The sequence below is a fragment of the Hippoglossus hippoglossus genome, chromosome 3 (genome assembly GCF_009819705.1).
Source record: "Hippoglossus hippoglossus isolate fHipHip1 chromosome 3, fHipHip1.pri, whole genome shotgun sequence".
Lineage (NCBI taxonomy): Eukaryota > Metazoa > Chordata > Actinopteri > Pleuronectiformes > Pleuronectidae > Hippoglossus > Hippoglossus hippoglossus.
In genome coordinates, this window is record NC_047153.1 from 21,387,262 (window position 1) to 21,531,440 (window position 144,179).

The window sequence follows — 144,179 nt, forward strand, 5'->3', positions numbered from 1 at the left end:
AAGAAGAAGTAGAAGAAGAAGAAGAAGAAGAAGAAGAACACGTTGAGAAGAAGAAGAATATCAAAATAAACTATTCATACCAGTCTCGATGTTGATTATTATCACAATACGGACGATATTGTGGGAATATGGCAAAAGGTGTTGTGACATGTTTTTTTTCTCATCATTCAATATTGATAAATATCACAATGAATCTCTTAACATTAGATTTTTTTCTCCTGAGTGAGATTGTAGTTTGAAACTTTTGACAAACACTTGATAAACAGCAAAACATTTATCAAACCCGAGGTAGATCCATTTTGTATTATACTTCCTCACTTTGCTTACACAATGCTTAACCGTTATATCAAAACATACATTGACCTTTTGTTATCTTGCTACGGATGAAAATTATATTGCTATAATTACATAAAGAGAGATGTATTTAAATGACCACTTTCCACTTTGTGTTTTCATTAACATGGATTTGTGGATATAAAGCTCTACGCTTTGTGAGCAGAGATTCTTCTGATAAATACACTTCTAGTTGGACTGGTGATCGTTTAAACACAGACAGTACAACTGCTGTCTGGAATCACATTTGCCCAAAACATTACACAGCTTTGGAAAATCCTGAATATGCAACAGGAAAATCAATTTGGAACATGGTGGAGGAGAAAAGGACACAAGGAGAAGACAGAAAGCAAGAGGAAGAGTATGCACATGGTGTGCAGTGTGTGTGTGTGTGTGTGTGTGTGTGTGTGTGTGTGTGTGTGTGTGTGTGTGTGTGTTACAGTTTTCCAGTGATTAATAGACATAGATACATTGGGGAACACAGAGTGGTAAAATCTCCTCATTTTGCACAGGGGACGTGAACGTTCCTTGGACCACCTGACTAAAACCAGGAAGTGAATCGACTGTCAACAATAAAACGGTGAGTGTGCAGTTATTCTATAAAAGTCTTGTTTCTGTTCGACATTTATTTCAATGCTATCAACGCGTTGTTCAAACCAGCGATACTACACTCACAGCTCGCGTCTAGCTCAGCAAACCGAAGTAGTTATGTAGCTAAGGCTAAGTAGCTAACCGTCGTTGCGAACACAGCTTGTCCTCCCTCCCCCCCATCAAGAAACGTCAACCTATTAATGTTAAGAGTTTCCACTTTTACAAACAAAACAAAAATATGAATGATAATATGTGACTTTCAGCGAACACATTGACAGTTCATGTCCTCACAGTCATTTCAGCAGCTAGCTTACTGAATGATGCTCCCATGTCAAGACATGTCTCTTGTGTCTCTGTGATGGGACAGATATGATGTCATCAGACTGGCAATTGTCTCTGAAGCTGGCGGATCGGCCCAAATCCACCTTCCACTTCCCCGACATGATGCCCGGAGATGTTTCCCCCGGAGGATACAGAGTCGCCACCTTGAAACAACTTGTGGCCGCTCAGCTCGCAGACTCCATCCCGGACCCTGAGCTCATAGGTCTGTTACAGCTGTGGCTGAAATGTGTTTGTGTTTGTGTTTGTGTGAGCGACTGGCAACACAACATCTCCACTACTGTGCCATGTGATCTTCTCATTGTGTTCATGTTGCTGATCAGAGCTGGTCCACTGTGGGCGGAAACTTAAAGATGATCTCACACTGGACGCCTGTGGGATTCAACCAGGATCCACCTTGCACATCCTCAAAAAGACTTGGCCGGAGCCAGAGAACAATCCAGGTGTGTGTGTGTTTGATTTGTGTTTGATTTGTGTTTGAGTATTGTCCGTGAAACTGAGAATCTGAATCTAATTGTGTGTGTGTGTGTGTGTGTGTGTGTGTGTTTCTTCTCCAGAGCCTGTGAACAGAGCGACTGCAGCCAGAGAGTTCAGAGTGTTTCATGCTGCTCTTCACTCTCTCAACTCTTCCTACAGAGACTCGGTGAGTAGGAAACACAGTGTCCAGCAAGTAAGAGCCAACAGTGAGCTGCCCTGGGAAGTATTCTCCCTACAAAGCTCCAGAGAGTGTAAATGATGAACTAAAGTATCTGCTGAAACTGTTGCAAGTTTATTTCAGTCAATGTTTAGAAACTAAGTATTCACGTGATTTCTCTTTATCCCCAAATATGTGCTCATTCTTTAGGATAAAATCTCAGTCTTTGGTTTAGAGCTTGTTTAGATTTACTGGCCTGGTAATATACTCTGTCTCAAGAGAATCCTGATGTTATCCCTCCATTATCGCCTGCCGCAGGGTGGCTGGAGCCAATCCCAGCTGACATTGGGAAAAAGGCAGGGTCCATCCTGGACATGTCACCAGTGTATCGCAGGCTTGGCATGTGGAGACAAAAAAAACACAAAACCAATCACGCTCACATTCAAACCTATACAGACAGTTTGAGTCTCCAATTAAAATAGGCTGCATGTCTTTGGACTGTGGGAGGAAACCCAGAGACAACCCACACAGACCTGATGAAATCCTGATGATCATATTCTACATCTCTGATCTTTTTGAAAACTTTGCACAATTGTCATTAATTTAGACAATGGTGGGGGAGGACATAGAGTTCATCCTCTCCTCAATCCAAACCTCGTCTGTGGGATTTGACCCAGACAATAAACTGCATCCAGCAGAGTTTGGGAACTTCCTCATGCCTCACACATAGTAAAACATTAATGATGTCGTCCTTCACTGTAGAATGCAGGAATGCATTTAGGTGTTTTTGTTTCACTAGTTTTTGGTCTTTGACCTGAAATCTATTTGACTTGAGAAATCTGTGCAGCTGCACATGTGTCCACAGCTGTTTACTTCTGATAGGATCACTGTAGCTCGATTTTAGTGGGAACAGAACCCGGGCGGCTCAGAGCTGCTCAAAGATTATCTGTCACAGAAACAGGTTCGGCTGTTGAAGTCTGGCAACTTCCCGATACTCTGTAAACCTACCAGACACAAATAGTTTGAGTGAAAAAGAGAGAGGTCAGATAGGAAAGGGCATATAATTCATCCACAAACTGGTTTTGGCAGCTCACTCATTGATACAGCTTCACAGATGTTGGCACAAATACCCGATGTGTTGATGGAGATTCTGGTCAGCAGCCGATGGGGTCATCTCACAAACCATTGAGATCGCAACAGAGCACTGAAGAAATGTTTCAACCATCGACAGACCTCAGCATCTGGAGAGGATTCCTCTCACAGCACGGTTTTATTTTGTGAAAAATAAAGCAATATTACTAAACTCTGACAGCAGAACCAATCCTGGAAATACACCAGAGATTTACTGTGTTGTTGAGGATTCATATATTGAGCGCTGTATTATGATTTAAAATGTTTGGGCAGTGAAGTGGTTCCATTTGTTGCTGCTCATTTCTGTCTGACATGCTGTCGGCTCGCTGGTTTATCTCCATCCAGGAGATCGACAGTCGCACATAAAACATCGGTGTCGGTAGTGGGGAACTAATTCTACTTTACTTAAAAAAACTACATATAATTCTGAAATAAATGATTTACAATATGTGTGTAGACAATATTGCTAAAATGGCACTTTCTGTCTGTCTCCCACACATAGGTTTATAAAATGCTAACGAATAAAGAGTCGTTGGATCAGATCATGGTGGCCACTCCGGGACTCCGCACAGACCCAATCGCTTTAGGTGAGACCTGCTCGGTTGTATTTGATTATCCCGTGTAAATATGTAAATAGTAACATTTGCCCCGTGGATGTGTTCAGGTGTTCTCCAAGACAAAGACCTCTTCGTGCAGTTCACAGACCCGAGCATGTTGGATATGTGAGTGCTGCTTGTCTTTGTTATTTTGTCTCTGGCACACACGTACACAATCGTAAGCCTATTTAATTTCACATCTCTACTTTGTCCGTCGCCAGATTAATCAGTTCACACCCAGCGCTTGTCAACGCCATCATCTTGGTCCTGCACTCTGTGGCGGGCAGTATGCCCACGCAGTCCAGCGCCAGCTCGTCTCGCAACGTCTCTGCCAGTTCCTACAGTGATATGCCTGGTCAGTTAACCAACAGTAAAACTAATAATAGTAATACTAATAACTATTAGTTTGCTGTTGAAAAGCACCAAATATGAAAACAACTGAATTTACGTGGTAATAGTAAACATATTATTGATAGCAGTATAGTGTCTGGTCTTTTAAAATTGATCACTTATGTTTGAGATTAAAACAGTTCTTTCGATTCACCTACAATAATCAGTTTTTGTTGTTTCCACTAAAAACGTATGGCTCATTATTTGTATTCCCCAGGAGGCTTCATGTTTGAGGGCATGTCTGACGACGAGGACGATTTCCAATCGGTGAGTCCCTGTGGTTCCTGCTCGTCATCAGACATCAGGAGAAGTGATAATCCTGAGGTCATTAGGTTATACCTGTGTTTCTAAATGTGTGTGACAGGGAAGCCCAGCCGGACCCTCCAGCAGAGCCGGGGGCTCAGCAGGAATTCGACCAGTGTCTCTGAGCCACAGCGGAGCCGCAGGCCCTCGACCAATAACGCAGAGTGAGCTGGCGACCGCTTTGGCCCTCGCCAGCACGCCGGACAGCAGCGCAGTCACTCCCACGACAGCAAGCCAGGTGAGATTTATTTACATTTCAAAAATATGTACAAACCATTGCATATGTTCTGTTTCAACCACTGAACTGATGAACATCAACTGAGAGAACTCACCATTTTCCAGAGCATTTCAACCTCAACCAGGCTAAAACTGTGCAGCAACGATTCACACTTCACACACACATATTAGACCTGATGACATCAAATGAATCACATTTAAAAGCAATAAGCTGGTTACTGTGGTCTGTAACAGGGTTGATGGTGTTAAAAAGCACTCTGCGTTGGTTTAAGTTAGAATTTATCAGGTTGGACAAAATCAAACCTGGCTACACTCCTGCAGATAATACTTTTATCTTTGCTTTTTTTCCCTTAACTGTATTTCTGTACTTGATGTAGTCGGACCCCTCCAGTGGCGTAGCCCCGATGCCAGCAGGGACCCCGGTCAGTAACGATCTGTTCAGCCAGGCTCTACAACAAGCTCTGCAAGCCACCAACATGTCCGCTCTGCAGGTGAGACTGTGAGCCGGCCGACTCATCCCCATATTCAGTTCATGGAGGGAAATGTGCTTGGGAAATGTTGTAACGTTTAAAGTTATTTGTATTTTAGTGGTATCAGTTGAAGGTATGTTCTACGCCTGCAGAACTGTTAACACAGGATGATCTTTAGACTAATCATAATGTGTTTGGGTTTGACCAGGGACGCTGGCAGTCCCAGATGCAGCAGCTCAGGGACATGGGGATCCAGGACGAGGAGCTGATGCTGAGGGCGCTGCAGGCCACAGAGGGGGACATCCAGGCCGCCCTGGAGCTCATATTCGCTGGAGGCCCAGGACTCTGAGGTCACACACACCATGGACAGAGGACAGAGGACAGAGGACAGAGCGTGAGGAGGCTTGTAATGCTGCTGCTCAGAAATGACAGAAAAGAGACATACACTTTTAAATAAACACACATCAACCATTTCAACTCAGCTCCACATACCGCAGGTCATGACACATTGTTTGTATTGATTTGACTTGTAATAAAATGAGACATGTTTACCTCAACAACTCATCAACAAGTCTTCCTGTTATTGGTTGGAAATACATTACACCAGTCTATCCATCAAACTTAATGTAATTAAGAATGCAACGCATACCAAAACAATCTATAATAGAAAAGACAAAATAATAATAAAGTCAAGGTAATATAATATACGTAATCAAAAGAGATACAGGGATAAATAATAAAGATAGTAAAGTCATATAAATAACCAAACCATTGATTTATGATTTAAGCCAGAGTAAATAGTTGAGTTTTTAATTTATGTTTAAAACTATCAACACTTTCTCCCTCTCTCAGATCCTCTGGGGGGTTTGGATGTTTTATTTCAGGACGTGTATGAAATCCAGGAGCAAATTAGTCACACATTCTCTCAGTATGTGACTAAGGGATGAAACTACAGTGAAAATACCCTTTCTACTAATCATCTACTGCAGCTACGTCATCTTCCTGCAGCTGATGCAGTACCCATCTTTGTACACTAGATGGCAATGCAGTAGTATGTTTCTATTACCGGTCATCGCAGCACACGCACTAACCTAGGCCGGGTGTAACAACCGGTCATCTGCTTTTTTCCCTCGTTCCCTAAACATAAATGAACACTGCTGATCTGCCCTCTGTGGATCAGCGTTTAATAAATGGTTCGTTTATCCGTAGCTGTGTGATTTCATATTTCAAACAGGACAATGAGCTCAGACAGCCTGTAACAGAGAAATGGAAGTTGCACAGATAAGGTGATGGCTTTAGCATCATCCTCGGAGACATTGATGGGCTTGTCAGAACATCGCTTCCGTTAGCTGAGCCCCCTCCTCCCCTTTGTGTCCCCTCAGCCTTATTACAGATGGAAACACTTGCTTTGTCTCATTGTCTCCCCTCACTGTGTTTTTCTTGGGTGGGGGGGGGGGGGGGGGTGGAAGGACATATTGCTTCCCCCCCTCCTCCCCTGCTTCCCTTCTCCATCTACAGTAATTGCCCTGCTTAGTTTTATGACTGCATCTGTGACTGTGACAGCTCAATCAGAGGATTGGCCCTTTCATGAGCACGGCGCTTTGTGTCCGTCTGTCCCCGTCACTGTTTTATATGCACACACACCTGCAGCCTGTTTCCACCTCCCAACTGCCTCCAAGGGTGTTTTTAAAATATAAAGGGATTGGCACCCCGCTGATTTATCTGCATCATAACTGCAACTAGAGTCAAGGTGAATAAAAGGCCTCATTGTCTCTCTGGCACGTCTGACAAAAAGGAGACTGTTGTGACTGTGGTGAAGAAGTAGCTGAATTTTAAAACCGAGCTGGGAGGATTATTTCCCCCATTGAAATCACATGTTGCATTATATCATGTCTATTTCATATTTTTGTGTGCACACATGACTACCTCATCCTTCTCAAAGGCAGCTTTCAGGATACTCTAAACAATTCACTGTGGAGAATCACCATGGGAAGTTGTCATGGTGACGGTGTGTGAAACTGCGTCACACGCGGTATAGAGGAGATGTTATTGCACATCACATTTAGGCCCCTTGTTGTTGTGAGCCGTGAGCCACTTCAACAGAAGTACTGACCGTGTGTAACCTCTCAGGACCCGGACTGATACTAATCCTTTGTGACCAGAGAGAAGTGAAATGACAGAACAGTGTGTGAACGGATAAGGACGGTTCACTGCTGTCGACACTTTCATCACCTTTAGATGTATCAAATATTTAAAACCTGGTGATTCCTGCCATATTTAAATTGTATATTCATCACTTTAAAACTAGAGGAATAAAAAGGTTCAAATTGGTGTAAAAAAAAAGAACTTAACACCAAAATCCAACGGATGAGAGAGAATACAGTTTGTTTGTATGGTTATGCAAAAAGCACTCGACTGATTTCCATGAACTTTTGTGGAGAAGTGGAGCGTGACCCAGAAAAGAACCCATTACATTCTGGTGCTTTTCTAAGAGAATGATTCATGGATGTTGATGGAAAAGATATGAGTGTGTGTTATTTGGTGCAGATCCCCCCAAAAAATCTGATTCGAGTGAATTTAAATGTGGTTTCATAAGGGGACTGTTTTTTTAAAACTCATTCCCTGAGCAGGAAGAGGCCTAAACAACTGGAAAAGTTGCTTCCATATGAAGCCCAGCCGGCAGCTTTGAAGTTGGTGCACATCTGCCCAATTACTCCTGCACTGACCTGGGATTCAGGTAATGAGCGAGAATCGGCACCGCATCCTCACAGGCCAACGTGTTAAGCCAATAGAAACAATCAATGCCAGATCTTTAGAGACGGTGTAAAAGCTCGTCCAATCAAACCAGAACAATAGCGACGCTTTTCTCTCAGGGTGAACCTCTCCGTCGTGCCAGAGGAGCAGACAAGGTTGATATGATGTGCTCCATCTGCCTTTGTCTTTCTGAAAAGAGGGCACTTCACGGGTTATTAACATACGGTCTGTTACCTGAGATTGTTTTGTGCCCGGTGTGACTGAGCGGAATATGAAATGAGCTTCTGACAGACACGGGGACGTTTTATCCCTCTGTGGCCCATTCATTGCTTTCAAGCTGCGCTTCTATTCTTCCCCTTTTTTTTCCAGCATTCGTTTTTTTCTTGCCCACAAAAGCCCCTTTGATGCATTTCATCCCAGGTGCTTTAACTCTTGATCGAGCCTTTCTGGAGGAGAAAGGAGCTGCAGCGGAGGGAGAAGCAAAGATCAGGCCGGAAACCACTGTGACGAGTTAGAGAGGAAACTTAAAATAGCAATTTCCCTGCTTGTTTGAAGTCGTGGATTTGATAAGAGTCAGACTAGATAAGAAAAAACCAACGACTCAATCTGAAATGACACGTGGAGCCATTTGAACAATGTTGAATCGATTCTAATTTTAGATTCCTGACTTTTTAGGTTCAAACTTTGTGTTGCCATTTTGAAGAAAATCCTCAAAAGCTCTCACAAAAAATGGAGCAATGATGTATTTGATTTCACCCTCTGTCGAATAAACATGTTAACTTTTGCACACACACAGTATTGGAGCCATTATGAGCCTGTAGCTGCCAAACTCTTCCTGTCAGAGGCACTAAAGACAAGGTTTCTTCACTGCCTGGCTCCGAGCTTGAGGTGAGTGAGTGCGTTTCAGGTTGTGCCAGCTCGAGAGGCGGTGCAGCGTTCAGTGCTTCCTTTCTTCACATCCCTACCTGTGCCCTCTCCTGAAGGCCTGCCAGTTGTTTGGTGGCCAAAACGTACTCCATGAAAAATGCTTGGAAAGGGCTTTTTAGTGTGAAGGTATCAGGGATCTCAAACATTCCCTTCAGCAGCACTGAACACTGGAGTCTGCAGTTTCATTTCCTCGCAGCACCCCAGGGTGTGTGATAGCTGTGTGTCTGAAAAGTAATCAAGGTGGAGAACGCAGAGAAAATAGCAGCAATATGCATCTAAACTGACTGTGGTTGCATATGGTTTAAAGCATAAACACAATAATATACATCTTGTTTTTTTGTAGTCTTTGTTGCTGCAAAGCATTAAACTTGGTTGTTTGTATTTGTCTACAGAGCAAATGTAGAACTAGTTATGGGGAAAACAGACTTTGTTCAGTTTGCACACTTGCAGTCCATTAATTTAATTTGAATATGAACAGAGATGTTGGTAATACATGAATATTGAATAGGGATTTTTGATTCAAATCCTTTAGTGTGTATTGGCGGCTGTGACTCAGGAGGAAAAGTGGGTTGTCCACTAACCAGAAGGTTGTCAGTTCAATTCCATTCTCCGCCATTCTGCGTGCCAAAGTGGCCTTGGGTTAGATACAGAATCCCTGAAGGCTGTGCCGACACTGTGCGAATTGATATATGATAGAGAAATGCAAATTGTGCATCTACTGTATGTCACATAGATACAGTATGTGCATAGATGCACTGTATGAATGTGTGTGTGTGTAAATGCAGAACATTTGTAAAAGTACAGAGTTCTTTCAGCAAACTTACCGGTGACCTGAAAATCAACACTACAGTGTCTCCTCTCTGTTTGCTGAGAAATGTTTGAGTTGATCACTTGAGGTAAATACTTTATTTAAATGTCTAGAGGCACATATGATTTGCGCTTCATTGAATTCACAGCGTGCTCTAAAACAGCTCACATGCATAAAATGCTGCCGTGAATGACTGTGTTATCAAATGGACCTGCAGGCTGTGAGAACAGGAAGAACTTCAGCAGCAGCTTCAGACAGACACATCAGGAGAAACCTGCTGGCATGAACAGCAGAGTCAAAATAAATGTTATAGCACTGGGCTGGAAAGTGGATCAATAGAGAACAAGAGCTGGAGTACTGGCTTGATAATAGCTCCAGCGTTTTGTCCTTGACTCAAACAGTGGTGGCTCTTCACTATCTATCAAAGGGCTTCACCATGGTAACCAGCTGAGGATACAGGAAGGGGCTTTTCTCCTTAATAAATAATTATACTGTACGTTTGCTTTATTGTGTCTGTGTTAAATGTGTGTTACAAGTAAAACCAAATATATCCGGTCGCACGTTTAAACTCATAAACCCAATTTTATTTATTTTGAACCTTGATGCCTCTACGTCCCCATACAATACATTCAGTATATACATTTGGCCATGAGGGACTGTACAGAGATATGTTATAGTAGTGCATACATAACGTGGCACGACAATGTACACAAAGGAAACGCACACATGCCACTTTACCACAGTAAAGTGATACACTAGATACACACAGGGCAAGTCAATGGCAGATGGCTGCTTACACCAGTGCACACTCACACACACACACACACACTCTCACACACACACACACTCTCAAACACTGCTTCATGCATGCACGATTGTGCGTACACACACACGCACTTTAAGACACTTCTCAGGGAGGGGAAGGGCTCTTTCAGGTTCTAATATAAGAAACACACAAATGTGAAGAATGCATCTGCTGATTGCAGAGAATCCATCATCGTGTCCTAACACCTTCCACTCTGCCTCCCCCTCATTCTCCCCCTCCCACCATTTCCCTCTGTCAAAGCTAAGGCCTCTCTCTAAGCAGTGTGGCCATCACACACAGGCTCGTCCCTATAGTAGAGAAATACTCATGAGCAGCAATAACTAAATAAAGAGCCTCTACTGTCTGATCTCTTCAACGGGGAACATTTACAACATACAGGATACACATCTATCACACATAGTTTATTTTAAATCTGCAATATCTTCTTTCAAGGAAATACATAGGTCCACTGCAACAACATTCTAATCCCTACTAAAGCTGTAGCGGCTGCCTCCTCACATGAACAGTCACCCTCTTATAACGTACTGCACTCGTCTAGCGGCAGCAGCGTCCGTCTGCTCGCACGCTGCCCTGACAACGTGCACATCCCACTCTCTGCAAACGGCTTCTAACTATTCAGGTCATACTGCTGATTACATTTCTTCCCTGTGGACATTTTTGTACCATCACATGTCAGCGTATTTGGCGGAGGCACACACTCACACAATCATGTTTCCCTTCAACGACTGCAGTTTGTACAGTTGCATAGCGCACAGTGTGGATATAGTTGAAGCCAAAATGTGTATACAGAGGTCACGCTTCTGGTTCCTGGTGTCGGCCATTTAAAGCTCGGACGAAGCGGCCAAAAATTTAAAAATTCGATTAGGATTTGCCCATAAACCAAAAACCTATTTAATTTTGCATCTCATTATGACTGACAACTGTTTGGACCTTACAGTGTGTTCTTGCTGGGACTACAGGTCATTACTGTGAGTTGCTAAAATTAAATGTGGTCAATGAGTAAACGCGACAAGAAAATCTTCGACTCGTAGTTGCTTAATTCAAGTTCAAGAAAAAAAGAGAGATCTGATCAATTGCTCTCACCAGTTTGTACCAGCGGGTTTAAAAACACTGGAACTCAGAGTCTGTGCACATTTCCACACCAGCACCCAACACATGTGGGACACATGCATCCACACTCACATTCACACACGTATGCACATCTGGTAGTAAAGGGTTGATGACAGAGAGCATGACAGGTCAAAAGTAGGTCTTAATCCGGTTCAAACAGGCTGCGTTGTGATTGGTCCGAGGAGAATAGGCCACTGTCTCTCGCGTGAGGCTCCGACGATCCCGTTGGTCAGGAGACGCCGCGACTCGAGTTGTGGCCACTGAGGCAAACGTGCATTGAGCAGAACTTGAAGCAACAAAAATGCAAAGCACCACAGTTAGAAGAGGCTGGAGTAGTTCCCAAAAAACATGATCACATCGGCACAGGACGATGAGGGCGAGGGGCCGGTGGGGGGGGGGGGGGGGGGGGGGGGGGGGCGTCACACAGGAGTAACACATCAGTAACAATTACCCCAGAATTAATTACAGTCACAGAACAATCGATAAAAGCAGAATTAGAAATCAGCTGATCTCGCGGACTGATTTGACCCATGCATTATAAGGCATTAACCAAACATTTGTTACTGACATCACATAGTATCATATTAGTGACTACATACAATTGCGGATCTGGAAAAAAATCATTTTTTCTCTTCTTTTTATGAAAATGTTTTCATTAGAAAAAAAAATTCTTGGATTAATTGTATTAAAAAAACATATTCCTAAAAGCAATGATGCAATTTTAAGGGGATTGGGAATGTCGAAGGGAGGGCAGATCGATGTCTGCAATCCCATTGTACCTATTGATCTGCAGATGGGCGAATGAAATTGATTTTCTGAGGTAGACAATGCAGGCATATTTCATTCTCCCGATGCAAAGCCACACTAAGCAGGGGCAGCGGGGGTAATTTGGTCCATTTGGACAGGCTCTGGTCTCTTGCCTTGGCCAATTGTACTGTGTTGGATGGGACGACCCATCCATCATGCTCCCCTGCCTGTCTCACCACTATGGTACTTACACTGTCATTGATGTGATACACCCACGCGGTGATGGATAGCAGACAGCATGCACTATGACAAGATAGAGAGATCAATCTGCACAGCTCACAGGCCTGTTGTCTCCGTGCAGCTGGGGAAATACCATTCATACACGGCAAATTTATTCAATATCCTGGACACTGTACGGCGCCCATGTGGACAATATCCCTAACGTGCCCCATAAAAGTCGCTTTCCTTACACGGCGCTTACAATCTTCAAGTCCCCTTACAAACAATTACAATAACAGCAGAGCCCAACCAAAGGAGAAAATCAGACACACACAACTGTCATGACGTGCACTCTGAGGAAAAAGGTACAACATGTTAAGATAGAAGTTACGTCTGATGATGTACCTTTCTTTTTCTGTGAGTGCTTAGTGCCAGGCGGGGTCAGCTCAAGAATAAATGAAATGATGTTCCTCAGTCTGTGACGTAATGAATTGGGTGACTGTCATAAATAAAAAAATAAAATAGAATATAATAACATAAAATAATAAAGACTTTTTGCAAACATTGAGTCTGTAAGAATGAGATAGTATGCAGTAGGCCTTCAAAACAGGTTTGAGGTGTGTGAGGATCAGCAGTTTGGGATGCCACTGTTCGTCTTCCCATGAGCCCGCGGGGCTCCGTCCACAGGGACGGGAAGAGTGGAGCCACTGAGGGTGGTCCAGTGAGTGCTGCAGGGGGCCGACGCCTGCAGGTGACCCATGGCACTATAGTGTCCTAATGGCTACAGGGTAGAGCAGGGACATGTGTTCGGCACCCTTGATAGGCAGCTTGCGGCTGGAGTAGAAATGGATGATCTCAGGCACGCTGTCAAACGGGCAGCTGTTCTGGCCCAGGATGTACTTGTTCTCCTTTGTCCGCGACAACTTCATGTGCATGAAGCCCTGGCTGCTCCTGGAGACACGGGGAGACAAAAGACAAGGACGGAAAAAACACGCTGTTAGTTAGACAATAACAAGGTCAGGAGATCAAGATCTTCAACTGCATGAAAAGAAAGTGTAACTTGCGTAAAACAACGTGAAACGACAAAAGCATCAAAGACAAACAATTGGAGACTGAATCAGAATCATGGAAGTATGTTCATCATAAATAAGACGTCTGTAAAACCTCTGACAGGAATGGCAAATATATATATTGTTTTTTACAATGACTGTTAAACTGTTCACTGGGCACAGTAAGTGAAAACTTTGACCTGCTGAGGCCGCTACATGAAACATGAGGGGATCACCAAAGTCATGTTTATCTGTACGGAATTTCAAAGCAATCCATCCAATAGCTTTAAAGATATTTCACTGAAACCCCCAGAGCCCCCCCCCCCCCCATAAAAAATCATTTGAAGAGAAAAGTATGTGAGACTCAACCTGAATATATTGGATAGAGAACAGATCAGCTCTCCTCGACAGCCCCTTTCTCATTTACTCTCCCCGTCGTTGCTCCCAACAGTACGTGACAATGTTCTGAAAGCTGGATTACCTCTGATAACTTTGGAGCTGCCTGGGGAGCAGACTAAAAGCCAGGCTGCTCGAGGCTGTAGGTTTCACATCCAGAGCACCAGGGCATTGCTAATGAACCCCCAGGATAAATCACTTAGGCTACAGAAATAAATGCACGGCAAATTAAAAGCTTCCCGTGTTTCTAGAAGCCTGTGATCAATACATTTTACATCTTGCCAGTAATCTTAAGCCTAAAAATAGAAAATTCATTTTCGTTGTTATTAAGTGATGCAACAGTAAGCTTTAGTGAGGGACTGATAAGAAACTAATGGTCCTTATATCCTGCTGTAAATATGCAGTTTTTTTCCTTCATTTGTAATTTGCACAATAGCTCAATAAAATGCAAATGCAAGATAAATTAGCATAATCGCTTTTTCAATCAGCAGCAAATGAGGACTACTATTGGCGATCTTGCTACAAGTGGGTATCATGAGCTCCCGTCAACAAAATGTGCACAATCAACTCACTAAACTCAAACCTATTCTACTTTATATCACGTTATTTAATTTGAAATATAATTCCAGCTACTGAAATGAAAGAAAAAAAAAATATATATACTGCACTGAGGTCACTGTGACCTTTGACAACTGAAATTGGATCAGTTCATCTTTTAGTCCAAGTGACAATTTTGAAGAGATCCCCTAAAGACAGACCTGAGATATCATGTTCAAAGGCAAGTTTTGTGAGGCCACTGTGACCTTTGATCACCCAAATCTAACCAGTTAATCTGTGATTCTAAGTGAACATTTGTGAAAGATTTGAAGAAATTGCCTCAAGTCGTTCTTGGGGTATCTGACCTTGACCTTTGACCTCCAAAATCTAATCAGGTCAAGCTTCAGTCCAAGTGACTGTGCAATCTTCCTGATATATCACATTCACAAGAATAGGAGATCACCTTCACCTTGACCTTGGACCAACAAGTTCTAATAAGTTCATCTTTGAATCCAAGTGAACCTTTGTACCAAATTTTGGAGACATTCCCTCAAGGTGTTCCTGAAATGTAGCGTTCATAAGACCAAAAACATGTTTGTAAGGTCACAGTGACATTGACCCTTGACCACCAAAATCTAATCAATTCATCCTCGAGTCACACTAAACGTTTAATCCAAATTTGGAGAAATTCCCTCAAGGTGCTCTTAAGATACCGTGGTCGCGAGAATGGGACAGATGGACGGATTATTTATTCTATCAACAAGCCGAGGGTGTGGGAATATTTTCCTGGCAGCGATACACATAAGAGCAGATTCTGGTTTGGATAAGATCGGGTGGTTGAGAATGTCCATGAGGTTTTACAACCTTCACATGGCATCCATGTGTTCACAAATAGTCGAGCAGACAAGCAGAGTAATCACCGGTTTTGAGGTCATTGATTATATTCCCACTGTAAACACATGTATGTATTTGTGTATGTGCCCATTATCTGTGATAAACAGGAGCGAGAACTGGGCTCTTGGCACCTTAAACACGAGGCATGTCCATTCTTCACTTATCTCATAATTGCATGTGTAAAGCCTGCGGATGTGCTTGCTCCCTGATGCACAGAGAGAAACCAGCGCGGAGATAACGCTGAAGTGGAAAAAAGCAAAGAACGTACAGGGTTCAATTTAGGGACAAATTCAAACTAATAATATATCTTGATGTGAGATTATGTTTAATCTAAAGAGATCAGATTACTGTGATTGTCATTATTACTACAGCAAAAGTGATGAAGAAATTGTTGGGATCTATGAACTGTAAATGGCCGATGATGGAGAATATTTCTTCATTTCTGAGATATTTCTGAGCAAGCAGGCTGCAGGAAACACAGCTATCAGACTTCTCAATTACCGTGTCTCTGACCTCAGTATTTGAGCATGTGCCTAATAAGTCCATCATGATTTCAGGAGAGCAGGACAAATTTCTTTTGCCACACGGTTCTACCGTCCTGCGAGTGGTGCCAGGAGAGCTCATTTAAAAAAAGAAAATAATCCTCCCTGCTAAGTGCATTTGATGAATCTTCATGCTGAGCGCAGGGAGGCAGGGCGTCAGGTTACACAGAGCTACACTTGAAATGGCAAACACATCAATAGCATCATTTTTAGATTCCCAGCTGGCTCCCAGTCGCCGTTCAGGGCAGCTTATCATGTTACGGTCCTGCAGAGTTAGAAATCAGGAGAACGGAGCAATACAACAAGGCTGCTGATAAAATGACTATTTTAGAGAGGACAAGCCTTTGTGGTGTTATCATATCCCCGTGCTTGTGGCCTTCTATTGTCTAATCAGAATGAATGAATCTCTCTGGGGGAGGTCCGCTGTCCTGTTTATTGAGGTTTATGACTTTGACTTGAGCCCTGTAGACCTCAGAGCAGGAAGAGCCTGACAGCAATCACCACTTATCTCCACCTTCTACATATTGAATTGCTGCATGAATGATGCTCTCAGTGTTATGAATCCATGGCACCAGAAAAAACAAAAAAAAACAAAGTTGTCAGCCAAAAGATAATGATCCTTGGCAGATGCGGTGACCTTTTTAAGCATTATGGGCATCAGATATCCTGTGTGCCCATTATTTCATATGAACACAATTTGAATAAGTCTATAAGGATGATCCCTACCGCTCTGTATGACACGACTGATGAAAAACTGATGTTTAGTGTGGTTAGATCTAACTATCTAACTAACCAAACATCCAACTATCTAACTATTGAACCATCCACCCACCCAACCGACAGAATGGGGTGAAAACACAACCTCCTTGGCAGAAGTAAATTTGCTGTTTTGCCATTGGCTTAGATTTCCTGGTGTAGCTTAGATTTGTGTAGTCATTCATCTCAGCTGGGTCACATACAGGAAATCAGATCTTTTCTCTGTATGGATCCGTCTAAACAATGAACAAAAACACCACAAAAGCACAAGGAAAGAAGAGGAGTGCAATTGCAGATGCAAAGATTCTTTGTATGCTCTTTTAACAGACTATATCTCTGTCTCTTACTGTGCTCTGGCATCAAACAGCTTCTGTTGGAAAGATTTTCTTCTTTCACTAACAGTTTCTCTGCTCAGCCAATGGAAACACGCTGTGCAGGGCTCTCTCGTGAGGTGAGACACAGGATGACACGGTGCTCTGAGAGACTTGTGAGGGGTTTAATATGTTTCAAACACCTAAAAGATTTCTCTCCACAGAAAGATGAAACAGAGGAAGGATGGGCGTGTAGGGCGGTGACGGGCATGTGAAAAGAAAAAAAAAAGGGGGTTAGGACGGCACAGTAGACAGAAAATGCTTTCCGTTAGTGCCAGAGTTCTCTTGAGGCTGGAGGTCTCAGCGACGTCTGTCTTTATCAATAATGCAATACACGTATGTGCCACCTCATGGCCTTATACATTTTTCAGCAACCTCAGACATGGAGGATCTTCACCTCGGGTCCCGGCTCATTTTCAGTGTGGCAGCAGGGGAGGCGTGCGAGCAGGCTGAACTCAGAATCACCTCCGCCTGCAGTGTGGTGACACCTGTCATTCCCACGAACCAGCCACCTGATTGCTTTCTAGGCTCCTTGTTTCTCGAGATCTGAGTATACACACATCGGTGTCTACAAACATGCACACACAGAGAAAGAGAACCTGAAACCTCCAGGAAACGTTTTCTTATCCTGTAGAGGTGCCACCTATTCAGTTTGTAAAGGCACTAAATTGTGAGCCGTTTGCACTGTTATTACAAAGGAACAAAAACACACAACTTAACTTGGTGTGTAGCAATAAAGCCAATACCAAGATTGAATTATTACTCATTAGAAGCATATTTCTTTACAGCTTTGTCAACTAATTTGCCATCATATCCAGAGCCTGCTAAAGCCCACATACTGCTGTAGGCTCCACAACCCTTTAGGCTATAGCCCTGGAGTCAACTCTGTGGCAGACGGGGTAAAAGCACCTCAGCTGGTTACAAAGTCCAGGACATCCTTTGCTATACTTCCCACTGAGTCACAGAGATTAAACACCTCTGCTGCACCGAAACTAACGCGGCCTTCTCAGCGTGGCTTTTCTTTTTTTAATCTTCTTCTACTTCGTCAGTGTGACAAACAGCTATTATGTGTGTCACAGAAGTCATTTCACAACTTGCTTTTAGTTTCTCCAAACTGTAGCCTTCAGGTCAGAGAGGTGGGTGAGTGGCAAGGATATGGTAAAGCTAAAATGAAGCGTCTCTGTGACCTTTCAATTGAGCTTCCTGTAAGTAAACCACTTTACCCTACTCCTCTATCTGCTCCAGTCATGCAGCTCATTGCTGAGGGTCAGCTGGACGGCTGTGGGATGTGAGTTAGTGTAAATACATGAATGCTAGTAAGAACGTTATCAAGCAGAACGTTAGAAACAGTTTTAAACACATGCTCAGATTTCTGCCTGGTTTAATTGAATCTGTTAATAACATTTCAGCTGCAATTGTTTCAGCACTTTCCCAGTATGGACTGGTCTGATTTAAAAAAAAGAAAAGAAAACAAACAACAGGAATCAGTGATTTCATTTTTGAAAGTAAAATCCTCAGCATTGGGTCATCTCCTGTCTCCTTTGCACGAGAATACGGAGATGGATAAATTAATTCTGTCAAACTTATAATATCACAATATATATGATAATATAATATCATGTATTGGTGCCCCAGAGCTGAATTGAATTGAATTTTATTTGCATAGTGACAAATCACAACATACATTATCTCAAGGCAATTTACACACCTGTCATATATAGTACATAAGCTGTGTGAGACTATTTGGAGCTCATTAGAAGAACATTAATCAAAATCACTTCCTGTAATATTTTGTACCACATACAGTAAAGACAAAGGTCAAGTTCACTTGGGCCTCATTACTCAGACATCTGCTTCATGGTTTACTGGTTCTTAGTTGTGTGTGGAGGGATATGATGCTGTGTTTTTTCCTTTTATGTGGTCTTGAACTTTATGCTCAGGGCTTCTTTTAGACACATCTACGGAATAGTTCTGTCCATTTTAGATTAATGATTAATAGCCGTTGACTATCCTGATGAATCGTCTGTAGTCTGTATTGCCTTCAGGATGAATACTAAGCAATAAAAAGCTTGTTCACAGCCGTTCATAGTATTTCGTTATGGTTTTGGTCCCCATTGCTTTTATGTATCTTTATATATGATATGGGGATGTAGTATATGTTATATTTTATTACACATTTCTATCTATCTTATTTGTATTATTTTCAATTTATTAGATTTTTTTTCTTTTAGCTCATTTTATCTATTCACCCTCTGCTCTATTTAATCTCTTTTATTTTGCTTAGAAAATTGTTTTAAATGGTTCTTTTTGTCTGTGTTGTTTTGAATGTCCCTGCACAGCACCTTGAATCTACCTCTGTGTATGAAATGTGCTTTACAAAATAAAACCACCTTGCTTTGCCTCCTTGAATGTCATTCTCCTGGTTTGGGCTGTTCATGTGGCTAAATGTTTTGAAATATGGTTGTTTCAGGGGCTTCATACTCAACCAGTGAGACAGACATTTAATGCCTTCTGTTTGTGATCAGTCACAGCCAGTAGCTGGCCTTCCGGACATTAGTTCAGGACTCATAATAGTCAGTAAAGCAGAAGAAGCAGTCGCACAGTCAGTGAAGACGGGGCGTTAGATTTGCAGTCAGCTACAGTAACGTGAAGAGAATGGAGCAGTGAAAAGTATCATGTTTCGCTGCCAAGACATTCAAACCTCCAGCTACATTAGTTCTGTTGTAATAACAAACGCTAATTACTAATTTTTATCTCATCTGAAGGTCGACGCAGGATTTGTCTAAATGTCACATGGTCTCTTACTGCAAAATGGACTTTATATTAAGTAAATGTGAAAAGAGCATTTGACAAAACAAATACTAACATTACATAAAAGAGACATTTTTTATTTCATAGTGGTTTTGGCAGCTGTTCTGACATATAAAAAAAAAATGTAAGCTATGTTTCTGACATTGTGTCCTGGCCCCTGATCCTGACAGTGGATGGAGGTGAAAATCAGTAAAGCAAAACCAAATCTGTCTCTTTTTTGCTGTCAAAAATAACAGGATGTGACCCCTCTGTGGCCCTGCAAGCTAACGTAACCTCTACCAAATGTCAGACGAGACTAAGCCAATCTCACTGGCTTCTTTGAACTCTCTGAAGTGTGTTGTAGAGATCAGGAGTCGCTGAAGATTAACGGAGATGTGGGCCCGTCAAAAAAAAGAGGAGTCGACAATGTCAGAGGGGTTACCAGGGGGAGGTGGACGGCCACAGACGGGCAGGATGTAAGTCTGAAAGGTGAAAATGTGTACTGTACTGAAAATGCAGAGTAAGCAGACTATTGGGGCATATGTCCACAAGGACCTCTGCAAGCAGAACATATGTTAATCCACCTAGAACTGTATGTAGCTGCTGAGACACTAGAGACGTGGGATTTGATTTACCCTCCAACACTTTATCAGAGTAGATTGTATGGCGCCTGTGCAGTTACTCTTTTTCACCCAGCTATCATGTGCACTTGTGTATCTAATCATACTGTACAGTACGTGGCTCATTAGTAATGGCTATCCTTACTTTAGGGAGAGGGAGTAGTCGTTCTTGCTGGTCTCGCTGTTTCTCACCAGATAGCTGGCCTCCTTACACAGCCTGAGCAGAGACTCTGCATCTGTCCGGCTGATCGCTCCATGGTACCAGCTACAGTGAGAGATGGGAAACAGAGAGAGGAGGGGATAAAGGAATGGTGAGAATACGCCGAAAATAGAACAAATGAAAGCAAATAACAAGGGTCCAACTTTCTAATGAGCACAAACTGAACACAAAAGGGCCAAAGTGGTAGTCGTAACAAGACAACACCGAGTCCTGACTCACAACTGGCTTTCCAGGGGCATGGTGGGGTCAATGCGCTCCCCTAGAGAGGAGCTGCAGTGGTCCAGCGACGTCATTTTAGTGTTGACCAGACAGCCGCTGGAGTGTCGCTGCAGTGGGCGGTTTTTCCCATCCTTGGTCGGAGACATTCGAGACTTGTCCACGCCATCGAACTGGACTGTAATACAAGAACAATACATCAGCTGACAGATTTTATTCTGGATGGATAAAAAAACATCCACAGCTTTGATAATGCAGCATTAATAACACGTGGTTTGAATGCACTTCAGATAGATTTCAGTTTAAGGTCACTTATACAATAGTGTGCTTGAGAGGAAGGAGACATTTGTAGAGGTTATGATGTAAAGTGCTGTTACATGACTCTACTGAACTAGATCAGCAGTGTGTGAGAACTGAGCGCGCAGACACACACACACACACACACAGTTAATTTGTGTAACTCATCCGAGTCAACATGTGCACATTCACAATGGAGCAGTCATGAATCAATTCTTCCCCACTGTGTACACATTCCACTGAGAGAAAATACACACACATACAAACTTCATCCAAACTATCCAACTAAACTACTTTACATGCAGGCGCACATATATTATATATACAGTATGTGATTTATATGAGATCTTTATGGATCAGTTTCCATGGAACAATGTCATTGTTTTGAACATCTGCTTTTTCATTTAGAATTTAATTGATTTTTACCATTGGTTTGCCGTATGTTTCTGTGTCGGTTCCGTATTTTATTTTGTTTGCTGTGTTTTAGTATGCTTTTCTTGTGTTATCTGTCTCGGCTTGTATTTATATTTGAAACTTTTGCTACCCATCGTGGCTAAAACTCCCTGACAGAACAGGTATTGTATCTCAATCGGAGCTTCCTGGTTAAATAAGGAGTGATCGGAAACAAAAAGGTTACTCTTTTAAAATATAAAAACAAAAGGTGCACAGACATACAAATGATCATACCTGAAAAATTCTCACACACACACACACAAAGGGTTGCACAGCTGTCCTTACTGGGACTTTGCATTGACCTCCATTCATTGTGGACAACCTAACCAAAAACCTTATTGCGAATCTTAACCATGACCGATTCATGGCTAACTCTAACCTCAATCACATCTTACCACTAACCTTAACCAGGAGCTCAGAAATGAAGATTTGCCTCATTAGGACCAGACTTTGGTCCCCATCAGGTCTACTGATCCTGACAAGGTCCTAAATAGTACACACACCCACACACAGACACACAGACACACACACACACACACACACAAATCCCACGTACAAGTCCAGCAAGTGAAACATTAACCTGGCTTTTCAAAACTCTCACGGTAAACTGTGGACACGACGAGCTCCTGGCAGCCGCACAGGGAACTGTTTTAAAGTATGTGGGGGCTGGAGCTGACCTGTGCTCATGACAGGACTGGTGAAGGTCATGGGGCGAATTCACAGCCAATCAGCACACAAGGGGAAAAGGCCTTTGCGTCTATTTACAAAAGCTAACAGAAGAACAAAAGAGGAGATTATGTTCACGAGGACATGTGAAAGTGAATGTGTACTTCTGGTTAGAGAGGGTTATGGATGCCTAAAGACCGAAAGGCTCTACAGTTGGATGTTGGAGTGGTGTTGTGGTCATTTATTTGTGTGTACATGTGCGTTTTTTTTCCTTTTCTCTACACCATCCATCACTGTAATTGATGTCACAGCACCCGCGGTGTTGAGAAGACCTATTTAGAGCCACTGACATGCATCTCAGGCAATAACGGAGGCCCAGCTTCCTCCATCAACCGTACGACAAGCTTTAGCTGGAGATTATTTTCTGCTTTAAGGTTTAAAATCAACATATCAAAGCCGAGTCTTTGATGGAAGCAGTTAGTGAAGTTTGAAGCTTCTGGATTGCGTCTGCTTTAGCAGCGCTCTGTCGCTAATGGACAGTTTTGTGTCTCGTGTTTAATTACTGGATCTGAGCATGGCAGCTACAGCACAGACAGACAGGCACTGCGATCTGTCGATGGAGACAGGGCCTGCAACTGTCTAGACTCTGCATTTCAAACAGAGGATTGCGTTACACTGTGTGTAGTTTGTGAGCTTGTCAAGTCTTCCTATATGTCACTGAGTGGAAGGGCTGACATCAGTCAATTCAAGTTACAAGAGACATCATGTCAACATTTTACTGCGCCTACTCTAAGTCGGGCGGAATGGGAAAACATATGACCTTCTGTAGAATCTGAGGTGTAAAGATACATACAAATCGCAAAAATCCCAAATTCTCTTCTGCCAATGGACTTTGAAAGGAATTTTAAGAGTTATAAGCTTTACATTTGAATGGTTTAGTTATATTTACAACTTCTACTGAGATCCTTAGATCTTTAGATCAGTCGTGGGGAGAGAGATACATTACTTTCTACACTGCAGATATGGTAATCTCTATTAACAGATTCAGCATGTGAATATGCAGAATCTGTAGGCGAGGGACACGATTTTGGGGCTGGAAGCCTTCTGCTTTTTGTTTCTGGTTTGAACAATCAGGTTTCAGCAGGCTTTGGCTGCCCGCATGAAAACAGTCCGTGTGGAGTAGAAAAGAGGCAGAACACACTGACTGAAATGAATCAGCTTTTTAATTTATCTGAATTTATGTCCAGATAGCTGTTAATAAAGATTAGCCCAAGTGTCGTCTGGACCTAAAACATCTCCAAAAGTATCACTGTTTATATTTTGTGTGGAGAAACATTTTACTCTTTGAACTAGTCTGACTGTAAACAGTGCACAGTGAACGGAAGACAGAGTCTTGGCCCAGATATCCACTGTCTACACCAGAAGCCTCAACATTTGCCCACAGAGGCTGATTCGATATCAGACCAAAGACGATGGGCAGATAGATATGTTAACCTGCTACCTTTTAGATCCACATATAAGGTTTTCACATATATACACATGATCAGTTCATGTTGTTGTTGACCTAGAAGACCTCGATCTTTTAGGTTAGTGTGCCCTCACAAAAAAAGAAGTATCTTACAGTGACTATATTGAATATTTAAACTAAAGATTTGAGAAAGTTTTATTTAAAATTTAGTTTGTAAAAGCAAATTTTTGTATTCTTACATATCACATTTGCCATTTCATGATTTCACACATCAATTTGATGAATTTCTGGAGCCCCTGACTGAAAGACTTTTACTGGTACACTGAGTCTGAATCTATTTCTCCCTTCTTTGCCTTTGAGGGCACACAAAGAAGGAAAGCTGTTGTTTCAACTCCAACCACCAGGGGCTCCTCTTCACCTCCACACTCAGGTTGAACCCGCTGGCCTTGAGCCCACCGATGCATTTCCCTCAACATAAATTCATGCAAGTGATTATTCCAAATGACTCCAGCAACCATTGTCATCTCTGCCTCTGCCCTTCTGTTCATTAAAGGGCTACGGCGGGGACTTAAGATGACAAATTAAAATTGCACCGTTGTGTGACAGCTGGGTAAACTGTGGCTCTAACCTCAGACTCATGGAGGACTGTGAGCTTAAGCTTCACGTCCTCATAGGTCTGATGTTTGGACCACAGGCACTCAAACGGTGCTGCATGTAAGTCATCATGACAGATCCCATGAGTTGTCGACTTTTGCAGGCGGCCCATTAGAACCACATGCCGACTGCCGGGAATACTGTGCAACTAGCATGAGCGTACAGTATATGTGTAAGGGTGAGAGATAGCGTTTCCATGGAAACTGACCAAGGGGACAAGGGAGATGCATGTTTGCTCTGCTCATCCCCGTCAGCGCTGACAGATCACAACATGAAGACGCAGCCAATTGCTCTCTCCTTCTCCTTCCTTCACTTTCAATTTCTCTTTCTGTTTGCATACGTGTGTCTGGCCCCTTCCGCGCTCTCTCTCCTCCTCACCTACTCTTTTGATCTTTCCGCCTCACCCTCTCTGGCCCCATCTCACCTCACTCCGTCTTGTCTGTTTCTCTGTGTGTTTACACGTCAAGGACAGAGAAAGATAGAGGGATGAGAGGACTGGTGGAATGTCTGCACCAAATGGAAGAGAGATAGAGCAGTGACAGGTTTGACCTGTTATCTCCGTCTGTCACTGATTGTGTTGCTTCTTGCAACTAAATAGTTCGACGTTACCTGCCTGCAAATATAAATTTACACTTTGAACATGTATTTTTTCAGTTACCAAGTATTGTTAACATCCACGGCTAGAATTTGCTATCTTGCCTTCACCACACACTATCTCTCAGTCTATCTAAAGCTCCCTCAGCTCCTCACGTTTCGACCTCTCTCCCAGCGAACGCACTCTAATGCCTTCCTTTCCACGAATTCAAGACAATCAGTGCTTTATTTGACCTTGATTAAACCTTTTTTCCTCCTCCACTTAGAACGGGTTGAGTGGCTATTCTCGGCGGAGCTCACCCCGTCAACCTTTCCTGTCAGAGAGGAGACTTTTCCAGAGGCAGAGTGCATAGCTCTACAAGAAGAGTATTACCTTGAAGAGAGTGAGAGCCTCCAAACTAAACAAAAGCTATAGTTTTATTTTGAAGTGTGAGGGGTATACCATGTCAGCTTCGATTGCCGGCCATCTCGCCAGCTTCAGACGGTTGCAGAATTATGTTTTAAGGCTGAATATCAATGGGAGCGGACCAAACCCATTCTCCTTTCATTCTCTGGAGCGCACAGTCCGACAGACATGGCCGACGGGAGATTGACGAGAGGATTGGGCCGAGGGAGAACAAAAGCCCTGAGAGGCGGCTTAAGAGAGGCAGGAGTGTGCGGGTATGTCACGGACAACACACACATGCCTTCACACATTCACACACAAAGAAGTGTGTGTAGCGGCATCTGTGTGTGTGTGTGTGTGTGTGTGTGTGTGTGTGTGTGTGTGTGTGTGTGTGTGTGTGTGTCATCGGTATTGTTGCATGTTAAGTTCAGCAAAAGGAATCTGTGTATCAGATTGAAATGTCAGTCACACGGTGACTTATGGCTTCTCCTTCTGACGCACATCTTCTTGTATATAAAAAATAGAGGAGGGGGAGGGGCAGTGTGTGAAAGGAGGGAGCTGATTGGCCAGGACACAGATAAACACAGAGGTCAAAATGACTTTTCAGTGATGACACTGCGACCAACACAACATGATGTAATACCAACTAGAATGGTAATCAGTAGAGATCATACCTCCACCAAGGCCCAGCAGTTCCCTTACATTCAATCAAGCTGCACCAAACTTCACACACTCAGAGATATCTGCATCAAGATCAATGAATTATTCTATAAGAAAACTGTGAAAATATTGAAAAAGTCCTGGATGCACGCTCTGATCTGCATCCACCCAAAAATTGAAGTACCGCATCCTTCCACCAGGTTTCACGGGAGTCCCTTCAGAAAATATAACCTCCTCGGGCAAGGTGATAATGCCATAAAAACTCAGAAAAAAAAAAAAAGCACAATAAACTGACTAGTAAACATATCCAGTGCGTCACTCTCCTCACTCTCAACAGGCTTGTTTTCACTGCAGGGCCACAATGGAGCCACAGAAAATAAAGTTACCTTCACCACTGAGGCTGCTGAACAACCTGTCACCTCCGCACACATTCCTGCAAAAATTCCTCTAATTAAGCTGGATAATTAATTCTCATTGACTAATGGTTCTCCTATCAAAAACGATGACTAGTCTGAGGGGCGAGGCGAGCCGTCAGCTGCTATATTGTGAGGGGAAAATTAAGTTTTCCAGCTCGAACGTGTGAAATGATTAGCAGATTTGCATCTCATTAGAATGCACTACACACTGGAACAAGCGCTCAGCAACCCTCTGAACTGCTACCTTTAAATAAACCCTTTTCTTTTATGTTGTGTATTGGGAACAAAAAGAATGATTTGTTAGATAGATTTAAATAATTGATTTTTAGAGCTCTGAAGTTTGACCCCTTATGATTTCCCCATCTAGGGATATAATTGCTTCTATTGTATAAATCCCCCAAATTACATTCTAATTAGGTTTTCTGCAGCGATGACCCACCCAAGTGTCAGTTAGCGGTTCTTTTTCTAAATTAAATCTGGATATCTTTTCATTTCTTCTTCTTACTGTTGATTAGAGGAAGGGGAAGGTAAAAGAAATGCCTAAAAGTGTGAATAATTAATTCCTGTCAAAAACAAAGGGAAAAAGCCTTTCATTATACTCCCACAAAAGTGGCCTCCATTTATATGTAGATGTAATATAAGCCCTGTCAAGCCTCATTAAAATTTTGATAATGGAAAAAAATAAGACAGATTTCCCTGAACTGAGATGGATATCATTTTTATTTTTTTAATCCTGGTCTTTATTAGAGTAAAACACAACAGCCTTGAATAAACACAATACAGCTTAGCTCTTAACGGCTGAGCCAGTTGTGAGCGTGTAAGCAATCCTGTGTATAATGGATGAGTGATGTCCGGTGTGTGTGACTAAGGGTCTGCCTGTACATTGAGGTCAACAGAGGGCATAGTAACTGTATTCACAGGGGTCATGGAGGCCACTCGGCCCCCCTGCGTCTGCCGTAGTGACCTCTGACCCCATAGATGTAGAGCAGGGCCGTACTGGCTCAGACTGAGAGAGGATCACTTTACAGCTGGACGCCAATCTTAAACCCGCTCACATCACAGAGGGAACCAGAACCCTTCCCATGGATTTATGGACATAAATCAACTCCTTGCCCTGTCCTCGCCTGCAGCACAGAGAGGTGTCCTCTTACACAGCCTGGATCTAAGTCGTCCCACTCTGTCAGGGGAAATCCCATTCCTGGCATTAGTTCTGCTGCACGTCCCTCTTTTCCCTGGGTAATTACAGCAGTCAGAGTGTGAGTGTGTGGAAGGGCTTCAAAAGTCAACAAAAAGGCACCACTGGTTGAAAATAGATGAATCACCAAAGTCCATTGTGGTTGATAAGATGGTAAATATGGCTGAACCTGAGGTGAGGAGACTCAAATCAGTGCCTCAAATGAGTTGGGTTTATCTGTTCATGTAAGCCACTTGTGGAAAACAGCAAACCAGAGGGACATCTGGGACGGTTATGAGTATGTTGACAAGAGGAAATGGGGGTCACAGCAAATGGCAATTACGCATGCAGAAGGCAGTTGAGCACAATTAAAACTAATGAGCCTTCAGCCCTAAAACCTGCACAAGACAGAGATTTTCTGCCACATGTAATCCAGATGGAAAAGTACAGCCATTACTGAGTGAATGCCTAAATTCACATAATACAGTGCCTCTAAAAGATGTCGACTCTTTAAGTCAGTCATTACTGACCAGCACATTTAAAGGAATGCTTTCATAGGAATATGCAACCTTTCATGGTTAAAGCTACTGATTTAGTGGGAGCACACACACATTGGTTTTTTCCTCTCTTTATTCAAAAGCATGTTCTTTCAGTTAGAGAGCAGGACTTAATGTGATGTAATGCTTTTACTCAAAACCTTGCACTTGAACTCAAATATTGCTTGTGCTTAGATTTGCTCTGCTCGTGCTCAAACTGTGCGCTTGCACTCAGATATTTTGTTGATTGGACAGATTTCCTGCACTCCAGCTTCAGCTCTTCTCCTCGCACTCGCGCGGTACTATAAAAAGTTCCATGCAATAACAGACATGAGTCATGTGTCTTAATAAGTTACAACAGTCATCTAAGTCGAAGGTTACACAAACATTATATAAATAATAATCTACAAATATAAGTTTTCACTTTAACACATTCATTAACACGAAACGTGTGCTCATGGATGGACACTTTTTTTCCTGTGTGCATGGATTTTTTTGTTCAACAATTCTGTCAAAATTCCCCAATACAGCGCCAGGTGCACTTGTGGGTGAGTTAGCTTTACTACTCTCAGAGAAGTAAAGCTAACACATCCACAATGAAGGCATGACAATTTCACAGTTTGAGCACAAGCAGAGCAAATTGAAGCACAAAATGGGGCTATTTTAGAGCAAGTGCATGTTTTTGAGGGAGACAACTACAAAATCTGAATGTGAAATCAACAAATCCTGCTCTCAAACTGAAAGACCACACTCATGAATGAAGAATAAAAACCCATACACACACGTACTTTACTATTCGATAATGAAATCAGAAACACGGACAGACAGCAACATTGGAAGATGTTGACGGATGAACGGATGGATGATTGGGAAAATGGATGGATGGACAATGGAAAGACTGACCGGGAGGGGGTGGTAAACTGGAAGAAAAGACACTGGACAATGTGAACACCAACACCCACCATGGTGGTGCTGGTCACAGCTCGTCTGTCCTGGCGAGGGCTGAGGTGTCTGGGAGGGAGACTCCAGCTCCTCCACCAGGGGAGGGCTGGTGTTGAGTTGGCCGACAGGAGGGGGCCATGGTAGGTCCTTGATCACTTTAATCTCTACTGCAAGTGTTGCCCAAGTCACCAGAGGAGAGATGGGGGGAAGGACAGGACAGTGACAGGAGGCATATATGGACAACCACAGAGGGAGTGAAGAAAGGGAAGCAATGACAGCAAACAGAGGGAGGAAAAAGAGAAAAAGGAGGAAAGGTAAGATAAGAGCTGAAGATGCCAGCATCGGGACAGAGAGCGGATTTACAGTAAGTTCTGATCCAAGAATCAGCAGCAGCTGGAGACTAGAGGAGGAAGGAATACAACAGGACTGAAAACGGAAGATAAGTTAGGGTTTTGATCGCTGGTTCCAGGCTGGTTAAGGAAACTGAAGAACTTAGGCTTGAAAGTTAAAAGTGACCTGAAAGGTTTTGCATCCATAATGAGTCTGGATTCAAATTCAATAAAATTCTATTGGACCCTAATCCCACCTGAGAAGCTTGGCCTTTTAAGCCTTCCCCTCTCCATCGCCCCGACATGAAGTATCCTCAGATACAAGGCTCAAATCCAGCCCAACTCACTTTAGTCTCATGTGCCTTAAAGCTACAGACTAAGAAATATAAAACTGCCTTCAGCTCAGCTACAGACAGTCACGGATACATAACATCAGCTTGTCTGTCTGCCCCTTGTCTCAGTGTGCAGCTTGGAAAAAAGAAGAAGACCTTAGGCCTCTGTTAAGATAAACAACAATGTAGACAATATCCTTCACAGGAACAAACCTTGCAGCAATCCATCCTGATAATGGACACTTGCCAGGCTTTGCCCCTTAAATAATGTCAACCCAGGGTATTACCAGAGTGAATTAGGCGCTCTTGCAAATGCATCTGTCACTGAGGAAGGGCCACTTGTTAAATAGCTGAGGATACTTAATAACTTTGGATGGAGAGAGACAATGCTTTTCCACCATCCAAGTGAAAGCTTGTGTTAGAAGTCAAAGCTAATAAAGATATATTGTCATCAGCAGCACTGGACAGCCACTGCTTATGTTCATCTGAAGGTTAAGATTGTGATTCAGTGACTGTTATTTACATAGTTTTTACATCGATACCCAAACACAGATCTTCCAGCACACTGCTATTAAGAATTAATAAACGTGACTGTCCTTGGGGCTGGAGATCTTAGGATGAACTGATTTCAGTGTGATTTCATTAGACTGCTGCATATGAAAGACAATGCTTTAAAGTGCAAAACAGGAAACCTAGAAAACAGTAACACTTCTTACTGTATATGTTTCCTAAAGGAGAAGGGAAGACAAATAATGCACATAACCTCCTGTAAGTCCTATAAGAACATCAGTCAAGATCCAAAAACCAGAAGAAAAAAAAAAGAAATATACATTAAATCAGAAGAAGTAAAAGGCAGAAGATCAATTAAATCAGATCATATGGTGAAATATACAATTCAAATTAAACTATGGGTTAAAATTGGCAAGACAACCCTCCAGTGTCAGCTGACGCTCCAGTGCATCAACACGCTCTGAAATCATCAGTGTGACAGCTAAATAGTTACATCAGTCACATCAGTCATGTACGGGCGACAACGGCCTTATTTGACTCAATGGGGAAAACAGCACCAGATTGGAAGATAGTGAATTCAAAGCTGTGGGACATGACAATAAGTTGTTGAAGGTGTTCTTTAAAAGATGCTTTTGGGGCGACCACATGGAAGATTGAGCCCTCGGTTCCAAACCGGCCTTTTACTGCACATCTTCCAACACTCATTTCCCTTTCACGCATACACTGTCCTATTTCTATCTCTAAAACCTGGGTCATGTTTTTCTCATTAAAGTAACATTAATCTTTGCAGTATGATGAATAATAGGAAAATTGTAGATTGTATCTCTTAGTCAAGGGCTCAAGATTGCTAATAATTCAATATCTAACATTGAATTGAAAACAATTCCACTTCAGCTGCCTAAGATGAAAAGAATGCAGCTGTATTCACAACCATTAGTGTGACACAGTCTTTTTACTGGCTGGTACACGGGCTGCTTTTCAGTGGGAGGACGAGCGTCATTTTATGGACTTGTCTGTCTTCCACCCCTGCGAGGAATTGCAGCGCGGCGGTGGTACAAGACATGCTAATGAGAAGCAATATCTGCGAGCAACATGAAGGGGAAAACGGGAGAATATTCAGTCTGACAAGCAATTAAATAGCTGGGCCTGCAGTGTCAGGGGGGTAATCTGGAGAAAGGTGGCTGGAAGCAGGAGCAGCTCGCCATTTATTCCTGATGGGTGAGGTGTGCTGTGGTGGAGCGGTGGGGAATGGAGACAGAAGGTCACAAACTCTGGAAGATAATATAACTTCCTCTACTTTGGGGTAAAGTAGGGGCCTCTCTTCCTATGAGATTAAAAGCCTAATACTCATTTCACATTGCAGATTAGCGTGTAATTGTTTGGGGAGCAGAAGGCTGCCTGCACTCTGCAGCCTCGCAGCGAGGACGAGAAGATGACACTCACACTCGCTCGGCTGCACAGCTGAAAAATGACATTTAGCAGTGTGGAAATTAAGGTAAGCCGATCCAGATGTTTTGTTTTTAGAAAAGTGTGTGACTGAAACTCTCAGAATGTATTCAGAAATGCTGCCAGTCCCAAGGCCCTTGTGAATTATCATTGACTCTGGATGCCATGTCGTGTAATGGCTGAGCCCATCTTTACACTATCTAGCAATCCTCAGTGGTAAACTCAAATTGGACATATGGACTGTGGCGAAAACACGAGTCGCCTACACACACTAGAGCTTATTTACATGATGACCCTGAACGCTCATCATGCTGCCACAGAGATTTTCATACGTCCGCCCCCATCACACTGCCCTCTGCGAAACATACAAACACTGATAAATAACCCTGTAAACAGCTTTACTGGCCTGCTGCAGATGTCAAATGATCATCAGCTCTGTGGGCATCACATTGTAGTTCGTGTGAACAAAAGGTGGAATATTTTAGAAACTGGAGGTGAAATTTGGGTAGAAAACGGCTCATCTTTTTACTAATTCCAGAAATCTCTGTCTGTTTCCAGCGGCTTCACACTTGGTGTGTGTATTTTAAAGGGCCATAGAAAGTACCCTGTCGAATTTGGTGTGATTTTGACATTCAATATGTTGAATATCAATATATAAATCAGCGCCTTGCAGTTGTGGGTGCGGGGCAGCATGCCTGAACAGTGCGACAAAAAGTCAAAATTTGAAGGTGTTTACACTTCCTGTTCTGAAGGAGCATGATTGGGTCAGTAACATTGAAAATCAAACCGTGTAAATTTGATATTCTTACTTGCCGCTAGTGGATTCCAGAATCTTTTCTGGAACAAATGTCTATAAATTCCTCTTATCAGCTTCCCACTTGGCATGTTTATTGTTTAGGGCCCAAGGAAGTGCAGTGTTGAATTTGGTTTGATTTGGACTCTAGATACATGTGACCAGCGCTCTGTAGCAGCAGGGGCTGGGAGACATCAATGTTAGTTCGGTGATGACAACTGATTCTCCAGTTCAAGGTTCTGGGTACAGAGTCAAGCTCCACTGAACTTTGAATAAACGGGTGAACAGCTGTGCAGCAGTGGTGGTGCAGCTTCCGGGTTCTGTGCAGCAGGTCTTTACTGGCTGCTGCTCAATTACTGCAGGTCACTGAAAAAAGCTGCAACCAGTATCACCACAGGCCAAGTAAACAGCCCATTTCTAACAGGCAGTTTTAAAACTGACACTGCACTAGTTTTTAAAAAAGGGATCTGCAGAAAGACACTGTCCAGATATATGACCACACTTTACAATCTGAAGGACCTGATTTGGATTATTGTGATAAATGGCAGTAATGTTTGTTTTATACTTTCTTGAAAAGTGAACACAAAGAGATTTTAACGAGCCCTAATGACTTTCTCTAAAGGATCATGTAAATACGTCCAAAGATTACTGCATCTTTGTCATCTAATCTGATTGCATTTGGATCTATATGCTATCTCTCATCTGCATAATCCTCAATCCATATTAGTACACAAAGCCTGCTGTAGACATAGGAATAGAGGCTATTAACGATTCTAAAATCGACAAAGCACCCCGTCACTCAGGTTTACTATACAAACATGGCCTTGTTAGGACTTGGAAGAAGAAGATCCAGCTTCATGTTTCACTCACGTGTCCAGCGAGCTTTGGATAAGTACGATTCTGGCATGACGTCACCTTGATTTACCGCCAATTTGAGTATGTGCATTCAGAGAGCTGCATATGCTACAGCTGATTAATTATATGACAGCACTTGAACAGTAGCTAAAGCCACCCCACAGTTTTTTTTAATCTGAGTTTACCTTCCCTTTGTTCTTCTAGGAGCGCATCTATTTTTAAAGCCAGGTGCTTGTTTACCCAGGCTTTTCATTAGCCAATGGCACTACATCACTGTAAACAGTTGCAGCACCATAAATCACCGCCTACATTTGTTTCCACCAACGCCATTTAATTTAGTTCTGCTTAATTTGGTTGGCTAATTGCATGCATATTCAATACAAGCCGGAAGATTGTGATGTTTATGCTGCACATTATGAGCAGGAAAAGCTCTGAACACAACAACCAGCCTCCTCTGAAGACGCGTTTGTTCCATCGGCACCGGAATCATTGCATATAACAACTGTGTAATGCTCAGGGGGGAAGTAAAATGCCACCTCATAATTCTCCTCATACTGTATCCGTCACATTATACGGTCCAGCTCTCTTTCAAAGCACAAATCTGTTATGAAAGACCATGTGTTTGTATAAAAAAATGAAAGTGCCACAGGAATGGGATGAGATGACAGCGAGGCCTTTTCCTCACTCTTTTATAAAAGGGGGGAAGGGAGTGGTGGAGGAGGGACGTCTGGCCGCTGATGATGCGCTGCTTCCATACTTTGTGAGGAAGGTTTACAGTGCTGTTGTGTGACCAATGTGTGTGAGTGAAGATAACACCCGTGGCGGCGCCCAGAGAAAGACAGCAGGACACATTTGAGGCCCAAGAAAGAGGGCTGTCAGGAAGGTTATCAGCAGGGCGTTGCAGCAGAGGACAGGAGGATGAGCCAGAGTTGCTGAGTGACAGACAGCGTCGGGGGGGGGGGGGGGGGACGGGACTGGATCATCCAAGCGAAGAGAGAGACAGAACCATGGCACCAACAAAACAGCTGGCGCAAATAACCAGTGCAGGACTGGAACTGAATCAATTATTTATTTTGGGACATTACACATGAGCCTCAGATTTCTGAGTCGTTAAGCCTGCGAAGATTCATTAAAAAAACCATAAAGCTCCCCGAGACCAGAGGGAGCAACTTCAGACGGCACTTTCTCTTATCTCCACCGTTAAACACACATTCCCCGCTGGCCAGGAGCAGAGTGAAAGGAGTTACTAGGAGGTAACAGAGGGCAAGGAGATTAAGTAACAATGGCTCTCGAGCCCACTCCTGCTGCGACGAGGTTCAAGTTTCCCATGGTGGCGTGTCTGTGTCTGGGTGTGTGAGTGAGTGTGCCACATGCGTAACTCAAAGCGTGCAGGCTTAAACCGATGGTCATGCGAGCACACTTTCTTAATGTGGTCAAATTCAAAAATGTCTGTCACTCTTCACCTTCAGGATCATCCATCACCTACTCAGGGAGGAAGGAAGGAAGCTATGGCAGGTGTATGTGTGTGTGTTCGCTCTAGAAAGGGTGGCGGGGGCAACAGCCGGGATGAGTGATTAACCAAACCGCAAATACACAGCCTCCCAGCACCTTAACAAGGCAGGGAATTTACATTCCATTGCATACCTGTCAGGAGATAGCCCAACAGTGAATAATAACACCAGACCAAGTGTTGTAAAGAGGCGAGCGTGCAGGCAGCGATAGGGACAACTGAGGAAAAAGGGCTGTAGCCAGGAGCATTAGTCTGCTCTCCTTCCACTATCAGTAATGAAGACAAATAGTCTGCAGATTGCATTATTGTGTTATAGCATGGAGGGAGGGCATAGGCAGCACTTTGCACTTATGTATTCCCCTTTGCTCTTTATACCCACACCAAGGTTTAATATAAGGTTGTGCATCTTTTTTCATTATCTGTTACTACTTAGTTTGCAGACACATTCATTTCCTACGTAATTGTTGGGATATAAACTGTGAAGGTTTTGATTTGACTCCAAAAACCAAACAGCGAACAGTCCCGTTAGTCATTGATATTACACAGCCATAAAGTGCTTCAAAAACTATAGGAACAGAATAAAGGAAACGTAGTTCTTCAGAGAGCTAACAATGGAGTTACTAAACCGGGAAATGGCTAAACCTCCTCTGACTCTAAGACATCAGACAAATTTCTCTTAATATAATAGATAAATATACGTACATTTGTTTCAACTTTCCGATTTAAATGTAAATTCACTTTGAGCTTTTACTTCATAGAATAATATATACTTCTTCTCCTGAGGGCTCCAACGCAGAGTGTATCTATAGAAACAGCTCTGCTGCTGTGGAGATCTAGTTACAGGATCAACTAAACAAAGTAAAACATAAAATAAGACTCTAAATCAACCGTGAAATCAAAGCCCGACCTGGATCCCTAAGGTACAAGAGCAAACATGTCCAGACGTCTCACGCTCTTATTGTAAAGCCCACGACCTCATGACACCAGTGTTAAATTTCATAAAAACTGTACGTAACCCAACTCTTAGTCTGCATGAAAATCATCATCAGTAACAGTATTGTTAGATTTAGCAATCAAAAATCAAACAAATAAACACAATGAATTAGTTGTTCATCGGAGAAATGTGGGATAAAGTATAAGTAAAGCCTGTGGAGCAAATAATTAAAACTGTCTCACACCGCATGTGAGCGATGTGGGCCGACCAAGAAGTGTTATTAACCATAAATCAAAACGAGGAACAGATGGATGATGATGTGATAAATGAAAACATCCAGAACTTAAGTAATGAGTGGTACAAGCGTCTAAATGCCAGTGGCAAACAAACTCTCGAAGAACTATTTAATATCCAAAACAGAATACAGGCCTAAGAAAATAAAGAACATAAGAAGAGTCGTAGAACAATCCCCATACAAAGCAGCCTCTGTTAATGTTGAGCATGTGCTGACCACTCCCCCTCTGGCAGTATGAGTAATTACACTATGAATGTGTTCTTGTCGAACATCAATTTCTTTTTTAGACTGAAATCCTTCCTTTGAATGTCAAGTTTTGTTTTTTATCTGGGGCATCAGAAAATATTTAGGTTGCTCAGCAGGCTTTTCTGCCATGCTCCCAGTCTCTGTAAGGTATTCAGTCTCTCTGACACTAGGGTTGCTCCTGTCATCAGCTCAGGCATAAACATAGACATAAAACACATCATTACCGGTGCAGAGCAGGCTAATGTTGCCAAAGATACCAGATTAAAAACTCTAGTGTATAATGGAACACAGAGAGCTTTACGTAGGGCTGATGGGAGGGGCTGGGATGTATCGGTTGTTTATTTTCAAAGTGTAGCCTGCTCTTGCCAGTTTTTCCAGGATTATTGGCTCCTTCAACCTGACAGTCTGATTTACTTTCATATTATTTATATAGCAGCTAAAACTTGCTTTATTAATCAAAGACGACATGGACATCTAAATTTTGTTTAACATGGAACTTCTCAGGACAAGATCAGGGTAACCTGCCAAAGTCTGACATAGTATTCTCCAAGTTGAAAGACACAGACCACAGGTATGACTTATGAAGTGGGGAATTATGGGATTGTCAGAGACGGCTCACAAGTGGACTTAAATGCTGGAGCAGTGTGTACTTTCTTGACAGTGGAGGGAAGATCAGAGCATCAGGTGCAGACACACAGAATAAAAACCTTAAAAGGTGGGAAACTTTCTCTAAGCCTGTTGATGTCTGGATCCACGGCAGGTCTAAAAAACCAACAAGCCTATGTTGACAAGGCTGTTCCCACAGACGTCTTTCTCATCCGTCTTTCTTTTCTGTCTCCAAAGTAAAGCGGAATTATTCCTGCCTGAATTAAACATAACAAGGAGCGAGGACGACGTGCTGTTAATCAAAGGGCTTTTTGGTCTGCCGCTTTCTTCTTTGAAAGACAACTTAAAGACTTAGCTCCCGAATTCCCAGCCAACACTTTGCCATCCAATGGAAATTGAATTAATCATCATCAAAAGAGGGACACTGCCTTCATTGGGGAGGTTGTAAGACGGATGTGTTAGTAAATAGCACCCTAGACAAACTCTTCCGAGTGCGGCTTGACAGGAAAATAATGAGGGCGAGAAGGAAAGTGATTAAGAATGCAGCATCCCTTATTTAACTAATGGCAGGCAGAGGCAGAGCAGCCTGACTCCTGTGAAGACCTCAGTGGCTACAATACACAGACGTTAACATGAAACAGGACTTAAGGGAAAAAAACACAAGTAAAACTTAGAGAGGTGATGGATCAATATACAGACACGTGTCATAGTTGGATTGAGCTTGTCCAAACACGAATGGGCTCTTTGTAAATCAGAACTGCTGACACATCGCAGCTACTCCATCACTCACATCATTAATTCTGTTCTTCTAAACAAGCCAAAAATTATTTTACACATTTAGAGGTGATTTTCTCTTAAAGAGTAAAGAGAACGGCTGCTATTAAAACATACCCTCATCACCTGCAGGTATAAACTGAACACTCTCTTGTGCCTCTTTTTCTTCTCCCACAAATGAGATTCATGAGCTTGCTACCATTTAATGCCACATAAGAGACTTGACACACATTTAAATATATTATATATTACAGTGGAGTCCACCTCAGCATCATCTCAGTCTCTCTCTGCTTTATGGCTTCAGGCTTTATGGCTCACGTTGTCAGTTAAACAGAAATTCGGCCTGAATTAGAAACATACAGGGCTTTTCTGATGGTTTTGGATAGTAATGTTAAAATCTACAAACACAGGCTAGTTGGAACTTGTAGCATCACATTTTGATGTTTTACATCAGTCAACATGAATCACTGACTGAATCTGTGAGCTTACAGAATTTTTGTTTTATAAATGGCATAAACAAACTCCCACCACACACCAGACAAGCTACTTCTGTTTATAGCTATAAGAAACAACTCAAGACCTATTTCTATGATCATGCTTTTAATAAAAAAAATGTTTTAACACCATTGTCGGTATATATATATATATATTTTTTTTTACTTCATTATATACCTTTTGCTAGTTTTTAAGTCTTTGTTTTATTGCTAATGTGTTCTTATTGATCCATCTTATTTCATGTCTTTTGATATAATTGCACTTTGAGCACTTTGAGCTGCATTTTATGTATGAAAGGTGCGGTATAAATAAAATGTATTATTATTATTAAAGCAGTCCCCACTCCCCATACGAGTCTATCAGCACATCGACACCATAGGGGATTATATTATTACGCTGTCAATTTCTGTATTGTAATCAAAAATTGTTTACAACAAAGAGCTTTATGGAAATGCCATGTAAAATCTATACTTTGAAAAAGAAAATATATCTAGAAATAATAATAAAAGAATAAAGAAGTACAAACAATGAAAATGTATTTGTACGATATTTTCATTTAGCGTCTCACTCAGTGAGATTTTAATTTAAAATTCTTTAAAGCTCAAACACATTTGACAACTTAGTTCCACATGTGACGAGCCATATTTAACCGAGGTGCTGAAGATTTACGTAACAATTAAACCCCACACCACAAGGTTCAGTGCAAGCTGGAAAGTCATCAGTGTCAAAGTGCGAACATGAATATACAAAGACAGACAAGAGACACTCCCCCAGCCCCGTCTCCACCGGTACCTGTGAGGGATTTAGAGGTGCAGTCCGTTCTTCTGTGGGGACCTGATCCAGTGCCACTTACAGAGCCCTCGTAGCTAATGCAGTCATAACAAAGCAGAGCTGGTCAAGGATAAAAAGAAAAAAATATAAAGAGAAAAGGGACGATGAAAAATAGATGGAGATAAAGGGTTGCTGATTTTCTATATTCAGTTAAAAGGCTTGGCATATCTTTTTTCTTTTTTAAATTTGGGTTGCATATTTATATTCCAAAGCCGTATTCTGTCCAGGAACAGCCCTGTTTGATGTTATGGCTGTGTTAGCCATGCTGAAGCTCCCAAAACACAGCGAATAACACCTGCACCTACATGCACCTGCACAACCAATCATGCTCCCCCCGAGCAGCACAGATATCAACTGTAAGTTTAAACAGACAGCAGCTGGATCGAAACAGCTGGACACCTGTAAGTGAACTTATCTGGTGTTTAAACACAGAAGGAAAAAACAGAAGTGTTAAGAGAGTTTAAAGCAGCAGTAGCAGCAGAGCCCTCAAGCCTGTCAGAAGCCACAATCATATTTGTTAGAGCTGGAAAAAGACAGATGCTTGGGTTAGTTAAGCAGAGCAGAAACAGTTTCAGATTTTATTGTGTTAAAATCTTGAAATTGAAACCAGCAAACCCTTATTGAAAAGCAGGCATTGATAAAGTGAATTTTAACATAAAAGCAGAACTTAAACACCTTTAAGTGCTTAAGTTAAAATCAATTGTGATTTCATTTGGATCGAAAAAAACTTGTTTTCTTACAGTTAAACAACAGGTACACAGAAATACAGCATTTTAAATAAATTAGGCATTTTTCATCAAACGTCTTTTTATTCTATTCAGTAAGATACTGGCTTGTTTGAGCGATTTCTCCTTGTGTTGCATGTTATGTCAATGGATATTTAAAGTTACTATGACTGGGTAAATAAATAAATAAAGTTCACTTTACTGTCTCTCTGCAGTGATCATCGTACCTGCAAACGCTTTGGAAATCCGCTCTTTCTTCCACTCCCAGGGTTGGTCATACTCCTCTGGAGGTCGTTCATCATCCTGGGGCAGTCGGCTTTCTCTTGGGCAGCGCGAGCGCTCATGGTCCGAGTCGCTGCCGTTCTCGGCTGGTTCATATGGCGTGTCGTACAAGGGCAGCTGCCTCACAGATCCTTCCTTCTGCACTCGTCCAGAAGATCGGATTTCTACGATCAAGGAGAAAGACTGGTGGTTAATGCTGGGTGCCTGAAATAAATATTGATGAAAACGGCTCAATGGAAAAAAAACACTCTGTAGCATATATGAGAAATGAGGATTTATGACAGCAGATGAATTTACGAGACACTAGAGGAACATATTTTGTAAATAATGATGCATACATTTCTCGTATAGAATGTAATGCGATTAATGGGCGACGATATTTATATAAAACATATCTGAATGAGGGACAAAATAACGATATATGGCTGATGACATCAGACTGCAGATTCAAAGGCACAAATAACACCTTGCAGGCTTCACATTTTATTTTACACATAGCTATAAAGACTCAGGTTGTATGGCTGGTAATAAACAATATTTGAAGGTTGCCAAATTGACACACAATGGACCTAAGTCAAAGTCAAATTATGTAGTTAATTGATATAAATCATTAATAAATCATGTTGATGAGTTGTAAATTGTTTAATGAAGCCATCCATTAGCTGCAAGGTGTTGTAAGGCATTAACAAAAAAGTAAATTTGACCTGGAGCCTCAAGTTTGTTTCTTGTATCGAAGCTGGACGCATCACAGTCAGACTACAGCATTAAGACCACTGCGGACGCTGGTACACAGCACTGTCAACAGCATTAACATATAACAGCATTTTTTTTATCTCAAGTGTAAATTCCCCAAACAGTGGTGGTCTAGAAGTAGAAGGTGCCTGTTGATAGGATGTGTGATTGATAAGGAAGGGAGCTTCGTACATGAGGTGATAGTTTACTGATGACAGAAGACAGAGAGGTCAGGAAGAGGCAGACCTGAGACTAAAGCTCACACACAGACCTTCGTGAATTCAGCAGAAATCGTACATCAGTAGTGAACAGCTTTGCCTCAGGCTACACATGCCTGCTTTGACAGAGCAGAGGTGAGGAGAAAGCACACGTTTCCTGTTTCTATGTTTCTCACTCATGTCTATGAACACCATAGTAAACATTTAGTGCCCCTTAAACCAATTAATTTAAATTAAAATGCTTAATTATTTCAAAATTAAAACATCTCCTTTTTCGTCACACCAACAGTGCTTCAAAGTTGATCTCAGTGCTAATATTCTGTAACTGTCATACATTACAATATATCAACTTTGAACATTTTCATTATTCTTAATGACATTTCTTAACATCAAAGTGTGGACAGTATTTATTAACTTATAAATGAGGTCCAACAAAAAGTGGGAACGAAACTTAGCATCACTAAATTAAATAACTAAATAACAACCAACATATCAAACAATCCACTGAGCCTTATCACTGATGAGGCACAAATTATTGTGATGAAGGTGCAACTGCAAAAAGAGCCTTACTGTCTTTAGAAAGTTTTGATGGTAATCTGTGCAAATTGTTGTCAACATATCTAGTTCTGGACAAAAGTGTTGAATGGGCTGCCATTGACGAGCATCAGCGTACTACATCTACAGTGCTTCTGCAAGATGGTCAATTCTCACATTATTTTACAAACCCAGATGGAGGCCAGAGATTTCCTCTAAAGTAAAAAAGTGAAAATAGTGAAAATGTTGGACTCAGCAGCTCCAAGCACAATCTGTCAGCTACTCTGTGGCATGTGTCACTCATCCAAAGATGGGGAGTGAGAGAGCGGTGCCAGAATCGCTGGACCAGAAAGCTACAAGTCTCTTAATGTGGTGGGGATTTTATCTATCACAGTGGCAGGTGACAAACTAATGAGGGCATAATGGTGTTTATTTTGAAATCTTCACGTTACAGAATGAGACCTGCATATTTTCTTCTTCCTTGATGCAACCTGATGATACAGGCACCAGTTCTCTCTGTTTTAAAGACATTACTAGATCTCTGGTTTGTCCGTAGATGGAGCTGTGTCCATACACCCCATGAATATATAGATAATCATGAATATGACTTTTTTTTCTAGACACTGCTCTAAAGGAAGCTGAAAAAGGAGATATTCATATGAGATTTGAAAAATTCTTTAAAAATTGCATTTCTGAGAAATATAGAATGACTCGCTGTGGCTTTGTGGTCCTGTCATGTTACCATTTCAAAGTGATTTCCTGAAAAACTTTTTCATTTCAATGTTGTTTTGTAGGTTAGGTTAATAATCTGAAACTTAGTGCTTGAATTCCTGTTTTTGTTTTTCCTTACCTACTTAACATGACTGGACCTTAACTTGGATGCATTCAAATCCTTTTATTCTCCATACGGAGAGGTGAAACAGACCTGACTCCTAATGAAGCGCCATGCCCTTGAGAACTCTCTCCCCTCCTCTTCTCCCCGTTCCAACCCCCCCCCCCCCCTCTTCAATCTCCCTCCACTCATATGAAGTTGTTAGCAGCCTGCACCCTTCCTCCTGGGCCACATGAAGCTGTTAGCGGCCAGCAACCACGATAAAGTAATGCAATGTGAGGCGAATGAAATATTATGCCACACTACTGCATAATTGCCTCTTAGCCCAGGGGAGCTCTTGCGGAAAAATGAGCAATGCGTAGAGCCTAATGGAGCTACCACGTTGGTGGTGGTGGTGGAGGAGCGAGGTGAGGTGGCTGCCAGGTCCCGTATCTCTGCGTAATCCTGCATTAGGCCAACTCACACTCTTTGATCTTGGCAGTTAAAAGATGTGGTATTATGAGATCTCGGCATGATTATGTCCTACCTCCCCAGCAGAAGAACAAATAGCTCTTTACAGGGGTAAAAGGAGAGAGGGGAGAGGCGGGGGGGCATTCAGGGTGAGGTGGTTGAGGTGGTGAGTAAATCTTGTGGGGAGAATGCTTTAATATAAGCACGCTGCCGTCGATAAACTGCTGCAGTGGATTGAGACTCCTTATGAGTTCTCCTTTCCTTGTAACCTCCCTTGTTTCCTTCCATCCTTGCGCTCTTTTCATTCTGTCAGCTCCTGTTAAAGCATGTTTGCTAAAGTGGGTGGGGACACATCTGTCTAGGCTAATTACAGTGATTGGCATGGCAGCGGGGTTGCATGTTGCAACACAGCTGCAGTCAATCTTCCGTCTTTGACCTCTAGCCTCTGTTTAGGGTGAGAGGTCACGCACCACACCCTCCCTTGATGTGCCTCATACCTCCCCGGATGTCAGAGTTCCTGTCCAGATTCTGCACTTCCTCTCTTTTGCCTTGGTTGACTTGGCCTTTGCAACCCCTTCATTCATGCCCGTGAAAAGCAACATTTATTTCCCCCTATTTACTCACGCTGGGCAACCAGGAGGAAAGAAGAAATTTCAAGGCATCCAATGTTGCTACAAAGACTCTGTTGTTCTTTTAAAGTTCTGGAGGTTTCAAGTATTTTAAGCAACAGCTAATCTGCAAGATTGTGCTGCTCTCAGCAGGGCTTCAACAGCCATGTAGCGGCAGCAGCAGCAGCGCTGACCGCAACCATCTGTTTAGTGCCACTAAAAAAGATGAGTGCGGGGACAGCGGAGCGCACTGTTGAGAAGCAAACAGCTGCATTCAAGCTCAAAACCATTTCTCCCTAATGAGAAAGGACATAGATACTGGCTGTCATAAAACCTCAGCTGCAGAGCATGCGTCAGTCGAATGTAGGTTTCCACATGCGAGCTAAAAAAATAAAATCAGAGGCAGTAAAGGAAAAGCGCTAAGCTCTGAAACAAGTGACAGATCCAGTGCCTGTTATCATCTTCCTCTCTGGTTCATGAACTAGAGAGATTAATCCTATGGGAGAGAGATGAATATATTCTTTGCAATAAATCCAAAGAGGCTCCTGTTCCACTTACTACAGGAGGAGCCCTGTGGGCATATTATCGTGGCTTCTGCAAGGGCAGGAAAAGAGCTCTGGATTAAATCAAGAAACATTAACTGCAACCAACCTGGCAGACGCATCCTGCTGCATATAAAAGAGTGACCAGACCGTCAAGCCCTCATCATCCAGACCACTCCTGTCTTATCCATTCTTCCATTCTTGCCAACCAATAAAAAGTGGTTGCACTTGCAAGATAGTAGAAAACAATGACTGTGCTTTATTTGCAAATGCTAAAGCTTCTAATATGTAAAACTAAAATCACATTTATCTGTCTCCCTTGTTGACTGCCACTCGCCCACTCCTACTGAGCCAGAGAGACAATGCTGCTGCAAAGCGCTTGCAGGGGCACAGTGAATATCTGGATTTGATTGAGGGGATTTCTTGTGCAGTAGTGAAGGATTAAATGCGATTGACTTTACACCCCAGCAACACAATGGCCAGAAAATACAAAGGCTTCAAGGATTTGCTCTGTCTGCTCCACCAGCTAGGTCACATATAAAGAAAAATCTTGAACCCAGGTAGCCATTATCAATTTGAGGCAGATTGGACGATGGGAGACAGAGCCCCTTAAAACCTGTGGCTACTGACCCGGGAGTGAATGCAGACTGTTTACATTCCCATTGCAGACAAAAGCCAGATATTAGTGGGCTTTCTGATCTGCAGACAATGAGCTTCAGTGAAATATGGAACTGAAAATTACACATTACACAGACAAAAAAAGAGAAATATCACTGCATGATTTACTAAACTCATGCCATAGTGCTGAACTGCTTTTGACAGCTAATGCTTAAATGTACTTCAGTAAACCTAGCCCAGTGACAATGGCCCGGCCAACGAGGACACACATTTACAAAGGCTGCAGGTTTGATTAACAAAGCCTCTGCAGAAAAGGCTTGTATGTAGCAATGACATATTTCTGTAGCTTTGGTTTCATTCTGTTTGATTGCCCAGGTTTGCAAAGTGCAAAAAATGTTGATCCGGGGATTCGAGCTCAGAGGCCACCCACAAGTATTGTGCGTCAGTCAAAGAGCTGGCTGACAAGTGAAGGTGTTTGTGCCTTGACCCGTGACGGCCTGCTACTACTGAGTGTCATTCTGCTTCCGTGAGTGGAGCTGAGAGGAGACTCTTGCCTTCAACTGCTCCCCACAGACCTCTGGGAGAATGGTTACTCTAAGCCAAGACAAATCAAGCCTTCCAGCTTTGTGCTCACATCTTTCATTCTGAAAACATTTTCATGTCTCATAGTCAAACTCAAAAGGGAATAAATTAGCATTTCTTCTTTTTTAACAGCCTCCACAATTTCAACATTTCACTCTCGATTTGATATTTACAGTGTCTGCAATCAATAAGCATAGATTTGTCCAGCCACTGACACTGTCTTTCTGTTCACATGACAGGTCTGTCCATTTGTGAGGAGAAGACGTGTGTCTGTGTGCTGCTGCGTCTCCATCAGCCTCCTGCAGACAGAACAGACTCCGCCATGCAATTTGTTTTCTCTGTCTCCTGCTTCCTCCTGGCTCACACTGTGCCAAGCTTGTGGTGGGGACACTCCGAGGCCTCTGCCGGCCCAACTGTCACTCATACACACGCATGCACGCACACACACACACACTTTCGGGAAGCCTGGAAGCCAGGGCTGAGACAGTATTCCTGCTTTGGCCCAGAGAGATGAGTATTTCGGGTCTTGGTTCACCCATTTTTGGATTGGGCTTTTTTATAAATGTCTTTTCTGCTAGAAGCCATACTTCATGAAAGACAAATGTATTGAGTGGCGCTTTAAAGCAGACCGAAAGAGCTGTGCAACCCCTGTGAAATGATATTACAAAATCTATCCAAAGCCGTTTTCAGACATGAACTCCAGAAAATGTCTGCACAATGGGGTCCAGGCATTCTTCGCAGTTTGCCTTTCACGTATGAAGAACGGAGCAAGAGATTCTTCAGTCTGACACGTTCACAACAACACAGAAATCTGAGTGTTTTGGAGAGGGGTGGCGCAGCAGGCAGAAACAGGACGTAACAAATTAATTCCGCTGCGGAGATTCTGTGTTTTTGTTTACAGAACATTGAAACCGGTGTTGGTCTTTATACCAAAAAGCGTTTGGCACATCTGAAATATTTGTGTTCTTTTGTTTTTTTCAGTATTGTCTGCAGCGCATGTTATAAACGTCATGGACCCACTCCCTTGCAGTGAATCTCCAGTGTTCTCTCAAGGGCTTACTCTGACATTATCCAGAGTTTTTTCTAGCGGGGCTAGCAGGAGAATCTCCGGGAAAAGTCTGCAGAAACTGACTTGTACATTTGCGTTTTCACACACAACCCTTCCAGATCATTTCTGGAGAATATCCGGAGTTCAGAGCATTTCTAAAGGAAGCTTAAATGGACTTTAAATAAACCACAATTCATTTGTTCCCAGAAGGGACGTTAATAAGAAAATAAAGAACTTTAAAATAAGTTGTGTAGCCAGTCACATAATGTGAAGGCATGCCAGTGTGTGTGTACTTGTGTATGCATAAATGTGCCATTTGACCAGATGGCCTGAGGGAATTAGAGGCTGAAGAGTGTCTTCCTCACAAGCTGACATCTATATCGATTCATTTCCCCACCGGAGCAGGAGAGCATAAGTCTAAAGAGACAACGTACACAAATCAGAAAAACAAGAGGGAGGTGGGTGATGACGGAAGCAAGTCAGATAGAGTAACAGAGACAGAGAGAGAGGAAGAAAGGGGAGCGCTGGAGGGATAAAAGAGGAGATGGATAAAAAAAAACAAAAAAAACAAAGAGCAACAGCAGGTAAATAGAGAAAAGGGGGAATTCTGAAAATTAAAGACAGGCAGGTGACGCAAGTTTGTCACAGAGGGAGAAATAAAGAGACTGCGGCAGAAATCGGGAGAGTGATGGGAACAACAAGAGAGTGGGAGACTTACACAGAATGAGAGAGTGGTGAGAATAATAAATAGGCACAGCAGTAAAAAGGCTCTCCATCTCCAGCAGCTAATGAACGCACTTGAGTTCAAGTTCAACGTTAATTTTGTTAATGAAAACTATGAAGAATAAAAATTGTTGACTACTGAATAAAATTAAGTAAAAGTAATCTTTGAAAATTAGAACTATGATTAAATAAATACAAATTTTAATCAACAAATAAAAAGTAAACAATGTGAAAGACAGATGAATGCTCAAGTTTTAATGCAATGTCTTATTCACTACCCTGGTTCTGTGGACCGATTAGTTGCCGAAAATATGACTTAATTCATCTAAACCACTGAGACTTTAACAAAAGGTGGCAACAAAATAGGAACTACAAAGACATGACGGCTGCATGACAACATTTATAAAAAGGTCAGCTGATGTTGGCTCTTTATTGTTGCTGTCAGTTCCAGGATTAATTCAGTCAGTCCATCTACTTCATCTTCTCGATAGATGTTCGCTAAACAAAAATGGCGGTAATTAAAATCCTCTCAGCCTAAACACAGATAATGAGCAGCGTCAAAGTGAAGAAGTGAGTGTATCCGGCTTCTGAATGAGTCTCCGCTCTGCTGTGGTTAGCACAGTTAGCTGCAGTTTAGGTTACTGAAATGAAATGACTAGATTCGCTTAGACTGAGTGGTTCTGTCCAAACAAACGCAGTTTAGAAATGTTTACTAGATTTACTGAGGTGAGTCACAACAGAGCCACTGTTTTTCCATGCTTGGCTATTGTAGAAACACGGTAAGGCCACATGGCGGGCTCTGCGGAAGAAGACCTGCTCCCTGCCTTGATAGATAAGCACGATAAACACAATTCTTTGTTTTAGGTGATATCATAATAATTCAACATAATTGTGAATACTGTATTATGTTGCTACCAATGGCTCCAGCAGAATCTTCCACACTGGAGCTTAATAACACAAGTTGAATTCAACCTTTGAGACACAGCATGAGGTCAAGTCCAAAAACACAGACAAGCTTAATAAGGAATGGCGTTTCCTGTGATTGCTGAAAAGATGGCTAATTAACCAAGTCTGGCATTCAGTAATGACTAATTAGCTGGATTTGCTGTTTAACGTGGGATGATGTAATATCGTAAAGGGACTCCCTGTGGTTTGATCCTGCCTCACTGTGTAACACTGGCAATGCCTCACCTATGTAAATGACTGGCCACTGCAGGGGCCACTGTGTGGACGGGACCATTGATCCAATGTGGGTCGCAACTGTAATTACAGCTTGTTAGGACTCAGGTGAAAGCTCATTAATAGAAGATGAATGGGGACAGAAGCTTGAAAATGTGCCAATCTACCTACATGAATCACAGAGTAGCCCTTCAAGCTAACTCACGTAGCATCTCAGTGAACAAACAAAAAGACAAGCAGTAGATCAGTATACTGACAAGGGGACAGCAACTACAGATGCAATACGTCATCGAGAGAACTGCAGAAATAGAAATTCCATTTGGACGCTGCAAGTCAAACACACAGATGCTGGAATCTTTTCTGGACAGGCAGCGAGCAGGACTTAATGGAAGCGGTGACAAGCTGCTTGGCTGATGCTGTTGGATGCAGAGGGGCCAAACAGCCCTGTGGGAGAGGAGCTATTTTTCTGCAGGCTGCGGTTCTGAGCTGCGCTTGCTCTGTGGCTATTGTTCCTGAGTGGAGATAAGACTGGTGGTGGATTAGAGAAGAGTGCACCCAGAGTTCAGGTTGTGTATGACTGCTGGAAGGGGAAGGCTGCACAGGGATGGGATTGGTTCTGGGAAGAGAACTGGTAAGAGGAGTGGAGATAAACGGAGAGAGAGAGCGAGGGTAGGAGAGGAAAGAGAGGAAAGATGCGTTAGCCATGTCAGTGAGCGCCTCTTGTCGTGATGCCTAATCTGCCTGTGTGGTTGCAGCGGAGGGGGGACATGGGGGAGTCTGATGACACGTGGATGTGGCTGTGATGAATAGTTACTTCATGCCCCCAACCAAAGGGGGGTCAATAGCCCATTAATGGTGATAGGCCTCCAGCAACAGTCAGCAGACCCACCCCCTCGCTACCTCCGCCTTCACATTCCCACAGGGGATGTCAAGACTGCTCATTCTACTCTTCTCTGTTTGAAAGAGAGGAAAATTGAGAAAGAGATGTCTTGTGAAGGAAAAGGCCTATTCATTGCTAAACGGAAGAGCTGTAGCACAGGCCTTGGTATAATACAGACATGGGTCGGACGGAGGTCAAATACGTATGAATACACAGCAACTGCAGTCATTTAAATGTACTCTGTTAAAATGCCTGAGCAAGCAGTGTCTTGGTGTCTTGTTAAGAAAGCTTTTTCAAACGAAGCCAGCACACACACTTAAACAGTTGCCCTTCCTGCGAGTGGAAAGAATCTCATCCTTTTAAAGTCTTCCTGCTTTTTTTCCTCTCTTCAACATTTTTCCATATTGTGTGATAATCCGATAATCTCTCCACGCAGCACAACAATGCAGACACGAGCCGCCGCTGAGAAATCCGAGGGAAATTAAGTTCTATCACCTCCATGCTGAGCGGAGCCCACAGTCGGTGTACTCTCCTTGGGCATGCTCTCATTAGCGGAGACGGATGCACGCTGAAACGCTGACATATTTTATTCACAAACTGGGTTACAAACAGAGGACAGCAGCACATCTTGTCTTGTTGCAATATTGCACAACCTGCACTTTGTATAACCCCAGTTTTACTCTTCGTAATGTAACAGCAAGTTCAAACTGTAGCAGCTTTTACAAATACACCCCATGAGCACTTAAAAAATAAAGCGGAGTTCCACTCTTACTATTCCTAAACTTCAAAGTTAAGGCTCATAAAGGCTTTTTAAGCATGAAACGAAGATAAATGGGGAAGCAAATTAGGAAAAAAATATACTGCAATTACTTGAAACAGTGAAGAAGTCATTATGACAAAAATAAAAAGGTTGCGTCTTCAGGCTGAAAGGGAGACAAATAGGGAGATGCTGGAACGCTTGGTATTGATTTGTTCCCTTTATCCGAGATGGCTACTTCTGCTGGGGCAGCCTTGTGACCTGTTTACCAATCCTTCCAGTCCAGAAGACGTGCACGTCCTCAGGGAAACGTGCATTTAAACAGCTCCAGCAATGCAAATAGTTACACAGAGGTGACCTCGGAACTCTCTCTACGTGCGTGCTGTTTTGACCTTCAGATGAATAAGCGCTCCCCACATGACTGTACGTGGAGAGGGTAAATACAGTGAGGGTGGATTATCACGTAAGCTGCTAACAGTGTTTACATGACTATGTGTGATCTGATCCCACGTCACCTGGCGTCACAGCGAATCAAACACAACATGACCACCAACAGATTAAACAATGAGAAACACTAACAGCCTTTCAAAAGAGAGTGGAGGTCAAGGCTGGATGTTTTACAAAGAAGTTAGGTCAGGGAATGCAGAGACTTCTATGAGTAGCAAAAGTATAGATAAAGTATATTTGAATCATTATTTCCTATTAATTATCATGACCATATTCTAATTTGTCCCACCACAGATTCATTAAGAATCAAAAAACATGTTTTACACTCCCTAACTGGGTGTTTTCTCCATTGCTGCATTGTATAGCTGTGTACAGTGCTATTTACTGCGTGCTAACACATCCATGAAGTAGTCATGGTTCACGCAGACAGTCCGACCTCATAGCTTCTGCTGCAGTTGTGCTGTAGATGGAATTTCTTAAGACTTGATTTTCTTTATAAGAAATATTAATATAGTGAAGAAAATCTGTCTTACCAAAATGAATATATAATTTTTTTTAATAAAAGATAACTAAGCAATTTATAACTGCTGAATCATTTTCTTTCTGTTGGCCATAGCACAGCAGACTATTATTGAGCTTGCACTTCTATAAAAAGTACAGAAAATGCAGCCAGACAAATGGCACCAACTCTGACGACCAATGCATCCAGCCCAACTATCAGATATGAGATAAAACAATTAGACACAGACTAAAACCTCAGCGTGTAAGTGTCTGGCTACAGCTGGAGGCTGCATTGTTGTTTACTCCAGATTAGCTTTTATTCACACATGCACTTGGCGAAAGACAGAGAGAAACATGAAAGCCTTATGCATAATAATGAATGTGATACGCTTCACCCCTTGACTGCTGTCTAAACAATGTCTGTCCACTGGGGTCCGCGTCTCTGTATTGTACCTAATGAGTGGCACAGGACTTAAAGTCTGCAGTGCCAGTGTGTGTGTGTGTGTGTGTGTGTGTGTGTGTGTGTGTGTGTGTGTGTGTGTGTGTGTGTGTGTGTGTGTGTGTGTGTGTGTGTGTGTGTCCCTCCTCTTCAGCTTCCATTAGATCAGACAAAAGAGAGCCTGCAGAGAAGCTTCTGGAGTCCAGTCAGACATCTCAGCCCCGTTCAACCTGATTGACTCTGACAGGTCAGATGGACCAGTGCAGAGTAAGCACATGAAATACGATCTAGCAACAGTGCGAGAACTTTACAAACAAGATTGAGGTAAGCAGACATAATGTAACTGCCGTTAAAACACTAGATAGATGCAAGCAAACATGCATAAATCTGATGTTAGAGAAACAGGGAAAAGAAAAAGTCCTCATACGTCCTCCTGCAGCATCTCCTCATTTTCATCTACTCACCCACATGCCTACCAGTTGGCACAAATATGCTAACTGAGCTCCACGCAGGTGCATCATAGTGTAGACCTGTCTATTTACAGTACAGACTGGAAGAATGAACACAGAGAGCAGATGGTCATTTGCATGATACTTTTTTCCAGTGCCATTGTTGTTGTGAAGACATGGCAGAAATTTAAAACCTTTTGGCATCTCTCAGAAGCAGTAATGTGCTGTGATAGAACTGACATAAATAAAATCAAATGGATCCAAAAATCTAGCCTGCTATTACTATTAAATCCTGCCTGTGCTGATTAATCTATCTCATTTTGATGGATCAATTTTGTTTTCATCCAACCTTTTCTGTTGAGATGTATTAATTTATAACGTTGTCTTACAGCATTGACCTTCATTTACTCTCATGAGCCATTTGTCACACAGTATCAAAATCAAAATTCTAGATCCCTTGACGGCATTTAAGTCAATATTTGACAACACTGCATGTGATGATGCATAATTTTTTACAAGGGATGCGTTTCTGAAATTTCATTAGCTTTTTTCATGGCGCTCCGCTGTTAATCAAATGGTTTTAAAATTCATGAGAGCTTACAGATCAATACTGCAGAGCACCTGCCCCCGAGGAGTAAACAGGACAAAAACAGAAGCGATGTCACTTTGGCTGAAAAGATAAGGAATACATTTCACTGCTGGTGCGAATTTATGCTGTTTGGCCACCCGAGGCTGATTTTCTAGTAAACTACTCAACAGTGATATGTTCTTATGGTGACATAAAACATAGACAAAGAAAAAAAAGCAAACACAAATCCCTCTGGCAATGTGAGTACATCATCAGCTCAGCCTCATTCCAAACTGAATTTCTAATTCATATCTACAACTCTTTTTATTCACACTCGACAAAGAACAGTCCCATAAAGGTGAGCTCATTTTCCTTAACGAGTAAAACATACAACAAAAACTCCAGACGACTCAACAATTAATGCAAATCGACCCCGAGGGTGCACTGTAGAAAATGAGCTCAACAGAACTGATTACCCGTACAAAAACAAGCTGCAACGTATACCTTGACTAAGCTAGTTCCATCACTGGCTAATGAGCAAATCCTTTAACAGCCCCTGCAGTATACTGCCATTCTTATGGAGCATTATATACATCACAGCTGTTCGTATACAGCAGGATGGGGACTGGTTTAGAGATTGCTGATTGATGGTGTGTGGGAATTAGTGTTAAAGATTTTTGGCTTATCAAGTGACCTCAGGTTTAAGTACTGCTAGCCCAATACAAACCTATAAAAGAAGTCCTGGCTTTGGCATATTACATTTTGAAGACCGTGATTTCTTGTGCCAATAAGATATATCTGCAGCAGAGGTTTGATCGTGTCTTTTTTTTTTTCTAACACTAGTTTGTTTTCAGACATTACCTTTTTAGTTTTTTATAACATAATATTACTACAAGGGCACTTTGAGAGCACATACCTCTGGCAAGGCCCAACTGTCCCCTTACTGTACGAAGCCACATTTGAATTCACCAGATCTGGATTTTTATTTGGCTCTGCACCAAATTGCACACACTCATAAATATCAGTCCCTGATTTTTATCATCAAGATCGATGAATTATCCTGAGAGAAAACAATAAAAATGTTGAAAAATCTAGCAATGTTAAAGAAAGTGTAAAAAAACATTGCATTCGCTCTCTTGATCCAGATCTGCACCAAAATTGAATCAGTTCTTCTTTAGGTCAACCCCCAACCCTCCACTAAATTTAATGGAAATTGATGGAGTCGTTTTTTGTGTAATCCTGCTAACAAGCCAACTTACAAACAAAACAGAAAAAAAGACCTCCTTGGCAGAGGTAAAAAAGTAGTACTGTTGTTTAACAGTTTGTTAACAATTAACTTGCTTTTACAACTCATCTGTCTTACACCATAAATCATAACTCAACATCATCATATCTTAATAACAAAGTTAAAAATAACATATTGAAGGTAAAAGGGCACATAACTGTGTCAAAAAGTCAGAATTGGTATAAGACAAATGTCTCTGCCTTCATTAGTGCTCACAGCTGAAAAAGGATTACACAATAATAACACTGTGTCAGTCTCTGCTGTGCCAGGCCCCATGCCTGAGTTTTATGACGCCTCTCTTTTGGCTGGGCCCCAGACATGTGGCTGCAGCGTGCCACGTGGGCTTCTCCACCATCCTCGCAGGCAGCTACAGCAGCACCACTAGCTGGGTAGTGGGAAACTCTGCCAAACACCCATCAGCACACCACTGACTTTTATAGCCTGAGTCCCAAAAAAATACCACTAATGAAACTACGGCTTTCGAGAAAGACCTCTGCCAGTACAGTGTTTTGGAAAAGGTCGTGTCACTAATGCAGGATAGTTATTAACATCTTACTGGAATCCGGCTTGGGAGTTGCATGACCCTGTCCCATGGAGTATCTTTGCACCCAGCAGTTAAAAGTCAAACGCAATCCTATAAAAACACTCAAGCCAATAAAAAAGCATGATGCTGAATGAGTAATCTTTGCCTCATCCTCTTCCCGGATCCAATAACTTGCTGCAGTCATTGTGGAAACAGCAGAGGGTTGATTAGAGTGCCAAGTTATGGATCACGTCACTTAGCAGGAGAATTTAATGTGACGATACATGTCAGGAGAAGTGCTCGCGTCCTTAAGTCTTGGTTCAGTTGCAAAGTGATAAAAATGCATGGGTTAGGAAACCTTTCATACCTTTAAAAACTAATAAGAAAAACTGGGACATATTTGTATAAAAGGTAGGTGAGGGAGCCATTGCAGGCGGTGAACATGCTGTACCGATGTACCCAACTAAGTTTCATTCCCCCACTGCATCCACTCGTTCCCTCAGGAGTGCATTCATCCTCACTGTGGTTTGGCTGCCTCCTTCAACCTCAGCAGGAATGCTTCCTCCATTGCCAAAACCTCTTTCTCAAAATCCGAATGCAAGCAAAACACAAAGAGCCCGACCATTGAGCATAATGAAGCTCATTCTGTCACGAGGGCAGGGCGTGTGTTATCGCACGGTTCTGAGCAGCTGCCGAGCATGTTTCATGAAGGAATGCCACTGTTGATATAAGCCATCTCACTCATATACGTCACGCTATTCAGAGGGAACAGCACACCGCTCATTTTCTACTATAATTATTCACACACGCATGCGTACGTGCACCCACAAAGAGATACACACGTACTAAAAACTCCACCTTGTAGAGTTAAACCATCCATTACTGAGCTCTAAAATACCAGGTCAGGGCCTCATGAGGCTGCGTATCTGCTGTTAGCCTGGTATTTGGTCGGTGAGAGGAGAAGCAAATGGAAGGCTTCTGGATTCCTCTCCTCCTCCAGCTGTGTGGGCGACTACACTTATACAAGTCTATGCTAAAGAAAGGTCAGCCGGGATACACAAATACGAGGCCTGTAGTTACAAGAGCACGTCAGAGGGCACAGATTAACTGGCACAAATGTGCATATGACACAAGGAGCCTACCAGGGGCTGCCAACCCTCCCAAGCACGTAACACCAACGCAATGATACACCCTCAGCCTCCTCCTTAAAGTTGGCCAAGAGTGGGCTGACAAAACCCATCCCGCTCAGAGCTGCTAACACATTCTTGCACCTGCTGCCTCCCTCCCAGACTGCTGCTCATCCGCTCTCTTCAGGGAGTGCGCACACACACGCGCACACACACACGCACACACACGCACACACACGCGCCCGCACACACGCACACAGGATTCCTCACTGGTGAGGTGGCTGAATGTCTAACAGTCATAATCTCTCTGCTATGCGCAGTTGTGCTGTTAACCTTTGACAAGTGTAATTCTAACTCTGGTTCTCTGTTTTCTCCAATGAATAAAACATACTTAAAGCTGAGAAGGAGTCTCTTAGGGACTGACTGGAAATTAGGCAGATGAAGAAAAGGGAGAGGGTGGGGGTATGTTTGCCACCTCTGGTAGAGTGTAAAAGACTTTTGATTTATGCTGAGTAGGACTTTGGAGTCTATACTGTGAGTTTACTCAGCTATATATGTCTCTGTGTGCGTGTGAAATTCGAGACAGACAGAGACACAAGCTGACAAACATGAAGGCGGACTTTTTCAAGGAGCATAAAAGACGCCCTAGTAAACATATGGAGAAGGCAGAGGCTCTGGTCCTGTGGGTGTGGAGATTAAAGACTGAAAACTTTGACTTCTTGCACTTCCTGCTGAGACATAGGAAGCTACCAGGATCCTGTCAGGAACAGGAGGGGCCACTGTCTTCTGGCTCAGATTCTCCAGAGCTTGTCACTCTTTCTTACACACAAGAGCCAAGGAAAATAGGAAGTTTCTCTGACGACTATAAACACTGATCATTTCAAAAGAAAACAGCATGATTCATCTCTTACTGCGCTTGTTTGTTCAGAGGTTGCTCTCTGTTAATTCCTGTAACTCACAAGCAAGGTAGACGATAATAATGTGAGGAGTGTCTTGTGATAATCCTCCCTATGTACTGACATTTTCCGCTGCTGTTGTGTAAATTCTTTCAGACAAACAGTGGAGGATGTGGCACCAGCAAACACGTTTTCCGCCGGCTAAATGATGGCTGACCTTTCCGCTGGCAGCCGGCGAAACCGGGAGCTCAGCTCAGGCGTGAGTCCTGATAGGACGTGAGGAGTGGAGGAGCGGATGCGGCAGAAAAATATTGACGACTCCCAAGAACTCATGAATAAAAACATGAACGGACGAAATAGATAATGCGGTTGTTGTGGATGAGGGGGATTATTCCACTGTAACGGTTTTGTTCCCTTGAAATGGTTACATCTGAATGGCTGTCTGCTTGCATTAGCAGGCTTCATTAATAACAGTCATCAACCATTCGGGGTCTGTTTGAGCAGAGCACAGAAAATCTTCAGTGCTGATACACTTACATGGAGCGTGTAATGTCTGCAGCTCAATTCAATTAGGAAAGAGCCATTTGATCACTATTAAGACTTAAGACTCACGTCCTAAAAGCTTAATTTATCACCATCAAGGTCCATTGTATGACAACGGTAGATTAAGTGTCCCGAACATTTTCTGGAAGGTGACACATGGCTTCCTAGAACTGTTAGGGGCTAAACAAGATTAGCCTTGTGTGTGTCTCTTGTAAAAATGGAGCCCAGCAGAACTAATGACACGTCTAGCTTGTTTTTATTGTTTTCCCTACAATAGATACTGGTTGAACAAGGGCCATGTGTTGGCTTTCTTATCATATAATTGCTTCATTCTCCTTCAGTGGGAAGGACAGGGGAGATGGGATCAATCAAAATAAGTCCATCTGCACAGTTCAGTTCAAATCATCCACAATTCAAGGCCGTGAACAACCTCACTCTAAAGCAGAAAGACAAAGCATCGTGTGGCAACGAAAGTACTCCTGAATCTGTTTGTGCTGACTGAGACTTGGCCAAGAGGAAAAAGATTGAGTAAGAGCCGAGAGTGAAAAATGGGAAAGAAGGTAACAGGGGGAAAGTGAAGATGCCAGGAAGTGAGACGGGCCGTGTGCGAGCGGCCCGCGGTCCCAGCTAACCCCCTGTTGGCAGGTCTGGCTGCTGGGCCCTCTGTTGCGCTGAATGGTGCCCAGTCACAGAGGGAAATCCGAGGTAATTTGTCCGCTTGTTTGGATAATCCACCATCTGCCACAATGCGAAAGGCCCCAGGCCCATCCACAAGCCTTCATGTTGGACCCCAAATGCTAAACATATGGAGCCAGCAAAAATGGAGTCCAAGTTCCTCTGAGGGCACACAAATTGCAAGACAACTCTCCATCAGGAAGCTAAAGTTGGAATCATTTAATCTCAGCATTGAGGGCGCTTTTTTGACTATTCATAGAACATTTCTGGTTTGACTTATTGTAAGTTTTGGGATTTGCATTACAGGGGCACAATATAGTGGTCATTTTATCGGTATCAATATCTTATATGGTAAATTAAAGAACGACATTTTTTTCCTTTTACTTGAGGCAACAGGACGACAAACAATTTTTTTACAGAGAATGTTTTCCACCATCCATCTGCGACAGACATAATGTCTTTTACACCTAAATAACTATTAGTATTTTCTAAGTTTGACTTTAAGAAATTAGTGAACAAGTAAAGTATAATAGTCCGAAAACTAACTGTTATTAGAAACCATCATCTGTATCAAACGTCATAGCTGAAGTGTAATAGGTCATACTGTGACAGGGTTTTCCACTGGTACATTCAATGTCCAGCTGGAAGAAAATAGCAGCTGCTGCTGCTGCTGTTCAACAACATGAACTAGTTGTCTATCATCACACATTTTTAATGGTCACATTCACTGCAGTTGCTCTCTTCATTGTTTAATGACTCTTAACCATTGTATTTTTAGGTCAGGATTCCTTCGTTCATCTTTCAAAAGAATTTCTTCCTTTGCCATCATACTTTAGGTAGTTTTTTATCAGGAGCCAAATTATCTGCAGAGGTCTCAAAAACAAACAGACCAGGTCATTAAAATAGGTGAAAACGCTGAATAATGAAGTTTCACGTTCAAATCTGTGCATCTCTGGCGCTTTTGGGCCATCACAAAGCCATCTCCTGAGTCTGTCTTTCCAACATGCAGTCCTTCCCTTATTTATTGCTAATTTCACAGTCTGCTGAAGTACTGATCAAAACGTCTAGCAGGAGAAGAACAACCTAATAACGATTGCGCTGGTGGACTGTCTGTCACACGGCCAGCATCAGCAGTGATATTGTCATCATTTGTTTTCTAGCTCTTTTCATCTATATCATTGTCACTCTCATTCTTGTGTAGCATGTCATCTCTAATCGGACTCAAACTGACCTGGTGCCTTTTTAGGATGCATGAACGAGATTGACTGAATCTGTCAGAGATGCACAGGCTGCACCAGTGAAAGTCATGGAGAGCAAAAATAGGACTTTGCGAGCAGATTGCAGGATATTAAAACATCAGGTGGGAGATTTTGCGTTGGTGTGGCAGAAAGGCTGAACAGAAATACTGATGGGAATATTGATGTGCTATAACTGCGCTGAATGCTAAGACTCCTCAAACTCTTTATCTTTTCCAATAAACTTTAGATTCTACCCGTTTGCCCAGCAGTGTCCGCAACAGTGAACAGTTAACACAAAGACAGGCTCTTCACTACACTCCTTAGGATCAAAGAGCATCCTGATCCTCTGATGTTGTAAAACAGCCCAGTGCTTTGCTTCTTTTGATGAGGAACAGAGCTCACTTGAGAATGAATGGATCATATTTAAATCAAAACAAGTCTGCACCACCCACATGGGCGAAGAGAAATTATATTTGCAGAAGAAAGATAGAAGGATAGCAAAGGATACTGAAATGTCAGGAAAAGAATTCCATCTCAGACAGGTTTGCCATCCTGTCGGGAATTATTACTTTCAATTTCCTGGTTGTTTATAGAAACAGGAAGCGGAGACAAGTGAAGCTTTATCTTTTACATGAGCGGAGTCTGGATGACCTTTAAGAAATGTGAAAATTACTTTCCAGGGTGAGAGCAGCATCAGGGCAAAGACTGAATACTAAGGATGGCAATATTCCCAGCCACTGTTTGGATTGCAGTAACAAGAGCATAATGCTGGTTAACAAAAAACCCATAAATATGCAAATATTTCCCATGTGGTTGTGTCTGCGTGTGCTAAAAATAAGGCAGCACCATTTCAGTTGACCAAAAGTGTTGTCAAATGTATCAAGAGAGGATGTGATAAATATAAAAATAAAAGGACACTGAACAAAACCTGATGAAAATTACTAATAATTTCATACTTTGACCATCTTGAACATAAGAAAGCTCAATGACTGAAGCTGAGAACAGTGTTGAGAAGTCGAGCAGGTGACAGGAGATGAATGGAGCAACAGAGTGAGAGTTGGCAGAGAGAAATTCAGAGAATGACTCACTTTGTTGTGCCTCCACGATTGTACCTCACACTATTCTTCTATTGTATTACCTTTGACGACAGTGTACTGCGACAAAAGCTCACAGCTCTTTGAAGTGCTGTGAAATGACGTAAAGAATACGTTCACAAGAGGATATATCAAGTCAAGAGCGGTGAGACCAGGTTAGGAGATCATTACTGGGGCTGTGAGGTGAATTATTTGGATTATGTTTTTTAGTTCTCAGCCAGGCTGTATGGCTGAACATAACAAAGGTGAGCCAATATCTTAATTAAGCTCACTGTGATAGATGGTCACTTGAAACAAATGATTTATGGTAATAAAAGATGGGGTTCTCCCTTGAGTCATCTGGTCTTACACGTACAATATTCCCTGAAGGGCAAACCAAGGTGTTGAATAATAATGGTACGTTACAATGGCTCTATAATACTAGTTAGACAGTCCAACAAATATTGCAGAGTAGAACATCTTTCCCAGAGGAATAACCTTTGGTGCGCTTTGTCTTGTGTAGATTATCTGTGATTTCTAGCATTTTTTGCAAGATGTTCAGATGTACTACAGGCGGCCTTACCTCTCAATCCTAGAATTGTTAAAACACAAACATACTACATGCATGTCAAATGTGTCTCATCAGTAGGCATCTCTCTTGCATACACACAAACAGGTTTGCACAGCTATCCTTATTGGTACTTTGCATTTTTTAATTGTTTTGCTGTTGTTATTTCTGATCGCAGTTGAACTTTATTAGGCCAGAAATGGCTGTCATCTTAGGGCCGGGTCATTTCTGTAAAGGCAGGAGCTAATACACAGTCTTTCATAGTATGCCTGTGAAAGTGTTGCACTCATAGAGTAGGGTAGGAAGATAAGGAATCACTCTGGTCTGAATACATACCCACATAGGCCAAGTTCACACAGATGTAATGCTGAGGAGAAAGTCTTTTGAACTCTATGTATTTCTATAGAAAGAGTGGTACTGGAGCACTTGACTTTAAAGACACAGACGTTTAATGCATCTGTTAAATGGGCAAGTGGTAATTTACAGGGGTCAGGAGAAACCAAAGTGCATTGCCACATACCAAACATCTTCAGTGCTTGTGTCAGTGCTTTTCCTTTCAGCTCCAGTGCACAAGTGTATAAGTGTACATGTGTGTAACTGGGTGTGTGTCTGCGAGGACGGAGAGGATGAGCCACACCGGTTGCCTAAATATGTAATTTGACAAACACATTTTGTAAGGTTTCCATGTTATCTAAATGACTGCTGGGTGTTTGAGGAGTGGGACGAGCTCATTTCCTATACGCTTACCGGTGCAACTTGAGCATCTGCACGCTCTCCCAGAATGCTGAATGAGTGCAAATTGCTGTAATGAAGCTATTTCATTATGGGGATGAGCAGTGCTGAATAAACAGGAGAACAAGGCAGAGTGCTTCATTGAGCCATCTGTGGAAGTGCTTTGGCGAGGAGCGCTGCAGTGTTTACAACGCTGATGGCTGGCAGGAGGACAGAGATGACTTCTAGCTAAGTGGAACGACAGTCATCTCCAAATTCCACTGATATGGAAACAAAAGTAATGTGCAGTAGGGAGGGAACTGGACATAACATAACACACTCATGATTTACTGCTGAATCTCGAGAAAATCAACATTATGTCCGTACCCACCAAATATCCATATTTCTCCAATTTTAGATATATACAGAGAAAAAACAAAGGACAGCGGTAGAAAATGCTTCCCAGCTGGTGTCCTTTGATAATACCACATAAAAAATAAATCTACTTCACTCGCGTCATGCTGAGGAGTTTGGAAATGATGAGATATAAGGTAAAGCTAAAGAACATAGTGGAAAAGCCCACTTCTGCTGACTTCAGGGAGGATACAGGGAGTTGAAAATAGGCCAGGAGAGAGACAGAATAAGAAAACAAGAGAAAGAGAGAGAGAGAGGAATGAAGAAAGTATTGGAACAGCTCTAATTCACTCGGTGTGCGTTCACTTCATATATTATGTTCACGTTGATGTCACCAGCAGCCTTGAAAGGCATTTGCATCAACTGCTGCAGCATGGTGAAAACTAGGCTACATGATTAATGATATACATCATGTGATGTAGATGGAAAAACTGTCTATTGTTTTATATTATGATCTAGTGTTTATTTAATTGATCTTTACAGTAAAGTTTTGGTCATTTGGATGACATTTTACCTTCTTCAACAATGGCACATATGCAGGCAGGAAAGTGAAGGTAGGACAAAGACAAAACAACGAGCTCGTATCTAAAAGACGGACTTCACCTGTCACATGGGCGTGGTTTGGTTATGGAAAGTTTGACAGGAAAGAGAAACACGTACTTTGCTAATTCTGCCACAGGCCGGTCCCCACACCAGACTTAAAACACAGCTAACCTCTTTTGTCACCTTCGCAAGACTTGTGTCAAATAGTACGGAGAGAGCAAAGAATGATGAAGATGGAAGGAGGTGACAGCTGCTGTTACATCTACAACGACATGCACCCAGTGTAGAGTAACCAGTAACAGTATGTATCATCAACTGGATATGAAGTGACCTCTATCAGGGTATGAGATTGTGGTCATTTCATACTACTGTTGTAAAAAACTGTCTCTCAAAATCTGAAGCAAAACTGCTTCTAAATGCAAATCAGTTCTCACGTTTGTAAGATTATAGAAATTTAGAAATTCATGAAGTTGGTATTAGGAAAGGATGAGAAAGAGAAAATTGTTAACAATTCCAACAACTCAAAAGCAGAATCAATATTGTATTTTAAATTAAAAAAAATATCAATTGCAGTTAGACTGTGGTGAATCCACTTGATGCTCTGAGTGCACAGCATGAAATGCATAATTAACAGTTAAATCTTATGACATTGTGATAGTGCAGCGATGGACCGTTTAATCGCTCAGAAGATTAATTGGGCTGATATCTTTGAGAAGATTGGTATAATGCCCGATGCCTGCACTTATAACACGGATAAGTACAGCTTTGTTTTTTATTACTTATGGACATTTTTAGATTGCAGAAACAGAGACAATGCACAGTTTGTATTTTCAAATACATACAAGTGCATTAGACAAAATAAGACTTGGCAAGCGGTAATGTTGGCAGCGGTCAAACCTGTGACCTCCTGTCTGCCGGCCAGTAAGAGTCCTCTGCTGCAGAAGAGAAGATAATAAATCAGCTAATCTTCATTCACAAGTCAGGCTTCACAGATGGGTACACGTTAAAGACGAATACAACCCCATCACATAAATCGCTATTATCACTAATGCGTCGGTCCGGATGAGCTCATTTTCATGCCGGAGTCATATTCTCCAGACAAGTCATAATTACTTGTCTCCTGACATTCATTAAGGAACACGCTGATTTCCCCCCTTCCTTCAATTGGGCTTAATTGGCCACTTTTAAAAGCCAAGCCAGTTCGTCCATTACAACAAAAGCCAGACGGGCAAAAGTGTCAGAGAATGAAATGTGTGCACCGGGGCAAATATATGTGTGTGTGCGTGTGTGTGTGTGCGTGTGCGTGTGTGCGTGTGCGTGTGTGTGTGTGTGTGTGTGCCCCTGCAAACTCCCAGCACTGTTAATTGCAGTAATGGTCTTGGGCAGCTGGTCTCAGTTTTCCTGTCATCCTTGTCACAGTGATGGAGGCTCGATCGTGAGCCAAACAGCAGCGTGTTGTTCGCCAACTGGCCCTGCACCTCACCCCCCACTGCACTGCTAATAAACATCATGGCTAAATGAGACATGTCATAAGGGTACGCTGGTAATCCCGACTCTCATGACACAAATGTAGTCACTTCATTAGCGTTATGTTTTTCACACAAAAAAAGGAAAAAAGTACAGAATGCGTCTGCGCTAATGGTTGCAAATATGCAAACAGGCTCTGAGGAAATGTATGAGTTCGTTAGTCGACTTTGCACCTGCAACGTGCTGTTTCTCATGGAGCGTCGAGCAAAATTAAACATTTACATTTTTTCTCAACAGCCCTCCTAATGGGGTGAACAAGATGGGTTTCATCCGCAGCGCATCCATCTCAGGTCCGAACAATTTTCAGAGTAACACAATCAGCAGTAAGTGAGCCTTGCCCTATCCCTCATTTTCCTGCCATTTAAACACAGTTTACCATCAGATTACTGACCGGGTGCCATGTCTCAGTTACACTGTGCTCTCACTGAGATGATGCTAATGCCCTTAATTCTTTGTGATACCATTAGATGTCACAGCCAATCATCCAGCCACACACGTATTCAAGTTCAAAAGAGCAGAACAATCTCATTTCAGCGCTTTTTCCATTTAGCGTTCTATTGTCCGTAGTATCAGCGCAATTAAATATCTTCATAAGTCATAAAATTGAGGATGTTTTAATTAAATGTGTCTTGACTCAATAGGTGTGTGACTGTCGGGGCTTCAGGGTCTGTCAGTTGGTTTAATTGCAGTACGAGTGTAGCAGAGATGGTGCTGGCAGGAGGTGGACAAAAGAGGGGAAGAGAGTGGCGGGTAATTGAAAGGAGGGTGGTTGGGCTCTTAGCAGCAACAGGAGGGCGTGTCCCCGCTGCGAGCTGGTTTAAGTGGAGGATGTTGCTAAACGTCACACTGCACCTGGGATGTGCGTCTGAAGAAATACACTGTGTGCAATAAGGAGAGATACTTAGTTACTGTAGTAACCGTGACCAGGTACAACAGACCTGTCGAGCTTTGGATTTCTCCCCATGTTGAAGGAGAGTGCATGGGTAGTAGGGGAAAAACACTAATGGATGGTTTTAATAACCTTTTCAAAAACCAAAAACACAACACAAAAATGCAAAATAGCATACCTGTAGGGTTGGGTGATATGGTATGAATTGATATATCATCATATCATTCAGTATTGATAATTATCACATAAATGTCAAATTATTATTTCTTGCAAGTTTAAAGACTGATTTTTTAAGCTCTCCCTGGTTTTAAACTCTATAAGCAGACAATGACAAACAGCAATTTGACAAATTTAAGGTAGATCAGTTGTGTGTTATACGTCGACTTTGTCCTTTTACAATGCATAAAAACATTATATTGATATATTGAAAGTTAATTATTGATATTGCAAAATTACATATATGACTAACAAGCTTACTACCTAATATACTAATGTAAACATTACTACATTTTTAGGCCAAGAAGCACAATACTAGTTAAAGCTATATTATTTTACGGTAAGAAAATGTCAGTGCAAGTCACTGTGTGGTATTCAGTCCTGTGTACAACCACTCTACATCCGAGCTTATACAGTAATGTTGGCAACTTCCCCCTGTTGACAGCAGCAAAACTTGTTAGTGTTAATGTTTTAGCTAAGTCATTGGTTAGTCGCAGTCTACAAAACCTTAAACAATATATCAGGGCTTTTACATAGTTCTCGCCAGCTGTAGACACTCTGTTCAGCCAACTCACAGAATTGGATCTGATGCAATCTGCTAATTACCGTTGTTATTTCTGACAGGAAAATCAACAGGTATGACAAGAAATTAGAAGCTTGCTTCAACAAACCTCTGTGTAAAATCGAGAAATTAAAAAATGTCTATTGATTGATCTTAATTGTTATCACTGTAGACTGTATTATGTGCTGTGTAAGAACAGAAAGCTTGGCCAGCCTAACAGTAACTAAGGAGGACACAGGGAAGATCTGTCAGAAATCTGTCAACAAATCTGACATCATGTGTTCATGTTTAAATTTAAGTCTGGACTGTATAGGACTGTTTAATTAACCAGCCAGGCACAACTGACTCTGTCCTGTTTTCTATCTGTTGATTTTTAAGTACTTGAGCAATGCCAACCTTGTCCAGAATGTAAGATAGTGCAGCACTGCTCCATGCCAACCAACACTGCGTTGGAAATTCCATGTTAGGAAGGGAGGCGCTCTTGTTCCTGCATTTCCACAGGTTGATAAAGATTTCTCTGGACCTCTCAGTTAAGACAGTGTAAGAGACTAAGTGCTGTCAGATGTCAAATCCAAATTGTCTGAAATAGTTTTTCTATTTGGAAGTGAAAGGTTTCACTTCATCATTAGCTGAAGTTTCAGTGCCACATAGACATTGCCCACAAATGTGTCTCACATGGGTCCTGTTCTAAAATACAAATGCAGATTTTTTTCCATCTGTGCTAAAGCAGTCGATGACATTGGTTTGTTTAAATGAGAAAGAAAATCCTATTCTAACAAGTTCACTTTCACCCAGGCAGAAGTTTAGAGGAGACTGAGGCTTGTTGTTTACTGGCTGCTCAGTTTCTATGAAATTATTTTTGGAATAAATTAGTCCCGTCATTGTTCAGCCGCATGTAAACACAATGCAATGCGGAAAATAATTACCATGAGAAAGCACACACCACCAGGGTGCTTTTCCTCAAACATCTGCAGTGCTTATTCATTATTAATATCATTGTTACATGTGGGAGCACCATCCTAACTACGTTTATCAAGCAAAGGGATCCGCAGGCTGTCTCCCTACAACAGGGACAATCAGTTGTTTCAAATATGAAAATGTAAGGTCAGGTTAGAGCCACGCAGTGTGAACTCTATGAATACAAATCAGCTGTGAAGGAGAGCTTCCAAACACTTATAGTGATAGGAGACGAATATCAATGTGTCAGAAGAGTTGAATAATTGCATAACAGCACTACTCCCTGCACTGTTGACCTCTGCTGCTTTAAGCTCATCACACGAGATCAGAGCTGCACACAGAGGAGCTGTTTTCACAATAATTTACACTCTTCCCTGTACAATACAAGTTAACACTCCTCAGTGGAGTGTATGTGCCCAACAAGAAGGCTTTTGCAAGACTGCACTCTGACAGACACAGTGTTACGCAGGCAAGGTGATGAACGAGTTAATGGCCTCATTCAGAAGGAGAATTTGTGAGCGAGCCTCTTCGCTGCTGCGGAGCTATGAAGCAACACAAAGTAAAATTGTTGTGAAGTGTCAGTTTGACTCAATAAACCGTTCCAGAGCAGATTACTGATATGAGAAATTGAAAAACACACTGACGTTCCCGTTTTTCCGAAAATAAATAAGACATAACAAACACTGCCCAACTATCCATTTTTGTGCATGGGATCAGTGCTGAGTTTTCTACCGAGGAGTATTTTTTTGTTGTATAAGCTCCATGTGCAACAACCAAAGGTGACACCTTTGCATATCTGTTACGTTTGCAATGATAGGACATGATGAGTATGATGCTTCAGGAGTCACACTTATAAATGCAAGTAAGGGCATGTTATATAACATATTTGGATATTAGAACAGAGATTTGCATGTGAGTGGATTTCTTAAGATACATATTTGTTTAGCTTTTGGCAGCAGGTCAAAAACTTTTGACAATTGACAGTATTTATGATATAATGCTTTGTGCCTACACAAAGCAAATGTTGGCTTAATATGTTGTTTAGGCAATAACACGCTGGTAATTGCCACTCAGTTAAGAGTTATGGTTCAAAATTCTGGCAGATGACCTGTAATAACGGCACTAACAACAACTCTATTAGCTGAACTGTTGATTACCTGTTGTTAAAAGTACCTTCAGGGTCTGACTCATCATCTAGATGACACAGCTTTGCTCGTTCTGACATCTGACAGGTTATTTTCAGCTGTCAAGTAATCTTTAATGTAAACGTGTTTCAATGCTGACTAAGGAAAATGAGTTTCTCCACTTCCACTGTAAAGAACAGCAAAAAAAATATTCTCAAATTAGCCTTGGCTTTGATTGGATTCAGTCACGAAGTGTTTTGTGGACTCAAACACTTCACCCACCCCTCCATCGACATAGGGGTGAGTAGATGAGTGAATTTTCATTTCTGGGTGAACTATCCCTTTAATGTCATAGCAGGCTCCAGGAAAAATGTATACCCAAGACATAACTACAATCAACATTAAAATGTTATTTAAATAAAAAAATATTTTCACAGAGCTGTGCACAAAAAGCATCAAGAAAACAATTTAAGGATTTTTTTCTATTCCCAGGCCCCTAACGACACATCTTGTCTGGCCTGCAGTGGTGGGTGGCATATTTGACTTTGCCAAACTGACTCTCTGTCCCCATATCTTAGGGGCCGGTTTGAACTTCAGAACAAGCCTGAAGCCTCTTCTGAAGACAGAATAAATCCATCTTTGGACTCGTATGTCCAGTTGAGTGAATGCAAAATGGTATCACAACACTAGGGTATGAGCTATGTGAGATTGTGGGTTATTGTCTGCCAGATAGGGAGGACGATTTTATATAAAATCTTCCAGATACCTGCCAGTTTCACATCTCTAGTCTCTTAAGACTGCTGCAAACATTTTCAGCAAGGCGAGTATTCAGATCCTGCTCTTTGCGACCTCTTGTCTCTGATTCAATCCTTTCCAAGGCCAGCCTCTTAGCTCGCTTAGCTCACTTAATTATGCATCAACTACTGATCAAAAGCAATTAATAGGCAGAGCCGCCTTTGGACTCTGTGGCTCTTAACCTTGTAAGGCCTTCAGTTCTGTTGAATAAATGATCAGCTATGGGGATCTTGAGTTTGCACTGTGTCGTTAGTAGACTGGCTGTGTGGGCAGCGGCGCACGTTTCAGACTTCACTCAGGTCTCCTGGGTAAATCTGGAAAAGAGTCAGTACGTTTGCAGCCTTTGTGAAACCGCACTTTGTAGAAAACACTGATAACCATCAGCTGATCCAGTCCCACCTCCGTCAGTGGACAGCCAATCCCCTTAGTAAACATCATCAGTATGCTGACACAGGTATGAGGATCAGGACATTGGTTCTCAACAATAGGGAGCGAGATTCAGGCAGGTGAAGCCCAGACAAACAGGTTGGCATCCTCAGAGGAGACACAGCTGGAGAAACAGATGCGTTGTTTATTAGCACAAGAAAGCATACATGACCTTTGTCAGCTCGACCTTGTTTCAAATTCATAGAGCTGCAGATCGGACCTGCCTGGTACAGCCAATATTTAAGTGTGGGATAAAGAGCTGCTCCAGCGAGACCCGTCAGACAACAGACCACTCAAATGAAGTGTCTTATTTTGGCATAACAGAAAATAGTTAACCAATATGCAGAGAGAGGATTCTCGTAGAGAAAAAGCATTAGTGTAGTTAGAAACATTATAGCAGCACCTGTTATCTCTGACTCTACGTTGTGCAGGGACAAACAGACACACATCAACTTCAGCTTCACCAGCAGATACCCATCTATCACTTGCTAAGCTCAACACACAAACACATCACTTTCAGCCAAAATCCCAAAAGGTTTCCTGCAATATTCTTTCATTGCAAAATAATACTGCTACAGTGCCTCTTTTATATTAATACACTGGAGACCAAGTGTTTTGCTGCACTTTATTGCAGAAGCTGGCCCTTTCTGTGTACAGAAAAATATGCTGTACGTGATCAGTTTGTTGGACTACACTAAGAAAAAGATAAAAGTAATCCAGGATCATTATCGTGCAGATAGGTGGGATGTCAGAATCCCTCTTTTTCCTCAGTCCCTCATTTTCTATTAAGAACATGACCTATTTCTTTCACTGACTCCCCTGTACATTTCATCTTCTTTCCTCTTGTGCATTTCCGTGCTTTCACAGAACAGAGGCCTGAAAAGGAATGGGAGTTTTCATTCCGGATCTCCTTTTCAATTAAACTCCCTCGCTTGCCAGGAGGAAACGCAGCCCGGCTCTTATGCAATCCCCCCTCCAAATACTGAGGCTAAGTGGCAGATAGAAGGGAGAGAGACACAGAGTGAAAAGAGGAACGAGCGACATGGAGGAATGAAAAGAGTGCAGGAGGGGCAATCCTCAAAAGTGTCTGGCACCATCTGACCCAGTGAGTGGCTTTCCTTTGTCAGGATATGAGGAGTGTGGGTGGGAGGGAAGCAGGGGGCTTCCGTCTCCTTTCACACACTTATTTCACGGCCATTCTGTCGCCACACGCCTCCACAAAGCTCTCATAATCGTGCCAGGCAGCAGGTAAACATGCATTCAGCCCACCTGACGTCACAGTGTACCCAGGTCCTAAACAGGCCATTACAGAAGTTGAACTTTCCATTGAGGGAGGGGGAGAGCTGGTAGCGATGGGAAAAGAAGGGGTGCCTGGCTGGAGCTGTGGAGAAACTTTGATAAATATAGGGGGTGATAACAAACCTCCCCAAGGAGCAGGAGGGAAGCTAAAAGGAGAAATGGAGAACGAAAGCAAGCCGCAAGGTTTCCGAAAAGTAAAACTGCTGCGGTGGCTGCGTATAAACCCCCTCCCCTCAATCCAAACCCCCCCACCAGCCAGTGTCTGTATCCTCAGAGTGCACATGCAGCCACTGCTGGAATTACTAGGTCAGACTTGTCTGAGACAAGAGGCTGCGGGGCTGCTCGGCCTGGGATTTTCAGCATGGCACTACGCTGCTCTAAGAAAGCCCAAAGAGTCCAATTACTCAAGATGAAACTGCAATTACACTGCAGTTTTGCTGATCAGAGGCAGAGGAAAGATGTCCGCTCTGACAACATAGATTAAGATTTATGTGGCCAAAATTCAAGTTCTAGAATACTTGAAATGGCTAATGAAAAAGCTAACATCACAGATCTTGTTTCTGCTGCAAGGAGACATGACTAACCTTTGTTGAGTCCGTCTTTTAAAGACATAAATTCAGAGCGGGCATTCAGGCAGCCATATCACTCTGTTGACACACTTACAGAAGTGCATATACAGACTCACTTTACTGTTTGCCTGCAGTAGCCTGCATAATCACTACCTGCATGCATAAATGTAATATTCACAGCTAACAATCCCAGTGGACCTCCAGTTAAAGATGAGCAGACACTGCAGGAAGAATTCAATGGATCTTTCAAGTAATGAGGATAAAGCCTCCTACTTTTTTTCCTTGGGATGTGTACGCAAGGGGTGGAGCAGCAATATTGCAAGAAAATGAGGATACAAAGGCTGAGCATATGCCTTGTACTTTCTAGCATACACAATTGTAGCATGAACAACTTTGGAATGATGAAGGAATGTAAATAAAAGAGACACTAAATTTAAAAGGTGTATACGGCTATTAATTCATTTTCTGATGGGTTCGAGCTTTGGTTGTAGAGGGCTGAGCAAAGTAACCACAGATGCTCCAAGCTCTTCTTGGGAGCCTCCAAACCACCTCTATTGAACCTTTTCAGATGACCTCGCTGGTTCAAAATGCCAGAGCTTCCAATGCTATCTCTATGGATGAACCCATCCACACTGCAAAGAAAGGGAGACTTGTATCTGATATGTCATTCTGTCTATCTGAAGCCCAGGTGCATTGGTAAGGCTTGGATGCACTGGTGAAGCAAAAGCTTTAGTCAGGTTCAGCTTCTTCTTGCAGCTTGTATCGTCAGGTATAATTAATTACCACTGACTCTGTGCAGATTTGGTTGCCGACCCCACATTGTAAATGACCTTCACCTGTGATTAAGACACCAATAAAACATATCTGGGGTATTAAGTTGTTCCCTATCCAAAATGTCTTGACATTTTCCGGCAGAATACCATGTCATAAGACTCGGAGCATACTGATTCTCTTCCTGACCACTTCACACTCAACTGCAAATGACCTAAAACTGTGCTGGAGGCTATTTACTTTAGGAATACTTAAAATACTTATTCTAATCATTTGTGTTTAAAATAGCTAGCAACCAGCACAGTCATTCAGGTCTTGTGCTACTACCACCCGTGTTCAATCAAAAATCTCTCCACTTAGCCTCTATATTATCTCAACACCACAGAAGTTGCAATCTCATGAATCCAATCTCTCTTGGTATTTATTCCCCTTAACACCGCTATCCAGCTTTATTATAATTACTTGAAGCCCTTCAAGAAGGCCTTAATCGTTACTGTAATCATTTGCAGTCTGCTCTGAGTGATCAGCTAATACATGAGGAGAAGAGCCCTTTGTTATTCTAATGGTCCTCCACACCCTTTCTTTCTCTGGTGAGGAAATGACCCACACATCGCAATCCAAGGCATTACTGCTCAAGGGTTTTGTTGTGTTGAATCCTGCCTCTTTATAGAGGAAGAATTGGGCACTAAGCAGAGGCTGAAGATGGTAAGGGTCTCTCCAGATAACCCCTAGGGAAAATTGGTATTCCTGGTATAGGTTTCCTTTCCGGGGGAATTCATCAGAGCATTATACATCAATGCACTGACGCAGCTGTGAGAGCATATCAGAGGGGTCAAGTGCAATAGAAAACCGGGTGAGGGTGAAAAAACGAGATTAAAGATGAAAATGATATGATGTGAATGTGAATCTTAAAAACCTGCATGACCACACACACACACAACCTGAGGTAAAGCAGTACTGGGTGGAAGTTTGACAATCTCAGCCAAATGCTTATTTTGTTTCCAAGAACCACATGAGAAGGAGTTTGCTGCTAGTCTCTCTTGTTTGATAAATGTAATCACATTAGCTCGCTTCATTCCTTCACACAATGACTGGAGAATCTGAGCTAACACACTGGCTGACTTATTAACAGCAACACATACAGGAAGCATTGTCCACAACTTCACCCTCTCGTTCAGGGATTTTCAGATGCTCTCTGATTAGCGATTAGAACATGTCGATAAGCGAAAATCTCCCTTACCATGTTTTTACTTAAATGAAGACTACTTTCCACCGTAGTCTATGGTGTTTACCACACAAGGAATCATTCTGGCAGAATTTATTCGCTTCACTTATTTGTCCTGTTTATTAAGAATACAAAATCCAAACCAAAGGCAGCCAGGAGACATAAAGACAGTGAAAAGAGGAACGGCAGAAGAAGACTACGCAGAGCCAAGTCTTCTCTGTGTTTGTGGCTGCTGATCATCTAGACTGACAGTACATGAAGAGGGTTTCCTATGGGGATGCAGTCTGTTCTGAATGGCCCAGCTGTTCCCTGCTCATTCACGTGTCCCAGTGCCCACTGAGCAGCCGGGCTCTGCCAAAAAGAAAGACAGACACAGTCTCACTCCAATGCGAACAGTGACAAAGCCTACTTTTATGAGGGTTTCATTCAGAGGTGACCAACAAGCTCCAGGAAAACTGGGGAGACCATATGCTCCAACCAGGACAGAGCATCTGCTTCTTCATCAATCTATCTCCCGAGGACACGGCCCACCTCCATTCAACCTCGCGACTGGCTCGGTCTGACCCGGCACGGCTCGCCTGCGGGTGGCCTCAGGGCCCCCAGGGACGTGTTGATGGGCTTGGTGTCCCAGCCTGGATGCACTGCTAGCGGCTTGCTGACAGTTACATGTGGGTCTGCTGACAGAGCATCGAGGGGGGAGCCAAAAGGAGCAATGTAGCCAGACGTCTGTGGACTTGTGCGGAGCAGCAGAGGGTCAACTGGGAGGCAGAGGGGTGGAGAGTAACGATGGCCCTACTTTGTTTGTCAGCAAGTGCAAAGACAGGTGCATACAGACAGAACACAAGGACATAATGGAGCAATTGAGCGCAGTCAGTTAATCATTCACTTTTCGCGACTGACTCCTCAGTTTCCAAGAGTGGCAGACCTTGAATGTTTTCAGTCTGCTGGGAATGACTGCACTCCGGCTGAGGGCAAAAATTCAGGAGGTTCAAACTGAAGCACAAACTATAGAGGCAAGGAAAGCCTAATGGTTTTCAAATGAACCGTGGTCGCTTATCTAATACACATACATGCTCAGATCACTGGCATATTCTCGTTTCGCCATGAATAATAACACAGACCCAATCACCTGCACAATCAGTGCAAGAAGTAAAAAAGGCGCTGGAATTGTCCTGGGTAAACAATGTGATTGATTATATTCACAGGTCCATAATCATTGGATGTCATGATGTAATTAATCTTTAATCTCACTTCCAAATGGAACACTATGGTAGAATCCATTTTTCATCAGAAAGAAATTACACGCTGCGTATGCTATTTTAGAACGAGCATTTGAGAAGATTTGCTAAACACTTTATATTCACAGGAATATACCAACATTGTCCAGGATTTCACAGGAGACAGTGTACTGTACATATTAGCTAAGATCGCCCTTATTTAGATTGTTTTATTTATTTTGTTAAAGTTTCCACATGTCCTTCAGACAGCCAAGTATATAAAAATGTATTGTATATAGTGGCTGCACAAGACGGAAAGTTGAATCAGTAATAATAAGAAATGCACTCAGAGATGCTGCACTTGCACTCCTATCTGGGTACAAACCCTTTAACTGATTAATGAAAAAAGATCTTGACCCTACCCCCAACAAAAGTTTACCTATGTACTCTACACTACCGCGCAGCATGGGTGGAAAAATCATTGGTAGAAATATAAAATATAAAAAGAAGACTTGAATATCTGAGTTCAACATCTAAAACAGGTGTATTGAAGCTCACAGACAGGGAGAGTAAAAACTTTTTTTAACGGCCCATTAGTCCACCAGTTTGGCAGGATTTCTCCCAGTGCTCGCAATGGCCTGTCGTACCATGTCGACTGTGAGAGTGCAGAGAATAAAACCTAACTAAATCATCCACAGTGCTGCACACAGACAAAGATGTGGCATAAAGACCAGTCATAAACGCAACAGTAATAAAACCCAAAAGCACCCACCTCTATAATTCACGTGCTGCCTTGTATAAACAATATATCTCTTTTGTCTGCCACATCTGCTTTGGCTTAATGAGCTCTGGGGTCTGATAATGCTATTAATGCCTGCCGGGATGAGCTCTGAGATGACGTTTCCTTCCTCTGTGCACAGAGGACAAACCAAAAACAGACGTTCAAATGCTGTCAGTATTCATTACGGAGAGTACAGCGAGGATGTGCCTGCATATGTGGAAACCAGACAGTATGTATACGGACATGCAGACATGTTGTCAGCCATCTTGTCTGCAATCATTACCCGAAATACATTGATGTGTGTACAATGTAAATTGATGCTTGGACACAGGATTTCAATGTCACCACACGTTGCTGAACACGATGCGTCTACTTGGTCCTTGTACCGGTGGTGGTGCACAGTAGAGCTGCTCTGAAAACAGATGGAGGATTTCTTGTCGCTGTCACAAAGACCTGAAAATGTCCCTGGCTGAGATTTTATGATACTTATTCGAAGTCGCTTCACCCCCAACTTGAGTTTGAGCGATGCACAAGTTCAAATATAATGCGGGCTGACAGCACTCAGGACAAATATGTTGTGACATTAACGCAGGAAATAATGCAGCATTCTGGTATTCTATTTGGTTTGTTTCTATGGGTGCGTTTCAGTGAGGCCTGGTTTGTTTCTATGGGCAGAAAGAATATATCAAACATTTTTCTTTGGTCAAACTAAAGAACTTCATTTTGCGTAGTAATATCGTTATAGGGTGAATATCTGTATGGTTACTACACAAATTGAATTTTGGAGTTTCCCTAGTTGTCTTCATAAGCCCATTTAAAGCAACAAAAGTTTGCTCAGATTCTAAATTTAGTTTAAAATCTCTTCAGCTATTGTCCAAGCTTTCTAGTGGGTTGCTCTGATTACAAAACAGGAAGCCAACAATAATATTAGTGTGGGTGGATTGCGTGTTAATGTCCAAAGAGCTGTCATCACCTTGTAACAGCATCTATTTTCAGACAATAAGATGCAACAGGGTCAGATGAGGTTGAAACACAAAATGCAAAGCCTGCCAGGGAGAAGTAACACGTCTCGACCTGCAGGGTTGTTTTACCTGAGTCGAAATGTGCAGGCTGAGAGCTCTACACATTTCCAGGAAGAATAATCCAGTATGACGGAAAATGTTTTTTTCTAAGCACATAAACAAATGCAAAAATATCTGTGACTCAGATGTTCTGTGTGAGCAGGGATTTGTTTACTCAGCAGTGAGTGTCAGTAACTCGCAGCGGGTGACGCCAAGAAGGTTAAAGGACATTTTATTTGAGTCCGCATATGTGTGTAGCGTTGCCTCCTCAGTGACTATAGCGTACAGTAGAGTGACAGGGTGCCATGTTTCTTCAGAGGATGACTGAGACCACAGATGACACGTCTGGCTGGTCACAAGGACACATACTTGTTGAATGTCAGTCTGATGTCATTCACAAGCCAAACCCCAAATTACAAGAGTGCAACACAGGAAGGCAGTTTGGTGGTTGATTCTTGTGTTTGTTTCCATTCCGACACAAGTTTCGTGATCAGTGGGGCACTAATTAAAGTGGCATGGATAATCTGGGTGAGGAAAACAAATGAGCAATGCTTCGACTCAAGCTCACAGGGTTTCTAACTCTTAATTTCCCAGTGGAGCTTTGGTGCTGAGGACTGTGGGATTGCAGTGAACTCCCAGAGTTTGAGATGTGGTGTTAACTGAATGAATGTCAAGGAAGGTCTCGGCGCTTAGTGTCACAGATCACCCAGACTGGTAAACATAAGCAGACTTTGGAAGTTCACTGAGGCCCCAATAGTTTAGCTGCCATTTAATTTCTATTTTTGCAAGATTCAGGTTTTTCATGCAGCAGTGGAGCTTTTCAAAGTAGTGTACAGAAGCGGTTTCGCTAAGAAATAAGTTGATGACTATTATGTCCACATTATCCAAAGGTCCATCCACTAGCTTTTATTGAGCCTTCAACATTATGGTCAGTATAAAAAAAAGAGAGAAGGAGATTCAGGTTATGGTATAAAGCTTTTGGGAAAAAACCTAGATAGTGGACTGTATCATATAATTATCATCAAACTACTTTTCTAAGGTCGACCATGAACTTGGAAGCTTAACTACTATATGCACACTACAGGCGTGGTATGATTTCAGCCAGTATTATCATACTTAAAATAGTTCTCAAAATCTGCAAGATATGTATAAGATAATTTTTGCAAGAATTTCACAGTTAAAATTCATTTGAAAACATTTTGTAGGCAACATTACTAAACATTGGGATAAAAAACACATGTACCCGAACAACTCTCTTTAACTCTTTTTTGAAATTGGTCAAAGATGAAACCTAGTTACTATAGTGTCATATCAGGACGGTGCTTGGATGAAAAAAAGATTATTGTGAAACTCCAGGGGTACATCCACCTTCACACCTATACATTTTAAAACAGTCCCATGTCCTTCATGGCTGTCAAAAATCAATAGTGGTTCTGTATTCTGGAGGCATGAACCGGTGCAATCAAAACGCCTAAATGTCCACCACAGTGGCTCCGGGCCCAGGTCAGCCTGTCTGTGCTTCATCCCCTGTGGTGATCCCCTGAAGTCCCACACGCACAGAGGTCACTTTCCTGCTGGATTTCCCACCACAAGTCTCTCTCTCCCTACCTTCACTCACCAACTGACTTTCTTCCCCGGATTTTTCCCCATGTATTTACCTGTCCCTCATCATCTCTCCCTGTGCGGTGTGTCACTCAAGTAATGAGTTTTCTCATACACGGTAGATAGAAGGATAGAGAGAGAGAGAGAGAGAGAGAGAGAGAGAGAGAGAGAGAGAGAGAGAGAGAGAGAGAGAGAGAAAGAGAGGCAGATATAGATTTAGAGAGAGAGGGTATGTCTCCATCTACACGTTGCCCAAATTTTTATCAAATTTCTAGAAAGGTGACAACACAAAATCTATTTATTTCTATTGAAAGGTTCCACATGAATAACTTGGAAACAGGGTGTCACTGAAACAGATGTAATTAATGAATTCCATTTCTCTTTCACTCGTAAACTGGTGGTTTATGTGAACACAACATCATTGTTTCTTCAAAATACGCTACTGTCGGGAAATATATATCACATCTTCTATTTACCCCAACATTTACTGTACATCTGAGCCAACAGTTAATCCAAAACCTCATGAATGAATTCAGGCACAACACAGGGGCACTGTATGTCCACTAAGAGTTTTTTTACATAAGCTGCATCCTTTCCAAGATTCTCCTCTTTTTTTCTCTGCCACTCCTGAGAATATAAGGTTCATAGCTCTGTCTTTATTTTTTCAAGTGTACAATGCCGATGGGCTCCAGCTGCCTTCACCATGCTATACCGTTCTGTCACCTTCGCCATCTGGGGTCTTATACTCTTACTTTCTGCACTAGCTTCAGACAGTTGTTGCTTAAATATTTCATTGTGAGCTATAAGATCTTGGACTTGTTTGTCATGAACCTCTTGTCTTGATTTATGCTCTTGTGTCTCCTGTAGGGCCTGATTTAGCAGTGCAATACCTTCCTCCTCTTCATCTTGGTGGACACAAGTCCAACCTTTCCCCGACTGAGACCTTAGTCTTTTGTCCAGGTCCGCACCTGTCAGTTTTTCTCCTCGTATTCACACTTCACTTGTTTCCAAAGACAAAACAAAGTACTTATCTTACAGAAAAAGTTACAAGTACTAGGAGATATCACCATACCAGTATTGTACCACGGCAATATCGCACTAAAGGGAAATCTTTAAAGCTGATATTTGACAGATGAAAGGCCTGGATCAGAAAGAACGTGCTGTTTGCACAGCCATCTTCCCACAGCCAGCCTACAGTCAATGGAAAAGATTTACAGAAGAAAACCATCCCAACTCAACTGAATGAATTTATGGACTGAGAATAGATGGTCTATGCAAATAGTGTTGTGTGACTTAAAAGAAATCCGTCAAGTTGCAAAAAAATATTGGGGGTGGGAACAAGTCAACTCCCCAAAGGGTGAAGTGTTTTTGAATCCTGGATACAGGTAGACGGTGTGAGAGAGAGACATAACAAGAGAGGAGGAGAAGAAAAAGGCAGTCCAGTCAGCCCTTCAGTAGCTCTCAGCATCCAGTGTTCCACATCAATACAGCGATCAGCATTTCCAGATCACTGAGCTGGGGGTTAACCACGGCTCTGTGCTCTGCACAAAGGTCATCATGAGAACTCTTGCTGTGAGGTCCAGTGACCCGCCCAGAGGAGCCAGACTCCGGGCTCCAGTTCCCTGGACTCCCTTAATCACCATGACCAGAAAGTCAATACTGTGCACGAGTCAATTACCCAAGGAAGAGAACTCAAAGCGCCACGTGATCAAGGAGTTCTCCTTACCCCGGCAACCAATCTTTTTGACAGTCAAATCATGGGAAACTTATTGGATTCGGTGGAGAAAGAGATCTTTACATTAATAATTCACTCTGTCTGTGGCTGAATCTCATCTCAGTGCTACAAACAGTGAGACCACACTGATGCACACAGCAGATGAGAAAAATGCAACGCTCGAATGGAAATGAACCTCTCGCGCTAAACTATCTCATTCTCTGCTTCTGTGCTCCCTCTGCCCTCTTATTTGTTTCTGCATTGTTTTTTCTCCTCCACCTCTTCCTACCCATTCTGGTCGAGTGGTGAAGGAATTCCTGAGTTGTTTCTTCCGCTCTTTTCCTGTCACCACTTCTCATTCTTCCACATTCACTGACCTCACCACTGATGCGGTTGAAAACAAAAACAGTGGATAAATGACAACCTTGAGTATTTTCTGAATTTCATATCACAAAGATTTCCGCTAGTCTAAATGGGTAAGTCAACTTTTCTGGGGAGAAATCTGCGCTGAAACTCTACTCTGTGAAAAAAAAGGTTTTATTTCTATTTCTGGTTCACTGTCGATACTTTTGCTCTGTCTGTCACTGCTCCCTTGTTTCCACTGACCCGTGCTGCTCCGATGCTAACAGTCTCTTCTCCTTCGCTTTCTTGCTCTCTCCAAATTCTCTGTCTTCTCTCTTCCTCCATCTCTTTCCTCTCGCTTTGCCTCCATCCCATTTTGCTCTTGCCAGTGGTGTCTTCGTGGTGATGGAGAGCCTCGTCTCCCTGTGAGCTGCTGTCCCTAATGAGGCTCCTCGGCCACACACCGTATCAAATTAACAGGCAGCACCAGCCTATTACAACCAGAACCCACCAGCCGGGCCCCGGGCAGACCCATGCACCTCACCTCACTGCACCGGTGATCGCACTCCGTGATTGATAAGATGTGATGCAAACAAAGAAAGTAGGGCAGGAGACAATGGGAGTGATAGAGAGATAAAGAGAGAGAGACAGGGGTAGGCAAATTAAAAGATATACGTGCCAGTATTTTTCCTGCGAGGAAAAATATCAGCCTTTCCAATGAGTAATTATCCTCTTGATGGAATAAGTAATGAGGGGAAAAGGTCGCAGATTGCCTGTGCGAAGAATATCCGTTTTATATTCATCGAAGCAACAGTGGTTATTGCCAAAGACTTTCGAGGCCTAAAGCATTGGACTAACAATACACACAGGTCATCTGAAAACTTGTTTGTATTCTCATTAAATCTCCTCTTTCAAAGTTATTCATTCCAATCACCTTACATTCTTGTCATTTGGGAGTGGAGACTTCAAGAAGCATCTGGGTTGGCTCAGCATCAGACTTAGAATACACCACTTGGATCAGGATAGGGGATGTTATGCACAGGAGAGAGTATTATGCTATAACCATCCATCTGCTTAATTGGATTTCGTTTCTTGGAACACATACTTGACACAATCTGATAAGGTTATAATCTCCCTTGTGCCTTTATGGTAGTAGTTCACTGTTAATTAATTAGTCACCTCAAGTTTAAGCATGACTTTATAATTGTGTACGAGGGGGGATGTCACATGGGGTCTGCAAGCAAATGCACTACAGTTATAGAGCACACGTGTGTTCATTGTTCGGTATATGGACGTTAAAAATAGGAAAAGGGTAAATGTTTAAATCAAGCTACAATAATGGTAGGATTACCCTGCGAGGAACGATAACGGCGAGTGTCTCTGGAAGACAAACCAACAGAAGGTCATCCCGGAATAAATGTCACCAATAAATTGGGTCCCAGAGAGAGAAAAAAAACACCCCAGGGTTATTTTACAAGACAACAAGGCTCCTATAAAAGACCTTTGTCTATAGTCTATCACAGTGAAAACAGAAATGTCCCAGACAACTGCTTCCTGGTGGGGGGTGATAGAGAGGACCAGAAACACTGGCAGGAAAAGAGAGATGCAGAAAATGAGATGCAGAAGGGTAGAAGCAGAAAATTAAACTCAATGTATACAAGATAGATGGATAAAGGAAGTGGAAAGATGGAGGGAGACTAAAATGCCTAAAATGTAGTGTATTCAGAGTGTATTCAGGAAGTATTCAGACCCTTTACAGCCTTATGCTTAAACTGTTTGAAATTGTTGTTGACTGGACGTTTTTGGAAAAGCACACAAGTGCATATCAGAGGAAAACCAAGACATGAAATTAAAGGAACTACCTCCAGAGCTCAGAAACAAGATTGTGTGGATGTAGAGATCAGGGGAAGGCTAAAAAAAAAAACATTTAAGGTCCCTAAAAGCAGTCATCTCCAGAGGTCCAGAAATCTCTATATAGAGATCAGAGAAACTTCCAGAAGGAGAAGCATCACTGTAACACTCTGGCCAATACCTTTCCAACAGTGAAGCATAGTAATGGGGTGTTTTTCAGTGGTAGGGAGACTGGTCAGGGTTGGTGGAAATCTGAATGCAGCAAAGTACAGAGACAAGAAATGAAAACATGGTCCACAACGCTCATATTGACTAAAAGTTCACCCTCCAACAAGACAGTGACCTCAAGCACATAACCAAGATATGCAGGAGTGGTTTGGGGACAACGCTGTTATTGTCCTGCACAGCTTGAACCCAATCAAAAATCTATCTAAGACCTAAAATAGCTTCCAACCGGTGGTCCTCATACAACCAGACAGGGCTTGAGAGGGTCTGCTGAGAAGAGAACGGCAGAAAATCCCGAAAACAAGGTGTGCAAAGCTTGTTGCATCATTTCCAAGAAGACTTGAGGCTGCAATCGCTGCCAAATGTCCTCTAACTTAGCACTCAGTAAAGTGTCTGATTACTAATGTGAAAGTAATATTTCCGTTTTTCGTATTTAAGGCAATTGGCAGAAATCCAAGATTATATTTTCCTTTGTCATTATGGGGTTACGAGTGCAAACTAATGAGGGAAATAATACATTTAAACAATATTAGCATAACTCTGTAACAAAATGTCATATAAGTTACGGGGGTCTAAATACTTCCCTCCATAAATACTAAGTTTATGGAGGGAAAGGAATTATGAATAATAATAAACACTCGTATACACTCTGTCTTTCCTTTAATTTCTCTAAACACCACACAGTCAAAAAAAATAACTCTGTGTGAGACAAGAGATTAGATCTGGTTTACTATGGATTAATGGAAAAGCTTCATCATACAATGCAAGGAGAAGGTGAATTTTAAGATATTGATTCTGATGTGCTTAAACTACAGATGAGCATGTCCCAGAACGTTAGGTTACAGAGAAGGTCCACTCTAATACTGACTCTGAGCTCACTTCTCAGTCATAATAGATTTACTCCAAGGGGGGATGGATAAGACTTTTCTTCTTTTTTTTTTTTATGGCCTTGGTCAGCAAATTGGCAGGACAACTTAAACTGATTCAATAAAGCATGTGTTCTCTCAACTCTCTACACTTGGAACTGGTTTTGGTACATTGTGCATTTGTGTCCCTGTGTGTGTTTATCTGGGGTTCCTGTGTCTGTCTCTTTTTTTAAAAATTTGGTGCCCATCTGTCGCGTCCTTCAACAGCTGCAGAGTGCAATCCACCCAGTGCACGCCAACACCTAGAAAGCTCTGTCGCAGAGGAGTGTCAACAGGCCTGATCCCCTTTCCAGTTTGACTGCAGACACCACAAAGGGCACAGGTCTGCAGTGAGACTGGTGCCAGACGTTTCCCTGTCTGTTACTAATTCACTACGTCTCTCTCTCTCTCTCTCTCTCACCAACCAGTGAGATTGGACCAATAACACCCATCAATTAACTTCCTCCACCAAAGACACCAACGACAGCCTGAGGTCCCATCACCACTTACGGCACTTGACACATCAAATTACCGAGTGGAAAACAGCAGCTCTATGAGCCTTTACCTGTGAATGTGTGTGTGTGTGTGTATACATGTATGTGTGTGTTTTAACAGATTTCATGCATGTGTACTGCAGGCCCCTGGTAGCCAGAAGTGGGTATGAATTCTGTCCTGCCCCACTCTGCAGTGGCCCAGACAGGGATTAATGGTGTCATTAATCTTACCTTTAAAATGAATGACTTCAGCACCTCCAACCATGCAGCCAGAGTGGCTGCCTATGGTCCCTCCCCCTGTACTCCAACCCCTCCCAACCCACTCAGCTGTAATGAATAGAGAGTGGATCTGCCCTCCTATCCATCCCCAGTTTGGCACAGCCTTGGCACAGCAGCAGTTTAGAGGTTGTAAGGAATGATCTGGCCACTACAAAGCATTTCTTTTCAGGTTTGCTGCTATTTCTCTTTATCTGTGGCTACATCCACACCAATTTATATCTGTCAACGAGTATTTTAGCTCCGTATAAGTAATCACCACCTGTAAATACATTTTAAATGACCATTTACATACACTGGGCATGTGTGGGTTAGGTTAAGTGTTTGTATAAGAAATATAAGAAATATAAGAAATATAAGTGTGAAAATACTGAGAACTAGAAGCAGCAATGGTAAGAACAGGGCTTTTGCTTCGCATTCAGATAGTTGAGTTGTGACTGATGAGAACCAATCGGGGAAAGAATGATAGTGACTGCGTCATCGTTTCCAAACATCTCAATATGGCCAATAATTAGCACCTAGCCCTACAACAACTCAGTCCCAGACTATTCAAATTAAAACAATGTCAGCAGTGTTTCCAAACAGTTTCAGGCACTTGAAAACTTCGATGTAGTATGGACTGCAGGCGTTATCGTAGCAACAGCAATGTGTTCTAAAACAAAAACGTGGTAGTGTGGATGTAGATTGTCCAACTCATCATCAATCCCAACCCCTCCGTAGTACAGCTCTGTTGTGTGTTCTTGTGTACAATCATCATTATAAGTTATAGAGTAGCAGATACAATGACAACAGCTTTGCATGACTGTGCACGTTTGATGGTTTCACGTTCCTTCAACATGCAATACATTTCACAAAACATGAGCTGATCTATAATAATTGGCAGGTAACATAATGATTCTCTCTCACCAGCACTGCACGTGTCAATATCTAGTGGAAATGTCAAATATATTGACGACTGTCCGGCACCAAAGCCATGCACAAAGCCGCGTGCGACCTGTCTGAGCTTGCATGCTGGGCGACATTCATTGCTAAGTGAGGGGGAGGGAGGATGTCAGGCTGGAGCGAGAGATTTCTCATTTCATCAATAAATGGCCAGTCTTCCTGCTCTTCCCCTCTCCTCCTACTCTTTCCGCTCCTCAGCTTCGCCAATGCCCGTTCACAGCCACACAGGCCGCTGGCCATTATCTACTAGACCGACCAGACACACACACACACCATTACATTACATTTCATTTAGCTGACGCTTTTAGCCATAACTCTCTGGACTGTGTGTCACTGTCAAAATGAGGGAACCACACAGGAAAATGTTTTGCTAAGCACGTGTGCCATTTCTTTTTTTTTTTAAATGGGGGGGGGGTACAACCTCATTCTTCTTCTGGCCACTGAGCATCACATAACGACTCCAGCTCTGTTCTCCAGCTCTTTGAAACTTCAGTTCTCCCACAAAAACGGGTAATAGCACTTTGCTGCTGACTCACAGATAATAACCACGAAAGACAAGGACACAGCAGAACCCTGTTCATTTTAAGAGTGAGAGTCTTCTGTTGAAGCTGATTATTTAGGATTGATAACTGCTTCACATTTTAAAGTTTAAAAAGTCTCTATAAAAAACATTCTCCTCGTGCTTTTAAGGACAAGGATCAACAACAGAATCACAATGGCGAGGTGGAGGAAGCAGAAGAACTCACTCACTAAAGAAATAAAAGGGAATCTACAACTGCAAGATGATTCTCATAGATGCACTTGTTACCGACACTGCTCTTATTACATAATGCATTTCTGTCAAAACCATTTTCATGAGTTGAGATAATATGGCTCCAACAATAGCACCAAGACCACCTGAATCCAGTTGTGTCATTGTGGGACATTGGCTTTTGCTTCACTCAGAACCACCCTGTCAGGTCAGTGTGTAATAACTGTCAGTCATTTCTCATGGGATCATGTAGATGGGATAAAAGTTGGTAGCTTCCTTCTTACAAAGTCTGGCAACCACTGACTACTGTGTGGATGTAATGTCTATAGTCAGGGAGCAGGGACTAGAAAGTAGACACTTTCATGGCTGTCTGCTAAATCAGTGAATTATTTAAGCCCTACAGCAGAATCCAAATGTACTCTATTCCTATGTCATTGCTCCAGTGAAGAAATATAAGTCATCTTCACTCGTAAAGCATTCATCAATACATTCTCCCAATAAGTCAAAACACATAAGGGAAATAGATCCAAATGAATATGTTCTCCAATCTCCATCAGATAAGCTGATTACACCTGAAAAGTGTATAGCATGTGACCATTCACAATATATACAAAGTGCCGACGGTTTATCAGGATGCAGATTGTCTATATGTGCAGTTGGTTGCTTTGTTGCAGAACATACTACAAACGAGAAATAACAATGGCGAAAATTAAGAGCCGACGAGGTGAAACTGGTAACTCACAGTAAGTTTAAGCAACACTTGCATGCACAGTCAAGTTGTGACCACCCAGGAAGCAAATGCGGGGACTGCTTTATCATTTCCAAACGTCTCCACTTCTTCTTGTCCAGACTTCATTGCAGCCAGCAGCATTTCAAAGGTTAGGACTTGTATATCTGCCACGGCCATTTAGCAGCTCTCAGATTTGCACCATTTGTCTTCAAGCCAATAAATAAATAAGCTATTATAATTTTATGCTTTGACTATTGGTATAATTTCTAATTCTGGATGCCCGGTCATACTTGTGGGAGGATGTTGTGAACTTTCAAATGTTCTGTGTGTCACTGCCTTTCATGACCAATAAACATTTCCTTGTAAACGCAATAACTCGTGTAAGGAAACTTCTCCTGCATTGTGAGTTTATGGCAGGTCTGTTGCAACTTGTTGGCTCTATGAATTCATTACCAAACCTTCCCCCCCTCCTTTTTATTTTTTCTTTCATTAAACTATTCTATTAAAAAAAAAAATGTTTCATGGAACATCAGCATTATATCTGTCACTGTATGTGAAACCATAAAAAAGTCTTTAGTTTAAAATAAAAACAAAGACAGATAAAAAAATATGAAGGGAGGTATTATAATAGAGATAACAGTATTGAGTTGTGTGAGCTGATAAAAAGAGCAGCTGGGAGTAGATTGTAGTGTGTATGGCCCAAATACCCTTTAACAGCAGTTGTTGTGAAGCCTTAATTATTCACTTCCCCCGTCCAGTTCTCAGCTACTGGCCTTGCAGTGCATGCTTAATTATAGCTACCTATAATAAACCGTGGTAATACACAAATGTGTCGCTGAGGTAATTCTTATGCAAACCTTCAAATGCACGGATGAAAACAAAACAAAACCAGAAATGAGAGGACAACAGGAAACTTATTGTATGCTAACAACACTCTAAACCAATAATCCCAAAGTAACAGCATAGATTTCCAGAAGCTCTGAAAATAATCAAATAAAATTGACCCCTGGGAAGTTGCCACTGTCGACACATGCTCCGCATATTCCTCAAGTTACAGCCCGGGGCAATAAAAGCAGGGTTGCAGGCCAGAAATGTGCCACCACAAGTACCTGCAACTGCCTGGGGAGAGTTTTCATTCTTGTGAGGAGATGGAAACCATACACCTACGAAACCACGGGTGCTGTAATAAGAATTTGTTCCCACTGTCTCTGCCTTTAGGTCTCTCTCTGTACCTTTCTGTTTGAGTCTCGGTCTTTACCTTCAGCTCTCTTTTTAGACCTATTTTACAGCCCTCCTTTTCTTTTCTTTCTATTTATCTCCCTGCGGAGTCTCCACCTCTACATGCGTTTCCTCACCCGCTCAGGCCATTGCCAAATCTGTAATATTCCTGGAATATATTCCGTAAAGTCAACAGTAGGGGCTTAGTGCCACACTATCATGAGTAATTGAAATAATCAACTTCGTAGCTAATGACTCATCTCCTTGGCACAAGATGTTCGTCTCCACATCACTGGGAGTGTGGTGCAGGAGGTGCCAGTGCCGGGAGACATTTCCCAGCACATTTCTCAGACAGAGAGAGAAGAGAGGAAGAGGGGGAGAGAGGGAGAGAAATAGCAAACACCCATCTAACGTGAGTCAACCATTATGGAAAACATTGAGGTTTCTTCCCCTCCGGGCGTTCTGGCCCTGTTGCACAACTCTCCTGCTGCTAAATGACTGAGAACGTGACCTGAAACATAGGATGAGGAGAAATTGAGGTTACAAGTTTGACGCAGCGTGTTATAAATTCACCTCCGCCATTAAGTATTTCACACCAGAGGGGTTATTTTTTTCCGATACCCACAAACCCCCCCCCACACACACACACACACACACACCTCAACACACACTTTCTGTACAGTAGCTATAGCTTGAGGACTGGCAAGTGGACAGTGTGTGTGTGTGTGTGTGTGTGTGTGTGTGTGTGTGTGTGTGTGTGTGTGTGTGTGTGTGTGTGTGTGTGTGTGTGTGTCGGGAGAGCTCAATCATGCTAGTTGTTACAGGCCTCTTCTGCACTGTGGGAAAACTCTCACATGGTCGTCTGCCTGCCTGAGTGAGTGAGTGGGGAGTAAGGGTGTGTGTGTGTGTGTGTGTGTGTGTGTGTGTGTGTGTGTGTGTGTGTGTGTGTGTGTGTGTGTGTGTGTTCATTGAGAAATGGCTTGACGCAGAGTACTCTGCAGTTCTAGCCCGGCCCCTTTGTACTTGTCAGTGTAACAAGTCTCAACAGCTACAACAATGTGAGAGGGAACAGAGTCAAGTGGAGCAGATAGAGTAACGTTCAAAAAAAATTATTCTAGCTTCGTAACCAACAGCTCTTCCTGTGATTAGATGCTGCCGCATGTGTTGAGGTATGCAGGGAATGTCCATGCTGACAGCTGAGGAGGGGGGTGTGTGTGTGTGTGTGTCGGGGTCACTGCGAACATATGTGTGTATTTACTTGTGTGAAAGAGATGACAAAAGTACGGTCAGAAGATAATGTGTGTGTGTCAAATTTGTTGTGACATAGCAATTAAAATATGTACACATTCTTGGGTACAAGATACATCTATGCAATAGCTCAACATTCCAGAACACCAGCTGACAATGAGGGAGAAGAAAACAGCCTCTTTCACCCTTACACCCACACACACAGACACACAAATACAAAGATAGCATATGCAGCGGCTGACGCGTGTGGACATGACAAGCATTCGAGGCCCTCTGGAAATACGCACGCAAGGAAACGCTCTGAAGACAGAGTGGCGTCACACATGTCTTCACATAACTGCAGGTGGTGCTGCAACCGACCGAGCGCCAGTGTGGAGCAGCTCATGAACGTTGGGCTGGCTTTTCAGGTAAAGGAAGTTGTGACATGCCCCTCCTGCAGGCCCATAAATCAGCCGGCTCAACCTCAACAACGACAGCTCTTGGGAGAAAGAGAGAGAGACAAGGAACATGCAGCGCGCGCGCACACACACAGGCACGAGCGCCATTCAGCTCAGCTCACACACACACACACAGTCACACACACTGTTATGAAAACGGCTGTGGCACTTTTTGCCTCGGGCTTTACACACCACACCTCCCACTATGTGGTCCAATGTGTGTGTTTAAGGTGGGAATGTTGAGTAATTATGGAATCATAATTGTATCTTCAAAATAGCACCGTTTAGCACAACTCTGATTGAGTAATGATTTATTTCAACAGGCTTCCAAATTTAAACTGTAGTAATAAGAAACAAATTGGGAGGGGCTACTTGGAACTTATGGCAGGTGAACTTGATATCTTTTCTGTTCAACAACAGAATCAACCCCTGACAGACTGAGAGGAGATTCCTAAATATGTTTTTCATATATTACTACTGCAAACAAAGTTCAATGAACAGAATCACATCAGCACACAAACCTGTGATTGGCTGGTAATGGCCAGTGGCTTTTCTTGTGCAACAGCCCTTTTTACTCATCTCATCACAAATGAAAATTAATGATCTTCCACTGATTTCTATCCCACTGCCCACAGTAAAAACATGATAACACTTATTAATCAATCAGGTTGTTTAACTACTGAGGTTGCAATGACTCATGAAATGCAAAAAACAGGAGTATAAAAAGCCTTTTTCTAATCTGCATAAAAGACTAGATATCCATAGAATTATCCACAGAACCTCAAGTTTTATGAATTAAACAAACTTTTTTAAGTTACCTTGAGCATCAGTAGCACATAAAGATGTTTGCTCATCACTTCACACCAGTAATTTCACCATCGGTTAATCTGCTATCCTGCCCTCCCTTTGCCTAATAACCTTCCCTTGTGTAAAGTGATTTGTCTTAAATTTCAGAAAAATTAATTTGATTGAGGGCACTGCTGCAGATTTTGGAGCTACTAAAGCAACATTTAATTGAGGCTTTAAATCACATGCACTTAGTCACTGCAGCTTCCTGAATAAAACGTAAATTTGCAGGAAATGTTACCGCACTTAGCTCTGTAGAGTTGCCATTCGTACCTGGTGTAAATGAGATTGTTATGGAGACTTCTCAAAGTGGACACTGTCCGATCATTACGAAATGTGCAGTGCAAAGAGAACATGGAAATGCTAAATAGTTTTATATGAAATAAATAAGACCAATATCAAGGCCAATTATGCGGGGAATATTATCAGCAGATAAGTGTGTGTGTGTGTGTGTGTGTGTGTGTGTAGTAGGTATCTTGTTTGTTAGACTCACCTAAAGGTTTTGTATAAACACTTAAAAGGTCAGATGTATTTTCAGTCTTTTACTTCGATTAACCTGAAAACACATTTTAACTTGACTTGAGACAGTTTGAGTCCATTTATGAGGAGGCAGACTTAATGTTTTATAGATGCTCTGAAAGAATTTGGCTGGCGGTAAATTAAAAACCTGCTTTGTCAGTCAGAAACAGTAAAAGTTTCTATGAAAGCGAGAGCTTTGAAAGGAGGGAAGCTGTTAGAGCTTGGGCTGTGCCTACAGCCAACAGTCAGGGAGCTGTGCTGTTAACAGGGAAGGTCGTCACTGAGTTGAGGGGAAAAAAACTGTGTTTGCTGAGGAGTGAAAGAGAAAAGAGATGAGGGAGAGAAACAGTGACAGAATGAGACAGAGAGGGAGATGCAAGCCTCTGACTTCACACGATTTAACGTCCTTTCTTTGGCTACAGTGCAGCAGCCCATGCAATGGTCCGTCTCTCTTTTCTGTTTTTATCCAAATAAATTCTGAGCATCCAGTTCTGCCTGACCAACACAATGTCAGAATGAGAGATATGGCCTTGCACAGTGGAGCAGCACTGGACCCTCATTAAGGGTTGGCCAGACTTTCCGCGCTCCGTGTCCTCCGAGACCTGCGTACTGGTTCTGGTCACACGTACATGCCCACGGTTCCATTCATACTAAAATGAGGGACCGTGTCAGTCTGGCGTTACATGGATGAGTAACTGATCTCACATTTCATTGTAGTGGGTGGATATATAGTAGTTGGAGCCCGCTTACGTGTACAGTCAGCATGGTCACATATTTTGGGACTTGGGTGGGTGACAACATTTACATAGAGAGGACCACAGTCGCAGAATGGTAGAAGCGGAAACTATGAATTCCCCTTCACATCGCTGAGGTACCCTTGAGCAAAACCTTTAAGCGGCAACTGTATGAGTGGGGCAGAGCATCCAAGTGTGAACGTTGTGTAACTGTGAATTTGGAGGAAGACACTGCCTAAAAAACAACATTTATTATCAGTGTCTCTACCCAAGATACATAAATGTCAAACAACATTTGGTTCAGTCACTCATGATTATGCATTCCAATTGTCCCCAAAGCATTCAGTTATGCAAAAACCTAGTGTTACACAAATGCGTTTAACTATGCCTTTGATTATTATGAAGGCTATAATTATGATAAAGGTTACATTCTAACACAATCAAATATATCTGAGTTATTTTTTCATCTGTAGACAATCACATAATCACCCTGTTTACAGGTGATGATGTCAAATATAAATGTTCGCCTAAAAAATGATTCTCTAACTGTGCATCCATTTGAATTGAAAGTGTTTTATTTATTGCTTGTGAAATCATCCAGAGCTAAATCCAATAACAGCTTTTCCCAAAACAACACCCTGCAAGCTTAATCAAAACAGCAGGAAAGCAAACAAGAACTAGTAATCAATAGATATGATGGATAAAAGCAAGGAGACTGAAACCCCCACTACCTCTGGTTTCAAAGACAAGAAAACAGACCAACCAGAAACAATCACAATGGAAAAAATTAGATGAAGACTTCAAATTTAAAAGGAAAACCAGAAATACTTGAAGTTTCAAGTTTCTTTACTTAATTCGCAGCCTCCCCCCACCTGAGAGAGAGAACCGATAAATCTTCAGATTTTGTGCTCGGCTGAGGCAATGAATGGGCCAAAGGTCAAACCAGTAAGAGAGATGAAAACTAGAGATTGTCTGGAGGCCCATTAAAAGGAAATTGCTGAGGAGGGACAGAGACGTTCATGTCCTGCCTGGGAGTGTGTGTGCGGGAGGGTGAGATGTACCATCACATGGTAGGTGAAACATCCAGGTGTAAATTTGAGGTATGACATTCAACATTTCCTGCGAAACATTCTTTTCATAGTTCGGTTTGGGAGAGGAAAACAGCTGCCACATGTTTTGTTTTCTCCGCATTTTTCAACATCTCTCATCCCTCGCTGCACATTCTTTGTTCTTTGTCACTGCTGTGCTCATTTAGCCACAGAATGATTGTCTCCTCTGACAAAGCTGTGTGGAGAATGTGGTTGGGCTGAATTCTTATGTTAGCACACAGCTATTGTTGTCTCAGAAAAAACAACAAAATAACAATATGGCCTTCTTGGAAGTCCCTGTGAGGCTGCCTCCACGTGCACACAGTTAAGCAGAATAAACATTTATAAAGCATCTCGCCATTTAATGGCCCATCTGAGATATGTTTTTAAATCACCCATGGCGGTAATGATTTCTGGGGGCAAAGTTGCTGCTTCTGAAAATGTTTTGACGTCTTTCATGACACACAGACCATTTCTGCTCTGCTGCACCTGTCATGTAAAATAACATTAGGCCTTCGGAGCCTCTTCATTAACTCCCAGCTTAGAAACATCGGGCAAAAATCCCTTTTCATATTAATTAACATTCCTCCAAGATATACAACCTGAAGAAACAGCAACGGTACAAATCCCTCACTGACAGGTGTGAAGGTTAGAGATATAGAGGCAGCTATGTGACACAAAAACAAGAAAACTCAGGAAGCAAAGAGGCGATTGATCTACCTGCCATCATCTTCTGGGCCTCGTATGGCTCCATGTAGCCGTCATTCTCGGTTGTCACTTTCTCCGTGGTGGTCTGTGTGCCACCCGCCTGCTCAGCATCGAAAGGATCCGCATAGTCTTCAAGGATAATGAGCTGCGGGAGATGAATAAAAAGGAAAGGTTAGATGTTAGTAGGGATGAAACAGTTATCTGCTTCACAGTTTATCATGATAAAATTCCTAATGGTAAATTTTATCGTTTCAATCCTTAATTACTGTGGTGTGGTGATTGATACTGTCTCCAAGACACAGCAAGTAATATGCATTTGCTTTTTAAAAACATGGCAGAGGGAGTGGCAGGCAGGGCCAGTGGTGGCTGTAGCAGTAGGAGAACACAAATTTATTTCCTTCTCCTCTTGACTTTAGCTGCTTTCAGACTTTCTGCCCTTAACTCTGAATAATCTCCTGCCATTATCCACAGGGGCTGTATGTGAGAACGCAAATGTCCGAGTGAGGTGCTCCGGACTTTCTCCAGAGTTTCCCTAGTAAATACTGCGGCTGTCAGAATGAGCTCATGTGAGAACACAGCAGGAGATCCTCCGCGGGATTCACCTCAATCAATTGGGCGTGTTGATGACACACGATGGACACAAAACAAAACAAAAAGAATACAAAGGATTGAAGGGATGAGGTAGAGGTGGTAAACAAGTACAGCCACTGTTGATTTATGTAAAAGACAAACTCCAGAGAAAGTCCGAACCCCATTCTGTAAACAGTCTCCAGAGTTCATGACTGAAGATGGCTTAAATGACATCATTATTTGTATTAGTCTGAAGCTCAGTAAATTGTCTGGTGTTTAGTCAGTCAGACTACTTTGCTAAAGCCTTCCTTCTTCAATGTTAATGTTGCAAATTTGATATGGTGTTATATGGGGCTATATTAGTATATTGTTTGATAATAAAGTGTGAATCAGTATTTTTTTAACATGTTCAGCAAATTTTAACAATACAGCTAAAATATCAACAACTGTTATGATGATTTTGGTCACTATAATCGTGATAAAAAAATGTTCACACCTGTTTCATAGCTGTTGGGAGGAAAAAAGTGAAATAGCAAGGTGGGTAATTCATTTAGCTGCTCTGTTGAACACTACAACATGTGTCAGGAGAGTTGTATGAGCGATGCTGCTGCGGACCAGGGCAGGACCAAGTGATATGCAGCAAGGCAGGTCAGGAGATAAAGAAATACATAAATACCACCCCACCTCTGTGTGCCTCAGTACACCACAATGCCTCAGCTTTTAGCCTTACAGCTCGCTCTCTGCGCCTGCTGGTCGGCCTAATTACATGATAGCCCAGTGACAGGCCTATATTTCAAAAGTAGAGGAAACAAGGACCACGACTTTCTTAACTTTTCTAAAGACAAACAATTTAGCAGATTTATGCCGAGCTGGCAGTGAGCCCCGGCTAATTGCAGTCTTGCTCTTTTGCCGAGCATTTTGTGCAGTGGATGGCAATTAGGTGGATGTCCTGAGACCCAGAAATACAGCCCAAACCTTAAGGGAGCAACAGTCCGAGGCTATAGTGCCTTGGGGTGACATTTGTTTCCCTGAAATGTTTGCTTCATCTACCAGGATGCCACTTCAAACATAAAGATCTAAACTCCCGTCGGAGCCATCTGTCCTCTTGGACATTGGATATAATGAGGGGGTGTGAGTAGAGGGGTTCGGGCCAGCTGTCAGATAAAACGTCTTCTCCTCTGTTGAGGTTCCTGACAGTCTGATCCTGCCAAAGAGTTTTTAAGATTAAAACCAGGCAAGGAAACGCTAAGGCTTACACCTAAGTGAGCATGTAAACACGTACATGACAGGCATTGGCACTACACCCTATGAGTCATGTGTAACAGGAAGGGATTTAGTCTCATTACAGACAAGCTCATCACTCATCTGGTGGATGGGGCCGGGCAGGCGGGGCCAGACCAGAGGTGTGCCACCTTTCCTGGGAACTACCACTGTCCTTCTTTGCCACAGAGACACACTTCCTTGAGGTAAACTACATATGCAGGCCACCCTTGACAGTCACAGTCTCTCTCTCACACACACACACACACACACACACACACACACACACACACACACACACACACACACACACACACACACACACACACACACACACACACACACACACACACACACACACACACACACACACACACACACACACACACACACACACACACACACACACACACACTTAGGGAAGCAAGCAGAATGTATATACCCGTCCAACTCTGGGATTTCTTTTCAGCTGGGAAAGCACCAAAATTTTTTCAGATCAAGGTCAAGTGTCATTTAATGGAGTCATAAATTTTAAAGAAAAGTTTTCAAGCGTAACATTCTAAGAAGTTCATGAGGGATACTGTGTAAGCTGCTTAGTGACGGAGAAGTGCTGGCAGGTATATTCCTGCACAGATCATCTGCACTATACAAGGATTAGGCAATAACAGCAAAGGAAGTAAGTGCAGCGGATGTGTTTCTGAGCCGTTACTGTGTGTTAAATCCGTCTTCTTCAATATTCCCTCTCCATCTGTTTTGGGGAAAATAACCAGGACCTTTTTTTTCTGCCACAGCATAATTATGGGTTCCTCAGATGTTTTGCTTCTGTGTACTCAAGCAGGGGGATAAATCCAATCCAAACATTGTTCTAGTTTGTTTTACGTGCCACAAACAAATGTACATATTTCACTCACGAGCTTAATTAAAATTCAGCCATTCTGACAAGCAACATCTTCTCAGCCCCAGAGACCCCAAATTATGCATCGCAGCCACAGTATCATTACCATCTCACACCTTGTTGCATGGAAACGCAGCCATCTGTAATCATAGCGTTATGTGCCAAACCCAGCTCAGGTCCATCACTGCAAACACAGCCCGGACCTAAAAATAAGTAACCTCACTAAAAAAAACATATGAATCACCTAAATGGGAGGGATGAAGGCCAGTGAGTGAGGACCACATACTGCAGCAGAGTGGCTCCAAGTTTGAGACCAAAGAACACACATGTGATATGACATTTGTTAGCTGTTAGCTGCAGAACCTTACATTCTCTTCCGCAGCTTCAGTTGACAGAAATAGTTCATAGCTGCGTTTCAACCAAAGGTCTCTAGAACTTTTAGTCGCAGGAACATTTTTCAAGGAACTAAAAGGTTCCTGCAGACAGCTGTTCCCCTGTGTTTATGTAGCTGTCGAAAGACAATGGGAGATAAGGCAAATTAGCTGGCTGACATTAGAACAACTGATGGATACAACAAGCTGTTCCACTCCCGTCTAGCAGGGTGACGGCATGGCAGAAGAAAATGGTGATGCTATGTAAGTAAATTGCGTTGCAAATTAGATGAGCAATAGTGACGAAAATATAAAAATGCTAGCCTTGATGATAGAAAAATTCCTGGTTCCTGGGGAAAGTTCCTGCAGGCGAAACACAGCTCATATCTTTGTCCATAGTGACGTTTTAGCCGAGCTCACACCTTAAACTTCTCCCACCTTAGCACTTCATACACCTTCATCATTAGCCAGAGGATGTTGGAGCATGTTTTAGGAAATAATGGCGAATGCTTGTGGAGTTACTGTAAGCGTGGAGCCAGTCAAAACTCATGACCTCATCGTTTGCTTTCCTGTTGACATAACGCAGAACAAATATAGGACAGGGTGTGTGATACAAACTCATGATAGCCTCAGATAGAATGATGTCTTGGAATAATGCAATCATGGAAGATTCAAACGCAACACTTTCATCCGCCCACAAGGGAAAAGAAGGCAAAACACTTCACTTGGAAGTGTGTTACTCCAATATAAGTGCTTCAATACCCTTTATACCTTCATAAAGAAAATCTAAATTGGGCTCAAGTAAAGTCTAATACTAGTTATCTGAAAGCAAACAGGAATCAGTCAAAAGGGTATTGGTGGTACTGCCCTTTTAAAATACTTTCCACTTTCAAGCTTCTTAATATCACTTTTAATAATGTTTCTAAAATATTCAGTTTTAAAACAAAGGTCAGATGGAACTACTATGTAATCGACCTACAGTCAATAAAAACATTGCTATAAATATTAAATATAAATATTTAACTCCAAGCTGAGCAGTAAAGCTCTTTTACAGCACCTGACTCATGTTTGTATTCCAGTAAGGAGCGACAGGCAACATTTCCCCCCTCTCAATCAAAAGCAAATTTAAAGCTGATGAATGATGACAACCAGTTTCTAGACTATCATTAAGTAAAAATGAAACAAAAAGAAGTTGGTTGTGGAAGATTGCAGTTTCTCTTTGCTATTTCACTTTCATTTTGAATTATGAGGAAATGTGTGACTAAATAATGTCGCCATGAAGGACAAGAACGTAGATAACTAGGGTTGGTCATTACCAACTCTGTCCAGTGTCACATTCATACCTTTACAAACCAGTAATGTGTGAAACAGTATTCTGATGCCACCCATTAGCAGAAACAATGTCATTAACATCTATGCTTCTCAGGCTTAAAGGGATTTGAACCATTGACTATTTCAGCTACATCCATATCACTACGTTTTTGTATGAAAACATATCAACTCATCTCCGCTAAAACAGAAAAGATCAGAGACACTGCTGCCTCCATTGTAGTTAGTAGAACCCTCCAGGGCTGCCTTTTAGTCTGAACTGGCAGAAACAGAGATGTTTGACAACAATGATGTAGACACTCACAACCACTTGCTTATTGGGTCCTAGACCAACAATTGGTTGATTTGTCAGGCGCGTATCACATGACACCCTTTAAGAAGACAAAACAACAGGCATTGGCCTCAGCTAACAGTGTAAGACGCAACTCGGACAATTACAAGAGTTGCTGACCCTGTAGTCTTTGCTAACAGCTGTTGTGCAGTTAAATTCTGCATTTTACAATCCTACATACATAGAAAGCCTATTTCTGAGCAATCTGCAATTATTCTGCAACTAGCAACCAAATTCTTTCTACTTACACAGGCACATGCATGCTCACTGTAAATGAGTACACATGCTACTGTATGATATGATATGCAGTATCAGAACTGATACTGAGCCAAAACACTCATGTGGTCAGAGATCATTTAAATTTGAAAACAACATTTCCAAATGAAAAACTGGTGGTATGGATGTAGTCTCAGATTAACCGACTACCTCTATATGGTGCCATCACTCAGCCCCTGCAGCCTATAGTTCATGTTTTGGTGGTGGATGGGGTGGATATTTCCAAATTGTTACAATGTGTCCCTCCAGTCCCACTGCACTTATGAGTACTCGACAGCAGGAGAAGCACGGGGTGGTTTGTGAGGAGTGGGGTGCTAGGGAGCAGTGGCGTCGCCTGGGGACACACCATCTGCCTTGTGGCATGCCAGGGTGTGTCAGGACTGCAGCCAAGCCACACTTGTCAGGAAAGTAAAATGCCACACTTGTCAGGAAAGTAAAATTCCACCCCCCTCAGCATAAGACTGCTGTGCTGAGTGCCTCAATATATCAGGCCTGTGCTAAGCTGTGATGTAAACCTATATGAATCTCACAAAGCCACCTCACAGGCTTAGGGGCCTTGTCCCCGTGGTGGTAGCTGGGTCCTTTACTGGTCTGCAGCACAGAGCGAGAACTCACTCAATTACTCTCATTCCACAGCTCAGATCCCAGGTTGGCCATTCTTACACCTGCCAGAGCTCTGGCAGCTTGCATCAGACTTCTCGAAATGCAATGCGGCTCTCAGGCGACAAAGCTGATTTCAAATCAGTGGGAACAGAGGGGGAACATTAGCAAAGGAGGGAGACTATAGCAGGCACCTGCCACTTTGGCTCATTGTTTGACGGCGCTAGAGCTTCTAGGATTACAATGCGATAGGGCTTCCATTAGAAATGAGAAAATACGGCTTCAGTTCTCCTTCTGCATTCCTAATGGAGGGAGAATGTGTCTGGACAGCTAATCAGATAATCAAAAGCAAAAGAATAAAACTCTAAGAAAATGCATTGGTAGAAATTTGATGTGGACAGGGATTTTGATGATAGTAATTAGAAAATAGGCTGCTACATTTCTCTCCGTCTGCACTTTAGCTACATGTCCAGTGTTTACATTTACAGAAGCCAGTGCAGTGTAGCCGCAGGCTGATTATTTCACCGTGTGACAACCAGATAAACACTTTCAGACATTCATAGATGAAAATACCAAACTAGTCTCTCCCCTGCTGAATGAGTGCAGACAGGAACATGATATTAATGTCACGGCTGGTTCGGGAAGGATCGAATGCGTCAGGGGCTAGTCAAGGTTAAAGCCCCTCCGAGACTGGCAGAAAAGTCAGCAGGCTGTAGAATGACGGAGGAGGGAGAAAAGGAGGACTGGCGTGTGTGATTTATGTCTCACGCCACAAGGGATTTCAACCACTGATAACCTAATACAACTCAGTGCTTAGCGGCTCAATTGCATCAAGGCATTTCAAAAGACTTTTCTTGCTGCTGTTGCGCTTTTGTTCTTCAGTGTAACAAAAAAAGTAAACACGCCGCTGTTGTCAGGAGAGAAAGAAGAGAGAAAGGGAGGGGAGAGGAGGCAAAAAGATGTGGGGATACTGTTTTTTATCTTTCTATAGATGAGAGCTGTCATGCATAAAGTATGACAGTTTAGTCCTCCTGGATGGAAACATTTTCAAATGTTCCCGTGAAAGCAAAGCTCAGCAAGTTGCGGCTCCTAGAGGTGTCTCTGCTGATAGCTCCTCCACCATATCCTCGTCTATAAACACAGGATGAATGCTTTGTGTGCGGCGCAGTCATCTGAAGTTAACTCGGCTGGAGTTTTCCAGAAAGACACCCTGGGAAGAAACGATCCCTCCAGGCAATCTATCAGAGCAGAGATGATCACGGCCTCTCTGTTGACGTAATGCAGTTACTATCAATAAGATGCATTCGTGTTTCTAAGAAGCGAATGTGCAAATCTAGTTACAATTCATTGAAGCCCCCATGTGCAGACTGAGCCTTACTGGCTTCTATACCTCCAGAAACAGATTAGGCAGATGGAAAACTGGTTTTGCCTGTAAAGGAGAGACAGTGCAAGAGTAAATTTCCAACCCTACAGATTTGACGTTAATGAAACTTTATTGAAATGTTTCCTCAGAAAAACGGTTGCTGCGTGAGCGTTCTGCCTCGCGATGAGCTCGGAGGAGGGATGTGCCCCCTCTAAAGGCCCACTTAGGGAGTCTGCAGGGGAAGCTGATCAAATTATTATATTTGCTGTAGAGATGCTTTTTCACCATCAGTCACAAGCCACTGCGGTCTATGCCCACGTGAAGAACGCTTCACTTTCTTTTATTTGGTTTGTTCACAGATATATTCATTTGCTTTGCTTTGAATCTAATTGGACAATTATTCAAGAGGGGCAGTTCAGTGTCGGTGAGCGCGCCATATTCATCCATGTGAATAGAAAAAAAAATAAACATGATAAAAACATGCCCAGACCTCTTCACACACTACATAAACTAATATAAATCAATCAAGATATGCGTGCGCTCTAACCTTGTGTGTGTGTGTGTGTGTGTGTGTGTGTGTGTGTGCGTGTGCCCGCATGCACGTCCATCTTGGAATAACAGTAGGTGAATGTGGAAGACGCAGACATGACACTATAGTGGACCAAATTTATTTCAACTCTATTTTTGAATTTTACTTTATTTCAATCCTGCTTCTACAAATGATGATAATAATGTAAAACACAAATGGGAAGAATCATGCATTATTAATGATCATTGATTATTGGGCTCTTTGACTATCAATGAAATCATCATCTATCTTCACAATCCAGAATTCTGTTGTATTTTGAGCATAATTCATCACTAAATTATTATTATTATTTATTATTATTATTATTATTTGAGATATTGTCAATATCGTGAGTCATTTCGATAATCCTTTGGGGAATCACGATATTGTCAATATCGTGAGTCATTTCGATAATCCTTTGGGGAATCATCCCCATTTGAACGTCACTGTGCTCTGCCATCAGTTTCACATGTGTTGTCCCTTCGAGACATCTGTGCTGTTTAAAGAGCAGCTTCACTTCTGCCTGTCGACGTATTTACCACACACCCCCACACTTTGAGATACAGACCACATTAAATGTTGGTTCTTTAGATCTCAGCGCTCTTTGCCCGTGTGGGGCAGCTTTCGCACGACAGCCATGCCGAAGCCGCTTCTTTTGGTGAAAAGTCATTTAGCCTGTTGTTGATGATGGTTTGCATGGGAACGCTTCCAGATGCAGCAACACTGACACTATGCACCACATTTCAGTGAGATAAAGATCAGCAGCACATGAAGGAAATGGCAGTAAAACACACCTATATAATCCCCAAGTGTAAGGATGAGTTACATGTAAACACTCACCAATGAGGTGTGTATGATTTGCACACCTTCACACATGGGAAAAGGTTTAGGTCGCAATCAATGCTGACATCCGATCTCTAGTGATCCTTATCAGTGCTCGTTCATATCAGGCAATCTGTAAAATAATGATATTCCTGTGCTACAACTCTATCACAATAAACTTCTTAAATACTTAAAAGAAAACATGGAGACCAGCAAGAAATATGAATTGTATAATCCTGTCATTTTCTATGACGGCAGGTGTCTTTCTTGCTATAAATCTTCATTCAACATCAAATCTGTCCCATACATTAAGTCTTTATATCAGTGCAAACAAACACCTGCTGAAACTGCAGCTGGTGGTAGAATCGATTAAATCGTCCGTCATAGACTCGTGACAGCATCATGTTAACTCAAGAGACCACAGGCAGCTGTCGGATATATATGGTTGACATCACATTTTCGATGTGATTTCTCTTTTGCTACTAGAAGCTGAGCATCATTCTGTCCAGAGACATCTGGACTCATCAACGTCAGATCGGTTGCCTCTCAGTCACTATTCTTCTGCACAGATTCCAACACATAGCTCCTGTAGTAAACTAGAATAGTCATAGTAATCACGTTGTTGCGTTTTTTTCTTATGTTCACATTGAACAAAAGTGTTAATAAAGTCTCAACTCCAATACACATTTATCAGTTTAAAAAAGATATATATTATTGTGTAAAATACTATTATTGTGTAAATTATTGTATGTTTATACTGTTAAGTTATTTCATAATCAGTCAGTTAGTGTATTTTTGTATTTAAATGTCTTCTCGCACATTATTTGACGTATTATTATTGTTATTGCTCTGTAAGATCTTGAGTCCTACTGTTTTTTTAACTTAATGGGATAAAGTCATGCTCTGATATCACCTCTGTACCATCAGTTTGAGGCTATAGGTAGATGTGTAAATTATAGTTTCACTGAGGTACCTCAAAGAAACTGCTTGGGAAAAACTATACATGCTGCTCAGCTATTCCTTTTTATACTTAAATAAATCATCTACTGCGTAATTCTCTTGCTGCTTTAAGCCTTAAAATGTGTAACCTCACGTTTCAATAAATTCTTTCTCTGGCTGCCCTCGTCTCCTGATGAATGAATGCATCATTCTCGAGCACCCAAGGCAGTGAAGCACGAAAAAAGCACCCTGACTTGTCCCGGAGGACCTCCTTCATTGAAACACACTCCAAACAGCCACTTAAGACCTCCAGCGGAGAAGAGAGTGGAGCCTGTGGGTTGCACCCTACCAAGGTGCTCTTAATGTGTGACAGATATTCAAGATTAAGCACTTGGCGACACGCTTGACGAAATCCAATTTCCTTCCCCTGCCCCCGTCCCAGTGTGACAGAGTTATTGGCAGTTTTCTGCTACATACAGTTAGTGGTGCAGCACGAGACATGAGAACAATTCAGGTGCTATACAGTGGAATGTTGGGATATTATGATATACGATAATCCGTGCCCGTGAGAATGGGCAATTTTTGTCCTCAACAGTTTGGAAAAATGATTCAATTTTTTTATTTGACAATCGTATCAATAAGTTGACTGTCTACTAAACCTACAGATACATGCAGTTCACTCCCCATGTTTCTCCTACAATGCCCAGGCAAACACACTATTGTTTATTATGGCTTCTATAAGATAAAAACTGACATAATTAGGAAAGTAGGGCTTCAAGAAACAACACGATGAGATCCACTGGGATGAAGGCTTTGATTTTCGGGGCAGTGATTTATGGAGCAGGGAGAAAAAACAAGCCGCAGTTTGGCTGTAAACAAAGCCAGAGTTTTGATGTGAGCGTGTCCTCATTGAGGCTGGAAGCTCTGTGGCCTCAGATAGCCTCCGTGTGGTGACGACACACTGTGGTCCCTGCGTATCGCCTGAAATGACAATAGGGCAAGCGCACAGGGTGGAGTCCCGTCGCACTGCCATTGCTACGTGGCTTCCCACCTCTCTGAGCAGAACAACAACATGTGAGAGAGGCTATATTCAGCGGGATGACGGACAATCACCGGTCTGCTGCCACTAAAGAGCCCTCAGCCGCCATGTGCCGTCACCATTTGTCCCTATTTCTGACATCTAGATTGCCTAATCCAAACAGCTGAGAACATTAACCCTGGTTATATTTTAGCAAGCAGCAGCCAGGACACCCAGCCCACACAGCAGGGCAAGCACAGACTTGTCAAGTTAAAAAGGGAATGTCACCAAGTTGTAAACACTTCCTGTCAGGAAGGGAGCACTTCCTTAATCCTGGAGCAACCAAGCCATTCCTTATTTTCCGACTGCAGACACTGGCTTCTTCTTTTACTTCTCTCTCTAGGCACCCATTACAATAACAACTGATTTTTAACTTCAGTTACAAAAGAGTAAAGTGTAAAACAGATCTGAGCAACATTACAACAGGTTCATAGTTATTTAGTGGATCCATTTCTCATTCACAAAATGCATGGAATGATAGCCTGGAATCCCACTGGAGGAATGTTCATCTTCCAGGTGGGCACTCGGATCACAGCTCTGTTAGTGTGGTGGAAGTCTGGCTACTCTCTGTGACCTCTACTATATTTTTCAATGCAAAATGAAGTATTTGGTTATAGTATTTTACAAGTAACAGTTTAAAGATTTCTAAATTGGTAGATTTAAAAACATCTCTGAGGGAGGGAACAGTTTGTGTCAATTGAGTGAATGAAAGCAACATCCATACATTCTACTATATTTTCGTTTGAAAACTCCACACGAGTCTTTTGGCTCTGTATCAGTTATAATCCCTGTCCATACTAACACACCTGAAAACGCAGATCACGTGACAACTCACGTAACTACTCGTAATAGCTCATCTCCTTCATATGTAAACAGTTGTATCATTGTAAAATGCAGAATTTAGCTGCACAACAACTGTTAGCAAAGACAGCAGGTCAGCAAAGCTTGTAATGTATCATCCATGTTGTGTTCTACACTGGTAGCTGAGGCTAATGAGAGTTGTTTTCCCCTGGATGGGGGTCATGTGATAGGAGCCTGACGAATCAGCGAAGGCTAACGCTGTGATCAAACAGACGCAATTAGCAAGCGTTTGTGAGTGTCTACGCCATTGTTTCCAAACTTCTCAGTTTCTGCCCGTCCAGATTAAAACACAGCCCCGCAGTTTTCAAACAAAAAACAGGACCAGCAGCATTTCTAAGTTTTAGCGGCTCTAAAACTCAGAGCAGTGTGGACGCCATGCAAATCTGTATCTTGGAAAAACTGAGCTTTGTGCCTCAGATACCATCTTCCAAGCCTTACGGCCTGAATTTGTTTCCTTTTCAATCTGTGTGTGACAATCTGCAATGCCCACCCGGACCCCCCACCCCACCCTCATTCTAGACTCAGCAACACACACACACACACACACACACACACACACACACACACACACACACACACACACACACACACACACACACACACACACACACACACACACACACACACACAGTAATTTAACAAAACAGAGCCATGTGTCTACAACTCCCCAGTGGCCAGAGCTGCAGCACTCGTCTGCAGGCTAATTGTAACCTGGTGGAATCATGTGACTGATGTTCCGGTGCACGGCTAGAAAAAGCAAGCACCGAACACAACAGACTCCATCGGGACCCTTTAAACTGGAGAGAAGGTTCCCAGATGGAGGAGAGGAGGAAAATAAGCAAACAATGGCCAAAGGACATCGTTTTGAAGACCAGTAACTTTCAGGCACATGTGGTGGGATGGTTGTATTTAAAAACCAAACCATGATGACTAGTGATTCCATTCAGTGAGGCTGTACTGCAGTGCTGTGATGTAAATGTAACACGATTTGTACTTTCACCAGAATGATATCTTGATGAAAAGCCAAACCTCTCGGTGCTCAATTGAATAAGCATTACATTATGGCTTCCAGTCCAGCATATCCACCGGATGACTTCATCCTGTTTCATGGAGAGGCGGGGCCTAAACGTGCACACACTAGAAGGCTGTGCACCACAGAGCTCCTTCCTCCCTTTCAAAGTGCCCTTCCAGGATTCCTGTTCAGGTCACAGGAATGCACTGCGGCGCTCCTTTTTCTCAATGACAGTGAGACAAACAGTGAGTATAAAAAAGGTCTGACATGAAAAGAAACAAGTTATTGTTGTCTTAGCGGTGGGTCATTAACACCGAATATCTTCGAATGACTTTGAGGAAAATGCTTTAGGTGTTTAAAATAGCTCAGGAAATGCACAACATTCTTTGACACCTCAGTGAACAGTGGGTCAAACTGAAGGCACAAATCGTGGCGCTTTTTGGCAACAATATCACCGTCTACACTTTACTGTTGTGTGTGAGAGCAGCTGCAGCAACGCACTGTCTTAGTGACTTACACAATTCATCACAATTATTGAAACAATTATGTGCTTGCTTAAGATGTGAGTCACAATCTGCCCACCGCTGATGGTAAGAAATTTGTCACTGCGGAGCAGGATTAAGAAAAACAACAGCTGAACAATGGAAGACACGCACAATGCAGCTTTCACACATTATTTCAACCTGGGTATGACATTGTCACAGTGGCGAGAAATTACCTTAAAACAGTACAGCTATGTATTATTCCCATTGTATAATTATTCTGCAGGGATTATTCAAATTCAGAGGTTTTCAAAATTATCTTTCATTTGAGAAAGAAAATATCACATAATGTTCGACACAATGACTTTAACTCAGCCAAAGAGCTCAAACGAACAGGTTTGTGGAAGTGTACAGCAACAAAGGACACATCCTGCACCAATCTGACAGTTCAATCCACACGGGCCCACTATCAACCTCACCAGCCTCTGCCTGATACAGAGGGGAGAAAAAGAGCTGCACTTAAAATGGGTGATATAACAAAACATGATGGCTTCTGATGTTTTCATTCATTTTCTGGTTCCCTGAAGAAAAACCAATCTTGCAGACCCTGGTGATATTGACGGTATTGCTTGACATTTCTTCTGTCGCTGGCAAAGATGAGAGCATGAAAGGGCCGCTGGGATGCATTCATAAGACTGCGCCCACGTCAGGAGTGTCGGGGTGAAAGGCCAGGCGCAGATATTCAGCGTTGTGGGGGAGATGAAGCTGAGCCGAGTTCAGCCGTGCTCTGCAATCTGACGGCCAATCAAACAAGTCTCATCTAAGAAGACTGCTGGAAGACTGTAGCTTAGAAGGTGTCTACTGAGAAGAGGGTCCGTCAAATACAACAGTTCCCCATCTCAAGTTCAACCTGATAATTAATAACAGCAGATTAACAGAGACAAAATGAAGGAACGGCTATTAACAGCCTGTATTGCATTATCACTGCTTTAGCATGGACTTGTATTCTTTGAATCTGACATATGTTTTTACTATTAAATCGTAAATTGCCTGAATTTATATCATGATATTCAAAAACAGTATGAAAAACAGTAAAGGATTCAGCAGATATTTTCTAAACCCTGGCTGCTTCTGACAAATGTTGACAAGCTTAAATGGATCATATCACCAGTTACATTAACTCAATAGCTATAGTTAGACTGAAACATTTTCAAAAATGTGAAACAAATCATCAATTGCCATTGACTGTAGGTCTTGGTACTGAGCTTTGATACTTTTACGGCACCAAGCAAACTGTGGAGCATCTATCGAGAATTAGAAAATGCATCATTCAGTATGAGTATTTTGATCCCATGCAGGTTCTATGCTAATGTTGTGTATTGCAACATATGTAAAACGTACAGTGGTCTGCATGTGTGGAAAAGTTACATTTTATTACCAAGTGTCATCTTATTTGAAATTGGAAAGACCGTCTTTTATCTATATTTTCTAACCCAGCCATATTGGTTTTGATCCCGGACAAAAGGCACTTTCAACATATTCAACAGGGCAAACAAAACATAAAGATAAAAAAAAGGATTATTTTCAAAAGAGAAAATCTTAATAACTTAACTTCAAGGTCAAATGCACCACTGCACTCCACTTTTCTTAGAGAAGACACAGAATATACCAGACAGACTCAGGAGAGCAAATATATCCAGTTCTTTTGTGTAGGATGGTGATAAAAATCAAAATGACAGAAAATCTATTCAAGCAGAAAAGGGCAGGGTATATTTTGATATATTTTTCTTGAGACAAGGAATGCAGGAAAATTGGATTTTGCTTCTAGGAATCTGTTGATGAGTCATGAGCTAAAAACAGTACAGGACTTCGCCTCGCCAAAATCCGATGAATTCTTCTTTGACCTAAGGACCTAACTTTCCAGCTAAATTTCCCTGAAATGTCAAATAAACACACACACTATCCAAAACACAACCTTCTTAGCAGAGACAACAATGGTTTCCCACTTTCAGCACAATCAATTGAATTGCTGAACCGGGTTTGGCAAAAAAGGTGCATGGGAGGGATGTAGGAAAATAAGCACAGAGGAAATCTGTCAATCCAGATGCCTCTTGTTGGCTACACAGCAACTGTCTGATGCAACTGCATGCTTCTATACATAGATATGCACGCTGGCTCACAGGATCAGTGAGTCAAAAGGACTCTGAGCCCTAAAGGGAGTCAAAGTTAAGATTGCAACAGCAGCCTCCCCCAGGTGCACACACAGATACTGATGATGACGGGCTGCACTTCACAAGGATGCCGCAGCCTGTCAGATCCGCACTACTGCTCTTGTTTACGCATTTCCAAGTGGAGTCCGCCGTCACTTTCGGGTGTCCTTGAGAGAAGGTAGGTTATTGCTGAGTAGAGCGATGAGCTGGGAGATGAAGCCTTTAATTAGCTCCCAGGCAGGATGATAATTGATCACCTCGCTCGGCTTACTCTACCATGAAGGTCTCAGCATCATTAAAAACAAAACACATCACAATGACTTCAAACCTGAAAACTACAAGTAACAATGTGCATAGAAATAAAGCTCCATGTGATGCGGGCAACTCCAAACAGAGATGAAAATCCTCTAATTAAATTAAACCTCTCAAGCAATGAGAAAACAACAATGGAATGGAGCAGCGAGAGGACATTTAAAAAAAAAAGTAGGCAAAACATTACAATTTGCAGAACACATCAAGATTATATCATTGTATAAATAAACTTCTTTATCTTTGTTGTATTCCCTGTGGGAGCCTGGTGAATTGAAATAGACTTGGTGAAATTCACTTGATGCTGCTATTGGCATTTCAGGCATTAGCTGAGCACTGATATAATTAGCATTCATGAGTCAAGTAATTAAAACATCGATGTAACCAAGCACTGCTGTTGAGACACTTGACTCTCTCATTCTCCAGCAGGCAGTATTTAGTCCGTGCGAGTACAACAAGTAGAAAACACTGGAGAGCTACACTTTCACTGCTTTAAGACTGAACTTCTGACACTTTTCAGAAATTGGAGAGGATTGTGAGATTGCAAATTTCCGAGTCAGTTGCTTCTGACAAAAATAATAATAATGCAAATATCTCAGGATTTAAAATAGCTGCCTTAGTCAAAGTAGTTGCCCAGTGAAGATGTCAACTAGGACAAACAGCATTCTAGAGATTTTGATGATAGCGGCCAGTGTTTTGTGCTGTAAACAAAATCACATGATTTCCGCATTGAAAAATACACGTCATGTCCTATGTCCTGCATGTTCTACCCAGGTATCGCCCCTCACTTGAATGTTCCCGACATTTTCCTGATGTTGTGAACACATCTGACCCGGACATCGTCCTGCTGTGGTTTTGATATGTGAGAGGGAAAACTACCGACGTGTGCCGACCCATTTCTGGAGTTCATGACTGAAAATGGTTATATATACATGATTACATAAACTTTTAATTATAAATCAATGCCCAGGAAACATAACAGTTCCAGTCAGAGTTGGCAGAATACCGAACATTTAGATTTTTAAATTATACCTGCCCAATGTTGATAGAGAAATACCAAAACCTTGAAGCATCGGTAAATTGGATGTAATAATAGATGACAGAACACTGAAGAGAGGAACACTGTCATTTTAAAATCTAATCTGAATAAATTGAAAACTCCTAACTGCATTTGAGCGCAGACCTTCCCTAAGAAGATGTATTGAGTCATTTTTGTTCAGTCTACTTTGGTGCGTTACAATCGTGTGCAGGCTGATAATCCTGAGTTTGAGGTCCATCATTATGCCAGACTTACAGTTAATGTCATTTATTAATTTTTTTTTCATTTCAATTAAACTGTTACTTGTATGCTATCAAATGTTTTCTTGTTTATTGCCTCAGCCGAGGAGACTATGTTTTCACCCCCGTCCGTTTGTTTGTTGTATGTTTGTTGGATGGTAATCACGATTATGCAAAACCTACCGAATGGATTTCCACGGAACTTGGAAGGTTTGAGCATGGGCCAAGAAAGAATCCTTTAACAAATTAGCCTAAGTTCAACATAAATAATTGGATTGTTGCAAATAATTCGATCAAGGTCAAAGTGATATTACAGCTTCTACATGGTGTACAGTAATATGACGTTGCCTATACTTGAGTTTATGTGACTTCATTGTATATTTCAAACCTGATATAAATAGAACCTTTAATAAGACTTATTACATCTCCTTGAGGTCTGGTCTCTACTGAGAGCCTTTTCTTCAAACAGAAATAAATAGTGAAAGAATAAGTGCCATCACTAACATTGATTGGCTTTATGATTGATGTTGGTATGAATGCTTAATTTTTAAGCAGCTTAGGGTTTGAATGTTGTGTTTGCATTGTGAGATGTTTGCCACATTGGCTAAGAGAGTAAAAGAGATAAAGCCAAATTAAACACTCATCATTACCGCATCAGACTCTTGATGTAACGTCCGTTGCCAGATTTTGTCTGGATGCCTTGGTCTGAGCTTTCAAACATCTTTCGCAGACCTGCTCAGTGGTGTCCATGGCCGCGCTCTGACTGTCGACTATGTAAGCAAATGATGACATATTACATACTTGACTAGGGTTGCAAAGGGGCGGAAAATTTCCGGTAAATTTCCGGAAACTTTCCGGAAACTTTCCATGGGAAGTTAAGCTCGGGAATTTTGGGAATTTTGAAAAAAAAGAATTGCCGCAAATTAAACGCTGAGCAATAAAAACGTCATTCAAAACTCTATTTTAAAGATGTATGGAATGCAGCACACGCTGCACGTTGAATTTCAACCCTGCACTGTGCATTTCTCCATCACATGCACAGATAATTCCCAGTATCCTGCACACTACAGCAGGGCTATTGAGGCCACACTACTGCATTAGCCCAAGGACTAGTCAGGGAAGTTTTGATGATATTACTGGGGAAAATATATTGGCATGCTGATTGAGGATTGTTCATCTAGCCTATTTCTATTCATTTATCCATCAATTGTAAAATATTTTTAAAGACGATTCCAATTGTTTAGCTAACTATTTATATCACTGGCATTGCATTATTGTTTTTTACAAGCTTTTTTCTCATCTTATTCTACAGAACAATGCTACGTGCACTATCTCATGTGTGGAGACATTTCACCCCAGCCAATGTAGAAGGAAAGGCTATGTACATTTGCAAATACTGTGCAAAGACCTATGTTAAGAATGCCACAAAGATGCAGAAGCATATAGTCAAGTGCCCAAAGTTTCCTCAGGGCTCAAATCAGCTTATGACAAAACAAAATGTTTATATTTATATCTGTATATGACAAGGTAAATACAGTTAGTATAAATTACCCACAAAATTTCCAGTTTATTCCCGTTAATTCCTGTTAATTCCCGTATATTCCCGTATATTCCCGTTAATTCCCATGGAAAGTTTCCAACTTTGAATATTCCCGGAATTTTGCAACCCTATACTTGACTGTTGCTTTGTTGACAGGCCATGCATGGTCAACATGAGCACTTGTATTAGCAGCCATGCCTCTTGTCTTGTTGTCACCATTTAAGCTAAAAATGGTAGGCGGGCCCACTATGGCTGCAGGGAGTGGACGCAGAGTGCTGAACACACAAACGAACACAAACACACACATGTAACTCATAGGAAACACAGCTCTTATTAAAACGCCAACATTCTTTCAGACAATGACAACATGGGCTATTGTACCGTTTTGACAGCAGGGTGTTGCGATACCTATGATATCTATATACAGTGCAACACTAGTTCCAACATGAAGCATCCCTAAATAAGAACACATACTGTCCTCACACACTATACCTTTCAACACCAGCCTGAGGGGGAGAGTGTATTCAAAAAAGCCTGCAAACAGAGCGTCCTCCTACAGAGACTGTTGAAACAAGTGTCTATATAATTGGACAATCCTACATGAGGATACAGCAAAGGAAATCCTCACCTGGAGTCCCTCTAACAAGGATTTACAAAGACTTATCATGGCCAGCCCCAGTCAGAAAAGAAAATCCTCAGCTCCGGGTTGAACTGTAATCCTCACAAAAGTTTCAACATAAAGCCTTGAAACACTGCAGCAACAGTGAGGCTACTGAGGAGCATGGTGACTCCCTGCAAAGGTTTATTCATCCACCATTTGAAAAAATATATAAATAAGAAGATATACTTGTGTGCATTCATAACCCCTTGACTAAATAAATGTGACATACTCTAAACTTCCATTTACTCCTTAGAGATTCCGGTGACAGTAAATTAAAGAACTCAACTCAGCAGCTCGATGTAGAAAAACCAGAACAGTCTTACAAAGTCAGGTCAAAACTTTGTGGTCACTATAATTATCATTCCGGATCATACAGAACTGTCAACGTCTGTTAAAGCTCTTTATTTATACAAAATAGATAGAAACACATTCTTAAAGGTGGCAAAACAAGGTCAGACACCTATAGACACTACCGGGGGTGGTGTGAATGGGAGGGACAGGACAACAGGTACAAAAAACACCAGTATTTTCTATTTTTCCCATAACACCTCAACTTTTCTACCACACCTTCTTTAATTTAGCCTTCGGCACCTGACAAAAGCCCTTTAACCTGTTGGACATATTGCTGTAGCCCACCGGTTGTCAATAATGATCTTGCTCGTCTCTAACCCCATTCAGAGTGCAGGATATAAGCTATTCAAACCATTCAATATAAGCATCTGCCTTTCTGTTAAAGCCACGTGGAGAAACAGGAAGGAGCAGAGGACACTGTACACCTGACTGAGGGCGAACCAAACAAGCATCAATTAACAAGAGACGACTATATAATCTGTTTAATCAGCTTGAACAGCTGCAGTGGCCGGGTGCCATTTGTAAATTCTGGTTTCCTGTTGGGTTTGCTGATAAAAGATAATGATATATATGAATACTTAACTTGCTAAACTAGCTGGAAGCAGAGGCTAACGGTTTGCAAAACAAACATCCGCACAGCAGACAGCTTTATGAGCTTTACCCTGCGCCCTCATCTCCATGTTGAGGGCATGTGTGGGAAAAAATATACATGACAGTAACAGTTGTGTTTTGTGTGATCAAAACGAAAGAAAAAGTGGGGCGAAAGAAAAAAGAAAGTCTTCCTTCACACAACACTCTTGTGACAGGTTGCAGACACTGTGGCATATGCATCACAATGTTGAGCTAAAACCAACTGTGAGCTCGCCACAGGACACAGGTCAGGTGTGAAAGCAAACAGGATGAGGAGGAGGTGGAAGTAACAGGAAGGTGAAATCAAGATGACCGCAAAAATTTTGGAGCACGGTCGTGATTGAAGGCGTGATCCGAGGAGGAAACAGTGGCGCACAGTGTGGGTTTCTTCCTCCTCCGTGCATGAGCTATGCAGACAGACACTGACACATTCCTCGGCAGGATCACACTCATCATACAGTATGTCCTTAACCCCGCTGACACCGATGCGTCTCAGGTTTCTCCAAATGAACCTGCTGTGTGAATTCCTGAGGAGCCTGACGTGACAGCGTGCTCTGAGGCACAACCTGCATGCACTCTGCCTGTGTGTCTCCACACTCACTTTGTGCTGATGTGTGTACAACCGGCTCCATGCAGGGGCCCACCATTTAGGGCGTTAAATAAAAAAAAATTTAAAAAAGCAAAAAGGCACAAGATTTGAGCTGTTAAGAGTCAGAGAAGCGTGCAGAGCGAGGCTCAAATTAGAGCCGTACATCCATAAACTCATCACAAGTAATTTCCCCCTCAGGGCAGCAAGCATCACTGCAAAAGGAGAACATTCCCTAAATTGATCCGTCTAGTTAAATAAGATTAGATTAAAGTTAAATTACAGACACTGTGGGTAAGTGTGGCTCACGCTGTTGCTTCTGCAGAGACGCACACTCACTTCTCACCCAGTGGGGCACTGTTTAACTGCCATACCCGGTAAAGTGCAACACAGTTTTTTTGTTAGCACTGAAAGGTAGATCTGCTGAGATACTCTGCTCCACCAAGATGTGTGTCAGCAACAGGACTGTTCCCTCACTCCCTGCAGCACTGATCACTCGATCTGACAGAGGTGGATGTCGCAACCGGTGTGGACAGCAGCCGCTGCTGTGCTGTGACAACAAGTTCTGCCGGTTGGAACGATTCACTTCTTTTACACGAGCTTCCGACACACACTCCATGTTTTTCTTTTGAGACGATGAAATTGAGGCAGAAGCCCTAAAGAGAAACCACAGTATTTCTGTTGTATAGCCGGAGAAACATGGAGACCTGTATGTTTCTAACCCAGTTAGGAAATGTTGAGTGGGATTGGAGAGTAACCTCAGGTTATCAGAGAACTTAGTCACTGGGGAAGTTAGCTAGCAAGTTGTATGATTGACTCATAGAAAGAATATTTGACTAATGAGTATTCATCTCTCAAAACGTACTTACAACAAATAGCTTTTAATTGATTGTATATATTCTTTCTTATGTTACTTTTAAACGATGTTGTTTTATTTCATCTGCTGTCTTTGAGTTTAGATTTTGTATTTGATCATATGTTGCCTTTGTAATATTGTATTATTTTTGCTTGCTGTCTTTGATGTTTTGTTTTGAAATGTTCGGTATAAATAAAGTTATTTTTTATTATAATGGATGTTTAGGGACAAACTTCACTCACCTTCTCCTTGTTGTCGTGCTCCACCGGAGGTGAAGTGGGAGATTTAACGCTCCCGACAGCGACAGCCTGTGTGACGGTGACACCGCCGCCCGGAGCCGGGCTGCTCTTTTCGATTGTTTCCACCTTGATAAGTCGGTGCTTGGGCGACACGTACTTGGTGTCCGGCGACCCCACCGCGTTCAAGCCCGGCCCGAACGAAATGTTTCCGCCGGGAGTGTACGGGTCCTCGAAGTCCAGCTCCTTCTGAAGTTTGTAAGCAGCGAGTATGTCCGGCTGAGCGGGACTCGGGAAGGTGGCGTTGGAGCTCGCCTGCTGGAAGCCAGGCGCACCGGGCACACCGGTGTGACAGTGCCTGTAGTCCGGCTTCGGAGGCGCCGGAGGGGGTGCTTTGGTAGTTTTGAATCCTAGGTGCTCCTTGAACCACTTGGCCATGCTGCCAGTGCATCGCTCACAAGTCAATGAATGTAGTTTAGTTCCACCTTTCCTGCCGGCGGAGCCCGAGTCTGTTTGTCCGGGGGGGGAAAGTAGGATCCCCGGGTCACCGGCGGCCAGGGCTCCGGGTTAGGTGCGGGAGCGTGTCGCCCGGTTCGTGCGGCTGGAGAGGAGAGGGAGGAAAAGTGCGGCAGCCGGAGAGAGAGGGAGACCACGGGCAACTGTGTCACTCACTCACACACACACACACACTCTCACACACACTCAGTGAGACACACACACACGCTGCACTGACTGTGGCTGTTCTCTCCACGTCAGGTCTCCACACTACGAACATGGGAGCGCTTGTGCAAGAGGAACACGCCCCCGCACACAACCTGCCCTCCCCACCTGAGAACACTCACTGCCCCCTACCGGCCGTGCGGAACTCCGCTGAAAATACACCAGTCACCGCTGCAAGAAAAAAAAAAAAATTATTATTATTAATATTATTTGTACTGCTAACATGACTACATCCATAAATATCACTCTTACTATTTTCATCATAACCACCAGTCTGACAGAGCTTAAAGGTCCAGTGTATAGGATTCAGGAAGTCCCACCAGCAGAAAGTGAATATAATATTGTTGATGTATTATCTATTATCATATATTATGATGATGTTTTCATCAGTGTATGATTAAATGAAACCAGGAATCCTTGTGTTTTCATTACCTGAGAGTGAGTCGACAGGAGCAGGTCCACTTCCACGGAGTCCGCCATGTTGTATTTTGCGACAGTAGCCCAGAATGGACAAGTCAACCCCTCGCTCTAGGGCCATTTACTTTAGTAACTGTATCTTACCCGAGGGCCACCACAAAGTGGCCAAAACTCTTGGAAGAGGAGGGTGAGGAGGAGGGTTTTCATTTGGCTGAAATATGCAACCTCACTACAGTAACACACAACATTCCACAACCGTTCCTGGTCTCTCTCTCTTTCTTCTCTCCCCGATTTTCCATCCATCTCTCCTCTCTCCCCTGTTTTTCTCCACTCACCCCAACCGGTCAAGGCAGCTGTCCGCCCACATTGAGTCTGGTTCTATAGGCATCTTCCAGTTAAAAAGGACATTTTTTCCAGTGGACAAAGTGCTTGCTGATTTTGGGAGCTGTTGAGTTTCTCTATATTACCCACTATTGGTCCCTATCTCCATTGTAATAGATCAGAGTAATTAAAATCTTCATGCATGGATCATTACCCATTTAGGCCAGTCCGTTTGATTTATGTTACATCTAACATACCTGCATATGCATTGATTAAAAGAATAACGACTTATAAAAGAAAAGAAAAAAAGCTTTCTCTTGTCATCCCTACCTCACAAACGACATCATGTGCTTAAAACAACTTGCTTAACGTACTTAAAACAACTTCAGGGCATTGTCTTCCCAGCCAATAAGACTCAAGGGTAGAACGTCCTCTGCTCAATGTCCTCATGTCCAGATGGCCACTGCAGACTGTTTTAATTGCAAATTGCATTGCAAATGACCAGTGGAGAGGGACGCTGGAGTCAGTATTAACACTGGACACTGTTGTAGCTCAGTTCATTATACAAATCCACAAGCAGGTTATAGAATCAGTGAATTGTTCAAAGCAACAATACAAGCAAAACATCTCTGCTTAAGTTGTTTTTCAATCCATGTGATGCAGAGGGTCAGGGCTTCACATGCTAAATACTAATTGTATTTGCAATCAGAGGGCAGCCGAGAAAATAAAATCCCATTTCCCCCTCCTTCCCTTCCTGGAGACATATTCCAGCAGCAGTCTGCATTAACAGGAGTCATGGCTGCAGAGCAGTGGGTTTTTATGAAGCAATATTTCTCTTTAATAACACCACACACACACACACACACACACACAGCCTTGAGCGAGTCACAGCGTACAGATCAGAGTTTAACCCTGACAGGCCCCCGGGAGAGACAACACCATGCTCAGGAGATCAGAACAGAATCTGCCCTGAAATTCTGCCATCATTGCACTTTGGGCATGCACAGAGAAATTTGACCAGTGCAATTTCCTTGCACTTTAAAGGAATGATTTCACCCCCACACAGCCAGGACGCTAATCTGTTTAACTTGTGTATCATACATAAAAGCTTTAAAAACAAAAGCTGAGGGGAATTGGGTTTAGACGGCCCTTAGTTTATTGCGGCACTGGTCCTTTGTTTTGTTGCCAGTTCTGGGGAACAAACAATCTCTCAGACACAAAAGAGAAAAGTGTGATCCAGCTCGCACGTGGTGTATTTCAGGGCTGCACTTCTCCGTCACTGCTGCATTTATCTGTGATATAAATATTGCTGGAGCTGCAGGGTAATAGCCTGTCTCTCGCTGTAGGTATTAGAGGATCTGCGGCAGGAGCAGGTGTGTTATTTAGGCTACAGTGTCTGACTCACATCACAGATCTTTTTATTGCATTGCCACAATTGCATTCGCCAATTTCCTCCAGCTGCAATCACTGACGCCCTTTAAAATGCAAATCCAGTAATCCACTACCTCGTAGGATACAAATAGTCCTTTTAAGAATCCTACGCAGGCACACTTCTTGCCAGAGAGGATTAATGTATAAATTTATAGGACTCGGAGACTATCACTAGAGAGAAGAAAAAGAAAAACATTTTGCAGTAACAAGTGGAATGTTGTGTTTTTACAGAGCTTGCCTCGAGTCAGGATTCTCATTTACATCAGCAGTGTTCAATGAATACGCAAAGTTGCAGACTGACACAATTTTTCTGTTTTTCTTTTTTGTCAGTATTAGATTATGGTGATGTAATTCATATGCATGCTTCTCGATCTCTTTCGAAAAAACGACCTTTATAACTGGTGCAACTGCTCATACACATCACTGTCAAATATATGAGATGGTTCAATTGTCATCACTGTGTCTTAGAAGGAAACCGTTAATTACCTCTTCCTGTCCGTTTGTTTATTGGTTGGTTTGTATTTTTGTTTGCTTGCTTGTTTGTAAGCAATATTCCACAAAAACTTCTAGACGGATTTCCTAGAAACTTGGTGGAAGGATGTATGAGTCAGTAAAGAACCCATTCAATATTGGTGCAGATCCAAATCAGGCGGCGGATTCAGGATATTTATTACTTTTTTCATTTTCTTTAACATCGTGAGATTGGGTGTTTTTCCACATTTTCATTGATTTCTTGCCATATAATTTATGGATCTTGATGAAAAAATCAGGCACATTTAGTAAACTGCCCACTGTTAGTGTGTGCAATTTGTTGCAGCTTGATTTACTGTTGGGCCTTAGTGGAGGTATAAGCTCTACTTAGTGCCATTCTAGTTTTGATTGCAAAAGCTTTATGAGGCAAATTACCACAATACTGATTATCGAGTTTTATAATCTAATAATCCAGTCTGATGACTTCAGCCCAATAGCTACAAAATATGATCATCAGAGAAAAGTCCCAACAACCTCAACAGAGCTGGTAAATCCGCTTTTTGCTTTCATGCACCACTTGCTTGGAATGAGCTGCAAGAAATGTAGAATCATTACCTGCTCTTGTTGAGTTGAAAAATATTTTAAAATCACTTTTTAAGGTCACTGCTTTTAACGTGTGCTCATTATTGTCAACTATACATTTTTGTCTGTTCTGTGTTTTTTGTCATTGCTTGTATTTATATTGGAAACCTTTTTGCCCAACTTGACCAGGACTCCCTGGCAGAGGAGGTTTTGTATCCCAATGGGATCTTCCTGTTAAATAAAGGATAAATAATTTAAAAAAAAATTGCATTAGTCTCCTAGTACCACCACAGACCCTGTTACCTGCTGTCCCTATAGGCTGCATGGTAAACTTTCTCTCCATGTACAGTGTGTGTCAGTGAGTGGGACTCTGGTATGTAAAGGGCTTTAATTTAAAAAGCATGCATGTACAGAGCTCAGATAAGATGACAGCTCAGGTCGGCTGTCGGTGACTGTTAATACCTTCAAATTTTGTTTGACATGCTATGTCACACGTTTATTTCGTGGCTTCGGGGTTTTTCAGGCTCTGCTGGAAATTATTCCACAGAGGGACCAGGTATTTATCACGAGGAGGAGTGAGGAAATTCTAAATATTATTTATCAGAATAGATCAACCACATATTTCATTTCACAAATCAGTGCTTCCTAACCCCTGTATGATCTGGTTTCCTTTCTGCAGTGTGCTACAGATGTAAGTATTTAAAACACTTTTACATACTGCATTTATATTAATACTATATGTTTCACACCACAGTTCAGATACTTAGTGTTGTTGTATGCTTTCAACACAGTTGTGCCTTGTTTTCTTGCCTCAGCGGTGAACTGTGCAGAATGTCACATCTAGGGAGGAGGCAATAGCATGACTCAGAGACACCGGTAGAAGTTCAAATCAGTTCACCTTCATGAAAAGCCGGGGTTATGGCAGGACAGGAGGGCGTGGCAGGGCCGGAAACGACACAGGAGTTAGCACTGTGGACAAGGCAGACAGAGCATGACTTAATTCATGAATGAACTGTGACACAGGATGCTTCTGAATGTAAGAATAACAGTATTCATGTGCTGTATTGTTGCATTACCATTGCACCAGGCTGAAGGAAAGCTGTCACCAAGTTCAGCTTGTGTTTCAAAATAGACGACAACAATGGCCGTAACTGTGTCGAATTATGCAGCAGAAAAAAATGTACTGTACGTGACGAAATGCTGAGCAAACAACCAAAGCACGTTGTACAAAAGGATGTTTTAGTTCATTTTGTCTGATGTCTTTTCACAGAGGAACAGAGGAAAGCCCTGGATGATAACACAATAATGTTCTGTAGGGAAATAATATAAACTTTTTGAAAATACATTTGGCTGCAAAGACACATTTTTATGTTCACACTGACACATACTGAAACAAAAACCTTGAAATTAATCTTTGGGGATCTATGATCTTGCCAAAATGGCAACAGAACCACATCACTGGTGTTAGGATACATTTTGCTTTCACATATACAGTAATCAGAAAAAAGTTTAGCAAATAATACATTATCTATACCGTTTATCCTTTGAGGGTCATTGGGCGAGATGCAGGGAACACACTGGACAGGTCCCCAGCATCTCAACAGGCCAACATACAGAGACAAACAACCATTAACACTCTCTCCACCACCGTAACCCAAAGAACAAAGACAAAACACAACCAGGTAAGAATTTATAAATGGACAGATTTCAATCCTTTTTAGCTGTAATAGAATGACAAACAATATTTTTTGGCGGCAGCAAGTACAGGCTTTCACTTTGTCTGCTTTAGTTTTTCTGGTTTCCTCTCCTGTCGTTCATGCTCACAGTATTCCCATGTGGACACACACACACACACACACACACACACACACACACACACACACACACACACACACACACACACACACACACACACACACACACACACACACACACACACGCACACATGCATACACACTTATACACACACACACACTCAATGTCCTCACCACTATGGGTTATTCTAATGAATTCTATTTTTAACCTAATTCAGATTCGGCGCCTGTAAATCATCCAAATGCGCTTTCAATTTGTGCTTTTTCTTACACATTCATTATTCATCAAATATTTATACCCTGTCTAGTAAACACGCACAGCCGTGGTCTCCATGGAAACATGATTAACTGATTTAAGTAGTTGCTGGACATTTGAAGTAGAAGCTATAAAAAAGATTTGTGCTTTGCATCAGGTGCTTTTTCTCCCTCTTGATATTCAAGCATTTTGTTTTTTTATTCGGGTCTGCAGACAGAGCAGGTTTGAGCATCTTTGATGGCGTAGATTTCTCCAGACTGTCAACGACTGTATCACTGGGGTCCTTAAACAAGGAAATCAATATGTAATTGCTCAAGGAGACAGCAGAGGACTGTGGTCGCACTGAGACGCTTCCACCACATCAACTGAAGGAAACAGTTCGAAGAGCTGCTGATAAACAAGAAGCATACTGAATAAAACCTTCTGCTTTTCTGAAGGTTTAAATGAAGAATAATCTGTTGTCGTCTACATGTAGCTGCATTCAGGTCAAAGTTGGAAAAAGGAACAAATGTGAAGCCCTCTCAGGAGCCTGTTATTCTGAATTCGTCTTAAATCATGTCTAGCAATCAAGTTTTGTTTTTTTAACGTGTAATTTATTCCACACATAAACAAAACACATGCAGATTTATACGCAATCATACCCATTTCCATTCATATCAGTCTCAATCCAACAATATTACCTCTCTACTCTGATCATCACATTAACATTATATTCATCACATTACCAATTCTATAACAGAACTTTAACTATGCATTTAAAAAATAACTATGCCTAAAAGTTTGACTTTATGTATTTCAATTACATATTCAATTTGAATGCGACTTTGTTAACTGAGTTAATTATAAAAGGTCACATTTAGTGAAGAGTTTCTAGTGGCTTAATTAAATAAAGTTAAACTTAATCAAATGACTCTTAAGTTATTCGATTTATTCACACAAACTCAAGATGATGGAGAACACTTCATTAAATGTCACCCTTTATATTGAACTGATGTAATAACATTTTAGGCATAATTATATTTTGAGTGTAGAGCATGCTCTTGACTTATCTCTGAGTAGTCCACTAAACCAAATAGGTGCACTCACAAATGTATATGTGTCTATTTGTATCTAGTTACACTCCAAATAAAAGACATCAGGGCCACATGTCCGCACTACGATGTACGACGACTTAAAGCATGTCATTAAATTGTCTTCTCCCTTTCATCTGCATCTCAACCTCATGTCAAGTGGATATTTAAGGAAGTAATGGATTTTAAGTGTTTACTTTGATCAGCCATTCACTCTATTCCACTGCAAATACGTGTGTTTGACCTTCAGCATATTAAGTGTTCAAGTGTATTGTCTGAGCAAACTGAGTGATGGATATAAAACTGATCTATGGTATCAACACAAAACACACACAGTAGAGGTCAGAGCACTGTGTCGTATCCTGCCAGCTGTTCTCTAATAAAATCCCTGTGTTCTTCCACCCATTGTGTTTGCGCTGGGTGTGTGGATCGATCTTCCCCATTTCTTCATTCTGATTGCACAACTTTGTTTGCTCTCCCGTGTCTGTCAATCAAAGTGCAAGCTGGGATCTTTAAAGCTAGCTTTAGCTTCCCATCCAGAGACTGAGCGGTGCGGCCGTCACCTTTGCCTGTTCCGGAGAGCCCCACCGCCGCAGAGATGAAGTGAAGTATTAAATGGCTGCCTCCGCTGTGAAGGAGGACAAGAACAGATCACTAATCTGATTTATGTGTGTGGTCCTCCACCTTCGCTCGGATGCAGGTGCGCATAGATACGAGCTAAACATACATTCACTGTTTTATTACAGGCTTTGATGGCGACAGTGGAAACAGGTGCAGTACATTGCAGTGAAGTGAAGCCTGACCTCTGTGTAGTGGAGCTCTTTATGTGTCTTCACCCGGTCGTGGTAGTTTCTGCTCGTCCACAGAATTCATTAAAACAGCACAACATGAACTGAGTCAGAGGTGGAAGAAGCTTTTAGATCCTTTGCTTAAGTAAAAGTTCTTGTGCCATACACTTACTATGTCCTGTATTCAAAGTTTACTTTAAAAAAAAGTATAGAGATATTCCCATTAAAATATACTCAAGCAAGTCCTCACTATGGAGTATTTTACTGTTATTATTATATTATTTGATCAATATTACCTTTGCCAAGGATGTTATGTTTTCACCTCTGTCCAAAGTTACGGGGGCGATCAGGTAAAAGGAGTCGATCCAGAAATTTGTCTTCATTTTCTTTAACTTTAGGAGATTTGCATTTGTTGACATTTTCACTGTTTTCCCAGGGAAGAATCCATGGATCTTGATGAAAACAATCTGAGGGAACAGATGTCTATGAATGTGCAAGGAGACAGTTGGGCCTTGGTGAAGGTATGCAGTCTGGGCTACTGAATGCCATAGTTACTGGAGACATAACTTGAAAGTCACATCTGAATGTTTTAGCTGGTCAAGGTAGAGCTCATTTAAACCTTCATTATATAATGTTGGTAAGGTTAAGATAAATGTGTTTATGTAAATTGACTTGTACTAGCTACAGATGTCAGAAACATCTAATGGAGTAAAAAGCAAGTTATAAAGAAATATGAAGGTGCAGGCTATGTAAAATCCTCAAACCGAACTTAAATACCATGCTTAAGTAAATATATTTACTTTCACCACTGCAGACAGTTGAATTTTCTCTGATTCTTTATAAGTCCTAAATAGTTCTGGTTCACTGAAGTGCTTCATCTCAACACAAATTCTGAAGATTAAGGAACAGCGTTATTTAGTTGGTCTGATCTGGTATCAAGTGATGTGAACTTGAAGTTAATAAACCGTGTTTGATTTGCCAAGTATTATTTTGCGATTATGTATTTTACTGTTTTGTGTTACCTACTTTACTTTTCACCATAACACCAAAAAATCTTAAACGAAAAATAACATTTAAAATCTTAAAATGTGTACTGTGTGAATTCGCTGAAAATAATGGCTCCACACATGTGTTGAACATAGCACATGCACTAAGAAGAGTGCACGTGCCCACAATGTGTCTAACATGAGACTAATTTACTTTATTGATGGTATTGATCCTATCGAGATTGGCCCTGATATTCAGAACGAGACTTAGTGTTGACTGGTACATACTCATGTATTGATGCCTTTACTATACAGCAGAGACCTCGCCTTTTATAATAAATCAACATACATTAATTCTAGCGAGTATTCCTAAACTAAACCTTTCTTATTCTGCCCTCCTTTTCCTAAAAGGCACATTTCTAACTTATTTACTAAAGTTTATATTGAAACTGTGCTGTGTTTGTGGTATTAAATCATATTCCAGTTGTGGTCTGAGCGCTGATGTTTACAGCCTTATAGTGTCCTTTATATATAACTGTGTGGGATTTGTCTCCTGCTGCTTTGCATAGTTTGACTGGAGCCAGTGCAGCCTCAACCCACTGGGAAATTTACTTTTTGATGCATGTATTAGAGACATAGCACAGATCCAGGCTGAAATTACTTAATTTTTAATGGAACTATCCAAAGTATTTTCCGGGTTGTACTCAACGCTCCGTCTTCCTCACACTCTTCCTCACACTCTTACACACATCATGAACTGCTGTTAGCAGGGTAAACAGAGTATCTGCAGACAGGCTCAGAGAGAGAACAGATGTAATCTCAGGTGTTAGATGTTAGCTAAGTTTGACCCTTCCTCAGCGGCAGCTCCTCTCCCCTTTTAGCAGTTTCAGCTCAGGGCAGTCCTCTGATTTAATCTCACCGTGCTGGTCTCTCCCTCTTGTTTGCTTTTTTGCAGGTCTATCAGCATGTAATAGTGAAACTTGCAGCCTTGTCAATTATTTACACTCCTAAATATTTTTCTGCCGGCCTCACTTAAACGATTCTTCTGCCACGCACTCTCCTGCAGAGGCCTAGAAATTTGTGGGCGAGACGTGTCGACGTGTTACCTTCTGAACCCGGCTAAGTGTGTCACCCAGTTTGATCCAATCCACAGTGTCCAACTGTGCATAATAAGGATTTGCTGCCTATTAACTTGGATCCAATAGTGCGGCCTAAATGATTAAGATGCTGCAGAAAATGAGGCTGACTATTTGGCATATATCCTCAGTGATTTATTGCCTTGATGAAGAACATTAAAGGACAGGGAAGTAATGAAATTCTGATTTGCACTTTTTAAAAGATGGAGGACATATCTAAATGTCATCTGTCCTAAATAAATGAAAAATATCAGAAACACTCCTGCATTTAAAGTAGAGAACAAAACTGCTTTATTCTGTAGTTGTACCCCTCAGAACAACCAACAGCACCATATATCTCCAAATCTCTCCTCCCTTCACTGCCTGTTAAATTTAGGATTCTTTAAAATACCCCAGTTATATTACAGAGCTCGAGGGACCAGTCACACATACACAAACTTATCAGTGCCGAAAAAAAAAATCATTCTCTTTCTTTGGCGCAGCACTTCCACAGTGCAGCTTTGCATGGAGTTCAACTTCGGTGAACTTTATATTCACTTCTCATTCGAGCATATGCGTTCGTGCCCTAACTCTCTATGCTCCAAGCCATAATCTAAGATCTTCCAACCGACACTTGCTGGTAGTTCCAAAGTCAATGTTGGTAACTAAGGTTCAATGAGCTTTTGCCATCAGGACCCTGAGGCTCTGAAATTCTTTGCCTGACAAGTTAGACTTGCCAGCACTGTACATGTTTTTAAATCATTGCTTAAAACATATTTTTCATAGTAAGGCCCTTCTATGCCTGTTTTTAACTGGTTTTAACAGATGTTTTTAATATTTTCTTTTATTTTTCGTTTTCTTTTTTTCTTATCTTGTTTTGTTCTGTGTTTTATTCCCAGGTATCTTGTATAAAACTGTGTAGCTTTGTTTAGATAAGTGCTACAGAAATAAAGCTGTATTCTTTTTATTACAAGAAGGTGTTTTAGTATCACAGTTAGGGATGTGAGTGTATTGTGTGTGACTGTGATAGATCAGAGCAGTATGGTTCAAAAGACTGTCTCTTCACTCAGTGTGACACGGTCAATGGCCTCTGACAAATGAAAATTGAATGCTGCCGTTCTTGTCTCCCTCCTCGCTCTGCCTTTGTAATGCACTGCTGGTATGCAACAGCATATTTGCACAGCACCTGCATGTGTGTGTGTGTGTGTGTGTGTGTGTTTGTGTGTGTGTGTGTGTGTGTGTGTGTGTGTGTGTGTGTGTGTGTGTGTGTGTGTGTGTGTGTGTGTGTGTGTGTGCGTGTGTGTGGGGGGGCTGGTTGTCGAAGTCTTTAGAAGACTGCTCCTGTCAGTTGATTTGGATGACATTATCTATTGCGAGGTGACATCCTCGCCAGTCTAATTTTGTCATTTTTTAAATCTGAATTTGTCCTCATGGGATCATTAAACCTCAAAAACTTCATAGTTACATATAATATTTCCACAATGGATGATTTACTTCTAGTAAAAATAATTATCTGCACATCCTTCCTTCCCCCCCTCCCTCTCCCTCCGGTTCTCGCATCAACAAAATGATTATTTTGTTGGTCGTGCTTCACTTGAATACGATTTCATTATTCCAAAGCACAATTACCAAAGTGAGAATTGCCAACACTTAAACTCATATTGATTGCCTTTGCTGGAGGCATCCTCGTTTCCTTTTTCTTTTTCATTTTAATTTTGATTTCCTGTGTCCTTCCCAGACAAAGAAAGTCTCCAGCTGTGCCAGTAAACTGTGGCTGGTGAATTTGGCAGTTTTTAAAGCCAGTCTCATAGCAACCTATTAGAGGCAGTGTGGATGGTAAAGCGGGCTCCTTGGCCCCTGGGTGAACATAGAGGGGGAGTTATGCTTGATGTGCGGCACTGCAGAGAGTTGTAAAGAGTTGTAGAGACTCTGGGGTGATTATGGCAGAAATGCTCTGAGCTGCAATTTTGTAGGTCTGTAAAAGATGAGAAATGTTACCCGGCGGCTCCTTGCATAACTGTTATTGTCATGCTAATGTGCATGTGTCAAAACCAATAACAGGCTGATTGGAGTTTTGATGGCTTGTCAAAGCCCAAATTGGTAATGGTGTGCCCTGGATTCTGTCTTGACTGACATCTTTTCATCTTAATGGCTGCCCGTTTTCCTTTTTGCCCTGCGTGGTAAAGTGCACACATCTAAACAAAGTATTCAGCTGCAAACTGCAGCATGCTCACCCTCCCCTGGTCTCTGTGTACATTGATGCAGGCTGCCAGGAAGCAAGAGAAAACAAACCATTGATTGGCCCGCTCGATAAGTAATTGCCAAAGTGATACTCGGATTGATGTGCAGCGTTTGAGGCCGTGTGGTTAAGAACTAAACCAGGAAACATTTTCATAATAAATACACCCTGGTGATTGCAGGTTGCAGCTCTCCAATGCAAGTCATAAACAGCCTTCAACTATCAGCTCCAGAAAATGACCTTTATCATAATACAATGATATTTTGTTAAAATGTGCAAGAAATGAAACCAAACATCTGACTAAGTGATTTAAGTGATAATAAGTTGATTAAAGCAACACCATGCAAGATTTTCTCGTGGCTATACTTGGGGTCCCCCTACAGGTGGGCTTCGGCGTGCCTTCATTCCCCTAAGTGCAGGGTCATAAATACAAGTTGCTGTATGAACCCCCCCACGCACAAAACTGTATGTACACTCGTGCATCTGTTGCCAAGCTGAAAGAGAAAGAGAGTTATCGATTTCCGAGAATTATGTGCATCTATCTAATCACATCAAATTGTTTGGCTAACTTGATGAACTTCTGGGCTAACCTGGCTTCTGATTATAAACTAGCGAGTCGACAACTTCATAGACACACTTACACAGCCCAACATACGAATAAGCAATGATTGACTTGTCCAGTAACAACAACAACACCAGGTTGTTATCTGTCGTTAATAGAACGTTAGCTTCTGTTTAATATCCTGAAATATAAAAAAAATAAAGTGTGGCCACTGTGGTTTTATTAATCACATATTGATGTCTCCCTTTTGTTTGAATGCTGTGGTTGACTTACTTCCCTGAATCTAGTATATCAATAATTGTGTGTCTTGTAATTGCGTATTGATTCAACAAATTCAATGTGGCTGTGTAACTTTTCGTTTTGCTAAATTCCCCTTTGAAAGACCATCTCCCTGCAGCGCGATACAATCTTCATTCTCTGTTTAGAGGTGTAGAAAAACATTTATTTCCCATCCAGGTGCATAATAACTATCATTAGAGTTCCTTTGGAATTTGTCGAGCACTAGGAGACATGGACAGTTTATCGTTTACATGCAGAAACATTGCCTGAGATGTGAAGAAGTGCAGCTGCTGAAAGAAATCTGCTGTGAGATTTCCACATGCCACAAAATATGAACATCCGGCATTCCTCAGTACCTTTATAACACCTTCCCAGACAAATTAGACACAGCTCAGTAGCCCTCAATGGCTTCACCCTTGGGAAATTATCACAAGACAATGAGCTTCTCATCTTCATTTTATGTTCTGAGGGGGGAAATGGATACAATGCATGTGAGGCGGGAAAGAACGAGCCCTGAGACTTCCCTTTAAGAAGCAGGAGAGACTGGCAGTATTCAACAATCACAGCTCTGTGAATGATAAGTAATTTTCTCGCGGGTTTGTCAGAGCACAGCAGCGGATCCCTGAGACTCCATAGAAGTGGTGTTTTTAGAGGGATGATTACATCCTGAAGATGACGGATGTGTGCCGGGTAATGTGGGAGACAGGAGGATGTCCAGGCTGCTTTATGGCTGCGAACGTGCCACTGGCCGCCTCATTACCCACAAAGCACGAGTTAAACTCTTTATCCCCTGGCATGAACTGTAGACAGGTGATCTCTATAGTCCCGCTCAATTTAACTGCAGGATTCACATGCCTTTCTTTTACGCGGAGGTCTCCTATAGCCCTCGGTCCAAACTATAAATGAGGATATTACACGAAAAAGAAGTGCTGAGAATCTATTGACAACCCCACACTCTGAGGTGCACAGGCAAAAAGAGATGAATCCACCACTTGGGAAAAGTCAAAATGCTGTAATGATATTCAGCACATCCAAAAAATGAGACCCATCGTATTTTACTGCAGCTCATCTTCGGCGTGAGCGTACAAAGGTCTAATTTGCATGTGATTTTGGAATGGAGCAGGCAGACAGCGCCAAACCCTGTTATCCAGACGCACTGACCTGTTTCAAACTGATGACCCACACAATCCAGAGCACATTTCCTCAGCTACACCGCTCCAGTGACAGGATGGAGACGACAGTTCAAGTCCTGAGTCAGAGTCTGTAAAACCGCAAATGTCCGACTATGAAAATCATCACTGTAGACAGAGAAGAAATTAAAATTGCTACATTTCTGAAATGTGATGATTTCACATCATTTTAGATTACTGTATCTGGTTGGATGAGGAGAATGAGCAATCAGAGTAACAGAGGGGGTTTTCGGGAAATGTGATGGGCATTTTTTACTTTGACTTTTTATTGATCAAACAAGAATTATTGATTTTGTAATGGATTATGTTGTTATCAGTCAGTACTTAATGCCTCTGTGATGCTGTACTTTGGTAAAGAACAGCAGTGCTAAACTCAAACAAAAGCAGTCCGACCTGCTCAGGTGTTTGGGTTGTTTTTATTTGGTAGTTTTTTTGGTAGTTTTTCCTCAATCGCCACCTGGTGGCTGGATGCCGTATGGGTCAATAACTCTGCGTCCCCCATGATAGTTCTCATCACAATGATGTTTGTTCAAGTGACAATTTTTCAGGTATATTTGGTTTGAATTAGTTATTTGATGCTATCAGAAAAAATCATTCTTGATTGACAGGTAAGACTTACTCACGATTGGTGGAGCACATGTGTCGGCAGGACTCAACTAAAATTCATCCTCAACACATGTTAACGGGGGGGGGGGGGAATTGAAACTCGCAGGGCTCTGGTTTGTCTCTTGAGGCTCTTGCTAAAATATACAGATATTGTTATCTGATTGGAAAAATGTATGAAAAGCAAAATGTACCCCCACCTCCCCAGTGACGACTGCTCCACTGATATAAGTCAAGTAAATTTGTACAGCCCAATATCATGAATCACAGATTTGTCACTGTACAGCACACAGTGAGTGTGTTGACCTGAGTGTGAACACACCAGACGATCATATATTTCCCATCGGAAAAGCCAGACTTGTTTTCTCTGAGAAACAGTGACCTTGGTAATAACCAGCAGTAGTTTATTGGATGTACAGTATCTTTATGTGCAGTGGTGAGCTGCGAGAGCTGCAGGCAGTTGTCTTGTCCTTCCTTTTCTCTCCGTCTATTATCACTAAGCAGCTATAAATCTGGGCAGTTAGGGCTGATGCAACTATTGGAAAAGCTCTGAGCAACGACCAAGGAGAGAACAATGTCACCAGTGTGTCTGACAGGTACAGTGATCAGCAGGGATGATGATGATGATGATGATGATGATGATGATGATGATGATGATGATGATGATGTAAATTCCCACATTTCACAATATTTTCCCATGGATCGTCAGTGCTTCATAAAGGTACAGTGCGTATTGTGTGAAATATTCAAATACTAGATGCCATTTTAAGGCTATTACATGGATTCCTTTCAGACACGTTTCTGTGGAATTGAGCATGACGCTATGTGATATCTTTGGAAACCTTGGAACCTTGACATGAATTCAAAATAGATTCATGCAGATTAGACAGGGCTTGTCAAAACATTCATAATGATTTTGATGCAACAAACCCCAATTATGCTCTGGCATTGGGGCAAGACTTCAGAGTAAAAATATATTAAACTTATCCGAGTTAATATACTGAAAGGCAAAATCCTATTTAGACTAGAGCAGACTTGGAACTTATGATTTGCACCACAGTGTCTGCTCTCCTTAATGCAAAACACTCTACAGCCTCCAAATAATGACATTTGAAAATTTGCAGGAATAACTTAAACTCTCAGTTGCACAACTTGACCCAACTATTCACATCCAGTATGTGTACATGGTGGCACACCAGCCTCAGGCTGGAGCTTTACTCAGATTCCACTGGATGGTAATGGGCTGGTGTTTGGTTTGTTTGTAACTAAGACAAGGTCAAGGTCAAACAGCAGTTTCCCAGTTTCAGACTTGTTTGATAGAAAAATATATATTGAGGTGTCTTTGGCTTCTGGATACGAATGACTAAAGCATTTATGCCCTATGACAATGACAATGATGCATCTTGCAGTGATGTCTGTACAACCCTCCAGGATGCATTAGGAACTCATTTAACCCAGCGGGGTTTAGTGCACGAAAAAACTAGGATTTATTTTTGCATGTGCCTCAGCCGGCTTTCAGCACGATAGAGGTTGAGTTTTAAATGGAGCGGAGCATACCTTCTTCTGTTTCCCTCAGGATACCATCTCTGTGACAGCACCTCCCCTGAGAGAACACACAGCCTGTATATCTTCAGAGTTAGAAAGTTCCGGGAGCAGTAGAGACACTGACAGACAGACTGTAAGAGAGAGAGACACGGAGAAACTAGGTTTACCGTGCTAAAAATATCCACCAGTACCAAGGTAGTTCACCTCTGTGAGGCAATGACCATTGTGTTTTCTTCGCAAATTAAAACTATGGCAGAAATTATTAAGAAAATCAAGATTAATACAGGACATAGCTGATGATGAAATGCTGCTGCAGCAATTACCGCAGCAGACATTTGACATTTGACCAGACAATGACCCCCACAGTGCAGGACTGGAACAACCATAGGCGATACATAAAACGGCCCATTCTTCCCATGCGGAGCTCAATCTTATCATTCCCCTCGAATGATTGTAAGCCATGTCCCGTCTGAGCGAGCGTAATTAACACCCAGTGATAAAACCGAGCCCCGAGGGAGCTGTCCTCTCACAATATATTTAATTGGAGTAAATTATATAAAAGGATAAATTGTGAGTTACACGGAGCTGCCTTGACCAGAGGGTTCAACCATAAAGTATAACTCAAGGCACAGTCATTTTCTTTGTAGCGATCATTAAATCAAATGGTTCCAGGCACTAAAAACCAGGATCCGGACATCCTACCCCCTCTTCCCTAACAATATCCTGTGCATGTGTGTGCACGTATATGTGTGCTTGTGTTGAGTGTTTGCCTACCGGTTCATTTTAGTGCTGGTGTGTGTGTGTTTGTGCATCTCTTCATGCTGATAAGTCGCTGCTGACAGTCTGCGCTCACCTCTCTGCCCTGGTCTGGTCAGACCTCTGACAAAGCATCGCAGAGGTCAGGGCGTCAGCAGACAGGCCGCTGGATTTCTGATCCACTAACTGCATCTGCATGCACACACGCACACAGATCCATGCAAATTCAAGGGAACAATTTTGGCCGGCGCCCACTCGTACACGCACATACACAAATACAGTATGCAGAGCCACACACAAAAGAAGATGGACACGTACAATCCCACATTTAGTAAACACTTAAGTGTGCGCACACACGCCCCCATTCTCAAACCCTTCATGTGTCTCCAGTGCTTCCTCAACACTTTGGCCTCATTGAAACAGGAAGGATCCAATCGAAATGCGAGTAAGATGTTTGTCAGTGCGTCATATTTACATCTTCTGATTCTAACATCTGTTTCCTTCTCCACGCAAGATTCCCAGCAGAGGTTACATCTCAATACCAGGTTAATGAGAGGTTTTGTTTTGTCATGAATCACAGGAACAAAGCAGAGTCAGAACACGACGGCTTCTCTTGGCTTTAGATCACTTTTACAACTTTTGTGGTAAAAATGTTTCCACTCATCAATGTTAATAACCCTAACATCATTATAAAAAGGAGACATAAACATGATATTAAAAGAGTGTTTAATAATAATGGCTACGGAGAAACATTTCAGTAATTAGACTATTTCAATAAAAATGTCTTCTTCTATACAGAAGAAGATTTGTTTTGCAGACCAATTTTTTTCATATTTTTGTATGTATTTTCTTTAAATCATCACATACCTTGCACCTTGCACACTGAATCTGAATGTATCTTGTTCAGAGAATTTGTAGAAGAAGATAAAATGGAGTCGAGCGCTGCGGATGATTTTGTGTCCTCTCACTTCTTGAAAAAAAAAAACATTGGGTCCAAGGAGAATTTCATCTTCTGATCAAGGAGCCACGAAATTATCCCGATTGCTTCTGAGTCTATTCAGGATGTCGGTGGTCCAGTTTGATTCGGAACTGAGACCGCACAGGAAAGAGAAGAAAACAAACTGTGATCCAATTGATCCCAAACAGATCAAACAACTCTCTGGAGTGCCTTGGACACACGGGAATAATGCAGCAAATTGAATCTGTTCTGAAAACTTAAATGAAAATTTCGGAGTTGACACGAAAACATGATTGACACGATATGAGGTCATATTTACTTTTGAACGTGCTACAATTTATGACAAAAAATATAGACTTGATGTGTAAAGACCTTTAGGATGGTTGGAGCTCACTACTCAGTCCAACAGAATGAAAGGTTTGAAATTATATTTCAAAATAAGCAGCCAAGGAATCACTGCTTCACAGTATTCACAGAATAAAACCTGGACAGAAAATGACCCGGTTGACATACTAATTAATTAAATCAGTGAATGAGAGGAAGGTCTGAGACACTGGAACATTTATGAATTGAGACTGGCACCAGGTACAGATTCTGCTGTAATAGGAAAAAAGGAAATGTGACAGAAAATGCTATTTCACAAAAGCTATATTAATAGAATATTATCCGACTAATTTAATTTCACAGTGGGATTTCATAATGTCCTGAAATACAGCTGGCACCGTTTGTTATCAACAGTGACTAACAAAGCGTGAGCGGGTGAAGGGCCGATGGTGTGTTAAAGGTCACTTTGAAGCGCAGCTCCAATATTTCACCTGCGACCTTCTGATGACAGTAAAGCCTGTCTGAGCTCGGAGCTCCCTCCCTGTCTAGAGAACTGCTACAGTGCAAAAGTCTGCTCAGCCGTCATCAACGTTATCTACTCTTCTGGCTGCTGGTGGCCTGATAGTTGAGCTACATCCACATAACTGCAATGTCCATGGTTTTATTACTGGCTGGGGGGCCTTTGGTGCATGTCTCCATGGCATTCTGTCATATCTTACTGTAGACTGCCATTTAAAGAAAAAACAGACCTTACTCCTGGGATTGAATTTTATTCTTTCTTCCTGGAATAACAATAGGTTTAAAAAAAAAAGAATATATCCATGTTATCAGGGCTGGAACAAACAATGTCCAGTTCATTGTGTATTTTAGCAATTCTACTGCCAACATGATGTTGACATGTGGTTTTTATTCAAATATTTTAACAACTTAATGGCATAGTAGGTGATCTATTTTAGAATTATTTGCTGTATCTCTTGAAATCCTCCTTACTTTCCGGTGGCAATTATTAAATCTAAAGCTCTCCAATCATTTTTTCAATCCCAGATGAAATGTTTGGATGGCCCACCTGCCTGTAAACCTACCTTTTTCAGTGCTGTTGCTAGGTGACAAAAGTAAGGGTGGGACAACCTGGGGGGGCCAATCACGTCCTCTGAAGACTAGACCGGCTCATTTCAGAGGTCCTGTGAGGGAGCTGGCCCCTGAATTGGGACACAGCTTACACAGATCAATAGCTTCAGTGAGGCTGCAGGCATTCCATGACGTACGATCTCGTGTTTTGGAATCGTGGTTCCATAGGGAGGTCTTAGGGAGGGGATGATTTTTTAGCATGAAGCTGTATCGACCCATTCTACTTAAAAAGCAGTTAAACATTTAGTCTGTAAAAGAGCCACAGAAATTTATGATACAAAACCAAGGAAATTATGGAATCCTCATATTAAAAAAAATGATATGAACCAATTGATCGATGTAATCTTTAACAAATGTTTTTTGCTAATTTGCTAATTGCTTAATTTCCTAATTGCTACATCTTTTAATCGTATACAGTTATATACATCATCATGTCACTTCTTTGTCCATCCTAAATGAACCTAAATGACGCCATGATCTAATAAATCTGTGTGTATCTGTGAGTGTGTGTGTGTGTCTGTGTAAACACATGTGTTTGTATGATGAAAAGTGCACACTCAGGAACAGCCATTATGTTTACTAATGGTAAAATGATGTCAGCGAGGCTTTTTGAGCCACTTAGCTCTACAACCAGATCAATAGTGTAGCGTCAGGATTATTTTCACTGTCCACATCTCCTTTTAGGGTTAAGTCCTGCTCATCACTCACAGTTTAAAGTATGTTTCTGCAGCATGGAGTCGAGCAGAGCAGTTGTTTGGGTCAAACAACCTGATTATTGTAGTGGGTGTCTATTAGAGCATTGATTTTTCAGTCAATCCGGTTGAGATCATCAGCTAAGTGGGGCGACACATCAAACTGAACATGGACCTGAATCTGCAGGGAATTTATTGCCCATGGAAAAGGTGGAAGCTTGTATTTACAGAAGTTGTGCGAGATCTAGCTGAGCTCAAAGTTATTTACACTGATCACTTTTCCTTGAAAGAATCCGAAGGAAGCAACACAGGCACATATTGTGGCTCCTCCTCCTCCTCCCCCGATAGCTACTGGACAAATGTGCTGGGATATTTAGCTTCATTTCCGGATAGTGGGAGGAAGTGGAGACGTTACTTCCATCTTATTTACAGTCTATGGTTTACAAAGAGAAAAGGTGGAAAAGTGATTATCCAATAAAGGTTGGATAAAGGTGATAATGAATGATAATTCAGTTTTGTGAAATTGATGCTATATAAATTTACTGCTAAAGTAGGCCGTTTCCAATAACACAGCAGAAGGAGGTAATTGATCCAATGTTTGGTTCACCAGCAATCTAAAAATATTTGCTTTGCCAGGAAATCTGAGGAGGATCACGCTCTCCAGTGTTTGTTTACTCTTCATTCCATTTTAGTAGTCCTTCTGTTTCAATCTGACATCGTGTCACAGTGTTTATTTCGGTATCTTCATGCCTGCCAGCAGAGGCCAAGCAGCGATGCTATAGATCTTGTAACATTGCATCTTTGATCCTTTTCATTCTTGAACCTCTGCCAAAGCCCCTGCTGTGCTCTGCTCCCATGCCTGTCCACCTTTTCCCGCCCCGTCACAGATGAGAGAGGAATACAAATGTCTTCAGTCATTTTGAGGCCCAGCCTCCCAACTGCCCCCACCAACACCGCTCCTCCTCCTCCCCCACTGCTCTACCCCACACCACCCCGCCCTGCTTGCCTTATTTCTCCATCCCTGACTGCTCTGCTCCAAGGACAGCCAAAGACATTCTCCCGAGTGAGATAAGAGTGATTTCAGCAGACACAACACGGCAGTGCTCACACGGCCGTCAGCGGCAGCCGCCTGTGGGTGTAACTGGTGGAGCCGCACTGAGATTGAGACATTGAATGCATATGTTTGACTTGCTGTGTCACCACCAGCGATGTGTTGTGCTGGAAAACCATCCACATTTGTCTTTCTTCATTAGTGACAGGAGTGAAAGGCAGCGGCGTTTCAAAACATGGGGGACTTGTCATGTTACAGATATATAACATGTGACCCAGGTTAGGAATCCAAGGCTAGCAGCATGAATGATGAATGAATGGGACCTATCCTCAATTGTCTGCAAAGATACCAACTGATGCATGTTGTGTGGGAGTGGTTTTTCTTTTCATTATACCGTAACGTAGCCGACATATTAACGGCCTCAAGGGTATTTTTGTATAGCATGGAGACATTGTTCAGAGGCGTGACATATAAAGGCTCATTTGTCCAGCCTTTATGTATAAAAAGAGATAAGTCAGTTTAAAGCGATTTAACCAACTGCCCACATACCTCCATGAGTCCTTTACATTGGCGTAGTTGTTTAGCAATACATCCACTAGAGGGCAGCCCAGAGTCGAGAGTTTCTGACATCAAACATGGCAGCCTGTGTACCTCTAAATACAGTAAAAGATGTGACTGAAAGTAATATGATATAAATGACTTTAGCTTCTTACCAACTCCCAAAGTTTCTCCACCAAAAGAAGAAATTTCTTCCTCGTGTTCTACAGTCATTTCGATTGAACTATTAGGACACTGCCCCCCATAATTTCTGGTGGTACTACACCGTGTTGTCCTTTTCGTCTGAACCGAAAGCTTTCAGAGGATGCGAACAAATACGGACAGAATTAGCCCAGAGTGCAGTTTCCATATATACGCACCTAACATTGAGTATGAATGAGCCTTACACACGATGCTAGCCTCAAGGTGGAACAACAATGCCTGTCCATGCCTTGTTCATATACAGAAAAGCGAGGCAGAATAAAGGCGCAAAATTTGCGCCTTAACCCTAACCCTGTATAAAAGAGACTCTTATCATTCAACTTATTGAATTACTCAAATGACTTCAATCAAATTAACAGGATTTTGTCTGAGAGAGAAAAACAGCGAGGAACATGATTTGGACGGCTGCAGTTGACACGTGAACTCCAACATCATGAATTTGTATTTGTGCCTGCGAGCAGTTCTTGACAGGGGATTTATGGGTTTTATGACCATCATCTACAAAGTTATTTGGCTGCAGAAGGACAAAGCAGAGAGAGGTGATTAAAAAGCAGAATGGAATGTCACACCTAATAGATACAGAGTCGGTCAGCGGAAATAGGAAAAGAGTGTGGGAGGAGGAAGGGACTGGAGAGGGGAGAGGAGACAAAATGCAAAGGGAAAAAAAGCATCCATTTAAGTTCACACAAGTGTGTTTGTGCGCGCACGTGTGTCTAACAGAGCGTATCATTGCACGTGCGTGTGTATACTGTGTGCATTCACATGAGGGGCCTGTAGAGAAATTGGAGAGTGTGACTCGAGGTGTTCTTGGCTCCCCAATTTCAGGTGTAATTACCCAGACAGAAAATGAGAGGTAAGTAGTCTAGACACAGCCCCCTTGAGTCTCCTTCTCTTAGATACTGCTTCCTTCCTCCCTGCTCATTTACAGCTATAGTCAAGGTAAAGGTAGAGTAGTGTATATGCCACATTGGCCATAACAAAAGTCACAAGCATCCTCATGATAGTTGTTTTAAAAATTTAATATTGACATGATTTCATTCCACTTTGTTTAAACAGTTGAAACAGGGGCAGTAAATAATTAATTGACACGGAGGCGTATGAAAAATACATTTAGAAAGATTATGAGATGATAACACCTGCTTAAATGACACACTTGAGGTTTGACTGGGACCTTATGAGGAAGCTTTGTTCTCTCATTTATCTCTGCCTCTTATCTAGGCCATCTATGCACCCTCCAACCCACACTACCGCACACAGCTGCAGCCGCTACCCGCCAGGTTCTATATGTGAAGAATCAGGGAACTAATCCTCAACAATTTCCTTTAGAGAGAGTAGGATGAGCCTTGGGTGAGACTTTAAGATGAAGTTCCATTATTTTGAAATGTTACAATTAATTCTACATATCCACTACATGCACTACATAACCAACAGATTGAAGCTTTACTATTCACAGACATCTATCAGGGTTAATTGGAACTGATGCTGGACTCACGCCTGACACTTGGTGCCACGGCGATTGTCATAACCACAACAATTACAGTTCCATGCTTGGAACACACCATAGCCGGCTTTCAGGCTAATGTGCCATGTGAGCTGTCAATGCAATGCTAAAGAAAAGCATACAGGAAATAAAATCCACAACCACAGGAACATGCACCAGGTCAGCCAGCTGCCTCTGCCTACTCTTTCACATTAATGTGATTTGATTGGTTAGCACCTGCCTGTAAGTGTTTGTTTGAACACGATTTTGATTGGCTGGTACTTCTTTGCTTCTGAGGTACTCAAGTAAGCAACTTAACGGACCCACAATGCAGTTCGGCAACACATGACGTCACAGTGAATGAGAAGGGTTTTGGTTGAAGCCTTCAACGCATTGGGTCCAGTGTAATGGGGAATGCACTTTGTCCCACAAACTGGCCTCACCACACTGATGGATTAGGTTAAAGGTTAGGTTAAAGAATAAAGAGTATAGCATATCTCTATAGCATATATTAAAGGCAATCTGCAGACAACAAAGTCTAATTTCAGATAAATCCTACACCATTCAACAGTAACCTTGCACAGTATCAAAAATTGATTTGCAACCTTTTCTCTCAGCTGACATATTGTCTTTGAAATTGTTTTGTGATATTTGTTTCATTTCATTTACCTTCATCAGTTGACTGCTGTCTTGTAACCAGCAGTTAGTCTGACTTCTGCCCCAGTAAAGACTGTTTCAGGCACACCTGCTCTGCTGCCTGATTTGCTGCAGATTTGTGATCCAATGTTACAAATAGTGTGTGGGTGACAGACTGGCAAGACAGTGCAGCAACTGGAAGCTGCGTAAAGTCCACCCACTCCCTTCTAGTTTGGCTGCTGATCCTTTCTCTGAAGCATTTCCATGAAACAACCCAGCCCTGGATCTGGATACAGTTTGTACCCTACACATTCTTGACACACTTTCTCTTTTGGCACTCGTAGATGTCTCTTGGTTGTGCGTGTTGGAGCCACAGGAAGTCCAGTTATAGTGGAGAACTGGGCAACTTCTCATGTTCTCCTGTCCAATCCCAGGGTTTCTGTTGCTACAGCAAAATCTTCTATAGTCGTTCCAAACCGGTGCAGGATCCACAACCATCACTTGTACTTTGCACAAAAATAGCTTTTGGAGTTCTGTGTGTAAATTTGGAGATTTCGAGAAATAATGTTATAATTTAATAAGAATAAAATTGTAAAATTACCAGAATTAAGTCAAGATTGAAAAGAGAGTTGTAATATGACAAGAATAAAGGAAAGAGTTTCACTCCTTTCTCATTGAATAACTATGAAACCCCTTTGAATAACAGGACGTAACCAACCATAACCTCACAGTTGACCATGACCAAACATTTCCTCCTCTACAAAAGAGACAATTTCCGTGTGGTTCTTTCTTCGGAATAGACTCAGTTTCTTGCACAATCTTTTCAAGGTCCTGATACTTATGACAATGTGGTGCTGATGTGATATCTAATATTACACCTTTTATAATACAATATTACACGCCTCATTTCAACACAGGTGGCGGGGTGATGTTCTGGTTTTACAATTACATATTTTGTTCTCATTATATTATATCTTTATTCTCACGGTCTTGTTTCTTTCCCCTTTAAGTGGACCCACATATCTGACAACCTTGCAGTTATTACAATCAAATGTAAGCATTTACAAACAACATTCATCTACATAGTCTCTGGTTGCTGCTGTTGTTACTGCTCAGATTATGTTCTGGTTTTAGATCACATTCTAAATAGATGACTTTACAGTTGTCTCTGCCAGGAGAAACAAGTGACAGACATAACCATTTACTGTTGATCTATGAAGACAACATCAATAAATTACCACAAACAGACTGTTGGAAGTCAACTTAAAGTGAAAACACCTTGTGAAAGACTAAATGAATTGCTCTTGGCAACAACAACCGCAGCCTTTTTTCGTGGATGCATAATTTCTGTTGCTGGTCAAAATAGCATCATAGGGAGCTGGGGAGGCTGTGATCATTTTAGTCTCCATGTTGTTATGAAGGCAGCAACACTGTTCATTCAATTCCTGCAGGAAGAACCATCAAAGAACGCACATACAAGAGCCTCATACCAAGTGTTTGGTACCTTTTCATCTCACCGCATGTCTGTTAAAGGCAATCATGCACATAGTAAAGCTTCAATTTGAAATGACTGGTGACCCGCCTCTTCCTGTATCTCAGTCTCTCCCAACTAATGCTGTAATGTGTTCAAACATTGGACTCTCTGAAAACACTGAAATCTGTTTAGGGTGCTAGTCTGTGACATTTTCCGGTTTTAGGCCTCTTTAGTTGAGAGGTGAGGACCCTCTGCTCTCTCTATCTCTTCGTACAGTTCAGCCTGGGCAGCGTGGATGGATGGCTCGCTGTCAAACTGCTAAATCGTTAAGCCCATAATATCCAGGTCTTTTGGCATTTGTGTGCAGATTGCCAGAGCGAGGTCGAAATGCAGGGAGACATCTTTAATAGCGTGACCTTCTCAGCAGACACCCCTCCTCTCTCTCTCTCTCTCTCTCTCTCCCTCCCTCCCTTTCACTCTGTCTGCATTCCCACTCTGTCCTTGTTTGTTACATTTCCCCACTCGACTGTATGGGCGGATTTGTTTGTGTGAGCGTCCCCTGAGCTACACAGAAACACAAACTACACGAGACAAACCAATGATGTCAGGAGAAAATAAACTATTCAAAGCTCTCGGAAAGCAAATAACAAAATTTCTATCATCTTCTGTCATCATCTCGTTTTTTTGTAATTATTAACCACCAGATTCAAATGGTGCATTTTCCGTTTTTTGTCATCTGAAAATGAAATCATGCAACAAGGGAAGCTGTAATAAAATTATTATGGAGGGGAGTCACAGATCAAAATTCGCCCTTGGGCAAAGTGATGGAGCCGACAGGTGGGGGACACAGGCACGGCTGGTAAAATATTGGAAACAGAATTATACAGTCTGAAAAAAGAGCACAGGGGGAAACAGCTCCTGCTTTAGAGGGACCTGATACGATATTCTGCTCAGTGGGTGTAAAGATGATAAATATCCAGTTAAATACCCAATGTGCTCACTAGGTGTGTGTGTGCACGTGTCTGCAGGGGTCCTTTTTTTCCTTTAGCAGGTGCCAGATGTTGTAGTTATCATATTTGTACAATAATTTCACCCTCACTGCCAACATTCCTATGTACAATAATTTCATCATTTAGAGACAACATTAGGACTTTAGTGCTATGATAAGTGTATTGCATCATTTCATACCGTTGGCAGTGGTCACCCTCCGTGTGCCATCTCCTCTGCTAACTCTGATTATCTGTACATGGCGACGGCTTAACACCGATCCACAGTTAAACATTCTTATAGAAAGCTCAAGCACTCTCCACTCACTGGTAACCAAGCAACCTGGTTTCATTCCATCTACTTTTCATGGGCTTTTTATTCGTCTGCAAAAGTTTAATTGATTGAATGATTACAATTATCAGTATAGTATAGAACTCTGTGTATACACATGCTTGTGGTGATGATGTACGTGAATATTGACCATGTTTTACGCAGCTCTTTTCACTAGACGTCTTTCCAGCCAATCACTGGCAGAGGATGAAGGAGACACAGGCAGCGATTCAGAGGTGGAGCTTGTTATTTCATGTGGCTGGATTTGCAGGCAATGTCAAATACTTGTTCATCTAAATGTGTTTTATGAAGATAGTTTTTACCTTTTGTTTATATTGCGTTATTGTTTTCTTAGATATGACTTGTATGAAAAATTCCCCCCAAATAAGATCATTTTAAGCCTCTGGTGCGATACATCAACATTTCTCATCTGGCAACGTTAACATGTGTGCAAACATAAAACTGGCCTCACACACAGTCTTCTTCCTAGTCCCTATTTTCTTGATCACACAGGTAAACACTAACCAAATACAGATGTATATGAGCAATATGCCCTTGGAACAGATGAATATTTTGTGGTTGTTAGTTTTTTGCTATTCGCCTGCTGTTACAATATGTTCACATACTGTATATACCTGATAACAACAGGCAGAGACCCTCACATGCTTCAGTTGTAATACAGCAATTCAATTAAATAACCCCCTAACAGTGAAAACAGTGAAACTGTAGGGCTGCACACTGACACACAAAAGCAGCTTCTCTCACTGTCACAATGTAATTTAGTTCTTCAAACTGAAAAAATAAAAATAAAAATAAAAATAACATATATATATATATATATATATATATATATATATATATATATATGTTATTTTGAATCATAGAGAAAGCTGTAGACGAGAACGTGAAAGTAAACTTAATTACATGGTCACAGGTTAGATAAAAAATAATTAACTGTGGCAAGGAAAGATAATTAGATCCCTCTGATAAAGACAAAAACACACTTTTAAAGTAACTTTGATACAGTTTTACTGTCCAACACACCCACACTGAATCAGATCGTGGGATTCAGCATAATAAACCTGCATGGGGTTCTTCTGACATACTTCTAAAGAAGAAGCACTTGCTATTACCATTATTGTCATCAAACCAACGAGTCATAACCTGTGATAACAGCATTGCATTTCTGTAAATGGAAAAATAGGGGATGGCACAGTGATACAGGGATTAGCACCGCACAGCAAGAAGGTTCGTTTGTATGCAGTTTGCATGTTCTCCCTGTGTACTCCAGCTTCTTTCCTCCATCCGAGAACATGCCGATTGGATTTAGGTTTATTGGAAACTCTATAATACCTGTAGCTGTGGATGTGAGTGTGAATGGTTGTTTGTCTCATGTTGGCCCTGTGATGCATTGGCGATCTGTCTGTAACCTGCCTCTCGCCCAAGGTCAGCTGAGATTGGCTCCCCCCCCCCCCCCGATAGACTCAAAGGATAAGCAGTATAGATAATGGATGGATGCAGGGATGGAAAAGTGGGAGGGTGTCTATACACTTATCAAAATGAAGAGTGATTATTCATATACCACTATATTCTTTGACACCTAATAACAAAAACATTGAGAAAAAGCCCAACGGAATCTCAGTAAAGACTGATTTGATTCCACTCTGGTGTTAATGCAATTTCAGTTATAGCCTCCATCAGCTTCAAACTCTCTCTCCTGCACCCTCCCCCTCTTACGCACACATATTCAAACTCACAGATGTCAGCAGAAAGCAGTTTTATAATCAATTTGGACTCGGGGTGGAGTGGGTTGATGTTCCTTACAGCAAAGTAAATCCCAGTGTGACTGTTACTCATATAGGGCAAGCAGGGCAATCAATTTCACCAGTCTGACCACTGGAGAGCTGGGTGTTGTGAAAGATATGAGCTGAGCCAGAGTTCAGGCAGGGAGCGAGAGAGTTTCCTCAGTGTTCCCTCAGAGCGAGGTACGACATGTCCCTTCATTACTGCCTCAGTGCTGAGATAGCCACATATCAGAAGATGATCTGTGGCAAGATTTACTGCTCTCCTGACAATGCTCTCCTGTTGAGGAGATGAATATTCACTGACAAGAACAAAATATTAATCACAGCTCCCAAACACTATGCTACCTTCTGACATCCAACATCTCAGTTGTCTTCAAAAATCCCTTTTTAATGTGTTCCCTCAATTTGCTGGCAGACGAGCTCAGCAGGAGCGAGTACAAAGATTACAAATATATCCAGGGAAGAAAAGTGACAAATCACAGAGGCCGGAAAAGATGATTTACCTCTTACGCCGTGCTGCATTTCAGAGCAATATCCATCCTTTCCAATAAAGCTATGCACTTTAACAGGATGTGCCTATTCAATTTAGATTCTTCTGAGTCATTTGTATTCCATCGGGGTCTTTTAGTGTTATTGGCAATCTTATAAATGCGATTCTCTGAGACTGTGGGCTGCTTTGACAGTTGGGGCATCAGCTTTTAATCTGGCTTAAAAGCCCATTAAAACCCATGAATCAGTCAGCGCAATAAGGAACTGTGGAGGACGCCATCGCCTTCCCCCTATAAGAGCTGTGTAATCACTTCTCCCATGTTTTAATGAGAACACAACTTTCTGGGAATCTTTGGTGAGCTACATCTCATCATCAAAGGTCAGGACAAATATCACTTTCGTGGTGTGAAATCTTGGTCTCTCCGGATCTTGTCACTGGAGTTGTTTTTGTGTGCTGTGTGACTTATTGCAGGTGAGGTTTTTCAGTTTTCAAGGATCTCGTGAAACCTGCCCAGGATCCCACACGTGCCACAAGTTGAGCCCCAACTGGGTTAACAACCGGAGTCCAAACAACTGTCTATCATTGGTCTGATGGCTCCTTGTCAGCCTGCCCACGTTGCTCACAAATTAGGGGTCTCAAGGTGAGTGCTTGAGGGCCCAATTTATAACCTTCCTTGGCCCAGTCATTACCTTTATTATTACAACAATGTCTTCCCATGGTGACTCCCACATAAGACACCATGGGAAGACACATGGTCACACACACACATGGGGGCAGTATGAGGGCGATGAACATTGTTTTGGCTGCCCAAATTGGACCCAAAAGCCAGCCCATCTCTGACCCACATGGACATGATTTCTGGGCAGTAAATGACAAGGTAACATGTTGAGCACATTATTTTTTCCTGTAAAGATGTGCCTGAAAACTGGATGTCTAATCAAACATTACTGAACTCTCGTCAACTCTTCCTCTTTAAATTCTACAAAAAAGTAGATTTATCTAGGTGAATAATTTCTACTCGTACAGTTGCCGCTTGCAGTGCATTCGAATATTCATGTATTTTACTCAAGTCTGTCTCTCAGCTCCTGAACCACGGCGACTCACCCTTTTAACTGTTGTAAAACATGCAAACCAAAGCAAACCTGTTAAAATCCAGTGCTCTGGCCAAAACAAAGCACCCAGGAAAACTCAGATGCTTATTTCACTCAGCAGCCTCCACACACAGAGCACCACTCTGGCCCACACCTGCTGTAAGAGCTGGTATCCTCTTCCTGCCATCTAATTTGTGATTCATATCAAATGAATACATGGATAAAGTACAAAGTACTTGCCTGCTGTTTAATTCCGGATATAATGTGGATCAGTTGGAACAGTTATCCAGCTATCCACGTGTGTGTGTGTCTGTGTGTGTGTGTGTGTGTGTGTGTGTGTGTGTGTGTGTGTGTGTGTGTGTGTGTGTGTGTGTGTGTGTGTGTGTCATACTGAGAGACTAAAGCTACTTTCAGACAATGAAGACCAGATATTTTACAGAGGGGCTGTATGTGAGAACGCAAATGTCCAAGTCAGTTATCTGTAACTTTCCTGCCCACCTCCTAACAAAATGTATAGACGATGTCCGAGGGAGCCCAGGTGAGACTACAGCAGGAATATGTCCAGAAGATTCACAGTGAGTGAGTGGGCTTGTCAATGGTGTTTCAAACATACAACAAATCCAAAACTAGAAAAATACAAATATCTAAG

The 144,179-nt window shown here is 42.0% G+C and overlaps 2 protein-coding genes across 6 annotated transcripts; one reads left to right on the plus strand and one right to left on the minus strand.

Moving 5' to 3' along the window:
• Positions 1-830: 830 nt before the first annotated feature.
• On the plus strand, positions 831-5,586 carry ubl7b (ubiquitin-like 7b (bone marrow stromal cell-derived)). Of its 2 annotated transcripts, XM_034571997.1 has the most exons (11): positions 831-913; positions 1,292-1,468; positions 1,587-1,706; positions 1,821-1,906; positions 3,531-3,615; positions 3,693-3,750; positions 3,846-3,979; positions 4,232-4,281; positions 4,379-4,555; positions 4,932-5,045; positions 5,233-5,379. In XM_034571997.1, exons 2-11 carry the CDS (start codon positions 1,294-1,296, stop codon positions 5,371-5,373), a joined length of 1,140 nt encoding a protein of 379 aa, XP_034427888.1. In that variant the 5' UTR covers positions 831-913; positions 1,292-1,293; the 3' UTR covers positions 5,374-5,379. The 2 variants fall into 2 exon arrangements, with proteins under 2 accessions (XP_034427888.1, XP_034427898.1); XM_034572007.1 differs by lacking the exon at positions 831-913 and having other exon boundaries at positions 1,294-1,468; positions 5,233-5,586.
• Positions 5,587-10,079: 4,493 nt separating this feature from the next.
• On the minus strand, positions 10,080-113,990 carry zgc:158464 (uncharacterized protein LOC791139 homolog). Of its 4 annotated transcripts, none has more exons than XM_034571968.1 (7): positions 113,187-113,990; positions 91,779-91,911; positions 39,960-40,178; positions 29,072-29,215; positions 20,810-20,984; positions 20,516-20,635; positions 10,080-13,366 (listed from the first exon to the last, which is right to left on the minus strand). In XM_034571968.1, the coding sequence occupies exons 1-7, from the start codon at positions 113,616-113,618 to the stop codon at positions 13,180-13,182; spliced, it is 1,410 nt and encodes a 469-aa protein (XP_034427859.1). In that variant the 5' UTR covers positions 113,619-113,990; the 3' UTR covers positions 10,080-13,179. The 4 variants fall into 4 exon arrangements, with proteins under 4 accessions (XP_034427859.1, XP_034427867.1, XP_034427852.1 ...); XM_034571976.1 differs by lacking the exon at positions 29,072-29,215 and adding an exon at positions 38,969-39,067; XM_034571961.1 differs by having other exon boundaries at positions 29,072-29,218; positions 113,187-113,988.
• Positions 113,991-144,179: the final 30,189 nt, after the last annotated feature.

Excerpts from the sequence above, each read along its gene's own strand:
- ubl7b (XM_034571997.1), top strand. The coding sequence starts at position 1,294 with ATGATGTCATCAGACTGGCAATTGTCTCTGAAGCTGGCGGATCGGCCC. Across the intron at positions 4,282-4,378 it reads ACGAGGACGATTTCCAATCG|GGAAGCCCAGCCGGACCCTC; the intron begins GTGAGTCCCTGT and ends TGTGTGTGACAG. Across the intron at positions 5,046-5,232 it reads CCAACATGTCCGCTCTGCAG|GGACGCTGGCAGTCCCAGAT; the intron begins GTGAGACTGTGA and ends GGGTTTGACCAG.
- zgc:158464 (XM_034571961.1), bottom strand. The coding sequence starts at position 113,618 with ATGGCCAAGTGGTTCAAGGAGCACCTAGGATTCAAAACTACCAAAGCA. Across the intron at positions 91,912-113,186 it reads AGCACGACAACAAGGAGAAG|CTCATTATCCTTGAAGACTA; the intron begins GTGAGTGAAGTT and ends CATCTCCCGCAG. Across the intron at positions 20,985-29,071 it reads CTGTGACCAGCACCACCATG|TCCAGTTCGATGGCGTGGAC; the intron begins GTGGGTGTTGGT and ends CTTGTATTACAG.